The sequence below is a fragment of the Xiphias gladius genome, chromosome 7, assembly GCF_016859285.1.
Source record: "Xiphias gladius isolate SHS-SW01 ecotype Sanya breed wild chromosome 7, ASM1685928v1, whole genome shotgun sequence".
NCBI classification, from domain to species: domain Eukaryota; kingdom Metazoa; phylum Chordata; class Actinopteri; order Istiophoriformes; family Xiphiidae; genus Xiphias; species Xiphias gladius.
Window position 1 is genome coordinate 5,136,699 of NC_053406.1, and position 142,659 is coordinate 5,279,357.

Here is a 142,659-nt window from a genome sequence, read left to right on the forward strand (position 1 = left end):
CTGGTGAGCATCAATGGTTTAGTTGGATGAAGTTCCAATCAGTCATACACACCATCAGTCATATGATCAGTGAAGCCTGGTTTTACTCTTTGGCTGATGATCTGCCATAACTAAATGTTTTCATCAGTCTGCCTTTTGGTCACATCAATTTCACATCCCCTGAGGCTGATATGCTGAATACAAGGAATTAATGTGGTCAAAACTTTCAGTTTAGTTAATCTGACTTGGTCATTGTGGCAGAAACATATAAAAAATAAAATATGCATGCATGTAGACCAAACACAATCTTTATTTTCTTCATTTGAGAATTTTCCAAAGGCAAATTACAAATAAATAGCTGGATGCACTTATGTGACAAGGCAGGCTCATAATACAGAGAGGCAGTGGAGCTCCAAAACTGGTCTACGATAGTAAAGTTTAAGTTAAAATAGAGATTAGACATGTGCTTCCTCTGCTGATCACAGCTCCACATACATAAAATACACTTGTACACTTAAGGAGAAACATCAACTTCAAAATCAGTCAGGAATTAGAAAGGCGTGACTCAGAATCACAAGAAAGGGCACCAGGTGCCACACTGCGAGGGAGGCTAGGGCCATGTTTGTGGTATGTATGCACATACTCTGTCACATGCTCAGTCGTACTTGTGCAAATGACAAAAAAATATGTGACAAGGCTTTACACTGGTAATGACAGTGTTGCAAAATAAATGTTAGCTATACACAGAATTTATACTTGTAATAGTGTTAGTTTTTCAGCTAGTGCACCGACGCACATTGTGAACGTTTATTTAAATCCTGTCTGTAATTATCTGCCTTACTTGGACAGAAGTGATACATTTTCATATTGCACTATGATTTACCAAACATGACAATTATCACACAGTAATTTCATCCATAGAACAAGCAAGTAAATGTGCATTTTTGTGCACACTGTGGTCTGTACAGCACATAGAAAATTATATTCTATCGTTGTAGGAAAATTCAATACACTAAACAACAGTGTATCTTTGTTTCTTTTCTTTTTAAGTAAGCCTATTAGGTGCAATTTTTGCCATTTTCCTAAAAAAAGAGCAACAGCTTCATTGTTAATAATGTAAAAATAAAAATCATTAGACCAGACATGGTCTTAGCATTTTTACCAAACTGCTCTCATTTGCCCTCAAATGATGATGTGCTTTTGGTATCAAGATGTGCTTATGGGAGAGACGTCCCACGAGCGTGGGAGTCAAAGTCTGACTGTGTGTGGCAGATAAAATAAACCGTTGACAGAACTAAAAAACATGTATTAAAAAAAAAAAGAGAAAAGAAAAGAAACAAAAGAGTTAACCGTCTCCTGACCTGCAGGAAAGGCTACTGACTAAAAAAAGGAGTGTTGGGACTGGGAGAAGGAATTTGAAACCTTTGAATAAAAAAAAAAAGTTAAAAAATGGAGAAGAATGGAAATAAACTACAGGAAAGATTTTGAGACCTACATAATCAATCTAGTGTCTCATTGGTGAGCAAAAAACAACAGGGCAAGAAACCTGCCCAAACCGACCTGAGCTTCTGCTGTGGCGAGAGTTCAACAGACAACATTAGTTAGCACACGACCTGTTTCATACCTCACATCTGGATCAGTAAGATCTCCACAAAGATGTCACACACATGAACGAAAAAAAAGGGAAAAGGCAGCAGGGGACAGGGATATTTTTTCTTTTAAGCACTTTTTTCAGCCTGTGTTTAGTTACAAGTTCCAGTAAAAGCCTGTTCCACGGTGGAGTAGGTTCAAAGGGGGAAAATTCAGCATCCTACCCTTATCCTTCTTTCTTTGAGATCTTAGGAACATTAAGATTTATCACAGATTTAGGTCACCATGGCTCTTGTATTGATGGAGTCGAAAATAGAGGGGCAGGGTGAGGGGGCGCTGGGACTGTTTCCGAGTCAAGTGTTGGTCTGTGCTTTGAGAAAGAACAAAGAAGTACTAGTCCTTGCCCTTATTTCCCACCGTACATTCTCTCAATGTCGTCCTGGTAATGTGTTTTTAGCTCCTTGCGTTTGAGCTTGAATGCGTCGGTCACTAATCCCGTCTCAGGAGTCCAAGGGTCTGGGCTAAGACAGATCTTGCGAGGAATCTCAAAGCGCTCTAGTTGGGCTGGAACAGAAGAAAATGTAACATTAATTCAAATAGGAATGGATAGGAAACGCTGCCGGGTTTCTTTCCAACTTGTAACTCAACAGATGACCAATTCTTTGAGCCCCTCTTACCTGCTAGTGCAGCCTCAGTGATGACCTTGAGGACCAGCTCCTCAATGGCCTTGCTGTTGCACAGCTCCTCCCATGAGCCTCGGATACCGTACTGGTCAGCCAGAGCCACCACCTGCTTCTGATTTGGCACCACAAAGCCAATCACATATGTCTCATCACTGCAGAGCAGGAAGGGGAGAGGAGACAGGATGTCAAAGTGAAAGAAAAACAGAGAGTAGTTATAAAGGTACACTTGTCTCTACGGAGTGAAAGTTCAACCGAATAAGGTGATGGAGCACAAAAATGTGGAAGCATGTGCAATAGAGAGAAGGAACCAGTAGTTTGTCATCCAGCGAGATATTTACCCTTTTAAGGAAATGAAAAGAATACATGCCTGAACAGAGTGAACAGATTGCAACTGCCAAATCTCTTTAAAACAGTATCTGTTGGCGTGACACAGAACCAAATAAACATTTCAGGGCCGAAGAAATATGTTCAGATTCTGAGTCAGAACGGTCAAAAATGCTTCCTTTCTAGTGTGACAGGCCTTCTGTGTTATCAAATGGAGCAGGAGGCACCACCACGTTTAAAACCAGTTGTAATGTAAGCATAAATGTGCAATAGATGCCATAATGTCCTCAGAAGTCCCATAGTGTGCTGTCTGCCGTGGGCGTTAAGGGTAAAATCTGTAAGCTTTGTCCCATTATGGTACAATTTAGATTTAATGTTTGAAAATATCCATAATGGTTTTTTGGTCATTAGGGGGCTGAAGAACACCACACCAAGCTGAACATACACACAGCCATGATATATTAACACCAAGTTGAAATGGCTAACATGTAACATGCAAAAAGCTGTTTATACATATAGCATGCAGGAAGTAACTTCAGCATTCAGTTGGATTTGAGTTTCTGGCCACCTGACAAGGCTTAAGCTCTGTTTGTGTCTCAACCAGCTCCTTAATAACATATCTGACTCTTAAGCTGATAGCTGTTCAACTTAATTCACTATCTAGATACTGACATTGTCTGCCTGCCATTTGGCACTGGGCAGGTAGTGTACAGGGCCTCGTACAAGCTTTTTTTTTTTTTTTTTTTTTTTTTACTGGAAACATCTGTCTGTTGCAGCTGAAAACAACACTGATGAGAGCAGGGAGACAGAACCGAAACAAAAAAAAGTTGTGGGCGATAAAAGAAAAACAATGAGCTGAAAGGAGCTACAACGCTTCGTAGAGCTGAGGGGAACTGCATTGTTGGTAAAATTTCTCTGTCAGTTCGTCACTACGAGTGACTCCTTTCACATTAAATTTAGAGATTTGATCCATTGTTGATATAAACATATTGATAAGAGCGGCTTTAAAGAACAGGATGTAAAAATGACAAACAGGTAGTAATCTGTCAGGATGAGGTGACCAACGATGTAGCCAGAAAAGTTTACATACCAACAGTAACTACTTTGCAAAAAAAATTCAAAAAACATTATAATTACAAACTGCTCTAGAATATTCTTTGGTTGATCATATACCAGTCTAAAAGTATAAAATTTGTAAGTTAAAGATACCCTGTGGAATTTTCTTGTAAGCAAAGTTTCTGTTTACATTGATTGTTGAGCTTTATCGAACATACTGAATGCAATTGCAAAGCTGATTTTACTTTTTTTTTTTTTTTTTTTAATCTTGAAACCTGAAATATTAAATCCATATTTACTAACTAATTGCTAGCAAATTGCTGAATTTCTTCGGCACATTACTGCCGTCTGTACATCAGTGAAATACTGTAGTGTGAAACCTACAATTGAAACTGTAATATGTTAAGTTGCCACAAAAATAGTTTCAGTTTTTTTTTTAAAATTGTGTCCAGGAAATCTTAGTTATTTTGTGTACATGGAGCCTCCGTATTTCATAAGATGTCTGTCAAATGTAATCAGACCACAGAAGGCTGCTTTATTGCTTCTACAGTATGTCCTATTACACTGACACCTAACAAGAAGAACTGCAGTTATGTAGTAGTTATTGTCAAGCAGTAGCCTTGACACTAAGGTTTTTCCTGAAAATCTCACTGAGGATAGAAAAAGACCATGCCGTGAAAGGTCGGTTTTATAGTTTTTGCTGTCAATGGCCACAGGCTGTTGATAGACTGGATGGTAATTCTGTGTGAGTTTGTCGCCAGTAGAGACTCTTTTCAAATTACTCATAGTCATTTTTATTTTAACTATGAAAAATACAATTGAGAGCAGTTATAACATTTCGTACATAACTGAGAAGAAACTAAACTATGGGCTTTGTTCTTACATTCAAGTGAACACATAAACAAGCTTGAGCAACATAGCAATTAAAATCTCCAATAGTTTATTCAAGCTGGATTTCATGATTTGGATAATGATATATGCATTGGATCACTAAAATACCATTGTAGTTTTTTTTTTTTTTTTTTGAACAATCCATGCACAAACACTCACACACCTGTTGGCATAGGCACAGATGTTGTCGACCAGAGGGCAGTTCTTCAACATGGCCTCCACCTTTCCCAGGGAGACGTACTCTCCTGCCTGCAGCTTCACCAAGTCTTTTTTACGATCTGGAAACACAACAGGGACAGCTGCTTTTAACAACATGAGTATGTCCATGTACCCATGTGCACATCTATAAGTGTGGATATGTGTGTATATATCTGAAAAAAAGTAAAGAAAAGACCCATTTTCCACTGAACACATTATATCTGACAAGCATCATCTAAATAGAAGAGAAAACCTGGGAGTTCTGGCTAACTGAAATACACAGGACTGTGGAGTACTTTTTGGAAGTGAGGTCAAATTTGATTTGTTAAAAGGTTTTCTGCCAGACTGATGGATGGAAGCGGAGCAGAGAGGTCGTCTGGATAAAATCCAGGAATGTGGGGCACAATGTCAGTAATTTAAACCTTTGATGTGGCAACATCTGAAGCAGGATAGATTCTGACAAATGATTATCTTCATCCACCAAACCACGTTTTTAAAGTTTAACCTACACACCCACTTATTTAACCATTTATCCATCCAACTTTCCTCACCAATTATCTTGAGGCACCCGTCTTCATGAAACTCTCCAATGTCTCCTGTGCAGAACCACCGCTGGCCGTTCTCATCTACAAAGAAGTCTTCCTGGTTTTTAGAATCGCTCTTGTAGTATCCCATGGTTACATTTGGTCCACCAATCAGAATCTCTCCTCTAGGATGTGGCTTGTCTTTGCTACGGTAACCACCTGAAAGCAGGGTCTGACATCAGCGCAATGGATGCAATACAAATGAAAACTGCAATAAAACAAACATTCAATTCTCCTTATTCTTCTGCACAATGGTTTTTTCTTTGTAGATAAAAACCTGACAGCATGTTTACTATAAATTCTATTTCTGCTCAGTGAACCAAGCAATCACTACACTCAAATTGATGAGTATCAAGATTTAACAGAGTGTAATAAAAATTATTTATGACCCCTCACGTAAAAAAATGGAAGTTGTACAGGAGAGGAGGGAAAAGTGGTATGCTTTCCTTACAAGGTTATGAACCAGCTATAGTGATCTCTCCTGAAATGCGGACATTCTGTTTGGCATGGGAAATGTGGAAATAAAAAGCGTTGATGGGCTAGTAAACTCAAGAAAGTGTTTATGTGTATGCGTGCATGACACACAAGAAAGAAAAACAACAAGGACTGAAGTATGTCCCTATGAATAAATTTGACACAGAGTGCGTTTACATGCGCATTGGTTTCCCGGATATGAGTCTTATCCTGGTTTTGATCTTATTCAGGATATGACGTTTACATGGAACATCAGAAATCTGGTTATTCACAGTATCCAGGTTTCTGATCATCTGTGTGGAGGTGTGTCTTGATTTCTCTCCATCTCAGCCACTATGAGATGGTTCACAAACGTGGTTAAGGTGTTTACATGCCACAGTATCCTGGTTGCTATCAGAGTGCTCCAGGTAGTATATGAAGGTTTCTGAAACCATGATAAGCTGTTATCCTGGTTTGTCATAACTAGGATACTCGTGTGCATGTAAATGCACAATTCATCTCTTTGTGTGTGTGTGTGTGTGTGTGTGTGTGTGTGTGTGTGTGTGTGTGTGTGTGTAGCTCCCCACCCAGTCTCACTCACCCTCCACCCAGTCTTTAAGCTTTATCTCACAGCAAACCAGCGGCCCTCCCACTCTCCCAGTGCTGTAATCCCACACTGGAACAGACAACACACACATGATCAGGAAGCACACTAGCATCAAGCTGTAACATTTATCACCATAGCAACATGACCTCACTTGTTCCCTTGCCATGGAAACCCCATCCCAAAGGAATATCCATAACAGTATTTTCCTGGCTCAAATGACTGCAGTGAAGAGCCGGGCAGCGGGCCACTTTGTTGGTTTAGTCTGCCTGGGAAAGGCTGGGACGATTTCTTCTTTCTTATTTGACAAATGTGTTGGCAATGAAAGCCGGTGGATCAGCTGCATAGATCAGACAGGCAGATAACTGGGCCAGCCATCAGTGCCAGAGATATGAGCGGCATTCTTTTATGCATATTCTTAAGAGACACTAAAACCATTTCCCTGTTTATGAGAAGCTGTAAGGAATGTCAGCATTTTTTGGATGACATTCATTTGTATTTGTTTTACATAACATGAGCTAAAAATTTTCACATCCCTTTATTCGGGAGTTTCGCAAGAGGCTGTAAAAATCATGCTAACTGGGTTCTCAGTGTACACTGACTTGTTGCCAGTGTTGATTTTTCCGCACCACTGTATCCTCTTTTTCAATACAGATAACCTACTGCCTTCTCTGTTTATTACAACCCACGCACAATCTATCTACTTATTATTTCCCTCCAATCCATTTTCCCATCCCTGCTGTAAAATATCCCCTGCCTATTCATGTCGTCCCACTGTTTCTATCCATGCTTACAGGTTGACAAAATTCCATTGTTTACTTAGTAACTTCTCACAATTTCTCAATATTATCCATCCATTATCCATCATCTTTAGAGAAATTTACCATTTTAATTTCACTGTAGTTTAAAAGCAGTTGTTACTGTTAATATATTGCTGTCCTCTCACATCGAGTTATTGCAAATAAACATGATTAAGAGTCTCCAGTCATGCTAGCAGCTATGTGACATTTTAACAGCAGTGCTTACGCTAAAGGCTAACATAAGCATTCTAACATGCTCACAATGACAATGCTAACATGCTGATGTTTAGCAGATATAATGTTTGTTATGGTAACATCATCTTAGGTAAGCATGTTAGCATGCTAACACTTTCTAATTTGCAGGTATTTGGTTTAAGCCCAAAGCTGTTACAATTTATCCTGAGGGGGACATGAATGCTTGAAACAACTTTCTTTCTTCAAAAAGACACAAATGCGAAAATCCATCCAATAGTTTATGAGATATTTCAATCTGGAACAAAGTGGTGGACCGACCTACTACCATTACCATCCCTAGGGCCACGTCACCAGCTTGTCTAGTCTCAAGTCTTTAATTCTAACACTCTGATTTTATAAACAAAAGGATGACATGAACATTTAACATCAACACTATTGGGTTTCTTTTATGGTTGAGTTGACTCAGACTTTCAAAGAGTAATTTCACATTTTCCAATTTTGTGAAATACAAAGCTACAGTATACAGTATGTACACGCACTTTCTGGTCCCAGTCTATAGGGACTTTTTTGCCTTTTTCCAAAAAAATCAAATAATTCTGTTCTATAAAAAAATATTTTTAAAAAATCAGCGACATTGTTTTGTAGTCTAGTGAGCTTCAATGTCCTGCTCACTCTGCTATCACGACATATAAAAACAAAAATCATTCTATTCTTAATGACTGTCAGAGATGGTGGAAATACAGGTATTTGATATTGTTTCTAGCATAAAGTTGTACTGATTTAATATACTGATAATATTTTCTTAATTTGTGTTTTGTTGTATGTTTCTACATACATTATACTTTTTGCGTACTAAGTGCGTACTAGTGTCATTTCTGCTTACGCTCGCTGATGGTTCCAGCTCCGCATGTCTCTGTCAGGCCATATCCCTGACCCACTGGGCAGCAGAAACACACATTCATGAAGCGCTGTGTGGCTGCAGAGAGTGGTGCCCCTCCCGATAACAAGACTCGCGTTTGACCTCCCAGCAGAGAGCGAACTTTCCCGAACACCAGCCTGGATGGATTGATGGATGGAGGAGGGAGGATATTGGAGAATGGGCAGGTATGTGCATTTTAAAATACATGCTCTTCTACTGGTTTAGTAAATTCTATAACTTTGAAAAACTCTTGCAGACTCTATAAAATGCACCTGTATCAACTCTCTACATACTTGTCACACAGTGGTGTGCTGTATCCTTTGGTGAGCTGCTCCAACTTGTAGTTGTATGCCAGAATGAAGAGTGTTCGCTGGACACAGTTCATCTCCTCGACCTTGGTCATCACGTTCTTATAGATTCGATCCATGATCTCCTGGGGTTAGGAAGGGGGACAGGGATGGAGGTGAGATAAAGAGAAAGAGAGACAGGTGATGAGATATGTACTGACACTAAATGAATAAATAAGAGAAAACTGTAAAAACAGCTGAGGCAAAAGGTAAGACTAATGCAAAGGAAGCCAAACAGGAGGAGATATGATCAAGAAGAAAGAGAAAGAAGGATGTATCAGAGATACACCGGAAATGCAGAGAAAGTGATAGCCACACTGTGGCAAGATACAACAATGAATATGGTCTGGAAGTGTTGTTTTGTATCTGCCTAGTGAAAAGATCCAAGTTTGAGAGATATGAAGTGCTGCACAGTGGCACTGCATCACAGCTCCAAATATGAGGACCAGCCAAAGCTCTGACACCTTTAAAGTCAGTCTGATCCAAAGATATTTGGGATATCCTCTACATTTAGATCTTTTTTGTTGTTAGCATATTTTTTTATTGATAGTAAAAATTTGAAAGGGAAAATGCAGGAAACTGTTATTAGGTCTCAGATTTGGAGATATTTACTACGATCCCATCTCCCAGCTTTAATTGAACATCATATATGCCTGTTATAAAAATTACAAAATGTCAAATTTAACAGCTCATAAAAAACTGAACATTTAAAGAAGAAAGCAATTGTCTCTTAGTACAACAAGTCCAACAACTCCATAAAACAAGTCCAGAGGAACAACTTCGTACAATCTGGAACACGTGAGTGTTCTTAAGTTTGATTACATAACAGCAAGGCTCCCCAATGGATTATTCATAACAAGTGACATGCAAAACCAGAAGAAAGCCAAAGGAATCCACAAGAGTGAATCTCGGGTTAGGTTAAATAAAAAAACTGAAAAACAGAAGAGAACTGCAGTCAACTTATTCAACCTATAGTAGTGAGTACAATAGTATGGGGAAAAGTACAATAAATGGCAAAAATTGCAAACATTGCGAGTGGCAAATTTCAGTGGAATTGGAGAAAGACTTAGAGAAACTCCTTTTAGTACTAGAGAAAAATGACTGGTTCCTTAAAGTTAAAGACGTTAATCAATCATTAAACAGCAAAAAGCCGAAACACACACAGCCACCATATATCACTAGTTTATGTCTAAAATATTCGCAAACATTTTCTTACTACTTAAACATCAATCTGGCGCTTTTATAGCTGGATGCTTGAAATTTTTCACAAGCCACTCAGTAACTTTGGTTGGGTCTGGTTAATGCTGGGCATGCAATACAGTGGGTTTATCTGAGCTTTTTTGCTTGAAATTGCCGGTGATTGTGACAGTGACCTCAAAGAGGCTAAAAAGTTGTGTAAAGTTGCAGAGTTGGCCAGCAATTCTCTATGAGTTGAGCACAACAAGGGAACCATACCACATTAAACACATTTATACATGTTTGATTCATTTGTTTATTTGGCTCAGTTTACTTATTCAGGGATAAACTGGATGAAATGGGGTGAATTGGTGATAGGAAAAGGATGGTCAATTGGAGCAATTGGTTTTATTTTGTACCCTGGCTGTGTCCCAGTTGATGACTTCACTTGGTCTCTCGAGTTTCATGCTGTCAGAGGGACAGCATTGAAGACAACTGAAACCCGCATATCAAGAACACTTGATCATCCAGATCAGCAGAGTGTCATCTAAAGTTGGACTCTTAGTTAAATGAGGGAAAAGGGTACAAAGAACCAAAAACAATAAAAACCAGCTGGTCCCCGTGGGTGTTGTATGTATGTATGTGTGTGAAGCTAAAGCAGTGAGAGAGGAAGTCGACAGGATTCACGCAGCAGCCAGTTGTCATATCACAGCAAACATTTTGTATGTGTGTTAATGTGCATGCGTGTGTGAGTGTGTGTCATGGGGATAACCACATGGGGCTTTCTCACGTTCTGTTTACAGCTGTGAATGGTTCCAGACACTGGGGCCCTCTGACCTTTACACTACGACCACTGGGAGATGGGGGGTGGAGGGTGGGAGATGGGGGGTGGAGGGTGGGAGTGGGGGTGGGGCTCTGCTCATGGTGTGAGAGAAGGAGAAAATACAGCAGCATGGGTGTATTGTCTCGAAATAGTTGGTGTAGAGTCTAACTAACGTGAAAAGGAATTATAATGTCCTGTTGTCAAGGGTTCGGTCATTTCAAATTTCTTACAAATATAAGGTAGAAGCAGCATTATCACAGCAGACAGGATTTCACAGTTTGTATGAGCCTTGAGTTTGAATTAATAAAGCTTGAAAATATTGGCAAAGTGGAAAAGATTGGATCTTTGTAAACTTTGTTCAGAAAGCCCATTTGATGGACCGTAATGCTTCCCATGCGTAGTTCCATCAACCAGTTGGAAAAAAGCCACACACAAAAAGTGGACCACTTTTCTTGAGAGGCTGTTGATATGACACGCTCTACACCATTTCTACAAATGACTACTGAAAAAAAGTACAATAAATGATGAGTGGGGAACATTTTTATTGTATTGTGGGGCATGGTACCTGATGTGACATAAAGTGTAGAAAAATTGATAATGATTGTAGCCAGCTAGATAAATCATGCTAGCTGACTAGCTACAGTGAATCACAATAAAAGTATAACCACAACCTTAAACTTTGAATGGAAACAAGTAATAAACACAATACTAACACATGATCCCCTTATAAAGCTGATACGGTGAACTTTTTAGCAAACACTTACACATACTGAATATACGAACCAACATTTGTAGTCAAGTTCCTGGCCACCTGGTGAACTAATGTCCAATATTGACATTCCTTTTAAGTCCGTTTTGGTCTCCACAAACTACTGAGGGAAATATCTGTTTTTTTAGCTGCAAAATGCTCCACTATTTCTACCAGCTAGTTGCTAACATTGTCTGGTGTTTGGTGCTGGGCAGGTAGTGTACAGTGGGTTTTTAGAGCCCTTTTTTCACTGAAAGTAGTTGCCTGCTTCTGGAAATAAGAATGATCAAGGCATTAAGACTAGACCAAACGTTGTGGGGCATAAAACGAAAACAATGAGCTGAAAGAAATTATGCAATTAAAATGCACTTTAGAGCTCAAGGAAACTATAGTCGGGTGGAAAATCTCTGTGGGTTTGTCACTACAAGCAAGGCTTTTCACATACACATAGTCATTTGATGGATTATTCACATAACGTATTAATTACAGCAGCTTTAATCCTTATATTTTTGAGTGAAATGATCCATCAACCATATTGCTAGCTGTGTGGATACCCTAATAGATGAAATTCTTGGTAACTCCGACTGCAAACTTTTACTTTTCAGTTGACACTGCATGCCCTACTTTTTGTTTCCCTAAACTGTAAACCCCCTCTAAAACTAATAAAGCATTTAAGCAGGGTGGAACACTCGCTCGGCTCTTTAATTGACATAATAAATATTGCCATGCTAGGTTCTGAGTAAAGCCCATTCTGTGTCATCACTGCTGAAATGGAAAAATCTCTGTACCTCTTAGACAAGTAGGACTAGCCAACCTCAAATATGCTTTTTAGTCACTGGGTGTCCACCATTGTTTCTTGATAAAGAGAACCATTGGCCAGTGGCAGGACGTAGAGAGTATTTACGTCACTATCTGTCCAGAGATCTGGCAGATCCAGGCCTGCTGGACTCTGTCAATGCTACACCACAGCTGGACAATAGCAAAGACAAATTGAAATCTGTCCTGCTCCGAAACAAGGCTAAATTCAAGCCAACAGCATAGTATGAAACAAAGACTTAAGAAAGAGCGACTCACTGAGAGATACTGTAAATGTTATGGCTTCTCAGAGATTATACTGTAGTGTAGTGCTCAGTGGTGTGCTGAGTGTACTGTCTTGACTTACTGGAACAGCTGCCATCAGAGTGGGCTGCAGGACTGTAGTGTCTCCCTTGCTTCCTTTCTTGATCTTGGTTGACTTTAGGTGGGAAAAGAAAGCAATATCACAGTAATGATTGCACATCTCAGATTTGTAGCTTCTCATTTAAAATTGAAATTTACTTTCCGCTGGTTCTTGCTCAACATTGCATTATGTGCAATAAAAGGAATTCATTGATTTATCATTTGATACAATAATTTAATTTGCTGGTGTTCACCACGAAGACAGAGAGCAGTTTCATAGTGTGTTGCATTTGGAATGGTACAGTGCAACAGTGCATGGTATAGTGCCAAATACTTTGAAATGATACTAAGATTAGAGTGTACAAAACATTAATGTATGCCACATATTAAATGCTCTCTCGGTATGATATTTTATCCAAAGTATTTTACAATGGAATCAGTGGTCACATTTTGATAATAAATGACCTCAGTGAGAATCACTGCTGATGCTGGCTGTATGGTCTTGTTCATTTTGAGCTACAGTATACATACAGAGGTGTGTGTCATTTAAAAGTTTTTGATACTGGTGCCATTGCAATACCTGAATTTCAGTACCAATACCAAACACATCAGCATTTAATACTGACTTAAAGGCATAGTTTGACATTTTGGTAAATACGCTTATTCTCTTTCTTGCAGACAGTTAGATAAGAAGATTGATACCAACTTATATCTCTACAATAAATATGTAGCTAGAGCCACCAACCGATTACGTTAGCTTAGCATAGGCACAGGGAACAGGGGTAGGAGCTAGCCTGACTCTAGCCTGACCTCTAAAGCTAATAAACATGTTTTTTAATGGGGATTTATGTGATGTATAGCAACCAGATGCTAACCGGTTGCTGGCTTCAGCTACATAGTTAGTCAACAGACATGGGATTGGTATCAATCTCCTCGTCTACAAACACATCGTAGGTGGTTCTCCAAAAATATTGACCTTTGATACCAAGCCCTTGCTACAGTATACAACATATGATAAGCACAATGTGATTTGCCCAATGAGAAAGAAGAAAAGAAGAAGAAAGAAGAAGAACAGGAGAAGAAAAAAGTCTTTGAATGCATAGTTTGCTTTAAGTTTGACATGACACAAACAGTGCTGTTTTAGTGTTACTTTACCTGGTCAGAAAGAGTCTGAGGTGAGGAATAGCCGATCCTACAGCCATGAGAAATACATACAAGCTCTGCACTGAGTTCCAGTACATGGGCGAGAGGGAGGTAGCCAATGTAGGTGTCCTCCTCGCTGTAAACAAAGACATTCTTAAAAACAATTGTGAAAGGAATTGGTGCCATCTAACTCAAGCATTAGCTTCAGTTAAGTTGATCAAGCTGAATAAATGTAATTCATACATGTACAATCTACTTTGTAATCAGTTTTAATACAAACTATCACGATCTCTGGAATCATAAATCATATGATAGCAATCTTTAGAAGATAAATGCTGTGCATCAGAAAGATTATCTTTACAAAATCTGAGTTATCTTTTCCTTTGCTTGGACTTAACTATGATGTACTGGCCACATATTTATGTGAACACAAGTACATTTTGATCTTCCAAATTCTAGAAACATTTCATTGAACTTTTTTTGAAATTCAAGGCATACATGATGAGGCGGTTTACACATTTTTATTACTTACTTACAGGAAAGCCATCTTTTTAATAATGAGAGTGATTGTAACGGTAACTTCCATAACCCCTCTGACCTCCAGTTTTTTCCTCCGCTCTTACTCAACTCCCCCTCTTCTGCATTTCCTCTCACCCCTGTCTCAATCCCCAGAGAGAACAGTCAGCTTTTGTTTTAAAGTAAATGGCACTAGCTGATTAATACATTTGCACATGCTCAGTTGACATGGAAGCCCCGACCAAGAGGTTAACGCAAAAGAACATTTGGCATTTTTCCAACACAGTCCTGTCACACAATCTTAAAGCAAACAGCATATAACCAGTCACTGGAGATCATTGGAGATTAGTCAAAGGGGAGAATCGGAAACAACATGTAAGAGGAAGTTAATGTCCTCACTGTGCTGATATAATGTAATTTAAACAGCTTGTCTCTTCTTGAAAACATTGAGGAGATTCTTGCAGGCATAAATGGCAGTGGTGTATAGTTCTCCTCACAGCACTAGAAATAAGAGTCCCAGAAAAATCACTACCTCCCAACCAGCTTATCTCCCATGACAGGCTTCACCAGTCAAATGGCTTGGTTTAGGTTAGTAGTTTAACATTTTGGGACACACTACTAAATATGCTAAATATGAAACTACAGCCAGCAGCTGTTTAGTTTAGCTTAGCATAAAGTATCGGGGGAACAGTTAGTCTGTTCTGTCCAGAGGTAACAAAATCTATGAAGCTCACTAATTAACACATAATAGTTTAATTGCTAAAAAACCAAAGAGTAAACTGACAACTTATGATTTAAAGTTAAAAAAAAAAAGATATAAATCAGGAACCACTAGATCAGAGTAAAAGTTAACTAGATTATAAACATAAGACATTGTTGGAAAAGTGCTGCATGCATATGATACAAGTAGGAAAGAGTACTCAAATGTTCATAATACACATAACACATTTCCAAATGTGTAACATACAGTATGGTTTAGGTGTTTACACGAGTTTTTGGTGCCTACCACAGATTAGGTATCCGCTCAGCCATTCCTGTGATGCCAGCGATGATGTTGCCATGGGAGATCATGACGCCCTTTGGTATGCCCGTGGATCCGCTGGTATACATGATGACTGCAATGTCTGAAGGCAGCGGCTGCTTACGCTCACGTGCGGCTGATATGTGAATAGAGAAAACACACATACATACAAACGAACAATTAAGATGAATATGAGAGGAAACTGCGTCACAGTAATGGCTTTTAACATGACTTTGATTTATGTATATTGTATTTATATATTAACTGACCACACACACACACACACACACACACACACACACACACACACACACACACACACACACACACACACACACACACACACACACACACACAAAAGGACACAGACTAAATTGTAACAGCCAGGCACAAAAATGCATCCATGCTTATACACTTTCCACACAGACATATTCATTTGTTGCATGTGTGCAGGATAAACATTTTTTATAAAAGAAAAATACTTCAGGTGTCAGAGGCCAAGGAAATATTTAAAGTGTCTGTAATTCAATAGAAGCTTTGTAAAAGTTCAAACACAGGGATGGAAAATAGTCAGCTGTGGTATTAAACAATCAGGCCCCTTTTGGCAAAATGAAGAGTTTGTGTCTAACTGTGCTATCCAAAAACACCAACTCCTTCCCTTTCACTCTCGCTTTTTTTTTCTTTCGTTTTCTTTATCTCTTGCTCCTCTCAGTCTTTCCTCTTATCCTCTAACCATGTTCTTTATAATCTGTTATCTGGACTTCAACTATATTTGGTGGAAATATTATTTCTGTATTCTGTTAATCCAGCACTGGCTGTCATCTGCGTGTCATCTTCTTTTGTGTGTGTGTGTGTGTGTGTGTGTGTGTTTTCTGTGGACTTCCCAGTCGTGTCGTAGGCCTAAATCTTCTTTTGTATTGTATCCATGCTTGTTTCTAAGTACCCTAATGCAATTCGAAGAAGCGTTAAGGTCATGTTCAGATCGATTTTAGAACTGTGTGAAAAAATGCAGCCCTCAAATTCATTTGAACTGAGCCAATCTGAGGGTGCAGCACATGGTTCCCAGTGCAGGGGACTCCAGAAAAAAGTTGAACCTTGCTCAATTTGTAGCTATTAGCAACTTTTAGCATCATGCAAGGAACTGCACTGGCCAATCACATAGATGCAAGTGCACATTCCTGGTAGATTACTTTGTAGTGTGAACGCTGTACTTCTACTATTTACCTCATGATCATTGTGACAAGGTAAAGTAATGTGTGACTTCCTGGATTGTATTTTATTACTTACTGATACATGCCCACCAAGTGCAGCCACCTGCACTGTTTTAACACAGGGCTGTTTTTCATCTGAATCCATGCTTATTCTAAAACCAGGATTATGCTTGAAATGTAGTAGTGTCATGAGGTTCAGACCCTGCCTACTTTTCAATGGAGCCCACTGTGCCACTGGACTGGCTCCATTCAAATGAATGAGAGGGCTGTGTTTTTTAACGCAGAGCTAAAGGTGGGTCTCAACATGGACTAAGGGAGAGCACTAAGATGACTTCCCCTTTTCCCATTATTCCTGTAGCTGTTGTTGCATGAAGTAGTTTATGAGGGTTACTATCACGACGTATAATCAAGACCAAGACAGGTTGTGGCACATGTTTCTTGAAATCAAAGAATACATAACTAGGAGGCAGTTGAAAAGATGTAAGTAACACATCACAGAATGATGAGTCCCCTGCCCTCTGATCTATGACTTCTACTGTCTGAATAAATTAGTACATTCCTTATCAGTTTAAAGGAGGAAACAAAACCAGTTATTGGTTTGCTAGTCTAGCAGCAGTGTAGTCTTCATATGGGAAATGAGAGACTGATCTTGTTTTTCCACTCTGTTTAGAATTGTGTGGAATACAAGCAAAAGCAGACATCTGAGCACAGCGGGCCTCAAAAAACCAGAGGATAAAAGGAGCCATGAAGAAGAGGAAGGGAGACTGAAGTACATTAGAGTCATAAGGGAGGGCCTCTCTTCTTTATCTTTCCTCTTACTCGGATACAAGGCATGTAGGAGTGTGTTCTCTGAGAGTTGATGTCATGTGAAGTTAACAGTATTATGTGTAAACATGACCCTCCCCTACATCCCAGTGCTCCATCCTCCCCTCCTAAACCTACATCCTTCCCTCTTTATCTGCACATGACACTGCCAACTTCTCTTGTTTTGGTTCAGTCAGTTCAAGGGGCCATAATAAAAGGCAAGAGGGGGTTGAGTGGATCCATCCAATGCACTAACTGAATAAGCATCGTATCAACCTTAATCTAACACAGATGTAAGCACTTCCTCATTCACATGACCTAATGGCACTGATACCAATCTGCCCCCACCCTACCCCTGACCCCAAGAAAAACCCCATCGTGACCATACCATTTAGAGTAGGACTATCTGTTACTAAGTTTTATACTATGCCACTAAAACAAGGGAGAGACACTATGAAACACATGGTTGAAGCATTAGGTTTAGTCAGTAGAGGTTTGGCCGAAACTGATATTTTTTTTCAGTGAGCGCTTCTCTCAGGTTTCTGTGTGGTGATCTTTTGCTGGTTTGGTGTGGTACCTTTAAATGAAAATGGTCTTCTACAGCACTTATCAATAAAAAATTAATTAAGGTCACAATTAACTTGAGATCATTCTTTAACTGCCTTACAGGCATTCATTATGAAACTTGGTTTGCTACAGTACTCCCTGGTGGAGTTCACAGTACAATATCAGATGGAGCTAGTTTGGTGGAGGTTAGTCTGTTAATAAACCTTAATGTTTTTCCTTTTGTCCTCAATGTTTGGACTGAACATATACATTGCTAAAATTCTGTGAGATGTGAGAAATATCCATTCAATAGTTTTTCCTATAAATAAATACCTTTTGCTACTCTATATTGTTTTTGAATAAAAACACAATAAGGATCCTATGCAAAAAGAAGTTTTTAGTTTTCATCTGTCATGAACAGCACAGACTTCACAGAACAAAAATGATCAGAACATGAACAGAAAAACTCAATACACTTATGTAGCATAATCCTCTTTTTTTTAGTATGGTGATAGTTCAACACAGACACCTTTAGTGACACCTTGAGAGAGCAAATCCTCGGCCCGTGTGAGTCACTGGTAACACATCCAGAAATGGAGACCCAATTCAACATCTCTGAGCCCACCCTGAAGGAGATCAAAGAAGCAGTGAAAGCTGTAAGGGCAGGTTCCGTCCCTGGAATACCTTACAAGGTTTACAAGCAGTGCCCAAGGCGCCAAGCACAACTCTGGAAGATCTTGAAGGTGATCTAGAGGAGAGGAAAGGTCGCTGTTCAGTGGAGGCATGTGGAGTGTGTCTGGATACCAAAAGAAGATGATTCAAGCAACATTGAGCAGTTTTGTATCACCTCACTGCTCAGCATTGAAGGGAAGATGTTCTTCAAGATTGTGGCCCAATGTCTAATTGAGTTCCTCTTGAAGAATGCATACATAGCAACCTCAGTACAGAAAGGGGAGTCCCATAAATACCTGGATGCCTACAGCACACAGGAGTGGTAACCCAGTTGATACAGGAGGCAAGGGAAAGCAGAGGAGACCTTGCAGCATTCTGGCTAGAACTAAAAACGCCTGTGGATCCATCCCATACAAGCTCGTTGAAACAGCACTGACAAGTCATCATGTTACTGAGATTATCTGAAACCTCATTCTGGACTATTACAGCAACTTCAGGTGGAGAGTCTCTTCAGGGTCACTAACATGCACCTGGCATCGGCTGGAGAAGGGCATAATCACTGGCCGCACATTCTCAGTGTCACTCTTCTCACTGGCTATGAACATGATGTCAAGTTGGCAGAGGCTGAATGTAGAGGCCCAGTGCCTAGATGTGGCAATCGGTAGGCCCCCATAAAAGCATTCATGGACAAACTAATCCTGATGGCAAAATCTGTTCCTGGGTGCAGATGGCTCTTTCAAGGGCTTGAACGGCTCATCTCATGGTAAAGGATGAGTTTTAGACTAGCCAAGTCCAGAAGAAGGGTGGCTGACTAGTTCCGCTTTACCTTGGGAGGGACACAGTTTCCAACAGTAACAAAAAAATCAGTAAAGAGCCTGGGCAAGATCTTCCACAGTTCCCTGGAGGAAACAGCCGCACTTCAACAAATCAGGGGCGACTTGACAACCTGGCTCACTGCGATTGACAAATTGGGGCCTCCAGGAAAATCCAACAAATCGGGGCCTCCAGGAAAGTTCAAAGCCTGGGTATACCAACATCGAGTGCTGTCAAGGCTACTATGGCCCCTTCTTTTATAAGAGGTAACAACGACAGTTGAGGCACTATAGAAGATCATCGGTCAGTATCTCCGAAGGGGGTTGGGGCTCACTCAGACATTTAGCAGAATTTCTCTGTATGGGCATTCCACCAAGCTATAGCTCCCCATCAGTGGCTTATCAGAAGAATTCAATGTTACTTGAGCCAGCAAAGTTATGATGTACCGAGACTTCTCTGAATTTAAAGTTGCTTTGGCAGGAATACCTTTAAAGGGGGAAGTAGCAGGAACAGTAAGCCGTCGACAAAGCAGAGGCACGGCTGCAGCAAAACATCTTGATGGTTACTGTGGCGCTGGTGGGCAGGATTGGGCAGTTTTCCCAAAGCATGCCAGCCAGCCCCAGTCCATCACCTTCATCAGAGCTTGAGGAGAAGACACAAGATCAGCCTAGCTCCTCAGGTGGGCTTATTGGCACTGCATGGGACTGGTAGCTCCAAGTCAACCTAGGAGGGCAGCTCAAGTTCCGAGAAAACATTGCAACCACTCCACTCTGCCCAGACATAATGTTAAGCTTTACCTATTATGCTCATTTTGAGCCCTATATTTTTATTCTGGTACTCCACTAGAGTACTTTCGCATGATTCAGTGTTTAAAAAAAATCCATGTTTGTCTCATACTGCCTGTTCTGCAACCCCTCCCTAGAAGCCCACTTTCTTCTGATTAGACAACTTCTTGAAGCCTGCCAAGGGGCAGCACCCAGTGCTTGTAAACCCTCATCCTCTTACCGGTGTGGAGGTTCTGAAAGCAAACCTTAAAACTACTAAGTGACATAACACGATTGGAAATAACTTCTTCTTCTCAAATCCATCGATCAAGGATTACAGCAGAATGTCTCTGTTTTGTAAACATTACGCCCATTACCTGATTATTGTGTGATATAGGGGTGGATTTAGTTTTCCAATGACAATCCGTATATAAACATTTTTTCTATTTATACCCCTGTTAATAGGGGTACATGTGGGAAATGCATTAAAATGTCGACTAAAGTGGAAAACGTCTGTTGTCAGGAAATACCAAAGGTTACATTGCTAGTAATATGTTATTCTGCTGTTGCCAAACAACTCTATAGTAAACCTGTACCATCCGTATGCTGGAGAACATTAAAAGCCTATAATACTACTCAAGTTGGATGTTTTGCTGTGCCTAGAGCGGATGACTGTATAAAGAGATCCATGATGAGGTGATGTCAGCTCTTTGCGATAGTAAAAAAAAAACCTTGGGAACCTAGTTTTCAGAGCAGTATAAGCCCCTGAGCTTTTGTCTCACAGAGCCTACTTTTCGAAACATTTACGTCATTATTTAAAACTTTTTCAATGTTTAATATGAACATCCAACATTGTAACATTGTATATGACAGAAAATAAGGAAAAGCATGATTGAATTTAACTCTGAAGTCTAAAAAGCAAGTGGTACTGCTGGAACTTACTGTCCAGTGGGAAGACCGGATTGGAAAAGTCAACGAGCGAAAAGGGCTAAATATGCAGATCTTGTTACAGAGTTCTGGAGCAGTGGCTGGAGAGCCCAATGTGAGCCAGTTGAAGTTGGGTGCTGGAGCTCTGCTGGCCATTCCTTACAGCAAACTCTCAAACTCCTTGGAGTAAAAGGACTGCAGGGAAGAAGAGCCACCAAGAACATTCTAGAGGCTGCTGAAAAGGCCTAGCGGTGGCTGTCGATCCGGAGTGCCACTTGGACACAAGTTGGGGGCTGATCACCCCTGGCTGGGATGCCCAGTTGAGGATGTTTGAAGATTAAGGACCCGAAACACCCTATGACCCTGGGTTCATCACTGAGGATGGGTCCCACTATCACCAGAAGGAGTATTCTAGAACTTCGAAAATCACTTGTTCAACCCATCTCTTCTTCAGGGACAGGCTATGTTCATATTTAGGTGTTCTGAAAGGTGTTCTCCATTAATCTAGTATTGCAGTTATGTGGAGTTGGGGGATTTGCGAGGGGGGGGTATAAAAAGAATGGTTAAAACCAGAACCAGCAGAGAGATATCCTGACTTTTAGTCCCTAATATGGATATCTGAATTCTGCACAACACAGCACAGAAATGGCCCTCCTCAAAGTAACAAACGACCTGCACCTCAGACTCTGGTCATCTCAATATTCTCAACCTTGTCGGCCTCACTGTTGCTTTTGAAACCATCGAGCACACCTTTTTTCTCTTCCACCTTAAATCCTACCTCCCAGTTATGCAATCTCTTGGCTAAAGTTATATCCCTGAGACAGGCAACAGTTCATGAATTTCAATAACTACACCTCTTCCACCACTCCTCTGTCCCAAGGCGTTGCCCAGGGTTCAGTGCTTGGGTCTCTCCTGTTCATTCTCTTCATGCACCCCTTTGGTATCTTCCCTCATCATGGTCTCCATTTCCATTGCTATACCAATGATGTCCAGCTCTACATATCCACCAAATCCACTATAATTGGAATTTACTCCACTGCCTAACTGAAATATCATGGAGGGAAGACAGTAACCCTGATGATATTATCAGGGTTATTTTCTCAGACTTTACAAAAGACATCATACATCTATTTAGCATTCATTACTCAGGACGAGTAAACTGAACTTGATATATGGAAGAGTGAAGTGTCCCCCCATGTTACATATACATTTTAAACGCTAAAAGTAACTTCAATATCTCTTTACTTTAAGTTGGGTGCCTTAGTTTTACCTTCTGGAAATTGTGATGGACACGCAATATCATTTAGGACTGTATGAGACACTAAATGCTCTGTAAGTAAATTTTTTTAGGCCAGTTAAAAGCGACATGTTAGCAAATTTTCAAAACAATACCATAATATAGTAATAATTCCACAAGTCTTTTGAACTGCACAACCCAAAATAAAGAAATAAAATTAGGCTAAGTTCGGTGATCAAATTATACAAAAATCTATAAAACACATACACAAACTTACCATTCTCAGGCCTGGCCCCCAGTTTCTGAACAGCAGCCATGTTGTGGACACTGATACCACGTGGATAGCCGGGCCATGAGGTTGGTGTGTTTTCCACTACAATGATCTGGTGCAGCCTTGGAACTTCAATAAGGATAGCCTGACACACACGCCGGACACACACAAATGCAAGCATGAGCACAAACATGACAACAGGCACACAAGTGTTGTGTATACATTAATGCAAGACTAAAACCAGGTTTCTTCTTTCACAAGTAACCTTGAAATCCCATGCACATCAATTTCATCAGTATTTGGTCTAAGAGGGGATGTGTGCGAGTGAGCAGAGGAGCTGAGTTTATCCCACCTTGATCAAAGGGGAGATGAAATGCCAGAGCACAATTTGTCTTCAGGGGTTAATCCTGTCCAAAACAGCCCTTAACACACAGCACACAGACTTCTCTTTATTTTTATATCTCTATGGTGACACACTACTCCTCTCCTCCTCCTAAATCAGAACCGTTAAAATGTTTCGGATTGTCTCTGATGGATAACAGTGGTTTAAAAGCTGCCTTAATATTATTGTACTAGACGAGAGATATTTCAGAGTCTGGAACCACTGACAGACATTGAACCAGTGATGTAGTTGAGGGTAAACCCTCCTTAACTTAGATTTTTATTTGCAGGGTAGAGTGTATCATCCTTTATAAACTGAGGTGAAGGGAAATATCTCTCAAAATGCGCACTGATAAATGGGATATTGGGCTACACAAATATGGTAAATACCATTCACTGCTTGATACTGGTTATCTCAGTTGCCTGTAACCACAGAACACTTGAACTATCCATGCACAGTTGCACATGATAAATCAGAGGGAGGATTGGGAAATGCCAAAAGTTTAACCAGATTACCCAGTGTACCTGCTCTCTCTATGGAGGCCCAAGACAAAAGTGGAGTGTTTCTCTACACGATATTTAGTATTGATACCAAATTTATCCTCATTTACCTATTCACGTACCACACATACACATATACCTGTACACCTACCTGTCCCTCTTTTGCTCAGTCATGAGGTTTTATGGCTATTAAGGCAGCATGCTATAGATGCCTTCATACTGTTGCTTGCTTATAGCTTTGTAACAAATTCCATATTTCCTATTATTGAGAGATTTGTGGAGAATATTATTAAATTTAAGTATACGTTTGTGTGTCTTCTAACCTTGAGTCTGGTCTCCAGGAGCTCTCTGCTGGTGATGATGTGGGTGACCTGAGTCTCATTCAGTGCATGAGCGATGGCTGGACCTCCCAGTGTGGAGTAAAGTGTGGCCACTGCAACAAACACACATAAAGAAACACAAAGCTTATAAATTCTAGACAAAAAGTCTGGTGATTGTACCAGACGTCATCATCAGTCAAAACTTTTTTAATCAAATTAGGCTGCTAAAAATTTGAATATTTTTGATATTATCATTCTATACTGCAACTAAATATATAGCTATATAACTATATCTATATACATATATATGTATACATATATATATATATATATATATATATATATATATATATATATATATACTATATATATATATATATCTATATATATATATATATATCTATATATATATATATATATATATATATATATATATATATATATATATATATATATATATATATATACACACAGTATTTGTATATAAATTTGTATATAAATGGGTAAACAGAAAGAAAAATGCAAAACTGTGCAGTAGCCCTACAGTAAATAATACCTGACTAAAAATGTTCAGTTTTGTTGAGACAACTGCAGGAGCTGTTTGTGTGTTGACTCTTTTTATTTTACATTTTAAAACTGTTCTTTGTGGTGGTGTTGTGTTGAAAACCTATAGTACTGGACTGCACTACGATGCACAGGGGTTGCTATTGATTATTGACAGGCCAGAAAATGCTATATTGGAAAATACATAAACAAAAATAGAGTACCAAATATATACATTAGTGCATAAATAGTAATCTAATTGTTTATGCTACAGGAATAATTGATAAATTATGGTTCTTGAGACAAGCTTAAGACAGCCCGTGTTTGTTTGTATTTAGCCATCATAAAGACAGTGAGGCATATGTGAGGATGGACAATGTACGTGCACTGTATACATCGCTCAGCATTTTTGATTCGGCCCCGCCCATAACAATGACATCATCAGGCATCTCCAGAGACCTCAATTCAGACTCCGAGCCGATGGGACACAAGCTCTTGATGCATAATAAGCACTCTTTTGGGGATATAAACAGTACTGTTATGTGAGGGGGTGTGTGTGTTGTGACCAAGTGCATATGTCTGATGGAGCGCTGCACCCACTTACAAGTGTCAGTAGTATGAGCTGTAATTCTTTTTTTTTTAAATGAGATATTTATGCAGTGGATATGATGCAGTTGGATTACACTGCGCTTCTGTGACAAGATCCTTATTCATTTAATTCTAATAATATTTTAATCACATTTTAAAAAAGAGATAGACTGCACACCTGAACATTACACTCATATGTGATTGTTGTGACTTTTTTAAAACCATCGCCATAAATCAACAGACTCCACTCTTCTGGTTTGAGGCTTTCCACCTGATTTTGGGGTAAGTTTGCCTCTCATATCCCCACTTGACTATGACTAACTGAGCTGTGACTTTCGTCACTTGTGAAAATTCAACATTTACATTTTTCCCTGACATTGGTGTTCTGATTACGTAAGTCCTGCAAAGCGAATGTACAAATGAGATCAATCACTGTCCTCTGTTGAGATGAATCAGGCAGAGATGAATCACATATCATGATAGCCTGAACAGTTAGCTCATTCCTTAAAGACCCCCTCCAGACATGACTAAAAGTTTAAAAACTCTTTAAAAATTCTTAAAATGACAACTCCTTCTTGTTCCTCATTAAAAAAAAAAAAAAATCCACATCAATGAATCAATGAATATTGCTCATTTCAAAAGTTCAAATACTGGATGCAAGATGTCCCCTACTTCACTGAAAAGTCTATTCTCAGTGTATGTGAGCTGAAGGCTTCAGCATTCCACAGCACACTCTTACAAGTTTTATACTGACACATGAAAGGCGCCAAACCAGTTGGGATGCCACAAATCCTGCTCATTTGTACATTTCTTAAACTCAGATTCAAGGTCAGAACAGAGTAACCTTACCTGATTAGCAGGTGAATGTGTAAACAGACTTCTAATGCACATACTGTACATCATTCTCCCTTAAGGAACAATATGCACAACACATTTTTCAGTGGAGAGGGACTTCAAATACACGACTTTTGCCGTGTGAATCAGTGCCTCTGCTTGTTTTCCGCTTGTGTGCAATAGTCTGTATGTGTGTGTGTGTTTGTTAAAAGATCAGAGCACAAGAAGCAGCCTGGCTGCAGGTCAACCCCTCATCTGAGAAAAAAAAAAACGAGAGGGAAAGAGAAAAGGGGGGAGGTGACACAGAGGAAACAGCAATAGAGACACAGAGAGAAAGAAAGAGAGAGGTAGAGTAACACAGTAGCACAGTCTCTAACCCTGCATCAATACACTTAAGCACACACAGGAGTTTATGGGACAGGGCTTAGTGACATCTCCTCCTTGCGTCATGGAGTTCCAATACTTCCTGCTCTGCCACCGTGTGAGTGTGTGTGAATGAGAACCATGACACCTCAAGCCACGAGATCTAAACACAGATTAGGCTCCAGATTTACACACATAACACACGCACACACACACACACACACACACACACACACACACACACACACACACACACACACACACACACACACACACATACCCACATACCCACATACACACATACACACACATGCACATACACGCACACAAACACACAATCAAACACTACTAGCTACAAGTCATTTTAATACCACTTCCACTCAGTAGCAAAAGAATTTGTGAGATATTCAGCTTTGTGTCCCCCTGCATTTTTCAGTTAAACAAATGGGAACTTGAAAAATTCCCAAGAGTCGAACTTCCTCGACTACACAGGGGAACATGTTATCCTTCAGCAGCCAAAACTGGACTTAAGAGGTTTTTAAATGACAATGTATGCTGTGTAATTGCTGCAGTTTATTTAACTCACATGTAGTGACAAGTGCAGACAATGCAGGATACCAACAAAAGATGAGCGCATTTGACTTCCGACAGTGAGCCGATATGCAGTGAATATACAATGTCCACACACAAACACAGAAACACACATGCACACACGCACACTCACAACCACCAAGTGTTCGAGTTCACTGGGGGCCTTTGGCTGACTCCTTGATGCCTCTGTCAACATCAGATGCTCACGTAGACTCTCTCACCCCTCTTCTGACGCCATCACCCCTCACTTCTCTCCCTCTCTTTCCTCTCCTCTGTCTCTTCCGCCATCATTCTCTCCAACCTTTAACTCCTCTCTGCCCCCCTCCCAGCACTATGTGTTATCCACTGCCCTGGGCTTTCCACTGTCCCACTGTTTGTGTCTGCAAGAGGGAGAGATGCTTTATAAAGATGCTTTATTGGCCTGTGCTTGCACCGTATTTTCAGAGCATGACAGTTTAATGGAGCATAAACTAAAGCACACAGCGTCAATGAAGGGTCCTTCAAGGACGATCAAAAAGATTTAATGAACTTAAAGTACTGCTGTTGATGCTCACAGTAGAGAAAGTACTCTTTGGTACAGAACATATTAAAAAGTAAATCAGCACGGAGTCCCTCAGGGCAGAAAGCTGCTGCTGACTTATCCTTCAACATTAACATCACAAACATGAAAAAAAGTCTCTTTTTCAAAGGAACATTTTGCTGATTTTCTTTGATTTTTATTCAATACTAAATCTGCAGATTTTTTAATGTCACACTTCTAATAAAGGTCCCACTGACACTGTAACTAGCTACACTACATATCAGCCTTGTGCTTATGTTAAATGATTCCCCAGATTTTAACTGAAGAAACCAAAAACTATTTGGGGCTGACAGCTTCAGCATTTTACACTTGTGATTAGTTTATTTCATCAGAAAAGCGAAGGCTACTGTGACACAAGCTGAAAGAGTCCATTTCTGGCAAAAAAGAAGCCCTTTTGTTAAGAGTACAACCAATGTATAGGTAGCGATGCTGTACATGTATCAAATAAAAATGGACTGTGTATGTGAGTGTGCATCCATCACAAGAAAATGAAATGGATGGAAAAAAGGAGTGAATGAAGAGAAATGGGACAGTTATGTAACAGCGAGGCAGAGGGGACAAATTGACCTTTTTCTGTATCAGCTGGGCCCTGCATTTTACAATTTGTCCACCGCAACCACTAACATGTGCACGCACACACATACTTGTACTTCTGTCTTTGTGAGGATTCCCTAGCCCCTTACCCATCACAACTAAAAGCCTTACCCCAGCCCTAACCTAAACCTGAGTCTAACCTGAACTCTAAAACCAAGGCTTAACCTTCAAACAGCCCTTTGAAGGTATGAGGACTGGCCAAGATGTCCTTACTCCGTAAGGTCTGCAACTACACCCCATTACTCTGGTCCTTACAAAGATATAAGTGCAAACGCACACACACACACACACACACACACACACACACACACACACACACACACACACACACACACACACACACACACACACACACACACACACACACAAACAGAAATGGCTATAAATCAGCCTAATTCAGACACATTTGGACAATGCTCAGTGGGAAAGACTTAATGGAAGAAAACAAAAAAATGGGAGTTGCCTTTAAAGTCGCAGTGCAGTATAAACTAAACTAAAAGTACAGGTAAAGATTTAAGTGCAGATTCACTTCATTGCTGTTGCCAGTGATGCCCATGAACAGTAAAATGTTCTGGATGAATTTGCCATTGTCTCATCTACTGCAGGGCTGTCTGCACAGGCTCCCACTATTTTCAAAATTTTCATGCATTAAATCCAATGAGAAAAAAGCAAAAATAGAATGGTATTATCCTTTAGATATCGCAAATCAAATCAACAGATTAAAAAGTAATGAAAATAATTGCTAGTTGCAATCTTACTTTAATTACAATCAGTTCAAGTAAAAGTCCTCAATCAATCATATCAGAGAAACCTGAAGCAAACATTAGCAAACCTGTTGTATCTAAAGTGCACAATACGGTGGGTCACCAAAATAGTTTAACAACCTCATTTACAAGACACTAACCTGTGAAGTAGTTTATCATTATTACAATCACTGCTGCAAAGGAAGGGGTGCATATTAGACTTAAAGCCAATTACCAGCATTTGTCAGTTATAAAAGAGCAAATCATCAGGGATTTAACAGACATACCTGGTATGTAAGGGGCTGTAGAAATATTTCTATCATGTAACTTAGCTTGACCTCTCTTTCCCATAGAGTTCCCCAGATTTCCACTCCTATATGTATTTCTGTGTCCATGCTCATATTGGACTTACATGGGAAGTTGTACATGAAGCAGGCCTGGGCAGCTATGATCCACTCGGCTCGTGTCTCACAGAAGATGGCGATGTTGTTTTTCGGCCGTTGACCCAGTGATGCCAAACCACTGCCCAGCTGGGACGCTGCTGTGAGGGCCTCCTCATAGGAGCGCCAGCAGTACTCACCCAGTACTACCTGCAGGGGGAGCGTGGGAAGTGGGAGGGTGTGACAGAGAAGTACAGTGGAATTTTGTTAGTGATGGAGCAAAGGGGGAATAAAATGGAACAGTAGAGGAAAGCAAGAAGGGAGGACACATGCTCCAAGTATCAATACCATTAAAAGCCCAATAACCAGTAGTCAGTAAATGCTACACTGGGTCCTATTTAGAGGATGTCTACTTACATCAATATAACTAAAGAACATTTGAGGATTTCTCATTTTTTGTGTGTTGGTGGGTACGTTTTACCACAGGAGTACAGTACAGTGTATTACAGTATATCCCATGGTCACGTTAGGCCTGTTTCATATTAAAAATTCCCAGGGAAGGGAACAGAGCAGTTCACTGTTGCCAACCAGAAGTACTTCCTCTTCTGTTGTCATTCTCGTGCTTCCGCATTTCATGATCATCAGCATGCAGCATGTGGAGAAGATAAACACTTGCTTCTGGATATGCTCTTCAACACTCATGCACTGATGACATGAAAAGCCACAGACACACGTAGCAGCTTGCTGCGCATGTATTAGTGAGGTTATACTGGCTCCTGGTGGTTAATACATGATAGTGCACACACAAATACAGAAAGGCACACAGTAATGATGACTGTACGGTGCTGTTTTCCACTTGCTGGAAACAATAGATAGGAACTAAACAGCTAAGACTGTTCTCTTGCAGCAATCAGTGTTTCAACAGTGGGGTTTAAATGGATTATAAGGAGCAGGCTGTTGGGATTAGTGGGGTGATTCAGGGGTCACGTCGGGGGTAACTCCTGACTGCGCTGGCAACATGGGTACTACCAAACATACAGTATCACTCACTCAAAGTGTTGAACTTTGAATGATAAAGTATGCTAGTAGCCTACATGGTTACATCAACTGTCTGCTCTTAGCCAGAATTGTACTCTTTTTTTTTAATATCCCCATTCCTATGTGAACAATTTCTGGTTACACTTTTGAACAAATACCAATTTCTCCTTCCTGTTTCCCTTTTCCACTCCACATTAACACCTCACTCACTTGTCCTTCCTCTCCTACCATTTGTAAGGTCAATGGAATTCAGGGCGTCTAGAAGAATAACAAGCTGTCAGCTGAAAGATCAAGAACGACAAATTGTAGGACAAATATTGTCACATTTCTTTTTTCTCTTTGCATATTTCATACTGGACATAATTTCAGTTTGTGTTAATCATTGCTTTTATTTTGCAAGCATTTATTTATTTTCTATGCCTCAAAGGTTTCAGATTTCTTTCATTCATAAAGGAATAGTTAGAAACTCATAGCTCATTCGATTTCTTGCACTCTTCAATCTAACTTTCAACGTGAAAACAACAGTGTATTTCCCAAAATGTTGAACTATACCTTTAAAATACCTCTAATGTTGGGTTTAATGCCATTTTTTTTCTTTATGTTTGATTTATTTCCTTGCTATTTGCTATTACTATGGTGCTACCTCTGTAAACATTGCTTTTTACCTTCTTAAACACCTTCCCATTGCTCTGTTGCTCGTCCTCCTCGCTGATCACCTCCCTGGTCCCGAGACAGTCTCTGTGGGGGAACCTCATGGCTGCGTATTCAAACATCTTATCCAGGGTGTCCACTCCTGGATGAAGTGACGTCACCAGCCTCTTGGTGGCACTCACAGCTCTGTAGGGTCCCTCGGGACATCCCAGCACAGAGCGGGCCTTCGCTCTCTTGGCTCGCTCCTCCTCTGAACCGCAGAAGCCCCCAACAGGTACCGAGACCCAGCTGAGGAGGTAGTAGGGCAGGAAGGTGACGAAGGTGTAGATCCACACCATGAAGTGGAAGAGGAGCAGCAGCACGGGGTTCAGGTCCTCCTTCAGCTTCATCGTGGTGAGGCTGTGGCAACGTTGGCCAGCGGTGAGAGGAGAGTGGGGAGGAAGATGAGTTGATAGAGAAAGTTCCTGCTGTTCCAGATTGTCCCTCTCTTCTTCTGGTCCCTTCTCTTTCTTCTGTCTTGCTTTCAGAGAGGTTGGTTCATACTCTGTGGTAATAAAATGCTCACAGGTCACCGCTACCCCTGGAAAATAAATGACATTAACGTGGCAGTAGAGCAACAACTGACATGCAATTCCATTTTTCTTTTTCTTTTAAACTACCTTCAAAATGCGATCATGCCCAGACTTATGATCATCCTGAGCTTTTACAGTAAGAATCTCTCATTCAGAAACCGAAACAAATTAGTGAGTCACATGAGCTCTCATAAAAAGCAGAAGAGACGTTTCGTTATTGGCAAACTGTAGTGTGGCAAATACACTGGCTCTGTGTTTCAAATGTTCTTTCCCCTCCCTGCAATTCCTGTATCCAGTGCATGAACACAGCACAACCAACTGTCAGTGTAACTTATTCTTAGTGTCAAAGAAACATACAAAAGAAGAGGAAAGAAAGCAGAGTAAAAAAATAGAGATGAAAACAAAAAAAAAGGAGAAGAAAACATGAGAAATTGAAAATATGAAATGTAAAGACAGTCTCTAACAGACGTAGACGACAAGCATGAGAGGGTGTATAAGAGGTTTCTGAATGAGCATATGTGAGTGTGTGTGACAGGGTAAAAGCCACTAGACAGAATTAAATGGCCAAGAGAGGAACAGATAAGTACAGAGAAGGAACAAGCTGTAGCTCAAGTGTTTCTACTGCCAAGCCACACAGTGTCCGTTAAACTCCATGAGACAAGTTTTAGAGAGAGAGTAATTGCGTTTGCTCAGATGGACTGTCACACATTCAGTCAACTGAAAGGTGCGTGCAACTGTGTGTATTTTTTTCACTTTCACTTCCTAGTTTTGATTGAATAAAAATATGCATCTTTGGACGCACATGGATACACATTCACTAGGAACTATTAAGTTGGTGATGGAGGCTGTAACATACAGTAGGTGCTGGCAGAGTTTGGGAGCTGTCCAGAGTTCTGAACTGAGATCAGTTCTAAGGTCATCTCATCGCCATGGCTGACAGACATTGAATTTATTGCAAGTTATGATGTAAAGTAAAAATCGAATCTGTAAGTGTTTCACAAATTTGCTTTATTTCCAGCCGTAGGAGAGTGCGCCATCCCATTAGAGATACCAAAAATTAATTCGGATTATTACTGATTACTATGACATCATTACTTGGCTATCGAGTATGACTGCTGAGCACAACTGCAAAAGAGCTTCTCTTACAATTGAGAAAACTTGACTCACCCCCGGAAGTCTTTATCACGATGACCCGCATTAGATATCTTACATGATTTCTTAAATTGCCGTTCGAGGCCACCAGTGTCAGAAATAAGCCTAATACATAGTGATGTTTCTGTTCAGTCCATAAACTCTTTGCAATTTTGCAGCTAAAAAAAAAAAAAAACATCTCTCCTGTCAAAATGGTGTGAGCATACACACACATACACACTCGGAAGGCCCGAAACAATCTATTTTAGAAGCAGTAATTCATTATTCACATGAGGGAGAGGCTCATCTTGCTCCCCTGAAGCACCACATTCTTCCCCTCCCAAAACTTCCCACTGACACACACTGTAGCCACCTCCCTGCAAAATAAGCTCATCCTGAAACTGTCCTTCATAAATAAATCAAAGACTTTACCAGTAGTGCCCTCCCAGACAACCATCTGTTCCCTGTGGGACGTGGACTCCTTTCTCTACAGCGCTGTTGTTCTGCCTCGTGTCTTGTTACACCACATCTTACCAAAACTGCACCCTGGTGGAACATATACTTTACCCCATTGCATGCTATCATCAGTGTTTGCTTGTTGGTTTCACTGTCTCTTGTAATTCTTTTTTTTTTTTTTTTTTGCAGAAAGTCAAGGTCGATGAAATAGAGGCCGCAGAGGAGAAGTGGGTTCAACTAGGGTAAACAAACTATCAGGCTGAAGGAAAAGAATCCAAAGGGCAGGGTGCTGGACTATAGTTTCTTCCACTGCTGTTTTGTGACAGTGAACAGAAGACTAATCAGGCTGGAAGGAAAGCTGGAACAGCTTTAAATACGCCCACCATTTTATTTTCTGCCATCTTTTGGAAACCATAAAAAACCTACCTGACCTACTTAAAGTAATAAAATGAATGAATAACAGCTCAATGGCAGGGATTCTCATTTGTGTGACTCTCCCTTACTGGTAAACACCCACGTCTTTAAACTCCACACTCCCAGTTTGTGACATTTGTATCTTGGAATGACAAGGCTATATGTTTGGTTGCATGTAAGTATAATGACAGTAAGTTCAATTGAATTGAACCGTCTGATTATTTTCATTATCATTGTTTTTTTTGGTCTATAAAATGACAGAAAATAGCAAACTATGTTTGTCCCACTATGCCATGGCACAAGTTGGCATCTTCAGATTGTTTGCTCTGGCTGACCAACAGTCACAAAACAAAGGAGATTAAATTCACAATGATTCAAAAGTGAGGAAAGCAAGAAATTCTCACATTTGAGAAGGTGGAACCAGAGAGGGTTTGGAATAGTTGCTTCTTAAACAATTAATTGATTATAAAAATCGTTGTCGATTCATTTGCTGTTAAATATTGAACTAATCGTTTCAGCACTACGCCTTGATAATATGACGTAACAGTGGGGAGTGCTATGGTGTGCAGTGCCAGGTACCACTAGTCAGATTACACACAGGCACAGGGATAAGGAGATGCAATCACAGAAGGGTGGCGCCTTTAACTTGTAACTGTGAGGCAATGTCTTCTGAACTTTGCATAAAAAGGCAGACACAGATCCACCTGTAATCAAACTGCTTTGCCATAAACATGCATCTGTGTGCGTAGAATATCAATCTTAATTCACATGCAGCACTTGCTGCCCTGATTAGCCATTTACCGACCAGAAGAAACAAGTCCAACCAAGACAAGCAGGCTGGGGATTTCTGAAAGATCAAACCACACAAAACCTGAATCGGAATCGGAAAAACTTTATTGATCCCCACTGGGAATTGCTTTGTTACAATAGTTCAATTAGGAAAGAGGAAGTAAATAAGTATAAAAGTAAAAACAAGTATAAAATAGTAGTAGTGGAATAAGTGAATACAAAAATGTACCGATAAACAAGAGGAATTTCCCCCCTGTTTCAGCAAATGGTCAAGATCCTAATTTGCAACACAGCGTTACACAAACAAGCTTGACTCTAATCTCTTACCTTAAAGAACAAGAAACAGTTAGCCACAATGTGCAGAGTAGTAGCTGCTTAATGGCTGGCTTTATGCAACAAGCAGGCGCTTTGCAGGCAGCCTCCACTCACTGGATTAATTGAGTAATATTGTGGCATGGTCTACGTAGCAGTGGGGTGAGCAGGCATGTGTGTGTGTCTATGTGTGTATGAGGGAATCATTGCTTCCTCAAGAGATTGTGTGAATGGGGCCTTTTGTGTGCCGACGTCATCGTGCTTTCACCCACTCGGCTAAGCAGGCAGGCTGAAGTCGTGCAGAAACTTCAACATGGCCATTGTGGCAAAACGACACACCACCACACGCTTTCGGTCCCAAAGGTCAGACTGTGCGTGTGTGTGTGTTTGCGTGGGAAGAGAAAAAAGGAGGTGCGTACGGTGTGTTTGTACGTGTGGGTAGGGTGTGTGGTTGCAGAAAAATTTGACTCACAGCTATGGAAGTGTATTCGCCCATTTCAAATAATGACACAATCAAACGCTTGCAAAACAACTGAAGAGTTTTAGGTGTGATTTCACTGAGCGTGAAGGCACAAAACACAATCGGTTGGATTATGCGGATAAGACTGCAGCTTTTCTCTGCTTTTGTCTGTACATGTTGACATAAACTACTGTCAGACATGCCAGTCACCAACCTATTCCTCTGTCTACTGTAAGCCTTCTTAAAGCCTCGGACTTGGATCTGGATCATTGCTATGGCAACTACAAATCTTTCCACTGCATCTGATTTAGAAGACATCTTTGTTACAGGTGGTCTGAGAAAAGCAAGTAAGGGAAAAGGTTAACAAATTTTCCTCCTTACTCGACAGGCTGAGATATTGAGAAATATTTACTTCAGATATGCTTTTATAACACCGTAATAATGAGACTTGTGTGCCTCACTCGTGCTTCCGAGAGTTGCAGCTTCCAGGGAGGAGGAGTGTGTGTTTTGTGTGTTTTCTAAGCACATCATCCCTGATGGACCTGCATCATTTGATATCCATTGCCAAAGGCCAGGTCACTTCAGCTTTGTAAATAGTGGTCACCAGCTTGAGGTTGTAAAAAAGTTAGGGAGGACTGTTGTGTGGCGACAACAATTTTAATTTCTGGCCTTTGACTAAAATGCATGCTGTTATAAAATGAGTCCCATCTGTCCTCATTTTCATAATCGTATAAATGTGACTACCACGAGAAATGTACAAAAGTGAGCTGACGTTTATAAAAGTTCACTTGCATGTAAAAATATGCTCACTTCATCGAGTGAATGGTGAGTGCAGAAACACCGAAACACTTAGGAATCTGAAAAAAAGACACATAACACATTGTGGAGTTTATATTATATCATTATAGGTACTGCGGTCTCAGCAGTGAGCCACAGATGTTCACACCGCAACATCCCAGTGCGCTACCTGATGTCAAACAACCCGCAATGGCAAGATAACTTCCGGGTTGGGCTTTCAAAATAAAACAATTTAAAATGCGACTTGATTACTGCAAACATAATTTCATCAGTACTGACAACAAACCACTGCTGACGGCGCTGGCCATGGGATGTAATGATCAAATCTCGGCCAAAAGCATTTCGAATAAGGGCATATCTACAGATAGCAGCCCAGTAAGTAACAGTAGACTAAAACTGTCACCTTAAACATAATTTCAGTTACACAGTGCATAAATTCATACCCAGCGTTTTCAGCTGAGAGTCAAAATAATGTGAATTCCATTAGTTACTCTTTCAAATTTTTACGCACATTTTGGCAGGCTAGTCTTTTCTACACTTTGGTTGAGTTCATACCAAGTTTGCTAGCAGGTAACTGTACCGTGCTACATTCGTAACAACATGAAACGAGCTCCCCAACATGGGAGCCAAAAAAGCCTCGCCTTTTCATTCTTATTTGAATTAATTCTAGAATAGTCTCGGTCTGTCTTGGGCAGCTTGACGCGACTACAGCATCCCGCACATCTGGGTATAAACGAGCATCACAACACGGCACCTGACCGACGCGAAAACTTACCGGCGGCCGTTGGCGCTCCCGGCTGTCAGGCTATCCAGGCAACAGCAGCGGAGAGCCGACTCGCAGCTTCGCTCTGCTCGGGCTCTGTGCGAAGCAGCCTTCTACACGAGCTCATCCGACAGCTCTTAATTTGCCCGTCGAGATATCGCGCTCTCCCATCTAAGCCCGGAAGTGAGTCGAGGCTGGGTGGAGGTGTGTGTGTCTGCCTGTGTCCGCGTGTGTGTGTGTGTGTGTGTGTGTTGGGGTCTTTCCTTGCGTTATGATTGGACTCGTGGAGGTGGCGCGTGCTAGGGGCCGGGCCAGACGGAAGGAGGGCTCGAGGTGACTGCGCGGGTTACTGACGGTCAGCGGGAGCTAGAGGCCACGCACACAAGCACGCGCTCACATCGTCAGTTGTATCAGGGTAATAAGGAGGATATATTCATAGGAAATACTGACCTTTAAACTCTCTAATGTGATGCTCCTGGTCCACAGGTCACTGCTCTTGTAAAAGTTCAAACAAATTCTAAATTATTACTTCAATTACGAGTTTATTTTCAGGGGGCTGGCTGGTGATGTAACATTTCTGTCATCTCTGGAAGGTCTATATTATATCTTTATATCTGTCATGCTTTATGAAAATTAGGTGAATAAATGTTTCTCTTTTTTTAACTTTGGCTGTTGTATTTTGATAGACCCAAGAAAATATGGAGCTATGAAAGTGTGTACCACACACACACACGCATACCAGTGTGTGGCAGTGTGATGACTCACTCTTCAGTGTCATTGCTGCCCAGTGTCTCTCTCATAAAAGTCAGAATAATACTGTGATCCCTTCCACCGGCCCATCCTTTGACTACTAGTAGGAGAATATGTTTGATTTATCATTTCTTGATTGTAATGCACTATATCTGTGATCAGGTTTAACCACTAAGCAGTCCAATGATTCTAGCACATTCTTTCAAATTTAGAATTTGAACGCCATCTGTTTTTTAGCAGAAATCCTACAGAAATGATAGGACAGCGTTTCTCATTATGCTATTTTACCTAAGCATGACTGAAAATATTTAGCATATTGTTGACAACACAAACATTAGATGTCAGATTGTTCTATTAATGGAAAAAATCTTGATTGTTCTGTTATCTTTACTGCAATTTCTTGTACAATATTCAGAAGTCATCTATTACAAACTCTGCTAAAATCTGTTCTCATAGAGATCTTTGGTGCCATTCGTAAAGGCTTGTTAACATGAATAACTCCCTGGATCCTGTCTGCATTATTATTTGTAGCACATTCAGTCTTTCTTACCCTCTTCTTTACTCTCATAGAATTTTTTGTCCACGTTTGCATGTCCATGTGCCATGTGTCCATGTCCATTTTCCTTATCTAAAGTCCTTGAAAATGTGGTTATTATGCTATAATAATAGGATAATAGCAATATATTTGATGTTTTCCAATCTGGCCTTCACCATTTGAATGCATGTTGATGCTGATGAGAGCACTATAGTCCACTGTTATGTAGCATTAGTCCTGTATATGATATCACTGATGTTTTTTTCTGATGTTCTTCTAGACACCTATTTCTCAAACAAAAAAATGTAATGTTTAAAACTAATATGTTTTATCAAAGGCTGTAAAGTGAAGGGTCCCCTGATCAATGGTGTTTTCCTTACAGTATACTTAACTGTATTTCATGTCAATCATGACAACTGAATTGAACTGAACAGTTTAAGTGATATGATGTCCTATAAATACTAATTATAGTTATGACACATTTTAAGACATTGTGCAGTATATTATTTGTATCTCTTTCTTCTATTTTTTCTTAAAAATCCAGATTTTCAAGATTTGTTGCATTACAGGAGCGCATGTTGTACTTTATTGTTTTTAAATGTATTGTTCTAATTAATTACAGTATTTGGTAGCTTACTGAAAAAATCAGTAGTAATTATTTAAAAAATCAATGGTAATTATTTAAATTATTTAAAAATGTATAATAATGTATTCAGACCTTATTTGGGATGGAATTAGTTACATTAGTTACAAATGGATGATATTGTATTCACAAATGATTTATGGATACAATGTTTATAACATAACTGCTTGAGAGAAAAAAGAATTGTGGGTAAAAAGGAAAACCATGCCCGTGTGTTAGCTGCAGAGCTAATTCTGAATCTGAATGTTTCTTTTCTTCTTTTCTTTATTTGTTGTTTCTGTTCTTTGGGTCTGAAAGCCTATCGGGCCATGGGAGGGTAAATCAGGGCTGGGAAAGGATGGAGGACCGATCTAAGTTGATGGGAAAGCAAGATTGAGCTGATACTTCCTTAGAAAAGGAGGGAAACAGGATCTTGAAAGTTGCCAAGTCTGTGGAGGAATATCATGCATTTTCAAACTGAAAGACAAGGTTGCAGGAGGGTTTAAAACTGTGAACCCGTCGAAAGTGGGTTCTTTGAAGTGTGTTGGTGAGGCGGTAGATGCACGGATACACCCTAACGTTGTGCTTCTAGTGATTTGTCAAAGTGTGGACCAACTAAGAAAAGCAAGGAAAATAAGGAAAATATGAGGGGAAAAAAAGAGGAGGCAGTAATAGCAGAAAGGAAAAATGTGGTAAAAGGTGTAATCTGGTTTTTGTTCTGACATAACAGAGAGAGAAATTAAGGAAAACATTAAGGGAGGGGAGGTAAATGAAGTGAAGCAGTATAAAGCCTGGGAAGGTGGAAACCCTAACTCCCCAGTTTTGCTAATTTGTGATATAAATGTACTCCCAGCAAGGGTGTTCTTTGGATGTCTGTCAAGTTTCCAAGACCAAGTCTAAGTCCCAGAGGGGTGTGCAAAGTGCAAGGAAGACCATGACATCCTGAACGGTGAAGTGTCAACTCCAAAATGTTGTAATTGTGGGGGAGGTCATATGGCTTTGTTCAGAGAGTGTTGTCACTTTATCAAAGTAAAACAAGTTCAGGGGTTCATGGATCAGCATAAAATATAATTTGCTGAAGCCCTAAAAAGTTTCTAGTGAGTCTAGTGAGTTTTGGAAGAATGTCTATGAGTGGGTCCTTGGTGTCTCAACTGCCTCCATCTGTCATAGCTAATCAGTTGAGCTCATAGGACTTTTTGGAACTATTCCTTACAACAACCAGCACTCCCTTAATTTCCCGATTTTCAAGTGGGCACCCTCCTTCACTGGTGTTTCATTGATGAGCACACAACACTCCTGCTGACCCAAACCTTACCTCGGGCAGTTAACCAATTACCTTTGCACCATTTAACGACACCTCCAGAGGATTCAATGGTGACATCTGTCATCCCATGTGTGCTCCCCTCCGCTTTTACCCCTTCCTATAGGTTGATGGTCACCTAACAGCCCAGATCCTTTCACTTCAGCCAAAGCCAGTTGCTACTACACTCAGCAGCCTCAAGCAATGACTTGGTTGCTTGCCATAGAGCCCACCCTCAATCTCCCATCTCTTTCAGGAGCCCAGTGGTTGAACTGGCCACCAAACCTCTGCAACCCACCTCCACTGGTAGCCCTTGTGCTTTCCAGCCCCACTGCCCTGCTTTAGCTGCTACATGTGAATATTTCAACCTTTTCCGTTCATATGCTTCACCCACTGCAACCTCCCCCCCAAGGCACAGTTAGCTCCGCATTGCATGGGGACCTTTTTAAGGTAGACTACAAGAACAGGACTGGTCTGAAATTTGTTGTCATAATCTCTGACAGAAAGATGAGCTTCTGGTCTAGATCCACCTGCATCTTCTAGTCACAGGCTGTGTCCAGCAGGCTTGATTCCCCACCTTGTAGTTGGAAGCTTTGGGAGTTTTCCTTTTGATACAAAGGCGTTAGAGAAGCCAGTTGTTTGGGGAGACAGATCATAGGCAACAGTTCCCCTTTGCTCCAAGATACTTGCCAGTTGCCAGTTGTGTCTCCAAGTATAGTGGCCTTGGGAAAGACTGGTTTTGGAGCCACTAAGGAATTGCCTTAGAGTTGCTGGTTCTATGCAGAACAGACATGATGGATCTTCTCCAAACCAGTGGTTCAGCTTTTTGAGTGTGGGAAGCACATTGTAGGTGGCTCTGATGTTGAAGCTAATTGTGCCTCCTTTCATCTCCCATAGACCCTTACAGGTGAGTTTTTGGTGCTCCAGGTTTTCCCATATTGTCCATTGGGCCTGTTTGGCCTGTGAGACTGCCCTTACACTTTGCATTGCCTCTTCTTGCTGGCAGACCTCACTAACTGACAGCTTTTTTTACTGGACTTATAGTGCTTTGTGCCAAGTGGGACGATATGTCACAAGACCAAAACCAAGTGGTTGTAATCAACAAAGAATCCCCTCTTCCATTTATAGTTGATGTGATGTGGGTGTGTTACATTAATGAAATCATGGACTCAGCATAAAATTTGTTAGTGTGAGCTATCTTTTGAATGCTTAATAGATGAAGTGTGGAGTTCCCAGGGCAAAATAAATTTAGTCAACTTCTTTAATCCATGTAAGCCTCAAATTCTGTCTAAGCTTGAGGATGTAGTAGGTGAGGTTAGCTTCCCTGTTACCTGGGTAGATGGTTTTAATGCTCCTAACCCAGGAAGGAAAGAGATGTAAATGCTGCTGGGATTGAGGAACTCTTAGTCAGTTGCACTCTAGTAATTATGAATGACACAGACCAGTTCAATTTGAAGTTAATTCATTTAAAATGTCTTTTTTGACGTGCTTTTCTCCAGCTTTGGCATGACTCGGGAGTTGGGAAATGGATTGTCCTGGGAAAATCCTTAATGGGTAGTGATCACTTTCCTGTTCTGAGCCAGTTTGAAAGGTCCCTAATTATGGACTCTGAGGACAGGGTAAAAAGATTTGATTTTGCCCTGAGCTGAATGGGAAACATTTGAGGAAGGTACAGTAGTAGGTTTAGGGTAAGTCTCTAGCAATGCATCAGTTGATGAGTACAGTGATTCTTTAACTTCAATGATTTTCAGGGTAGCCTCAGAGACATCCCCTGCAGAAAGGCCTCCAAGGATTGTGTTATTGGTCCATGGAGGAATAAGGACCTCTGATAAGGCAGTGAGGAAGAGAAAGCAAGCATTTAGAAATTAATGTAATAACCCTACTCAGGCAAATGCCATTGGTTACAAATCGACTGGTACATTTCCTTTAAACTAATTCATTTTTTGTGAATTATCAAAATATTTTCAGAATTGGACAAGACCAGGATATTAGGAGTGCTATTGACAATAAGGAGGCTGTAATTGAAGTATGACTCTGTGGAAGGAGGGTGTGATTATTGAACTTCATGATTAATGGCAGAATTTTTTATTGGATGAAGGATTTCCTCATTGTAGGCCTATTGAGGTGGGATTTGGGGTTTTGGAGTTTTTTCTGAAACTGTTGACAGTAAAAATGGTACGCTCCGAGACTCAAGTCCTCAAGTCCAGTCCTCTTTAATGTAATGATAAATGACATCTTGCAAAAAGTTTACCAAGGTTTTGGAAAGTATCTATTTGTGGATGATGGCACCATCTGGAGGAGAGGGAAACATATTGGCCATTTGCTCTGTCAAACTCAAAAGGCCTTGGACCAGGTTGTTCAGTAGGCTGGTAAGTGTGGATTTAGGATTTTCCACATCTAAATGTAAACTCACGATCTTTGTCTTCAAGAGGAAAATTCCTGTTTTAAATCTTTCTATGTTTGAATGTCCTTTGAAAGAGTCAAGGTCTTCAAATTTCTGGGTGTGTGGATGGATGAAAAGCTAACACAGAAGACTCATATAGATAAATAATTTGTAAGTGTGAGAAAGTAAGTAACATTCTCCGTAGTTTAGCTTGAAGTGAAATGGGGACAGATAGAGACACCTTGCTGATGATTCATTAAGCCATAGTAAGATCTACTTTAGACTATGGATGTGTTGTGTTTGGGTCAGCTGCTAAGTCTGTTCTTAGCAAACTGGATCGGCTCCAAGAAAAGGGCCCTAAGAATTTACGGTGGAGATTTTCGAATGATTCTGGCCTTACTTCTTGAAATGGGAGAACCACCTATAAAAAGAATCAAGAGAAACAAACGGGGGGCCCACCACTGGTTTAAATTAAGTGGTCTTAAATACAGCTCTGAAGCAAGATGTCTTTTGGAGAATTACTTGGAATATATAGGTAAAGAGAAGAAGTCAAATTTCCTTCACCTCATAAAATGTGATTGGATCTGTATGGTCTCCTGTTCATGTTTGGTTTCTCCCTGAACCTGAGGTATAATTATCTCTGCTTGCTCAGATGCGTAATAGAAATCTTCCATGTCATGTTTACAAATATGTAAATAAATTTCAATGTATATGCAGATTTTTACTGATGGATCTAAGAACCCAGCTTCTGGGAAAATTGGGTTGGGATGTGTATTGGTAATCCTTAGATCCAGCAGAGCATCCGCATTTTCCTGATCATTTGTTTTTTCAGCTAAGCTACCAGCAATTTTATGGGCCATGCGGTGGATAGAGCTGGTCAAACCCCCTAAATGTGTCATCTTTTCAGATTCTGCGGCTGACTTGTTGGCTTTGAGACAAGGGACATTAACAGCCTGCCCTGACCTGCTCCATGAGATTTTGTTCTGATTGTTTACGATCGAGAATATGGGCTGCCATGTAGGCTTTTTTTAAAAGAAATGTTTTTAATTAAATTTTTGACAGACTGTCAAAGGAATCTCTGTTAAGGGAAAATTTTGATGTGAATGTTCTGTTGAGAAAACGTGAATGATTTGGTATTTGCAAGGAAAAATGTGGGTTCAGTGGCAAAAAGAGTGGAAAGAAGAGCGAAGGGATGGGCATTATTTTTCTCTGGGGTCATAAAAAGAAAGAGGCTGATGATAAACTTTGGGAGAAGGGATGGTTTTGTTCTACTTAGGCTGAGACTGGGGCATTGTGGTCTAGCCAGCTATTTGAAAATCATAGGCAAACATCCAGACGGTCTATGTCAGTGTGGAAATTTGGAAACAGCCCAACATGTTGTATTCTCATGTAACCAACACAGCCGTTATGCAGGGAGTTGTTATTTCTAGCTCTTTCGTCTTTTTCATTCAAGTCTATTTTTTCATCTGAAAAGAATTTCCAAATTATAAGTAGAGCAGTCTTAACAATTTTTCATTTAACTGACCTGTATTTAAAAATATCGGAGAAAGAGCAAATCCTTGTCTGTGTAGGGCAGCACCGTGTATAGCCTGCCGTAAATTCATTAGAAGAAGAAGAAGAAGGATGACATTGTATCCTGATGTATGGATGTTTCTAACTCAACTGCTTTTCAATCAGGCACCGCTAAGACAGCTTCAACCGGCTAGTGGGGTCCTTTTGCGCTGGACTGAGGAGGAATAGCTGCCAACATGCCGACTGTCGGAGTAAAAAGGGATCTACTCTTCAAAGCTTTGGGCAGAACGTACAGTAAGTCATATTTATTACGTTTTCAAGGAACGGACAAACTGTCTGTCTGTTTATCAAATGCCCCTTTGGCTCTTAAAGACAGAGAGAGTCAGAGGACTGTCTGAACTCATCGCCTGATAGTTAGCACCGCAGCAGCTGCTCACGAACGGCTAATTTTAACAAATGATCTGGCTTTACTGTGTCTATAATCAATGTGGGGGGGGGTCGTCCCAAACGAACACTAATTATAGTAGTAACTTATTTCTGCTGGGTCCTGTGCTGAGAAGAAAGTAGTGACATATCTGAATTGGATGTCAACGTGATTGCATCATTTCCCCCTGCTCTCGTCATTTAAATCGGAACCGAGCGCTGATCCGGGAGCAGCAGCGGGGAGAAAGTAACCCGTGTGTACTTGACGGTATTTACAGCTGTTTTTTTTCAAAAATGGCTCTTTGCTTTTTTTTTTCTTTTTAGCTGATGAAGAGTTTGACGAGCTGTGCTTTGAGTTCGGGCTGGAGCTGGATGAAATTGTGAGTAAATTACTTCAAATGAGATCCCCTCACAGTGTTTCCTAGTTAGTAATAAGTGATTTACAGTAGACCCTTTTCACTGTGTAGATTTCAATCTGTCATAGCATGAGAAGTATGCAGTTACACCTGCTACGACCTGTGTTTGTTTGTGAGAAAGGTCTTCTACCCTGTTCTGCAATATTGGTGTCTCAACTATGACATGTAGAAATCACTCTGCTCTGCCTCCATTACAGACCTCAGAGAAGGAGATAATCAGCCGAGAGCAGGGTGACTGCAAGGCATCAGGCGCATCCGACATCATCCTGTACAAGATCGATGTACCGGCTAACCGCTATGACCTGCTCTGTCTGGAGGGGCTGGTTCGTGGACTGCAGGTCTTCAAGAATAAGTGAGTAGTGTTCTGCTTGATGGAATGGGGTCATACTACCTACAAAACTCCTGCTGTGTTTGCCAACATTCAAGAGTGTCAGGGTGATTGTGAAGTGCATGCCAAGGCTAGTTGGTAACGTTAAGTACTAACACAATTCAGGAGCATAACAACATAAATCAATGCCCTTTATCCAAATGAAGGAAGATGGGCATGTTTAGGAAAACATTCTTGTGGATGACAGCGTGTTTTGGCTGTGTCAGACTTCCTTGAATAGGATGCGCTTTTCCATTGTGGGTGTAGTGCCTGCAGACTTGCTTCACTGTTGCTACAGATATCGTATTTGTATTACAGGCTGGAGGCACCTCGCTACAGACGTGTCAAACCAGTTGGCGGGGAGCCTCAGAGGCTGATCATCACTAAGGAGGTGGGTGGAACCATTCAGAATTTTTAATGGCAAAAAAATAGTTTGTGGCCTGAAGTTAACATTAGTTTGGTTTACAAATCAAACAAATATGTGTTTTACTGTGGTATTCAATTTAATTATTTTTTTTTCTGTTGCAGACGGCAGCAGTGCGACCCCATGCTGTGGCAGCAGTGTTGAGGAACATCACTTTCACACAGGAGCGCTATGATAGCTTCATCGAGCTGCAGGAGAAACTCCACCAAAACATCTGCAGGTCAGACCAGATGAAACACTAAGTAGAGCAGCATACCTGTAATACCTTCTGTCACTCTCTGCTAAGCGATGTCATCTAAAAGTAACCACAGGAAATGTGGTTACTATCACTTATGCAATGTGTTCGTTTAAAGGGACAATGTGTAAGAATTGGCCAACTGTCAAACTTCATACTCCAAACAAATAGGGGGCAGCATATTACCAGAAAATTGGAGTGTCCGCTCCTACCGTAAGAAACAAGGAAACCCACTCTTTGCACTCTGATCATGTAACTGGTAGGTGGTTTTCTTCAGTTATTGTTAGACTCACGACAACAATGTCTAACCCAGTCTGCCCAGTCAGAGAGACAGGGAAGATATAGGTGACAGGAGTAGAGGATGAGCCACGAGAGGTGGAGGAACATGAGGGAGAGGGAGAGCAGCTGGAGCAGCAGCATCAATAGCTGAGCTTGAGGAAAGAGTTGAGGAATGTCGGCAAGAGAGGACGACATAGGTTTATTACCTACTCACAGTTACTGCTTCTTCATCCTCATGTTGGACTGAGGCAGACTGGAAGCTACAGTGACTCACTATCGCCTCTTGAGATACAATGTGGTATCAGGAGACAGGACAGCCCGAGGCTAGCTGGTTAGCATGCTAAATCTTTGAGTGCCTTGTACAACCTGAACTGGTTTTCATGGCTTCGTTGAAAACATTCACAGAACTATTTTTTGGAAGCACCATGTAGATGCTACCATATGCTCTATATTTTCTCAGACACACGCATAAATATTTTGACAACCCCTCATCTCAGAGGGGTTTAACTGGCACTTTACTGACAAGGTATTTCCGCAGAGGTGACACTAACGACATGTCCTATAAAGTCCAGACTCCATATTGCATGGAAATCTCAGCAAGCTGGCTTTTTCTGTGATGTTGCAGCCACTATGTCAAGCACTTGTGTTACCGAGTAGGTGCAGCTAGTCAAGTGGGTATCGAGATTTTTTTTTTTCCATCATCAATTGATCTGTAGACTGTTTTGCTCAATCAGTCAATCAATCAATCAAGATAAAATGTCAAAAAAAAAAAAAGAGAAAAATGACAGTCACATTTTCCCAGAGTCCTTGTTTGCATCGTCAGATGTCCTGTTTTGTATAAGCAACTGTCGAAAACCCATGAATCTTCAGTTTTCAATGATGTAAGCCAGAAAAAAAACAGCAAATCTTCACACTGGAATAGCTGCAACACCAGAATTTTGGACATTTTTGCTGGAAAAAATGGCTCAAAAGATTTATTGATTATAAAATAGTTGCCATGGATGGTTGTAGTGTAAAATTTGAACTAATTATGTGAGTAATTAACAGTTCTTAGAACCCAACTGTGATCTGTGTGAGAACAGGTAATGCTTTTCCCTGAATCATGTAGTGTAATATGTTGATATTTTAAGGGAAAACACGTGTGTGTGTGTGTGTGTGTGTGTGTGTGTGTGTGTGTGTGTGTGTGTGTGTGTGTGTATATATATATAAATATAAATATAAATATACTTTTTGAAGTATTTGTTGTTGTGAAATGTCACTGTGTTCAACCAATAACTGTGTTTTGTGAAGGAAGAGGAGCCTGGTGGCGATCGGGACTCATGACCTGGACACCATTTCTGGTCCTTTCACATACACAGCTAAACCCCCTGGAGACATCTGCTTCAAACCTCTCAACCAGACCAAAGAGTACACTGCCACCCAGCTCATGAGCCTCTACAAGGTACACAGCTAATAACACAGCTGGACGTTGATCAGATGGTGATCTATGCTTTCTGTGTGGTGCTAACCCAGTGTTGTTCTCTGGGTGCGTACAGACAGACAGCCACTTGAGGCATTACCTTCACATTATTGAAAACGAGCCTGTGTACCCCATCATCTACGACAGCAATGGCATTGTCCTGTCCATGCCTCCCATCATCAATGGTGAGTACTGTCTCTGTCCTCATTACTGGGTTTATTTTCTGCTCCCGTTACACACTGTATTATGCACTCAACATTTGATCAACTGTGCACTTGGCATTACAACATTTTATGTCTGGGTAAAGTGTTGTTTTCTATGATCCTGAGCAACAAATATCTGACATACCGGCTGAAAAAAAAATAGGTAATTTCTGTTTTTTTTTTTTTTACCCAAAAGGTTAAAACAAAAAAATGCCACCAGCAGAGTAACCATGAATATATAGAGAGCTAAAGCTTGAGAAAATAAAATGGAAGAAAAATAAACTTTTAGGATAATTTCAAGATAATGAAATACTTTCTGTCTTGTAAGTGGTGAACATTCTTTTCTATTTTCCAGGGGACCATTCAAAAATCACCCTAAATACAAAGAACATCTTCATTGAGTGCACGGCCACAGATGTGACCAAGGTACAATTGAGGGGAGTACAGGTAGATCTGTTTTATCACTGTTGTCAAGAGCAGCTGACTTTAACTTGACATTATTCTCTCCAGGCAAAAATCGTCTTGGACATGATGGTGACCATGTTCAGCGAGTATTGTTCACAGCCTTTCACGTAAGTGAGATATCTGTCTCAAATACTTGCTTCTCTGTCCGGAGACTGACAATCACTGGGACTCCATGCTAGCATTTTAAGGTGGAATATGATCAGATTCTGTGATTATTGTAAAAAACTTTCAACCTTGCTCAGGGCAGAAAAGGATTAGGTCTGCGTGGTTTGAAAATTTGAACCTTTTACACTTCAGGCCACACTTTACACAGTAATGTAAATAAATATAATAAATAACAATAATTAATTGTAAAAGTAATAATTACTTGTCACATACTAATCTAAAACTTACCGTTTCTCTCATGGAGGATTTGTGTCATATGTCCTGTATTCAAGATACTGATTCATTCTTTTACTCTTCAAATGAAGGGATGGAAATATACCCAATTCAATCATAAAAGTTCAATAAATGATTGAGGGGGTTAGAGTATTACATTGAGGGTTATATTTTCATGTCTCCTGCTATTTCAGGGTAGAAGAGGCTGAGGTGGTGTACCCAGATGGCAAGACCTGCATATACCCAGTACTGTCTTCACTTCAATCATATTGAACTCCTTTTTTTTTTAAATTTGACATGAAATTCTTCTACTGTCTCATAATGCTCCGCCGTTGTTTTCTGGTCATCACTTTAGGAGCTGGCTTACAGGAAGGAGAAGCTGACCAGCGAGTTCATCAACCGCAAAGTTGGCATCAAGTAAGTAATTTTGTTGTACTCAGGAAAATACTCAAGCACCATATAAAAATAAAACGATTTTGGAAAGTGCCTGCTGGTGAATGTTTGTCATGTTTGTGTTTTGCTTTTGTGACAATTTTTCATCACATCATCACAGCTAAGCAAAATCACTGACTGACTTACTGGTGTTATTATGTACTCCTGCACAATCTAACACGATCTAGCACAATGGCCCTGCAAAAAAAATCCTGTCTTTGTAAAGCTTATGATGCTCACTTTTTATCCGAGGATGACAGAGCATTATAAACACCTCTCAATACATTGCAGTCTAATACAGTACCACTACAAAGCCTCAAAAATGACCACAGTGTAGAATCAACACCTCTCTCAAAGATTACAGTATTTGTTGTTCGACTGTAGCATTGGATTGCATTTTGCACTGGCCCTCATGTAGGAACATTTTTAGGAACATTTAAGAACAAATCTGTTCACATGAGTGTTTCTTTTTATGAGGCCCACTATTCAGATGTACGTAATTAACTTAACGATTAATTGTTTTTTCTGTGTTTGTCCGCTTGTTACACACTTTTCAACTTGACTTTATTGTCTGTGTTGTAGTTAAGTTTACCCTTTTGCATTTTGTTTTTGGGTTTATTTAGTATGACAATTTCCGAGTGCATCTGGGCTGATACACAGAAGTTACACAGAACTTCTTTGTGACTTTGAGTTTACGTTTTGACCTGTTCTCTGACCAGTCTGTAGCTTTGGGGTAGCAAGCTGGCGTTGTCTGTGCTCTTTTCTGTAATTTAATTCTTTTGGTATTCATACCATTAGAGAGATCCAAAAAAAACAGAAAACTGTCGGCCCTTGCTACAGTTTTGAAGTTATTCCCTGTAATTAGATAGCATTCTCACTTATCATACACTAAATCAAATTCTACATGGAAAAACACTGCTGCTCATTAGCTGCTTAGTATCAATGTGTCCTCAGAAATGTGATGAAACGTACTTTTTAAAGAACAGTGTTTGTTTCCTGTTCTCCTGACAGTGAGTCCACTGAGAAAATTGCCCAGCTGCTGACCAGGATGTGCCTGCGCTCCCAGGCCACAGGTGTTGGTGGTGAGATCGAGGTTGAGATCCCGCCCACACGCTCGGACGTCATCCATGCCTGTGATATCATGGAGGACGCCGCCATCGCCTACGGTTTCAACAACATCACCCGCACCACGCCACGCACCTACACTATAGCCAACCAGGTACCAGGGTTTCCTTCTGCATGATTGTTGTGTGTGTCTGTAACCAAATGCCATTGTATTTCATCAAATATGTTATGTGCATTTGCTTTATATGGTCACAGTTCCCAATTAATAAACTGACAGAGCTGTTGAGACAAGACCTGGCAGGTGCTGGATTCACAGAGGCCCTCAACTTTGCCCTGGTAAGAAAGAGACACAAAGACTCAGAAATACAAACACTGTGTTTGTTCCTTTAAAAATGCCCCAGTGAATGTGTCTCTGCTCTCTTCCTGTAGTGTTCTCAAGAAGATATCGCAAACAAGCTTAGGAAGAACATCTCAGAAACCGAGGCTGTCCACATCTCCAACCCCAAGACAGTTGAGTTCCAGGTACAGAAGAACAGACAATCCTTAAAAAGTTAGAGGAAGTAAAGCACTGCTTATCCCCGGAGAATTGTTTGAAACAAGAAAATAGCTAATTTATTTATTTATTTTTAAGAGTCATCTTCTAGCTTTAAAAGAAAGTTTAACTGAAAATGAAAATGTTATTTTCTACCCATCCGCATGTTGATTTAAAAACAGAAAGATTTCTGTAAGTCCGTCAGTCTCATTTCAACCTAAGGGGAGTTCCTGTTGACATTAGCCTCAGCTAATCCGTCATTTTCTTTTGGGGAGAACAATAAGTGTCACAAAGGCTCATGCTGATCGAAAAGGTTTTTATTTAGTTTTTTCTTCAGACAAGATAAAAGGTCAAAATCTAAAGGCCTGTGCTGTCCCTTTGGCTCTAAAATGTATTCGCAGTTGTGCAGGAGCGTTTTACTTTTGCGTATTTAATGCTCATGTTGCACATACTTGGGTAGTGGTGTATTCAATTTTGCATGCTTAGTGGACACCATAAGGTAGTTCTGTGACATCTGAAAAATGATCATGCTAAAGATAATATCCAAACAAATATGAAAATGTTGACACTGAATCAAGAAAATTAAAACTTCTAATACTTAGGTTAGTTTTTCTCCGTAATAATTACACACATTAAAACTTGGAATGATGTTTAAAAATAACGAAAGTGAGATATGAAAGTTAAACATTCATGTGGGAACGTTTTGAAAAGTCAAAAACCAGCCAGAGACCAAATCATCAATGTTACTTTTCCAGAAGAGGGAGCTCTCCTCCTCTCTAACAGACTTTATTCACTTTTCCAACTTAACTACTGTATTTCTCCACCAGGTGGTGCGCACCACCTTGCTGCCAGGTCTTCTAAAAACCATAGCTGCCAACAGGAAGATGCCCCTTCCCCTCAAACTGTTTGAGATATCTGATGTGGTGCTGAAGGATGAGAAAAAAGGTGGGCATGTGCATTTGTCAAGTGATGGAGGGAATCACGTTGTTTTGCTTAACACATACACACTGTGCCTAACACATCCGCAAAACTGTGTTTGGCGCTTTTTGAAACCTGAAGCTGGTCGGTATGCAGTAACAGTTGCAATGCAAAATAATTAAGTATCCATTTTTCTAATTGTCATTTTGAAATAATTCTCTGAGATGTCTTTTAGATACTGGGATGCTAAAACTCTCTGTTGGAATTATTGCTTACAGTAATTAAATTTATACACGTAAGGATTATGAACAAGTGTCTTACTGTAATACATTTATGCACATTTTCTTATAGAAAGCCAATGTAGTCGTCATTAATTTTTCCATAAATATAAGACAAACAAACAAATTACATCAGAAGTAGAGTGATATTTACTGGCAGATGTATTTTTAATAAAAACCCAATATCGACTTGACATAAAAGTAAGTCATTGGTAAAACCCTGTTCTCAATGTCCCTCACACTCCCTCCCCCAGATGTCGGGGCGAGGAACAGCCGCCGTTTCTGTGCTGTTTACTACAACAAGAGCCCGGGCTTCGAGGTGATCCACGGCCTGCTAGACCGAACCATGCAACTGCTGGAGGTGAAGTCTGCCCGTGGTGAGGGCTACCATATCCAGGCTGCAGAGGGTAAGAATCCTGGGCAGGGAGGGGGATGGGAAGCAACAAATCAGGACTATAGAAATGTATTTAAGAGCTAGCTTTGGTGGTAAATATCTTAAAACTGAATTTAATCTCAGTGACAGATTTTAACCCTTGTGATCTAGAACATGTTTTATGACAAGCTGGTCAACAAATAAATCTGGGTCACGTGAGGTTAAAAGGCAGGTTTTGCTGAGATTATGTAAATCCAGTCTATGACGAGCAGCAACTGCATTGTTGAGTTTTTATTCGGGACGTCATGTACCCTGTTTTATTGAAGCGGCACGGTTTCCATGGCAGTGATGTGCAAAATTTCGATTTCACCTAAAATTAACTTGCAACAGGGGTGGGTAGTTTAGATTGGATCTACAGAGGGGACGGACAAAGAATTTGATGTACAAGAGAAAAATTCTTAATATTGATGTGGGTGGTCAAGAGAAATGGGTTCCATGTCTGTGTTTTTATAACTAGACTACATAACTAAAACTATTGGCCTTTGATATAATAGTTCTAATGATGCTACCACCATCTACACCATCGTTTTGTAACAGCTTAAATTAATGGATGGATTGATCTCATTACAGACTCAGTACAGTTGCTAATAAGTATAATGCGTCAAGTCTGCTCAACATCCATAATGCGTTCAAACAGAGCATCCGTCTGCTCCGTTTGAACTAAAACATGTCTAGATATTCCATTCATAAATGCATGTTGTCATTGGTTATCTTGTCAACGAATCGCAGGTATTCCGAAACGTTTGCACACTATAAACAACCTGAATTTGCACAGGTATAACTCCCAGTACATCTTTAAACAAAATAAATAAAACTAAAGTTACCGTCACACAGTTGTTTACCTCTGCCAACCAGTCAAGTTGCAGTTTACATCCATGTTTGTACAGACTCATATAATATATGTAGTGAAGACTTTGAAGGAATAATATAAGGTATTAAGTGTATTTTATCGTAATTAACGTATGAATTCTTGAGTTATTTCCAAAAATGTGTTTTGTGAGGTCACAGTAACCTCAACTTTTGACCTTTGACAAATAAATGTAATCAGTTCATCTTTGAGTCCAAGTGGACGTTTGTGCCCAATTTGGAGAAATTCCCTCAAGGTGTTCCTGAGATATTGCGTTCAGGAGAATTACGTACGTACGGATGGACGGACGGACAGACAGCCCGAAAACATAATACCCCAGGCCAAATCTGGTGAGAGGCATAATAAGAAGTGTAGTGTGTGCACTCAACCGTCCCCTCCATCTATTCTCATCTGTTGCATCTGAGCCCATCTCTTTCTCTCTGCTTCAAAATCCAGACAAGTAAGGGAAACTGATTGGCAGCTTCTATCTAGTAAAGTCATAGTGTTTTTATGGTCTGATTTGAGAATGTTGCTTCATAAGAATTATGAGGCACAATGCCACCGCTTATTACTGATAGAAAAGCTTAGGAAACCACTGATTCTGTAAGAGGTTATACTAGAAATGAAGTGGGAATGAGTGTCGGCTTGTCGGTTTAGGAAAGTATACAGAAATGGTCAGACACAGCCCCCCCAACTCCAACGTCAGTAAGGTGTGGGGAGAGGTTTGTGAAACTATTCGACCATCTGATGAGCAGTCCTGATATAGTATACTGCACTTTAATGCAGTCAGTGTGGCTTTCTATGGTTTCAACTGGCCTTAACAGTTGTGAAACATCACTGAATGTTAGTAGGTTTTTCGTCCAGACAGTAGACGACAGAGAAATAGATGATTTCTAAGGAGATATCGAGGAAGTAACCAAAGGGGCAACTTTACTGGGTTATAGCAGAACAAATTAACAGAATTGATCGATCAACTTGATAGTTTTCTACCCAATTAAATTCGGAAGCACTCTAGAATACTGACATCAACAAACTGAGGAATATTATTTTACTTTGCAAACTCTCTAAAAGGAATTTAACATGTGGGAAACTTACTATTTACTCCCACTGAACATCAATTCACACTGTTTCGTTTAATTTGTCTTGTTCTACCACCAGACTCAGCAACTGAATCGCCTTCCCCTAATAAATCTGGCTAACTCTGTTCTCTCTCCTGCACACGATGAGGGGAAACCAAATAGCTCTGACCTAAAATGTTTTGCCCAATAAAAATCAAAGGTGTCATACCAGCGCCCGTGGTTCATAGATTGTGGGCCAAGAACACAACTTCACTGTACCTCAAATGCTGGAATTCATCTGCACAAGAGTGCAAATTTCCAAATTTTCAAAGGTTTTCTCTCCTGCGTCATCATGAATGAGATGATTAGGTCAGTCATGTTGCATCAGCACACCCAGTCTGTTAAGACGTTTCATGAACTTATCTCTGAAAGACTGTTTTGCTCACTAATGGAGAGGATTACGAAGTTATTGGTGACATGTGACTGGGACAGTAATTCTTGCGTGAAGTTGTGTTCAAATGGCAGTTAGGTCTGATCTCCCTGATGATCTGCTCCTGTGAGATTAGTAATCAGGAGGGTTTGATTTTAGGGTCTGAAATGCTGCATATCTGTATGCATTTTTTTTAGCTCCCATTTTCCCAAAGAGACTCTCATGTATCATCTGAGTTTTGGATTCCTCGCTCACTCCTTCCTCTTTCCATACTTTCTCTTTCAACTCCATCCTATCTACCTCTCCACCCACATCTTTTTCCCTTCTCCCCGCTGACCTGCATACTCCAAGGTCACACTGCAGGATGTCTACTCTGGCTCTGCTGGCCCATTCAGATGCGAAATCAATGGGCTCAAGTATCAGTGAATGAGAGTTGAGAGTGGAGAGAGGAGAGGGTGACGGCAGACAGAGAAGCGGAAGAAGGGATGAGATGTGACTAGAGAGTGTAGAAAAATAGAGGGGGGGGGTTGACAGGAGAGCGACAGAGCGACGGCTTGAGGCGTTAGCCAGAAAGGGCCTGAGAGCATGTAAAGTCTGCAGTGTGGGAGAGTGCATGGGAGTCACGTCACCCACTGCAGTGCTGAGCAGCTAGATGGATTGGCACATGCTACACCCACCCATGGGTGCTTAGACTGTCCATCTGACAGGGACACACGCTTACAAGGGAGGCGAAATGGACATGCTCTCAGAGTGCGCTCTAATGCACATCACACTGGACTCACACACTCCCATTCAGACTATTTTCTCTCCTGTTTTTTTCCACTCTCTATGGACCATTAGCCTAATCTCCCCCACATATGTCAGCGTATCCTTAACCCCATTACAAGGTCATGACCCACTCTAAGAGCTCACCTGACACAGACACACACCCTCGGGATGTGTCCATCACCAAGGCGAAACAGCACCACTACTAACTCACCACCACTCCCAGCACAGAGAGGGTGAGTGGCTGAGGGAATACATGTCAGCTGAGTTTCCTCCACTCAGTGGGAGGAAAAGATGAAATAACGAGTTGGTGGATCAGAAGTGGAGGAAAAACCCACCTAAGAGGCAGATGCCTGTGTTTCACTTAACAGCTGTGTCCAATGCGAGGTCTTGGCCCAGATAGCCTTGTCAGGAGAAAGAGACCATGTTCGTGTGACTTTTTTTTTTTTTTTGTGTCCTGTAACTGACCTACAGTGTTTGGGCTCTATGTATAATTGAAGATTAGTACCAGTGTTTATGGGCTGAAGCTTCGAATTGCTGATATACTTTCGTTTATTTTAACCTGACCTGATTTTGCCACTTGGATGCAATTGAAACAACTTGTGAACGAATGTTGACATATCACGTTTTAAGTTGATATAGCGATATGCTTATTTAACATTTAGCAGTTACAGAGAAACATTATTATTCATTTGGAGCCATGTTTCTGGCCACCTGTCCTGCCCTGTTCACCAGCTAGTCGCTGTGTCGGTCTGCAGTTTGGTGCTGAGTGGACGGTGGGTAGTTTTGTTTTGTTTTTTTTGTTTTTTTTGCTACAAACAGCTGCTCGCTGTGTCTGAAAATGATGCTATGAGAGCAGTGAGATTGAACCAGAACACTAATGTTTGCAGGCTGGACGGATAAACAAAGAGCTGAAACGGGCTATAAAGCTCTGTAAAGCCGATGGGAGCTGCAGATTTAGGGGATAATTCTCAGTAGCTTCATCACTACGAGCAACCCCTTTCACATTGCCACAGTATTTTCAATTCTTAATTTGATACATTGCTGTTAAAAAAATTTTGATTAAAGCCACTTTAAAAGATAATAATGCCATAATAATGACTGGGTCAGGGAACAAGGTGATGTTACTAAAAAAGTCAGACAGGTTTTAAATGAACTCCCAGATTATTCAAATTTAATTTGAAGCAAAAATGGAGAACAGTAATATTATTATCAAAACTATCCATTGTAAACATACATCATCGTGTATAGACTGACTTCCTTGTTCAACCGTTGCCTACTGAACTTGGCATAGTTATGTGGACACAGTTTTCCTGTGCAATGGGCCAACATTTTGGGAGTGCTTTGTTTCAGTTTACCTTCAAATAAATTGGTTTTGATAGGCTGGCTACTCTGTGTTGTTGTTGTTCAAGGATAAATCAGGTGATATTATACTTACTGCTTATTGTCAAGAAAACCCATGAAATGAGGCCAAAACCAACAATGTAAAGATCCTACTAAGAAGTATTTTCTGTATAATCAAAGCTTGATATAGCTTATTCTTCTGTGCCACAGAAGTCCATTCTTGTTCAGAAACTCTTAATAACACATCAGTGAGCCTTACTGTTGCACTACTGACATGGTCCTTCATTAAGATGAACGTGGGCACTGTAGTTTTTGAGTCAGAGGCACATAACACCATTCTGCTGCCGTAAATACTTTTATTCCGCAACTGAAAATAGTCCTAGTGAGAGCAGTATTCACTCCAGTTTGAGTAATATTTGCAAAATACTAGAGTCACCTGGTCTTGAAATGGAACTATATATTCCTGACGTGTTGTTTTTATTAAAAAAAAAAAAAAAGAGATAAAAAAAAGTGTGTTGTCGGTAGATGTGAATGGGCTTGAGGTGAGAGACTACCTAGTACATTAATTGTTTTAAAAAATATTGAAATTTAGTTTTATTGCCTTTATTCATACAGAAACAAAATAAAAAGCGCTTAGAGAATAAATCATATTCTCCATCACAAATATGTCCTGCACTATATCTAACCACTAACCATGTCTGGGTGAGTCTCTATCAGCCGGTTTCTTGTAATGGCCTTCATACCAGCTGTGAGTAGAATTTTAACCAGGTAATTATCCCCCTCCAGCACCTCTGTAGTTATTTTTCCCAGGTATAAAATGGAACACTTCTTAGAAATTTTATAACATGACACCTCATTCAACACTGAGTTCACTCTAATCCAAAATGGCTATATCTTTGGGAAACTTCAGAAGATATGTGTGTGATTTGCGTCTGAAATTGCCACGATGCCTCCAGCAGGTTTGTTGCCTTAGCACTTGTTTGCTTTTTATATTAGATGTAATAAAGAAACAAATGAGGTTATTCTAATTAAATTCTCTCCATTTATTTGAATTTTTGGATGTCTGTAGTGTTGCACACATGCCAGTCTTCTTCTGAAATCGCGATATTCAATTCTTTTTCCCACGTAAGTTTCACATAAATTGTAGTTTTAGCCTGACATTCCATTAAATTATGATAAAGTTTAAAAATAATCCTCAATGTTTTTTGATGATATGCATAGACCATAAATCCTACCACTAGATTCTTTTCTTCTGGCACCTCCCTTCTCACTTTTTTGTTGCAATATTCTCTCAGTTCAAGATATCTAAATAAGTCTTGATTCCTAAGAGCAAATCTGTCCTTCAAATCGGGGAAACTTCTTAGGTCTCCTTTTTCAGAACCAGTACAATATGCAGTCATTGCTTTTTTTCATCCACTCCTTAAATATTGATCAAACATCTCTGGTTTGTATTCACTATCCAAAGCTATCCATTAACACTTTTTGTCCTTTTTATAGTTCAAGTTGTCTGGTAGGAGTGAACCAGGTTTTTAATGAAAATATTATTATCAGCTCTATCATACTCATGATGTGTTCAGGGACGCTTTTTCTCCCAAGATTGTTTGGATGTGGTAGTCAGCTTGTCTCAAGCTCTTTTCATCTAGCTGTACGGCCATCATCACACCAATTAATTATTGGTCAGAGTTGGGCCACATAACAATAGTTTTTCAAATTTGGAAGTGCCATTCCACCGTTATCCTTTGTCAACTGGAGTGTAGTGTATCAGTTTGGCTTTCTTCCCTCCCTAAATAAATCTAGATACTAATATATCCCATTCTGTAAATTATTTTGGTGGTACCTCTACTGGCATGGCTTGAAATACGCAAGACTTCGTTTTTATGATAAGAAGTAGAATCCACACACTGTTCTTTGCTTCCACATAGGGTGTGGATTCTACTATTGCAATGATGTCTCCTGGTTGGTCCAGCACCCGTTGAAGAGATTTTTTTGTTTTTGTTTTTTTGGATATGCATACTTCTGTCTCCGACTTAGTCTTTATCAGTGTTTGTCTGAAGTCTGTGCCAATGTCATCTCGTGTCACTGCTTGGGCTGTTAAATCATTTTTCAAGCAAAAATGCCAAACATTCTCTAGAATCAGCTTCTCAAATGTGATGATTTGCTGCTTTTCTTTGTCTTGTGTGATAGAAAATACAATATCTTTGGGTTTTGGAGTGTTGGTTGGACAGAACAAGAAATTTTTATGACATCACCTTGGGCTTTAGGAAGTTTTGATGGTCAGTCTTAGTTATTTTCTGACAAATCTATAGGCCAAACAGTTAATCAAGAAAATAATTGGCACATTAATCAACATTTAAAAACCATTGAGACCATCTCAAGGATCTAAAACTCCGCATTGAAACCCATACTAATCATCCGTTAAAGCAGCTTCGTGTTTGTCAGTGGTCCTTTTACACATGGTGAGGCATTAGTTTAACTTTGTGTTCTGGATCCAGTAAGAACCTGTGTGCATTCCCTGTCCAGTTGTCTGAAATGACAACAAAACCTATCGCACAATAATGTCAATATTAGCCCGTAATTTTGGTTATCTGATGCAACCCTCTAACTCATTTTTCAGCTGAAAGCTCTGCTGAAAGTTGAAAGGAAGTGGGCGTAAAGTGGCCTGGCTCAAGTGTAGGATTTTCATTGACTGACTGGTTATTTAAGATGTACCAGAGCTATTTATATAGTTGCCATGGCATCCCGCTCATGGTACAAGCAGATGACGTGTGAACCGACGCAAGCACATTCCACCGATGTAATACACCTAACAGACACAGAAAAGGCAACTGAAATAAATGGTAGAATTTCCCTGCTGCTTTACTTGCCTCTCCTCTCACACACATCTTTGAAAATACAGTCCATGTATTTTGTAAGCCTTCATCCATAGTGATGAGTGAACATCTAAGCAGTAGAGACTGGAACCCATTAGCAATGCAGCGTGGGAAGAAGCAGTGCACTATGGGAGAAAGCCATGCCTCTGCGTGTGGGGCTGTTGTCATAGCAACCCCTGTATCTTGTTAAATCTCTAACAAGTCCGTCTTTCTGTCTGTTTGCATGTCAGTGTGGTTGAACAAAGTGAGCAAACGCCTCTCACGCCGACAAGAATGTTTTCATCTCACTATTGATGGAGGAAGGAGATACTGGTCAGAGAGAGAGAGCGAGAGAGAGAGATAGAGAGTCCAATTATGGTCAAATGGCCTTCGGAGGTGGTTGCCTTAGAGTAATGACCTGTGACATTTTCACATAAACAGTGTACTGTACATTTTAGTGTTCTGTCAATGATTGATATTAAACAATAGTTATCATTATTATTTCCACTTATGGAGGAGCTTACTGCGGGAAAAAAAATGATCTGGTTCACAGGAAGCAATGCCTTTTAGGTTTTGGGTTTGTTTGGAATAATTGATGTAGAGCAAATCACTTACAACCAATGTGAGTGAACAAACCATTATCAAGAGAAAAGCTAGTGAAACACAGAAGGAAGCACAATAGCACCCACACTGTGTGACTGACTCATGATCTGTGATGGCATGTGCAAGAAACTCTTAAACTGGGTGCTTGACACCAAGGATGTCATCGATACGTGAAAGAAAATTGAATGCTTCAGCAGTAAAGAGTATAATATATTGCAAAGAGTATGGTATAGACCTGCTCTATACGGAAAGTGCCCTGAGATAACTTCTGTTCTGATTTGGCACTATATAAATAAAATTGACTGGACTCAAAGTGTAAATATATCTCAGGTGTACATGTACCATCTAGTATGTGAAGTGGAAGAAACATGATTCAAGAAATTCCGAGATCAAACGGATGGCATGTTAGATAGTAACACAATGGTCAAAAATAGTTTGCCAGGATACAACAGATTACAAACAAGCTAGTAGAGGTGAAAATTGTTGTATTGAAAGGACACTAATATTAAACAAGGATGTGGAAGTGCCATGGGTTCTACCAAGAGAAATGAATGCCAGGTGTAGGTGCAACCCACTGAAAAATTTGGACTTAAGTCTAATATTAGAAGGTGGAAGTGAGGCCAAAATCCATTTGGAGCTTTCTTCCTTCTTAAATTAATGATTTTTTTTTTTTTTTCTTTTAACTGTTTTCTTGTAGATTCCACCTTTTTCCCCGGTCGCTGTGCAGAAATCTTTGTCCATGGAAAGAGGGTAGGGTGTCTCGGAGTCCTCCACCCAGACGTTATCAACCGCTTCGAGCTGACCATGCCCTGCTCTGCCCTGGAGATGGACATCGAGCCATTCCTGTGATTTCACCTTCCTAAAGCTAAACCCCTACTCAGAAAATACATGCCAGTTTACATTCTCAGATCAAGACAGAAAGCAATGAGATTTATGGGGACAATATCAGGCTTGAAATTTGGTAACGGATAACGGGTGTTTGGTTTGTGTGCTTGTAGTGTGATGCAGATTTGTTTAGCTGATGCATGGGAACACTAAAGGACCAGTGTGTGCAGCATCGTAATGTAGAGCTGTTGTTTTTGTTTTTTTTATACAGTATATCAGTAACTAGGCTGTTTCTAACAAAGTCGGAAGAATTAAAAATTAACAAGACTCCTTTGTGTTTGTGACGTGAATTGTGTGCATCTGTGTGTGGGCTTGTACATGCTTGCCTGGTCTTAATTTAGGTTACTTGTGCCTTGGGGTTAGTACATGGTAATTAAACTCAGTGACTCATTACCTGTTGCTTTGTTGCCTTGGTTCTTCCAGTGGCCACACTGCTGAAACCCTCCTCACACACGACGTCCCCATGCAGGAAGTCATCAGGCACAAGTTCCCCATGCAAAACGAATCCTGGCAGGCCCCGGCCTCCTGCCCAAAGTCTACAAAAACTGTGTTTGGTGACATGAGCACACCAGCCGGTCTTAAAGCTCTCAATGATTTCCTGGCAGACAAAAGCTACATGGAGGGCTTTGCAGCATCTCAAGCTGACATGGCAGTGTTTGATGCCATCCCTTCTGCTCCCTCACTGACCTTCTGCCACCTGCTGCGCTGGTACAAGCACATGAAGTCCTTCCAGAGGGAAAGAGCTAACCTCCCATCGACCAAGAGTCAGTTTGTCCTCCCAGCTGTTCCCCCTGCCTCAATGCACAACAGCAGCGACGACGACATCGACCTATTTGGCTCAGATGACGAAGCAGAGAGCGCAGAGGCAGCTAGAATCAAGGAGCAGCGCCTCAGCGAATACGCCGCCAAGAAGTCTAAAAAGCCAGCTCTCATCGCCAAGTCCTCCATCCTGCTTGACGTCAAGCCCTGGGACGACGAGACGGACATGGCCAAGCTGGAGGAGTGTGTCCGCAGTGTCAGCATGGACGGGCTGCTCTGGGGGCAGTCTAAACTGGTCCCAGTGGGCTACGGCATCAAGAAGCTCCAGATAGGATGCGTAGTGGAGGATGAAAAAGTGGGCACGGATCTGCTGGAGGAAGCCATCACCGCCTTTGAGGAATATGTTCAGTCTGTGGATGTGGCTGCTTTCAACAAGATCTGAATCATACAGACAGAATAAATTCACTGAGTGGTACCATTTGATGTTTTCTGGTCTTAGCTTGAGTTAAACGTGATGTAGTATGAAACACAATTCAATAGCTATTCCAGTGTCCATGTAAGAATACAATAACCAAACCTCAGGTCCTTCATTTAAAGACTATTGATCCTTTGATACAAGTACAAATGATTCTTGCCTTCAAACATCAAATAAAGCCATTCCAACTTGATTTTTGCTTTGAATCTTTCATATTCATATATATATATATATATTTTTTTTTTTTTAAATCAGATAACATGTTCAGATTTCCTGATATCCACTTTATCTGTTGATGCTTTACTATCAATTCAGAGGGAGATTGTTGCAGCCAGTAGACTCCCATATGAAATTGAGCTCTGCAGATAACAAACTGTCTCGTAAATTAAGTCTGACGGGTGCTCCAGCATTCCTTCAAACTATGTATACTGTAGCAAAGGTGGGTTAACTCTTTCTTTCCTGCTCAGTCAGTCCTGAACATTAACCAGGCCATTATGGTGTAACAGATTGCCTGTTCTAACCTGCCAAGTCATATGCCTTAGAGAACAAAGATAGATGCCCTTGAAATGAAATGGCCAAGGTTTGATCTGACTTTGCTGACTGGTATGAGCTCGTCTGGCTTGTGAAAGATGTGACAATGGGCTTGGAAATGGAAATGCTTTGTCACATGTATCCCCTGAAATACACATCACTGCAGTGACAAAGTGCTACGAGCCTTGAGTACACAATTCAAATACTGGTCAAACTAAGAATTAATTCATAAAAACTTTATTGCTACGTGAGCAAAACATTTCATTTCCTTTCAACTCAGTTACAGGTCAGTCACAAGTACACTACTGTGAATCATTCCCATTGAGAACTCGTCGTACCTGAAAATGTTACCACAGAAAAAAGTTAATTTGATGCACATTGAAATAAATATGAGGTACATTTTTGTCATTGCAAGTTCAGATCATCGTATATCAGTCTTACATTAACAGATCATTGCAGTCCCAGTAGAATGAAGACTCTACTGACCAATATAGAATTAACAAGTCCAATAAGTGCATATGTGGCAAACTTATATGGCACTTCAATTTCTCTCCTCCTCCTGGCACTCTCATCACTTTTTGGCACTCTGTACCATGAATATAACACCTGCAGACTCACTGCTTTCACTATCTGTCGAGTTGCCACTAATGCTGCAAATCCTAACAGGAAGCGTGTGAAGCCTTGGGCCAGTATTTTAGCCGTCAGTGCTGGCAGAGGTACAGGTAGCACCCCTTGGGGTTCAAAAGTCTGCCCAAGCCGCTCATTTGCCCAGTATCCCACGGAGCATCCAGCCCCTACTCCTAGAATGGTGATCGTATCTCCCCGCGTGGTGCTGTAATGGTCCAGCTCTGGGTATGTGTAGCTGAGGAAGAGGGTCAGTACCAACGCCACAATGGGGGAGATCTGGCTGGTGAGCTGGAAGTGGTCAAAGGTTTCCCAATAAGGATAGGTGAGGAACATGAGGACGGCTGAGATTAAAGCGCCACAGATCACATCCTGAAAGCAGAATAATTACAGTATTTTACCAAGAACATTTAAAGCCATAGTTACAAATTTGCGCATTTGTTTTCTTGCCAAGAATTAGATGAGAAGATTGATACTACTCTCACATCTGTCCATTAAATACAAGGCCACCGACAGCAGCCAGTTTATTTTATTATTAGCAGCCGGTTTACTAATTTATCTTAGATAAACTGGAAACGGGGAAACAGCTAGCCTGGCTCTATCCAAAGAAAACTAAATCCACCTAGCAGCACCTCTAAAGCTCATTAAACAATATGTTATATCGTGTGTTTAATCTGTAAAAGAGAAAAAGAGGGTGTAAAACTGACAGATTGTTTTTTTTTTTGGGGGTGCAGTAACTTTCCAAAGTCTTTTTGTCATGGTGAGGAGAAAGTTACTGCTCCCAGCCAAGATATTCTCTGGTATGTAAAACCCTGTAAAACCACACCCTTTTGTTTTTACATTTTTTTTTTTCACTGGTAAGCAATTTTCATGGATTCAGTTAGTCAATTAGAGAGCGTTGGAGGTGCTAGTAGGTGGATTTTGTTACCTTTATGCTAAGCTAAGTTAAACAGCTGCCGGTTGTAGCGTTATATTTAACAGACTATGGCTACTATTGCTTTAAATACATTATTTTTTGTGTAGTTAGCAAAAACATTGCTCCTAGGCCACCATGACAAATGTTATAAATGTGAACTTAAACATAACTGACCAATAAGTTGTAACAGTCACTTAATATTATGGCGTCAAGATTTTCAAATTAAGGCAACATAAAGTGCCTGCTGAATTAAAAGCCTTGGATCAATGCGTCAGCCAGACAGTTTAACCAGACACTGATATGAATAATGAATCCTGCGATGAGCTTCAAGGTTTTATGCTGTAGAATGTGTTTGTGTTTGTTTGGGTGGGGGGACTAGCTCACCAAAACTGAGTGCATGCCAGTGTAGAGACGGCTCAGACACACCAAGGATGACAATGTCACTGCTATCAGCAGACCCACCTCGAACTGGAACTGAGTCACAAAAACACACTCTTACACCACTAACCATCACACTGACAGATATGTAGATACCTAACACACACAATGACAAGTACCACTCACTGATGATGGTGATAAAAGATGAAATCTGTGAAAGTACAATTTTGTGTGTCACACACGCCTGAAATTCCTCACATTTTTCAGTGCAGACACAAAAACAGTTGCCGTCCTCTTCTTCTTTAAAACCTTTTCCCTCTTAGTTTGTGATCAAGTCATCCATTTGTCAATCCTCTTAATGTTGACGTGTAACTCCTCATTCTGCCACTTGTCCATTCTGCCTGGTTGATGTACTGCCTGTCATCAAGTCACTTGCTCCTTTATTCCTCTACTGTCTCCATCCTCTCTCCCCTCCCTCCTTTACCTATGGCGGCAGGTTTTGTTCCCCCCTCTATTTCAATAACAGTGAGAAGACAGGCCTTGTGTATTCATTCACCTCCTCCATCCTCCCCTCCTGTGCTCCCCTCCTCTCCTCCTCTCTGCCTTTTTTCCTGTGTCTTTTCCTGTCTTTTGCAGCTGGAAGCCTATTCACTGGTAGTTCATGAAGAGAGGTTTTTTTATGAATGGCCACAAAGGATGCCAAGGACAGGAGGGGGTCAATCTGTGATTGACTGTCATGACCTCCGACCTGCTCTGGGAACAGGGCGAGTTGCCCTGAGGCCTTGTGGCTATTCAGGAGCCTCTGCAACAGCTTGCTACTCATTTATAGCTATGCATGCTCTTTTCTTTCAGGGGAATCCTTGAGGAATTTCAGGCCACAGTTAAGTGCTCTACTGTACATGGGTTTCTCAGTGTTATTGAGATGATTTCTCTGACCTTGACAACAGCAATGTAAAAAAAATATGACGGAGAGCAAGCTGACATGATCTGACCACAAATCAGTCTGACAGCTGTAGAGACCATAAAATACTAACTGATGGACTTAGCATTCGCTCAGTTCATTAAAACACAGTGCTTGATTAAGATGATTGAGCCAGAGTTCTTTTTATTGACTTGGCAGTAGAGTGGGAGAGATAAAGAGGGGAAGAGCCAGGGGGAGGAGGGAGGTAGAGAGGTGGACTGACAGTCATTGACTCAGTCGAGTCCATCAGGAGACCAAACAGCAGCTTGATGGGTGCGGCTGATGGTGGCTGATGGTGACTGATGGTGACTGCTGGCCCCGCCCCTCCCTGCCCATTGTCCAACAGCTCAGACAGGACTCACTGATGGACAGCGGGGCCACTCCCTTCATCCCACTCAGCTACCAGCAAGCTGCCATCCACAGGCTCCGAGTGCCTCAACTTTAACTTCATTCAACTGTTTGACTTGAGAGAAGCTGCTCATTTAGAGAGACTAATTTAACACTTACCGGTGCCTTGCTAAACTTAAAGGAATCCATAAAATTCAATGGCAAATTAATAGCACTGTTATTGAGATACCTAGTGTCAGAATTGCAGTTCAACACCCACTTAGCCTGTGCTTCCTAACTCTAATCAGGCAGAAGTAGATCATTTACAGTCAGTTATGGTAATATCATGTTTCATAGTAATGAGCAGTATAACTTTTAATCAGATTCATGCACTAAATGAAAATTCAAGGGATCACAAAAATGTGTAGAGTTCATCCTGAGGGGAACATGAACGTCATTTCTCGGCAATCTGTCCAGTAGTTCTTGGGACATTTCACTAAAAATCATAATGTCAAAGTCATGGTGAGACTAGAATAAAAGCCAGGGAATCACCAAGTCAGTAGGATTCACTCTGTGTGGACCATGAATGTCTGTACAAAATGTCGTGTCAATCCATCTAGTGGATGAGATTTTTTACCTCATAAGGGAAAACTTTGACTTGCTAGTGTCAATAAATGTACCAAATTTCATGGAATGCCATCAAATAGTTGCCAAAACATTTCACTTAAAACAAAAACCTAATTATTTCTTAAAATAAAATTGTGACCTCATGATGGAGCTTACGATGGAACCATGGTGCTGGTTCCTTAGGGAACTGTACCAAATTTCATGGAAATCTACCCAATAGTTATTGAGACATTTCACTCAAAACCACAAATGTCAGCCTCATGGTGGCTTTAGAGGTAAAGTGAGGGGGACCACCAAGTCAGAAGGCTTCATCCTCTGGGAACCATAACTGTACAAAGTTTCCCTTCAATTTATCCAGTAGTTGTTGACATATATCAGTCTGGGCCATAGCGGTGGACCAACCAACCGAGCAACGTTGTAACCACAGACCAACACTGCTAGTGTAGCTAAAATCTAACCTCAAAGTTGCACTTAGTAGCTTTTAAGCTTTTAATCATATCTCACTGTCTTCTTTAACATTGAGGTGGCTCCTGTGTCATCGCGAGGGGAGGGGAACCCCTGTGGAGGTTCAAGATTGGTCTTTGGAGTTGGATGTGGATGGTCTCCTTGATCTTCCTCCGCCATCCACTGACTTTTGGTTTGATGACTTCAACCCATTCCTGGCTTATGCTGTGACCTGCTTTGGACTTGAGCCAGCTCCATTTGCTGATGAAAACTGCTGGATGCAGTTGAAAGCTCAGAAAAGCTGGTTTGAGTTTAGATTATTTTGCTACACTTTTAACAATAACTATGTAATATGATGTTGTCATATGTAAGCAGGTACTGTAGCTCACAACAGCCAAGACTACTGTTGAGATGGTTTACTGTCTTTAATCACACCTATCAGCGTTGCTCACCTGTATCCTCAACGGGGCACTTAGTAAAAAGGTGAAGGAGATGGCGGTGGCAGCCATGGCGTGGGTCGAGGGCAGACCGTATTCTGCGTCGACGCGAGTCTCCAGCTTAACCACAGGGGGCGAGAGAGGGCGAGGCAGCTTCAGCACATCCTTCATCACCTGGCCTACATACATCACCAACTAAGAGAGAAGATAGCGTACATGTCTCTTAGAGGCAGGGTCCCACCAGATATCTGTTATATTCAGATGCCATTTTTATTCTATTATCATAGTTTTATCAATTGTATCTGTCGTTTTTAGCAAATTTCACATACATTTGCATAAAATCTGTGTAAAGAAAAAACAATTTGAAATAGTCTGTTTTTTTTGTAGTGCTTAAATAGAGCCATTATGAAAATTTTCTGGTGCAGGCAAACCGTATTTAACACTTTACTTATGCTTAAACATCTAAAAAGACTACAGAAAAGTACTGCAGTGTGCTGGCAACAAATGCAGAAATTGGAGATGGAGGAAGATGATAATAAAATAATGAGAAGATGAAGTAAAATCCTGATTAGACTATGCTCTTAAACTAACCACACTCTCTCATGAATAAGTAATCACCCTTGCATCTCAACAAAAAAAAAGAAAGGGAGGAAGACAAAACTGTACAAGGGATGGAGACTCACCCTGGAATAAAGTGCAAATGCTGCAATTGTAAAGTAACAAAACAACTATTATAAGAAACTGAGAATTGAAGAAGGCCGGGTTTGCTGACACAGCGTCTTCAGCTGGAGCGGAGTGAGAAAGAGGTCTCTTGACATGATGACACAGTCAATGCAAGGTGTGTGTGTGTGGTGGTGATGTATAGGTAGTGGTGTGTGTGTGTGTGTGTGTATATCCTGCCAAATGTGCTTCCTATTCTATTTCATGAGATCCCCAGTGGCCCTTGGAGGGGCAGCCTGCTCCAGCTCCAGGTTTATTTAAAGCTCTGCCTTGTATATTTAATGAATGGCTGTCTTAGCAAGGAGAAGGGAGGGAGCACACAGAGAGGGAGCAGGACACTAATGTGTGTGTTTAAGGGAGAGAATAGAGAGGTTGTTATTACCATCTCTACTAACATTGTAATCAGAAAATGTTTGTTACCATGGCAATTGAGATATAAAAGTATGTTTACTGACTCACTGTTATTGAAGCAACTTGTAGAGACACAGAGGAAAGCAGATAGAGAGGTAAAGAAAGTGAAAGAGGCAGATAAGAAAATTAAAATACACAAAATGGCCAAAAATATGTGGACACCAGAACAGTACACTCTCTCTTTCCAAACCAGGGGAATTAATAGGCTACTATAACTTTCTAAAAGATTTACCTGAAGGTTGGACAAGAATATTGAATGTGGCTGCATAGATTTGCTCCCATTCAGCCATAAGAGCATTAGTGGGGTCCGACACTGACACTGAGTGATAAGGCCTGACCCACAGCCAGCATTGTAGTTCACCCCAAAGGTGTTTGATGGAATTTAGGTCGGGGCTTTGCGCAGCTGAGTCAGGTTCTGAAGCGCCAAATTGAGAAAACCATTTCTTAATGGACATGGCTATGTGCACAGTGGTGTTGTCGTGTTGCAAAAGGAAAGGGCCTTCACCTAACTGTGGCCAAAATGTTGTCTAAAATATTGTATGTTGCATAGGATTTCCCTTAAAGAAATAGTGAGACATTTTGGTAAACAGTTCATTGCTTTCTTGTTAGGAGTTACATGAGAAAAATCAAAACCACTCTCATGTCTGTGCTGTGTGTGGAGCTGGAGTAAGGACATATTTAGCTTAGGTTAGCATAAAGAGTGGAGCAGGGGCAGTGGGAAAAAGCTTGCCTGGCTTCCTTTAAAGTTCATATATACGCCTAATAGCACCTCTACAGCTCATGAACGCATTGTATTTTGTTTGCCTAATCTGTACACAAACAAAAATGTAACAAGACCGGCGTCTACAGGCGTGTTAGCGACCCTTTGAGGCAGAGCAGTGCTACTTTGACAAAGCATTGCTTTGAGCTAAATGCTAATGTTAGCACGCGTCATGGTCACAATGACAATGCATTGATGCTGATCTTTAGAAGGAATAATGTCATATTTATCATCCTATTGTTACCATGCTAATTAGCAATAAAGTTTAGGCAGATGGGAATGTAAGCTGGTCATAAATCAATGTACTGGACAATTTCTAGTTTACCCTGATGACAGGCTGGTTAGAAATGTCCATTTATGGTTAACTGGAGAATTATTTGTTTTAAGTCATTCTTGAAGGACAGCAGGTTAGCTCCCCACCTATGTTTTTTTTAAACAGTGATAACCTGTAGATAACCTGTTTTCCTAAGACAAGTAGTTACGCCACTTAACTCCCCTAGTATTTGGTTTATGACCAAATGACATTCCTGTCAGCCTCAACTGTTCTTTAGTCCTTAGTGCTAATTGGCAAAAGTTATGATGCTAACATGCAAAACTAAGATAGGAAACATGAAATAAATCAGCACATTAACAGTACCATTGTGAGCATGTTAGCATGCTAATGTTAGCATTTAGCTCAATGACTGTCCACATACTTTTGGCCACCGTAGGTTGAGAGGTAGAAAGTAATCTAAATGAGCAGTAATAAGGGAGCGAACGACATGAAACCTTCCAACAATAATGTTTGATTCTTTCAAAACGCTAAATCTCCCTTTTCCATCTCTCTTTGTCCTCTTGTCATGTCTGAAAGTACATTTTATTTTTCCAATATTTGCATATACCTACTCTGTACACACACATGCCCAGATAGAAAAACTGGAGCCATGAAGGGGACAATAAACAGAGGACTGACAATGGCATACCCATTTAGCAGATCTGATCCCATTCATTCACCAAGACTGTGTATTCATACAAGCCATGTAGTGTACACATTATTCACTAGAGCCCCCCCCCACCCCCCCCCACCCCCACTTCACGTACAGACAATGAATCTGCCTATCAGCTTGAATAATATGACAACCCCCCTCCGCCCCCTGCCTGCAACTTCAACACAAACATCATATTTCAACGGCCTCCAGTAAAGCCATCACGCCAGTGTTCCATTGGTGTCTCTGTAAGAATCATCAAAGGACTGACCCAGGGACAGCCTGGTGACATAAAGGGAAGAGTTAAAGACAGGTCCACACACACAGATAGTAGCACTGGAGTGCGCCTGTTTTCTAATGAATGAGTGTATTGATCGAGGCCAGAGCAGCTTTGGACCTTGATCTGTCAACATGTGTATCAGAGTGAGTGAAGTGTGTGAGACTGTGTGTCTGTATGTGTAGGGAAGGCTATTGCACAGGTCACTGTTTGAATGGAGAAAGGACACAAGATGTCTGTTTTGTTCTACAGTGACATGATTAATTGCTGGCGTGGTTACTAGTTTATATTTTTGCGATGCCTCCCAACAGGCCAGTGGCCACCAATGTACTGCAAAATAAAGTTATATTTTGGGAGTCATGCTGCTACCCACTCTCATCTAAGGATAAGTATTTTCTGCACATAAGTAAGAGCTCCACCATAATATCACTGTAGAGCCCATACGCCAAATCCCCAGAGCATGGTTACTGTTTTTTACAGTGGTAACCTTAAAAAGGCAGCAGAATCTGTTGTTTATCTGGGGGCCAGTTTTAGAGTTGAGCTTACCGACTTACAATTCTCTGGTGTTCTTCTAAAAACTTGAATGTTGTTGATTTGCTGAGTATGCCTTCATTTTTACATGAATACAATAATTCACCCATTTTCATTTATAGCCCATGTTTTGTTAATAATTTTTGTTCTGGTTATTTTAAATCACTTTGAACTCATCGGATAACAAGACTAAAGCTGTGTCCCAATTCCATACCAAATACTAATTCTAAGCAGGTTTCGAGTATGGTTTTGAATACAGTTTGACTGATAGTTTAGTACTGTATGTTGGTTTCTTGTTTAGTTACTGCAAAAACAGTGTACTATAAAGCTTAGAATATAGCATATACTGTATACAATTAGTATGTAGTATGGAACTGGGACACAGCATAAGAGTCTCAAGAGCCAGTGGCTCTGTAAGGCTGTACTTTGGCACAGCAGTGCTTCGTGCTAGATGCTAACACATGGATATTTTCTGATGTCCAGCCTCCCTCACTGATGTCTGATCCAGAAATGACAGAGGCCATACAGCTGAAAAAGTTTTGTCCTCTGAGAATAAAGTGACTTTTTGTCATTGAATGTGACCCTCTTCTGTCATCATTACTGCATACAATTTAAGGTAACACAGCAATGTTCCCTAATGTGGTGGAAACTCTACATGCTTCTTTCTAAACATACTTTATGTCTTAGTGTATTCCCTTTGCGTCTTTATGTAAAAGAACAACTTGAGGTTTTTGATATTCCAAACAGCAAAGTAGGTGTATGATTTGCATAATACAACACTATAATTATACCATACAACACTGCTATGTAATTCATGACCATATGGTTAATGACAGTCATTGTCTTCTAAGTCAACCAAAGTCACCATGCAAGTAAAGACAACAGAGTAGTGAAGGACACAAAGGTACATGTGTGTATAATGTGTGTGTGTGTGTGTGTCATTCATGGGCCTGTAATGTGTTTGCTCACGCATGTCTTAATTTGCATGGATGCACTTCAATCGTTGGTTTGAGGGGCTGCCAGAGTGAGAGAGAGAGAGAGAGAGAGAGAGAGAGTAGAGAAGAGAGAGTGCACAGCCCTCCATGAACCTTAGATAACTCCAGCCGCACAATGGCAGGGTGCTGTTAGAAGTTCGAAGTGCGGGGTGATGCACCCCGAGGGCTGACAGACCAAATGGTCGGTCCAGAGAGGGGGAAAGCTCAGAACGATGATGAGGCCAATAAAACACTCTGCTGGTTAGACCTAGGGGGAGGAGAACACAGAGTAAAGCTGGTAATGTCTAACTAGAGGGAGGGCAATGAGTGTGTTTAGCAGGCGAGATGGGGAGTGTGAACATGTGTGTGTGTGTGTTGGCGTTTATATGTATTTGAAAGGAGTTCACACAGGGGCCTGGTGCAGCCAGGATGCCAGAAGAATGGGATCTCTTCCCCTGGGGGGCCAAACAAGGGGTTCAGACACAGGGCAGTCACCAAGCGCTCGGGGCAGGGACACAAAGGGCACAAAAACACATTGCCCATCACACACACTCTACAGGAGGGAGGGTGTATGGCTGTCTGTGTCTGTCTGTGTCTCTACAAGTGTCAAAAACACTCATTCTGGGATCACATTTGACATGTTTTTAGGGTCTCTTGTCGTAATGCGCTGGGTTCTTTCAGAATAAACATCTAAAGGGGAGATCTCTGCAACTTTTTTTCACTGGTGTATCCTCATGTGTGGCCTCAAAACCATGTCAGGGGCCCCCGTCAGGCTGGCCCCAGTGGCCCCCAAGCCTGGGGATATATAGGCATGGTGGTGTCAGAGACAGGCCACTGGAGGGGGAGAAGGATGAAAGGGAGGTTGAAAGGTGAAGAGAGGGAAACAGAACAGCAGAGAGAAGAGAGATGGCATTGTGTAGGAGACGGACATCAGAATGAAGACTTGCAGTTTTTGCACACTAAGTGGGTCTGACGGACATGTACACACACAGATTCTCTCTCTAGCTTACAGTCCACATGTTGACGAGGCGTCGGCACAGGAACGGGTCCAGGTTCCAGTGTATGCAGGGCAGACAGGTGATGTAGAAGATTTCATGACCCAGGCCTGACGAGAACAGGAAGAGAAAGTGCAGCAGCCAGTTCCTCACCTCATACTGAGGCCTGCTGCATCCCTGCAGAGAATAAACGCCTATCAATAAACAAAGTATGACGGAACCAGGTGTCTACAGATGGTTCCTGGAGCTAAATCAGATTTAGATGAGAGATTAGACCTCCCAGCTAACCTTGCACTCACACCCTTTGTTGGCATCACCTTTTTTTTTTTTGCAGCTTCTTTACATTACATTTAATCATTTTTACCAGCGAGCAAGTCAAAATCAATAGGATTTCTTCACTCAGCTGCTTAAGAGGGCATACACACTAATGCCAAACACAGGCTACGATGGTCATCATCTTGTGTAGCATAAAGATCCTGCTTTTCAGGGAGCCCGCCAGCAGTTTAATGCTGCACTTCAATAAAGGTAGCCGACTCACAAGAGGCAGAGACAGACAGATTTAATCTCAAATTTAATTTTGAGATTAAACCCTCTGCTGCTTTAATGTCAAAGTTAAAGCAGCAGAGGCGGAGATATCCTGACTTTTAGTCTTGAATATGGGTCAAGCCCCAAATAACAAACAAACAAAAAAAAAATCCCACCATATTTCTCATAATGCAACGGGTTAGCATCTTTCTCTAGACCTCAATGGCCTCCAAAACGCCCACTTCTTTCAAACCCCACACCTCAAAAATGTTGTCACTTTCTATTCAAACCTAGACCATTTAAAATTGCCATTTGCTCCTACCATATAGGAGAAATATATTACACTACTGGAGCTCCATGAGCATGTTCAAAAAAAAAAAAAAAAATCTAATCAAAAAATGGAAAACAATGTCCATGCTCCATGCCTTCCTATAGGTACCTCACTGACATGATCATGGAACCCTTAATTCTTAAACCAGAATCTCACTTGACTGCATTTTTACTTTAACGGCCTTAATTAATTGTTTGCCTGTGAAAAGGGAGACCGAAGAATGTAAACATCCCACACAGCTCGTCTCTGTGCAGATGAGAATCCAGCGGCTGACAGGGACACCCAGACAAACGAGAAAAGCCAGTCACACTTTGTTCTGCATAATCTCTAAATAAAACTTTTGGTGTTTGTTTTGTTCGTAAACGATTTCATCTAGTAACCCTGTTGTGTGTGTGTGCTTCAACTTTCACTGCCTATTTTTCAAGAGTTCCACGGCAGTGTCCTAAAATAAGGGTCAGCTAGAGCTCCAGTACCAATACACTGTTCATTTATTTCTTCTAAATGGGAGTCAAAAGATAAAAAGGGTCCATCAGTCTTAAAAGTAGGTTTTAAGGTTCAATGCACTTACATACACTACTGAGAGAGGCAACTTTTGAAGTAAACGACTTACACCAACGGCACATGCATTCTCTTTGTATTTATAGTTTGAGTTGTTGTTTTGGTGGTCCCATCTTCCCCTCCGCTGTCCACGTGGTTCGTCGGCGCGGAGCGGGGTTCCCATAGGGGCGCGCCTCCTCCCCGGGCTGTGATGCGCGGCTTCCACGAGGAAGAGTCCGCATCGTCTCTGGAACCGGGCCACAAGCCCTGGGTCGTGGAGGTAAGCCAAGAGCTCCAGCGTGTCAGGTGAAGCAGGCAGGAGCGCAGGAGCGAGCTGCTGGGGATTTTTTCTCTGGGCAGGAGAGGTAATGGAGGCAGATATCTGCCCGGGCAGGGCGCATCCCAAGGGGCAGGGCACAGAGCCGTGTACAGGTGCGCGCAGGGGGCGGGGCTGGAAGGGGGGCGGACCTGTGGGCCTGCGTGGTGGAGCCTAGTCCGGCCTTTACTCTGGGGTGGGTCGGCTGCTACCACGAGCTGTGTGCAGGATGCGGAAGGGGGAGGTTTATTGCAACTAGCAGATCACGCGGGGAGCTTATGTCGTTACATTGTTGACGACAGTCGGCGATGTAGAAGGTAGGCTTAGAAAGAAAGTAGGCAGTCCAGTGGTCCGAAACCCGGCCGATATGGGAGTCACTTCCGTCGTTCGACATGAGAAATAATGATAATTGACAGCATGGAAGCAAATTAGAGAGCTAAGAGTGTAACTTTAATCTGCACAGGTCAATCCGCATTTAAACATTTTGGGCACAAAGCACAAATCTCGCTTTTTTCCTGAATCACTGTCATCTCTGTCTCATGGCCCTCTGATCCTGGGTTCACGCCGGCCAAGACCCAGCTGATGCGCTACAATACATGGGTGCACTGACTCTGTGTCCGTGTTTGAAAGATGAACAACATCAAATACCTTGCCACTTTGGCTGCAGGTAAAAAGGAAGGGTCAACTGTACAATGAAACTGTGGCTATCCACCATGAATCAGCATCGTGGTGAGGAAGCTTTAGATTGGGATGAACGGGCTTGAAGCTCTAAGAGGTGTGTTCTGGAGTCGAACAGCTGTTGCCGCTCACCTCCCAGCAACATTCAGTAGGCCAAGCGTTTACCACAGTTAGAACAAAGTCTTACAGCAGCAGCATCTTCCTTTATAGCTGCACAGGAAGGCCAACTTGAAGTTCTCCCTGCCCATCATTCAGACTAGTAGCTCTTACGGTGCATCAGTGGTGATCCAGACGAAGAGCGAAGGACAGTTCTCCTCTCACCATTATGATGCCCACCATGTATGAAAGAATGCAATGTGATGTAGACAGTTATCACAGTAATTCGTGCATGCACAAATCTGATCTGTGGGCTGCTATGTTGGTCTGAGGGGATTCCGACATGATAATGTTTAGTAAAGCGTGGTAGCCAGTATCAACTTATAACTTCGGACCGCTCGTTTGATATGGTAGGTGCACCTGTGGCACCCACCTCGGCCAGACACCAGCCTTGATAATCCTAATGCTGCTCTTGAGAGCACAGACCCAAGCACAAATTACCGACAATTACCTGGGGCCCATTATAAAGAAATTAAATAAGCACTGTGTGGATTCTTGACAGTTTGCTTACCATTGCAAAGGCCCATAAAGTGATTAAAGTGAAACCGACTTTAACTGTTAACTTTTACGCAAACAGACAGTCACTGTCCACTAAACTCGGTAGCGACCGGCTTCAGAACAAAATCCTGACTTCAAATCTTATGACCTTAAATTGAGTTAGAGGAATATGCTATACTTTACCAACAGATCAAATTAAGTTTAACCCTTATGACTGAGATCATTTGACCCAATGTGTGCTTTTAAAAAACTCATCCCGTGACAGCAGTTAAGATTGTACATGATAGGTTATGCGCACACTTTGGAGTGATGGTTTGGGGTCAGCTTAACCCCAACCGTACAGTGCTCTGAGCTATCAATGTTTTATGTGTATTTCTGCCTTCATTGTCAAAGGCACAGTGCGGACTCAGTGTTATTCATTTACGTTGATTGAATTAGTTCTAACCTCCTGAAAGCATCTTCATTATAGCAAGAATGTCCCTCCACACATGAGCTCCTGCTGCACCTCTCAGTGTGGTGTTTGCCTACTGAACGGACTGTGTCATTCAATGAGTTTTACAAAATGAGAACAAGGTCTGAGACAAACCTAAAGGCAGCAGTGAAACGAGTAGCCTATTTTTAAGGTGGAGTACCCCAGGGCTCTTTGCTGTGTACTGATAAAAAAAAAAAAAAAAAAGCGTCCTTCGTTATTCTTCTTTAGTATATACAGTAGGTTTTTTTTTTTTTTTTGAGCACGATGCCGCCGAACTGGTTCCTCCATCCCCCCCCCCCCCCCCCTTTGGCAATGGCCTGTGGTAAAATGCAGAGCCTGGCGTCTTTCTTTAACACGAGTGCACTTCTTCTCTTTTTTTATTGATTAAATGGTACGAGAGTCAAGTGTCACTGCTCCCCGGTCTGGACCGTTGAGGTTTTGTTTTTTTGCCGGGAGGGCCACACCGTGTGGGACTAGAGGCTCTTTGCTCGCCCACAGGAAACCGTGACCAAATTAGCGCATCCCATTGTCTGGCGCGGTCTACGCAGTCGCGAGCGCGCGTGGCTGTCATAGCTGCTTCCTGCGCAGCCAGAGCCCCGAAAACGACGACAACAACAACAACAACAACAACTGTCTCTCTCTCTTTAACGGGACTTGAAGGCGACACATCGCCGCCTCTCTCTCTCTCTCTCTCTCTCTCTCTCTCCCTGTCTTGTGGGATGCTCTGGACGGATGAGCCCTCGCATCGGAGTCACCCACCATTACATCATCTGTTCCCACACAGCCTAACGCGGAATGAGAGCCCCCCCCCCCCCCCTCCCTCCCTTTTTTTTCTCCCCCTTTTAATATTTAAACGGAATCCCGATGCTTTAGACTGAGCGGGACTGACGGGACCGCTCTCCATAAAGGAAGCCGTTGGGGCTTGTGAAAAACACATCGACGGCGTCCGCGGGAGTGATGGCGTTTCAATGAGCGGGGAGGAGAGGAGGGGGAGAGGAGGAGAGACGTGCACCGTCATCAGCATCTGTCCGCCAGCTCCCTTTGTGTTCACCGGAGAATGTGAATGGCGAAAGATGACATGGCAGAGGTAGATCTGGCATCAAACGGAGCGGAACCCCCCGGCGAGGCCTCCGCGGCGTTTCCCTACGAGGAGTACGAGTGCAAAATCTGCTACAATTATTTCGACCTTGACCGGCGGGCTCCTAAGATCCTAGAGTGCCTGCACACGTTTTGCGAGGAGTGCCTGAACACGCTTCACCTCCGGGAGGAGCGGCCATGGCGCATCAGCTGCCCCGTCTGTCGCCACCGGACCCCGGTGCCGGATTATCGGATACAAAACCTGCCCAACAACACCAAGGTGACGGAGGATTTTCCGCTCTACATCGACTCGGACCCCCTGCCTCAGGACGCTCTGCCGCCGTACCCTCCACCGCTGCACCCAGCCCTCGTCGCCCTCCGCCGGGAGGAGGCGTCGGGGACGTCCAGCACCAGCCAGGCGACCCCGTCCACCACCGTGTCCACGGCCACGACCCTCTCCCAAGACTCGGTGCGCTACGACAGCTGTCAGAGCTGCAAGAGAGTAGCTCTGACCACCGGCTGCGTCTGCGTGATCTTCTCCTTTCTCTCCATGCTGGTGTTGCTGTTCATGGGCCTGATCTTTGTGCACAGTCACAGCATTCCTCCCTCGCCGGCGGGACCCATTTGCCTGTCGGTGGCCAGCATCCTGGCCATGTTCTCGGTGGTCGTCACATGGCTCATCTGCTGGCTCAAATACAGACCGGACCATGAGACAGGCCGCTCGTCCGCCACCAGTAACTCCCGGAGAAACGCCTGACAGGCTGCGGGCTCCGGCTATTGATGGAGATGTTGTGCTGTGGCTGTGTGATTATGTACATAACACTGACAACTGATAGTCCTGCTCCCTTTACTTTTTCTAGGAATTAATCTCGTCCAAAATGGCCTTTTATCAGTATAGCAAACACCCAAAGGCCTTCATGCTGTTTGGAGCAATAGGCCGACATGATCCTCGATAATCTTTTCCTTAAATGATGCACTTGAATTTGCAGTAAGCCCAGTTGGCTGGACATCTTGATGAGTGGACTGAAGACTTAGACTCCTGGGGTGTTGGTCTAAGATGTGGCTGGTTTGATGACTGAATGTGAAGTGCTCGGCTCCAGGGTTTGACACCCTCCCCACCCTATCCTGCTAAATGATATGCATATCCCACTATGCCACTCACTGTATGATAACTGTCCTCGATGATTCACTCTTATATCTCAACAAAGCACTGTTGTATTGTACAGATATTTGGCGGTTTTCACTTCTGAGTTTTCAGGTGATGGATTTTGTTTTTTAATGGCGGCTTGTATGTTCATGTTCATGAAAAGCCTCTGAAATGTCATTCTGTTACCAAGAATCCGTAATCCAAACTGTAAATAGCCCACAGAGAAGTGGTGAGTGGCACTGGATAGGTGTGATCCGCCTTTCTTGAAGACCTTGCTAATCCTTGTGCTTTAACTTATTTTACAGGTTGGCACTGTTTCCATTGTGACAATGAGAACTGCACCTCTTCCACGCAAAGGGATACTAAAGGATAGCTTGTGATTTTGAACTTGGCTACTTTTGTGCATGTAAGGCTACTGAACGGTCAAGGCTTTTTGTTTTCACTTTTTATTTTTTTTTAATGGAAGGGACAATGTGTCTCCTGACTCCTGTGCCTCACCTTGTTGCTGAATGAAGCAAAACCACACTGTAATCATGATCAAAATCATGCACGGGCCTCCCACCACTGACAGCACCCATCGGGGGTGTCGGCAGGGATTTTCTCCTCCTGTCACACTATTTACACATCGGTAGTGGAAAACAGGGTTTCCGACGTGAAGCACCTTTTTATACTTATAAAAAAAAAATGTGGGGTTTTTGCACCTGCTTTCGAAGAAAGGTCCAAGAGATGCATGTCTGTAAGTGTTTAAACAGGTATAATCGAGGCTTAAGTCCACTTTCCACTGCTTCCAAGTTCAAACTCACTCCTCTGCTTCCTTCAGAGCCACATTTGAGAATTTAATGGTAAATCTCCACGTCAGACATGGTGAACAACTTGATTCCGGCTCCTCAGAGATTATCAGGAGTCACAGTTACCTCTGGAAACTTAAAGAGCCCTATGAGCTGTGGCAGAGACTAGAAAGCACTGCCTTATACAGTCAATTCCTTCATTAACACAAAGCAAATATTGAACTTTACTACACTAAAACTTTATCTAATTTTCTTTATGTGGGTTTTTTTTTCTCAGAAAGGTGGGTCAAAAGGAACTCACTGAATTAATATTTCAGTGGAATTAGCTTTAGACGAAGCAATGCAATCACAAAAGCTAAAACTCAAGGGCCTATAGTGGGTAGACTTCTTATTATGAATATTACTGTGAACCGTTGGTAAATTTTGTGTATGTAATTCTTGCTACAATCTATACAATTATTTATTTATATTTCTTGAATATGGCAAAAAGCGATACCTTATTTGTGATGCAGTGTAAGACCCTCATATTGACAAATGTGTTGTGGTCCATGGAGCATGGGAATTGCTCACCTGTGTTATGTCCCGGCTCCCAGACCCTCCTGACAGCATTTAGACTAGAATTTGGAGATGATTCGGACACCAAAGTGGTTTGAGACGAGCACTTGCCCTGGCACACTCATGGTATCCCTACCTCACTGCACGGGGAAAAAGCAAAAAAAAAACGATTGAACGTGATGCTTAACCTGCCACCCCCACCCAATTCTGATTCCCTCGCTTGCTTCAATCATCCTGCTCAACCTTTTCCCGACTTCTAGATGATGCACTTTCCCCCCCTTATTTGACACAAGTAATGGGGTACACCTTTGACAAATGTAAGCATATTGTATTTATTTGAGAGGACCTAGATAATGTTGGTTTTTATGAGAATCCGTGGTTGTTGTTAAAGTACCAAATGTATTTGCACAGAGAGCTGTTCTTTACGTGCTGTTTTACATACATAAACACATTTCAATAATAAAGAAAACATTAATACCCATTGCTTTCATTGTTTCTCTCGGTACAGTGAAGCTCTAGCATTGCAGCTGGTAGAAAAGCCTGTTACCAAGGCTGTTTTTTTTTTTTTTATCATGCTTGGTCTTATATAATGACTGGTAATAAGTTGAATATGGTCCAACTTGACACACTTAGCATCCTGCTGTGCATCAAATACGCCCCCTACTGGAAGACCGGGGATGCTACACGCTACAAAGAAAACGGGAAATCCCACCCCTCAGTGTCAGCTCGGTTGCATTTCTCATGTGGGTCTAGTTATGTAAACTTCTGGTGGCTAAAGCTTGATTAAAAGCAAATACATTTTTCAATAGGGGCCGGGTGCTGATGTGCTGTTAATATTACAGACTGAGATTTTTCATACGTGTTTCTGTGGTCCCACAAAGCTCCCTTTTAGTTGACATAAATTAAGCCATTCAGCACCAAAGAGGTTTCCCTCATAAACAAACAGAATAGATAAAAACCAGTGTTGACCATTCACCGTCTAATCACCGGCCACTATTTAGGATTTACATACTTGACATCACGTATTGACCGAGAGCCCCATGCTCCATAAATGATACACCTCCCACCTCTCTTCCATATTCTCAGCACCGCGTAAATAAGTATCTGTTCACTCATTGGTCGGCCCAGCGTGGCAGCACCAACACTTAAGCCTATTGTGCCGAAGCCTGGCTATATTTTTCAATTAGCTACAGTTACACTGATTACTGGAAAACAGTTTGGGGCAAATGTGTGTTTACAAATTAGCCATGACAACAAACAGAAATCAGACGATATGTTTTTTTTTTTTTTTTTTTTTTTAAGGACGCTAAGCCAACGAATTGGAATGCCCCCTTCAACAGACACTGGGGTCCGTGTGTAATATAAGGTCTGCTATTTTGGACTTTTAAACTTGGAATTTCCACCCACTGTCGCCGCGCTGCGCATAACGTGACTTTGTCGGTCAGCAGCAGGGATCTTGGCACCACAGCACTCCACGGAGGAAAAAAAACGCAGAGCGCAGCATTTGCTCCGGCTTTTCTCCTCTTATACAGTGGGCTGCAGTCACTTGTGTCCCTTTCCCGTCTCTTGTAAAACATGGTCTACTCATACCCCCCCCCCCCGTGACATCGGAAAGCTGCTCTTTCTGTTTCGAGCAAACAGTTCAAATGATTACGATATGAAAGACTCGCTAGAGAGTAAATAGAAGGTCTAAGCATCCAAATAGTCAACATTTTAGCCATACAAGAATATAAATGACTCTATATTATCCTTGAGTGACGTTGGGTTTTTAGCATTAATAAAAATGTAAATAAATAAATAAATACATACATATATATATATATATATATATATATATATATATATATATATATATATATATATATATATATATATATATATATATTTGTGTGTGTGTGTGTATGTATGTATATTAAGCACGGCACTACATAATCACTGGTCCAATCAAATAATATTAAAGTGTTTCAGTGTGTCAGAAAAAATACAATAAAGTATGTAAGCTCTCTGTAACTCATAATATGAATTCTCTCTCTCTCTCTCTTTTTTATTTTTAAATGACCTTAGTCAAAAGTCCTATATCCAGTGTGTTTTACTTAAGTAAAAATAACAGCAACACGGGGGAAAAGCACTCCAATACAAGTGCATTAAAAATGTGTCTTAAGTTAATTTTTGAGATAAGTAAAAAGAAAAAAAAAAAGAAAAGTAACTAGTTACTACAGCCTGGCTGTCCAGTTCACAAGTACAGTAGAGTAAAAAATACAGTATTTCCCGTTGAAATGTAGCGGGGAAATTAACCACATCCACCCTTATTTGAACCCCTATTTTTGTATTAATCATTACGCTAATAGGACGCATTGGAAACTAATTGATTTGACAAATATGTGTTTGTGAGGGGGCCTCCACACAGAGCATGTGATGCAACTAATTTACTTCTCATCAAGCGAGATTTCTGACTTTGAATCTCATCCCCCCGGTAATGGATTGGACACGGAGATTCAGTGTCGCTCTTAGAGAAAGGGCCGCGGTATGCATCATGCCTCGCTCTGTTTTCCATTTGCCCTCTCTGTCGTTTGGCCCTAATATCCAGTTTCAGTAGGATCACTGACACTCCCAAATCGTCACGTTCGTCTGCGTGAAGACCCCCACCCACCTTTTAGGAAGAAGCCAGTACAAATGTGAGAAAGGCAAACAAGTAATAGCTATGACTCGCAGCTTTGATAGTCTAATTTAAGAATGCAACTCGTGGGTTACCCTCAAAAACACGACGTCCGTGTATGGACGGGGGTTCATTCTTTGATTTGCCCGTGAAGCCTCTAAGAGCCCATAGCCCGCCACTCATTCGGTGACACTTTTGTGTGATTTGGGACTGAAATAATTCTCTGCTCCCACAGCATCGCAGTTCTTCCTCGGAGCCTATCTGCTTTATTACAGATGTGAAACCAGTCCCAAACAAACTCACATTTCCCCTCTCTTTGAAGCCCGGTTATGACATCTGGCCGGATTCATTCGTCTCTGGGCATGAAGATCATCTTCTGCCAGAGGACAATGGCGTCCCCCTTAGCAGGTGAAAGACCCCCCGTGCGGCCTGCTTATTTTAAACCCAGCGTCCAGCCATTGTCCGTGCGCGTTTTTGACAGCGAGGACAACATTTGAAGTGCGCCCCCCCCCCCCCCAAAAAAAAGGCCACTAGAAGAGGCCAATGTTAATTGAAACCTACTTAGCCTGTGGGATATCTCTTCCCTGCGTAAATTAAGGTGAATGACAGTGACTCCGGTGACGACCCCCCCCCCCTTTCCCTCCCCCGTCGAGGCACCGTTATTGCTCCGTGGCCCAGAGGTGAGCGGGCCGGGACATGAAAGGGATGATCAGGTGCCGGGGGTGTTTTTCAGCTTTAGTTTTGCACTAAAGTCACGCGAAGGTTTCAGGGCTTTTCCCCGCAGGCGCTGAACAAAACTCGGAGGCAGAAAAACATATTTACAACACAATACTTCCATCCGCGGGATTTTTTTTCTGCCCGGGCCTAGGTCTCCTATGTGACGACAAGTCCACACACACCAGTTTGCTTTCGCTGTTGTCTGGCCACCGTGCCTGGGCTGCAGATAGTTAGGCCTACATGAGGCTGACATGAGGGGAGGGTTGGCCCAGCTGCCCCTACTGCCATGTGTCCAAAATCAAGAATGAAATCAAATTAATGAGAACAAAATTTGAATCAGGAGGTTTTGCAGCAAGGCGGCCGGCAAATTTAATTCAACAACCCTTTCGAAATGTTCTTCTGCAGCGGTCCAAGGATCGACTTTGATTCTCAAATGATGAGGACGGAATTGTCTTTCTCCGGGTGATGGACAGCTTTTGTCCGATTTCAAAGCCCAGGAGCGGAACCTTTGCTTCAGTGATTGATTAGGGACTAAGGGACGCTGTGACCCACGATACGCACGGCCTACAAAGACAGAAGGCTAGCTGAACTTTAAAAGAAACAACTCTTTAGGACCCCATTCTCTTTATTGGGTGCTGACCATACTGATTATTAGACATTTGGAGATGAAAATACACCCTCTTCTCTATAGTAGCGCAGAGCTAGACTGGCTTTACGGCCGCCCTGGCGTCGTATCCTGCTGTGGCGCACGTCCCCCTTCAGAGTGTTCTTCGGCTGGCTGGTGCGCAGGCTGAAAAACCACAATAAATTCCTTGAGGTGCACACACTTTAGCACCATTTGTGTCACATATGAGGCCACGGGGCGGAAACAAATTAGGGGTCGTGCGCTATCGCACGCATTTAACAGCCTGGTGATGATATTACGCAGAGACTGATGACAAAACTGTCAATAAGCGGGTCTCGGTGATTAATACATATTTTTGTTTTATCAGTTGGGGGTAAAGTCACCAGTTTGGTTTTTGCTTTATGAGAATACAGGCTGTAGGCTACTGTACCATGTAGCTGAATAAGGTCAAAGTCTAGACTTTTTTTTTTTTTTCCCCCCCAATCTTGGTTTAAATGATATGATGAGTACGAAAAGCGCAGGCAAGCAAAAACGAGTAAACACCGTATCCGAAAAGTAGTGTCGGGAAAACTGGGCTGTGTACATACGTATATAGTGCAGTGAACTCTGTGTGAAATAAACTGGCCGAATAGCAATAGCCTTTCAGTCATCGCTGAATTGTATCGAGAAAAAACGTGGCTTGAAGTTTTCGTGTCAAATCACAGGCCCATAGATGGAGTCCACTTGTCAGGGAAATAAAATCTAATGCAATGTAATACGACAGCCCAGTAATAACTACAGTTGACTGTAAATGGTCAGTTTATGTCGGGACATTGGAATGTACTACTTTGTTTTATATTTCAACACGGCTATGTTTCTAATATTTTGTCCACCTCCTCCACATATATAAAGACGCATATCTGCATTGCATTACACCGTTGGCTTTCCGTTTGTCCATCCATGCCAATAGTCTATGTAGTAAACTACTTGCCATAGTCTGTGTATTAATCCTATCCAGCATTCATTAAAAAAAAAATTAGAATAGAGCGGAAAGATGATTAATCGACGGTAATTTACGTGAAAACGCTCACAGCGGGACCACTGTGTGCTTCTGTGCAGAACCGTTGAGCGACCTAGTATTAATTTACTACATTAACCAAATAATTATACCTCCTCATTCATCAGATAGCCTATTGCTCCACTTCCCCCTCAATAGTTCATTCAACACATAAGCGGATTTTGAGACTTTTTGGTGGTTTAACAGTACGCGCAGTGACTCTGCCTCAGCGTTGGCTTTTGTGAATCGACGCCCCTGTGCCGTCCGACCAGCGCTGTGACGGCACCCCCGATTGGGCCAAAGTTTTCAGCCTCAGCCAATCCTCGCGCCCGGCTGCTTACCGGGGTACACCCGCTCGGCCAATCGCAGCCCCGAGCGCTGACTGGGAGAGAGAAGAGCTCCGCTACTTTTGACGGGCTCCCCTCACTTGGAACCGGTGTCAACAAACAACAACAACATTATTTTCGACCTGACTACACCGCCTTGGCAACCACACTTCCAAGAGCCCAAATTACGGCTTATAAAACCGAGGAGACTGAGAAACTCACTCTGCTGAATGTCCAAAAAAATCCAATTTTCTTCTTTTTCTCGTCAATTTTGACTCCTCAGAGGGTTGTGGCCGTCCCGGGACACTGGTGCTTGGCTGTAGCCCGGTTGCGGCTAACCTTAACCGAGGCTAGCCGAGGCTAACCCTCCAGGAAGCTTCTTCACAGGCGAAAAGGGCGATTTTTCTTCACGACGCCCCCCCCCCCCCTCCCACCCCCCCTCCCCGACTGCACACTCGCTATCGGAGCAGCAGCCTCCCCGTTAACAGGAGATATCAGCAGTCACTGGGGTGGTGGAGGTATGACTGCGTTAGCGGGGTCAATGCCCAGGATGATGCGACCCACGCTGGCTCAGAACTACCCCCGCAGTGGCTTCCCACTGGAAGGTAAAGCATCGCATCGCCAAAAGGAGCGTTTCCCACCCCGGATGCTGACAGAAGAGATAAGCGTTTCAGTGCTAGTTAGTAAAGAGTAACTGTTGCTTTTATGTAGCCGTAGACCTCTCATTCAGTCTTGTCCCAAACCTCGGCTAAAAAACGCAAACTTTTAGAGTTAGAGGACCCAGTCTTTGTAAACAATTACACCCTACTTGACTGGTAGTTGAACTGACATATCTCGTAATTTATCCATTATTTTTATCCATTCTTGCGTAGTTTATTTTACTGCTTTTTCGCTACAATTTTTTTTACAATTTAACTGACAAACAAACGTGTTCACAGGCTATATGTAATAATTAGGATATTCATTCATCATATTTGATTTTGTCATTAATAATTTAAAGGTTTCAGTGGGATAATTGTATAACTTTATTGCTATAAGGTAGATATTGCTTACAGGTTTAATAGGCAAAACATTAATTGTCAGCGATCTTTGCAGCAGTAAAATAAAACAGCTGCTTCTTTCTATAACATGTGTTTATTGGCGTATTCAGTTCCGTGTGCGGTCGGTTCAGGCTTTACTTGTGGTGTTGTGTAGCCTATAACAGCGTGCACTGGATCCCGCTGGTGACAAGACCCTCTCATATTTTGATTAAATGTAGTTTCTACCCCGCTGGGTCAAGGCCGAGTGAACCAGCTCGGAGGAGTTTTCATAAACGGCAGACCTTTGCCCAACCACATCCGTCATAAGATCGTGGAGATGGCCCACCATGGCATCAGGCCTTGTGTCATCTCCCGGCAGCTCCGGGTCTCCCACGGCTGCGTGTCCAAAATCTTGTGCCGGTACCAGGAGACGGGCTCCATCAGACCCGGGGCCATCGGAGGCAGCAAACCCAAGGTATGGACCAAAAGAGCAGAGCAGCAGAGGCTCTGGTAGACCGGGGATAGTGAAGGCTTAACGCTAAAACAATTACAGGCAATATTCTTACCTGCAGATTTTCGGACATAGTTGATCTTATTAGTCTTTTGATATAAATTCATATAGTGATACAAACATAATAGTAACTTGTTGATTCTTAAGTTATAATAGGCTCTGTATGCATTGTGCCCCAAGGGCCAGAACGAAGTGAATAACCACTGCAACTTTTCTGACCTTTGAAGCAGGGAACAACGCCGGACGTAGAGAAGAGAATTGAAGACTACAAGCGGGAAAACCCGGGTATGTTTAGCTGGGAGATTCGGGATAAATTACTGAAGGATGGGATATGTGACCGCAACAACGTGCCTTCAGGTAAAAAAGGGCAGAAATGATGAATTTTCACATTATTACTTTTTATTATTATTATTATTATTATTATTATTATTATTATTATTATTATTATTATTATTTTGCGTGTACGTCATCTTTTATTTAAAAAAAAAAACTTTGTCCACAACAAGTTATCACATGGTCATTGAAAAACAGTAAAGTAATAAAAACTTCCCCCCTTTAACAAATCCGACAAATCCACTATTTCTTTCTGTGATTTAATTTTTAGAGATTTTTAATGGCCTATATTTGGTCCGATTTTAATGTAGGGTCAACGAATGCTATCTGAATGTCATTGTTATATTTTGTATATGTATTACATTTTATTGTTAATGACTCATTTACACCTTTTGACTCAACTTTTGCAGTGAGCTCCATCAGTCGCATCATGCGGAGTAAGTTCGGGGGAAAAGGCGATGAGGAGGAGGACGAAGATGAACTCGAGAAGAAAGAGCTGGAGGACAACGACCGGAGAGCCAAACACAGCATTGAAGGAATCTTAGGAGACAGATGTGAGTAAACTCTTCAGGTTGTTGTTGCTGGCGTTGTCTTTTTCATATCTGTAACCCCATGTAGACACACGTTAGAGCCCGGTGGAATCCCGTTTTATCAGATATCGTTTCTGCGAGTCCATTAGAAGGATTTTTATTTAATGTTCCACTGCTAAACTGTCTATATAAGCTGCACTGTGGGAACTATTAGCGCGAGTGAAATCTCAACAGGCTGTATATCTATTTATAATATGAATGGTGTCATTCCCTTGCAGTGAATTAAATTATAGAGGGATACAATCCAATTTTGCAGAAAAGCGAGGGACCTGTGGAACACTAGTATTCTGTCCCCACACCTCCAACCTGTTGATCGCTTTTGGGCAGAGCTTAAAGGAGAACGGTTTTATTTAGTCGTATCTCCAGCCACTATGGGAAGTTTCAGCATGCTGTAAATTTGCTGCATGGGGTGGAGACTGTGCGTCGTCCTTTGTGCGGAATTCTTTATCGACCATATCTCTCCTGCTAATGCTTTCCCATGAGGCCATACCGTAAATCAAACAGCAGGTGATGGCTCTGTGCGGGAAAGGGATTGTGTGTGTGTGTGTGTGTGTGTGTGTGTGTGCGCCTTTGAGCGTGTGTACGTGTTTATTTTTTGCAGTGGTGTAAAAGCAGTTTGGGTGGATAGCCGTGTTACATTAAGTCTGCATATTGGGATGCACGAATTTTAAAATCAATTGTATTCCTGTGAATTAGCTAATTACAAAGAGAAGGCGGCGTCAGCATTACAAATCCATCCACCATATTTAAGTGTAATGCCTTAATAAGGTATGGCAACATCGTTCACATTACCCTTTGCCCCTTGGTTGTTTGTTTATAGTCTGAATGCTATTTTATGCAACGCGTCAGTTTTTATTAGTGTTTGAAACGGCTGTGTCCACTATAAAAAGTGACCATCTGTACAAGCAGGCTGTTGAGTGTCACATTTAGTCCCGACATCCTATTTTCACGAAACTAGTGAAAGCAACTAAACCTACTTAGATAAGTTGTTTTCAATGCAATTTGGGTTGTTTTTCTAGTGGATTTAAATGAGGTCGAATAGACTGTTTTCTGGAGAGGCATTGCCTTATTCAGTCAGAGAGTGTATTCATATTTAAACTGTTTTTAAAAAAATCCTTCTAGCTCACAAAGTCTTTTACAGTGCAGGCCCATGCCAAACTTTCTGGGGGAAACTGTATGAAGTGGCACAGGCCAGAGTATAAAACATAACATATTTTCTTCATTTCCCTCAATGAACAGCTTCCCCGACAGCAGCCTAATCGGAGATCTGTGAGCGGTTCTGGGCTCATCGCTCTACAGCTACATTAGAGGCCTAATCAGCCCATTCTGAATGTCATTTCTTTACTTTTACCCTTCGACATTAGGGTGGAAATCCGTCACGCGCAGCTACTCCTTTAATGTCCAGGTGAAATAAACGATGACCCGAAGCGCCCGAGTTTGACATGAGAAAAACCGAAGGGTGCTGATCTTGCGTATGTCATCCTTTTTACTCGATGAAATCAATTTCAGTGTTTTGCTTTTCACCCGAGAAATAGCCATTAGGCTGTACCTTTCGGTCCACAGCTCATAGGCGCAGCATGTGTGACAGCTACATTGAACTGGGGAACCGGAATTCCTGGAAAAAAAACACTGGAGGTGATGGCAGCTGAGACAATCCAGCCTCAGTCTGACCATCGAGCTGGCGATGTTCTAAGCAAAATTTGGAGAAGCCTACGAAATGTTTCATGTTTAAACACTTGGTCGACTAATATGCCAGCACATCTGTCCGCCTTTGGCACCAAAGCCTCAACAGACCCGAAAATGAGCTAGTCAAATCCACGTTCAACAGTTTCCCCTTCCCTTCTCTTTCCACTCTTTTAATCACTTTAAGCAGCGAAATGTCAACATTTGGCCCACCATTTCCCTGTAAGTTCTTTCTTCCTCTCCGCATCGGTAAAATAGGGGAGAAGAGATAAAGGACTAGTCTGAGGAGACAAAATGTCCCCCAGATGAGTTGATCAAACATTTGTTCAACGGTTTCCATCTCCTCACAAAGACACGCCTCGCGCACACAACGGGACGCTCAAGGATGAACTTGGGAGACAAAGGCGCGAGAGTCTATTTGGGGCTCACGCTTGGGCTGCGCGCGGACAAAAGGCCAGCTTGGAAAAAGCTTTGGCCGCCGCAAAAGAAGAAGGCAACCTGTTTATAATTCAGCCAGAGAAAAAGAAGGGGAGAGGAGAGCTTCTCCACAGAAAAGCCCGACAAAACACATTATGAGGCCGCAATGAAGGATGAATTATTCAGGGAGCGCTCCGGCACGGTTTAGAGGGCCCGTTCACCGAGAGAAAATGGCCGTTTTCACCTACAAAATGTTTCCTTTCGGGGTCGGCTAAAGAACGCCACTGCCATTCAGAATTACAATGGAGGCCTCTGAAATCCACTCACGTTTAGCTCGAGGGTGCGTGCTCGCCCCCAAAACCTGGGCACACGTACGCGCTTACGTGCGCGTACGCGCAAAAATGTGCATCAGGCGCTCACCCTCGGTTTAAGACGTGCCAGTTTCAAAAGGGACAAAATGTGGGATGCAATATACGTTAGCGAAGGCGCATGCTTAACAACAAAACTGACTGGCCAATAAGAGACATTTTGGGTCGCCAACATAAGCTATCATTTATATAATGATATGTAATAGTAATAATAATTATGATATGATTAATGTATAATGTCAAAAGTTATACATACATTTCGCGGCGTTTATTTGGTTTTGCCGACGAAAGGAAACTGTGGGTAATTTTCTTGCTGACCTGTTGAATTTTTAATTGCAGCGCTTTAAAACGGAAAAAAGCAACATTGTCCGATTCAGTAGCATTTGATGAAGTTTAATGGCTGTGTTTGTCATAACATTCAGGCTGAATATGGCCAACGAAACTAAATGGCCTTCTCCGCCTCGAAGGATGACGCTGATAACACTGTGCCGTCTGCAGCCTGTATATCATTGCTCCTCCTGATTCTTTGATGAGTCCCGGCCTTGCCCCCTCGAACATTAATAATGTCTCCTAAATGATGTCGATATTGTGCTATGTCACATTTAATGACGGAGGGAGTGTATTAAAGAGTGTTTTTGGTGAATAGGGACCAATGTTCTCCCCGGAGAGCCCCAGTCTGGCCCGGAGCGCAGCTTCACAATGGGGGCCCCGGCCACCCGTCCGGAGCTGCGCACAACTCCGAAAACTCACCCCCCCCCCCCCCCCCCCGCTCCTCCTCCGTCACTTGCTCCCCAAATCTCTTCAAGCAGATTAAATCGACTCTTTTATTTCATCTCACTTTCATCTGGAGGCAACACCGCCCCTCTCCCTCTGTTTCCTATTCTTCCTCTCTGTTTCTCTCAGCCTGCGGCGCACAGCTCGTTTAATATCTTGGCTGCATCCTCCGGAGCGCACAAAGGGAAGTCAGTCCAGTTCCATAAAGTTTCTAATTAAGTTCTTTATTAACCTTTTGTGGGTTGATTAGAAGTATATTTTGTTGCGATTCCAATACGTCATGCCTATAAAAAATGCAGCAACTAAGTCTGATCAGTAGGTAAAGCTAACTTGAATATTTTTCACCTTTATACTTGTGATGGTGTCTGCTTTGGAGTAAGGTATTCTTGTCACTTCTCCGTGCAAGATATCTTGAGTTGATATATTCTGTCAGCAAACGAATTAACACCGAACTATCAAAATAACATCGGTACATTTGAAAATTACAATATGCAAACCACATTTTTAGCCCCGTGTTTTTGTTACCTGTTGCATAATTTTCTGATTAGTAGCAGCTTTCTTGAATGGTGGCTTTAGAGAATTAATATTTGCAGTTATATGGTCGACAGAGAGAGTTGAATGGAATTTTAAAAACTTATGTGAACACAGCCTGTTCTTCAATTAATCAAGCATTGATTGACAAGTCTAATCTAAAGCCTTATTTATATTTAAGCAAATATAAGTTAAAACAGAAAGAAATCCACCCTTTCTCAATTTTCTATCAAATATATAATTATTTTTGGCAGTAAAGCTGGCCCTCCAGGCCTGTTGCTGGGCTGTACCAAACTGCCAGCGTCAAAGTAATTAACCCTGGAGACAAAGTTAATGATTAAAACAGCCACGGTGTCCCTGCCTCCTCCCTCCTCCTGCGTCACATTTTCACAGTGTATCTTTTAGAGCCCATACTCCGTTAGGTGAAATTAACCAGATAATACAGAGGAGCCTTGTTGAGGGCTGATACATTTCCATTTAGGCCAGTGTGTGTGCACACATTCACACAACCACATGCACACACACGCACACACACACACACATACACATTCCACTCTGCAATGCAAACAGTCAAAGGGATAACTTTATTTGGTGAAAGGGGATCCTGGAAAGGGCTAATTGAATAAGCCCGGGATCTTTGAAAAACCCCTACCATGGTGAGCGCAGTCATCATGTCATAATTAGGTTTATTGAGGTGCATTCCTTCAATCTGCCTCCATTCTCCCGGGCTCATTGTATCCAGGGCCCAGGCCAATAGCCGGGGGACAAAAGGGAACCGTGAGCAGACAATACATGAAAGAGCCATAAAGATTTAGTTGGCTTTGTCACAGAAATGGAGCAGGATTTTGTTTGTGTAAATAATGTGAGTGAATGAAGAACTTGGGATTCTCTGCCATTTGGGGTGAAGGATGGCGTGCTGCAAATGTATGATGTGGGCACACACTGGATCAGTGCCAGAGCAGAGGAAAGGAGACGAGGAAGGAGAGCACTGAGGGAAGAGGAGTGATAGGAAGAAGTGAGGGAGCAGGGGTGGAGGCCGAGAATGGGTCGAGAGCACAGAGGGTGCAGTCTGTTTAGTGTGGGATGATGGTGTTTGGAGAGGCATTTGAGCTGAGACTGACTTTTCACACTAACTTTTGTACTTAAGCTGTTGGCAGTAGTTATCTGAAGATCAGTGACATTTCAAGTACTCTGACTGCAATGTTCACTGATAAAACCATTTTTCAAATAAAAATAAACTTTCAAATAATAATATTTGAAAGTGACATCTTACATATTGTCCAGTTGCCCATCATTATACGTTTTTGCATACGAAATGAACGACCAGTGAGCTCAATTGTTTTGCCGTACTTTCTCACTTATGGAGGCATTTAAAGCAGCGTTGTGTAGTCAACAAAGATGAAAATTCCAAAAGATGTTTTTCAACACACGGAATGAACTATTTAAAATTTCAAACGTGATATTTCATTTTAATGATTTCGGTAAGTTGTGAAGCTGAAATGATGAGTCAATTATTCTATTAGTTGATCAACAGAAAAATAATGGGCAATTATTTTAGTAATGGATTAACCATTTAGGTCATTTTCTCTGGGTTTAGCCTCTCCAGTTTAAGGATTTGGTGCTTTTATCTCTCAGCATCTTTGGGCTTAGGGTGTTGGCTAGACAAAACAAGACAGATGATGTCACCCTGGACTAGAAAATCTGAACTGCCATTTTTAAAAACTATTTTCTATCATCTTATAGACCAAACAATGAACTGAATAATTAAGAAAAAAAAACAGCAGATGGACTGATAATGAAAATAATTGTAAGTCGCAGCCCCAATAATCTACCCGTTGATGTTTCTGTCTCATCAAATCTGACAAAGACAGAACCAATATGCTCTCGATGGATCCTATAATAGCTATTGGCTATTACTGGACTAAGCCAAGTGTCTGGTGAAGAGGGCTCTGTCTGTCCGTTGAAAGAATGAATGTATCACTCAGTGAGTCCCTGGGCACAAGGGCAAAGGGGGGCATGAGGGCCAAGTGGTGAGCACCAAATCACTCTCCTCTACCCTGGGGCTCTCTCTGTCTCTCTGTCCTTCTCTCCTCATCCCACACTCCTCCCTCTCTTATGAGTTTTTTCTAATAAGCCCATGCATGATGACTATTCAAGCATGAAAACATAGTTATCTGCAAATGAATGGCTGCTCTATGCTTCATTAAAGCCTCTTTTTCCTTTCACACTCTTATTGTGACCCTCTGATATCAATTCAAAGGGCAATTAATGAATGCACACCAACTTTGAAGTCAGGGTGATTTTTGAGAGGGGGGGGGTGTGTGTGCCTGTGTGTGTGTATGTGCATGTGTGTATGGTGGAGGGGGCAGGGGGTATTTGGGGTATTCCCCCTTCAAGACCCGCAGGAGCGCCCCAGCCTTCACCCGTGATGGACTAGCCACATTGAGCTGAGAGTGAGTGAGCTCCAAAGACGGTTTGAAGGGAGTGAAAGAGTGAAAAGGCCCAGCGAAGGTCAAGTAGAATGGCTCGCCTTAGAATAAGGCCCCTCTTTATCTGCTGCAAGTATGCACTATAGGCACAACAGCTGGGGGGAAAGGGGGAGAGAGGTTGTTTTTTAATGTGCATGAGTGTGTTTGTGTGTGTATCTGAGAAAGTAAGAAAGAATGTGAGTGCGTGTGTTTTCCTCTCATATATTTGTCCGTGTGTTTGGGAGCATGATTGTTTTAAATGTCTGTGTATGTCATTGTGTGTGTATTGGGGTTAGGGTTGAGTGTCAAAGTTTGCAGAGGCCAGCCAGAGGCCAGTAAATGCAGCATCTATGCTGCTGATGGGGGACAGGCAGCTGTCAATCACCTGACTGATGAAGCCTGACTTTCTTTTAGAGCTTTGTTAACTAATTAGACCAGAAGCCTTTGTGTCGCCTTGGGTAAAGAGGCTTAAAATGTGTGTTTATGCTGTAGTCATGCCATGTGGGAATATCTTTTGTAATCACTAATGTGCACACTCTCAAACTTGAGGGTATCAAGCAGGAGCAGAATGGTTTCTACTACATTTATGTTTCACACTTAATTGTATTGGACTTTGAGCCTTACAACATAGGCTACACAATGCAGTGTGCGATGAAAATAATCAATTTTGTCCAAGTTTTTTGAATGAATGTACCATTCTGTAGAACTTGATTACAGGTATTTCCTTGTTCAAATATGGATTAGCTGCCAAACCAGGAGTTCCTTCTGCATATTAACCATCTGAAAGTTGAGGTAAAAAGTTGGAAACTCAGATCTACCCCCAACCATTTAACATGAATACAGCATTATACATTACATTACTGCAGTAAAGAAACATCGATTGTTCTGGATCAACTTCCTTACTTCTCAATTACCTACATGGATCACGACTGCAATAACAAGGGGAAAGTACTCCAGAGACAGCTACAGTAGTATGTGCTTATGGACTGCTTTTGTGTTGTTGATGATAGATTTACATTTTCTTAAAGAGTTCACATCGTTTCATGGGGAAGATTAATAGCCACCGCAGTCAGTAGGAACAGCCTGACAGTGGGATGAAGAAAATGAAGCTATCAAACTTCCTTCTTGTCAACAAAAAAACTAAGAATGACAGTTGACCTACTCACAGCTCACCGTGTTGGATCTCAACAAGTTCCCCACTGTCTGGAGTTGTGAGTTATTTTCAGAGTTAAAAGACAGAGAGGAACAGTAGGTTCACAGGGCTGCGGAAGGTCACTCTCCCCTGGCGCTACACAGGAAACAGGATTAGAAACACATTTAGCTACAAATGACAGGTAATCATTCCCCGACTCCCCCCCAGATGCCTTTATACTTTTTGTCATGTCATTTTTTTGCACCATAACAAGGCTGGGATTAACGATTGGTCGTTTTGACAACGCACATCATGTTCTGTATTTTCACACTCACATTCTAACCAACATCATTTTTGTTCATACCTGGCAGTAACATGCATCCTGGCTGATCCGATCACAAGTGGACAGCTCTAAGTACAGATTTGAACGCACCCAAGACATGTTGAGGACACATTGAGGTCCCATCACTCAGATCACATTCGGAGGTGGTCAGACTAGGCACGAGAAGTGCATTGCGGCCTCCTGCCAGTTAAAAACAACTCAGAATTTGGTCTTTCCAAACGGAAATGTTGTACAGGTCTTGGTTTGCATACAGAACGGGGAAGTGAGATCCGATCACAAGTGGTCACTCAAGACACATGGTACTCTAATGCCAGGTGTGAACTGACTCAGAGATGTCCACTTGTGATCTGATCACCCAAGACGCATGTTGATGTCAGGTATGAACAGGGCCAGACACACACATCTCTAGCACACTCTCATTTATGGGGCAGCTTTGGAGGTTGCAACTCCTTCTTAGCAAGTCAAGTGAGTTTTCCCTCCAACCCCTCCCTCCCACACACACACACACACACACACACACACACACACACACACACACACACACACACACACACACACACACACACACACGCACACACACACACCATCTTTTTCTTAACCTACCAGAAAGAGTCGCAGATGGGTCCATAAGCTGTCAGTAAAGCCATTATTTGGCCCAGCATCTGCCTGCCTTGACTTCTATATACTGTTTAATGCAGTCGGCCAGTCACTTAGTCCCCCAGCTCCTGAATAGGAGCAGCATGGTCGGCCCGCCCAAATAAATGCTGCGTTTGTCTCCTCTGCCTTTTGTTTTGTTTTTTTTGAGAGGGGTAGGTGGAGAGAAGGGGGGCAATGTGTCAGAGGCTCAATTTACCCTCACTATTAACCAATCCCTCAGAAGAGTTACTGGGATGTCCACAGAGGGGTGTAAATAGTCCACATATGGTCAGTCAATTCCCCCAGGTCCCAAACCCCAAGTTTTGTCACATCCCCTTTCTTTCCTGGCTCTCACGCACACATGCATGCATGCTCAATGCGTACTGTCTCATGTCTCAGTGGACATATTTAAGGCTTTGTGCCCCCCCCCCCCCACAAAAAAGAATTAAGCAATGCCAAAGTCTCTCCAACAGTCTGTCTCAGCCGAATCCTTCTCCCCGTTTTTCTCTTCCTTAGTATGATGTTGCACGGCGGGAGCCATTTTGGGCTTTCTTGGCTCTGGAGAGGTTGTTTTGGCTTGGAGTCCCATGCACTGTGTGTCTCTCAGGGCTTCAGTTTGGTTAAATTAAACAGTTTTCCTTTCTCCTCTAACCCCTTCCACCCACCCCCTCCAACTGCTCTTCTCTTATTTTGCAGCTTAATGCTCCTCGGCTCCCAGGCGATCTTGCAGAGGCTGCCTTTCCAGGCCTTCTCCTAGATAATTTTACCCTTTTAAGGATCATATTTTCTCATATTTTGATGAACTGACAAGAGTCAGGACCATGTCTGCAACCCCCTGCCCCTGTAGGCTGAGAAGGAGCAAAAGTATACAAAAAGAAGTCAAGTGTTTATGGGGGCTATAAATAAAACATTTTAAGATATAGAATATGTATACAGGCAGGGAGCAATATGAGGGTTAGAGTGGATAATTTGATTGGCCAGGGCTACTTGACGGTGCCAAATCGATGTGATCAGATCTTAGGGATAGTGAGGCGATGACGGCAAACAGGGCACTCTGAAACCGCAGGTTTACAAGACTGGAAAAGATCCAGGAAGGAAGGAAAGGTTTCACCCTCATCTCTCCATCTACTCTTCCCTCTCCTCCCCTTGTCTCAGGAAGAGAGGTAGTATACAAGATATCCGGATGCTGATTTGGCATTATATTTCATTGTTATAAAGATCATTTTGGAAATTACTGTGTATGTGTATGTTCTAGAGCAAATTTAGGGGCATGTGAGCAGGTTAATGGACACTAAAGTGGAGACGCCTCAGGCCTGACAAGCTTGATTAACGTGGCCTTAAAATGCATGTAGAATCTGGGGAAACCCAGCGCTGTATACATGTGTGTAGAAGGTCATGTACTTGGAGGACTGCAGGCTTTGGGTGTGTCTTTGTTTTTGTGTGTTTATGAGCTCCCAAGCCAAGCTGTGAGGAGTACTGAGCCTCAGGGGCGATTGGGTGGCTGCCCTCTCTCTTGGCACAACTTTGTCACCAGAAAACCCCAAACTCCCCATGTGACATCTCATGAATCTTCATCACCTGCCACTTTTATTTGCATGGCATTATATTTTAGAATCTTAGGCATGTGGTTGATGCTTAATCAGATGTTTGATGCATATGGAAGTAGAATAAACTTCATTGAATTTTTTTCTTTTCTAAAAGAGACGTGCTGAGAAAAGAGAAAAAAACTTTTTAAAAAAAGTTCCGGTTCTTACAGCATTGTGAGCAATCACAGCTCTGCAGTGTCCTTATCAAACACACACAAAAACAGCAGACTGCTGTGACTTTATATTGCCATTGCAAAAAATTCTTTAATTGGTGACTTCAAAATTTAGGGATGTCAGAAAAACTGTTATCCATCACCAAAAAGAGTTGCATTTACTACTTGAAAGTGACAGTGAAAGTTAATTTTAGTTGGGTCATTGATAACGTAACTGGTTTTAATATTTTGGCTGATCAATGCATATACTCATCATTTTCAGGTTTCTATGAATTTTGCCATAAACTAGCCATATATTTAGAAGCAGCAGATCATGTTTAATGGATTTTCAGCCAGATTTGATGTCTATTTATGGCAAAAAAGTTGATTTCAATTAGAACAGTACACCAATCATTACAGGCTACCATAAAATTGTCTTCTTGTCTTCTTAACAAGGACTGCTCAAAATTTTTTTTTTTTAGAAATTGAAATTTGGGACACTTTCTAGTAGAAAATGTCCACTGTCTTACTCCTCAAAAAAAATGAGAAAAGAACATAATAATACTAATAAAATAGTTATCTTTGCAATGCAAATGGTATTTTTATAATCCAATTTTTAAGGTTCATTTTTGTATTGTAACTATTCATAAAAAAATATGTTAACCTTTTAACAATTTACAATAAACTGATTTAACATTTACGCATTTTCCCAGGCAATGCACAAACTCACCTGATGGAGAGGCTCTATAATGATTTCAAGAATGATTGCTAGAGCATATTATGTGGTGCTGGAGAGTAATTTTAATCTTTTAGAGTAAGTAAGGAGAGAAGAGGGGGGAAATCATCGGGAAGCATGTACTTCCTTTCGCCATTAGTGTCCCTGCATAAAGGGTTCATAAACCGTGGATATACTACCCCTCTACCAACAACAACAACAACCACAATGAAAACCAACACAGATGCCCAGACAGACTATCCCCATGGGTACATTTACATCCACAGCAACAGTCCCTGTTGCCCCTCTGCACTGCCCTTCCCACCCCCTCAGGTGCTCTTACAGTTCCCTCTGGATGAAGGGGGTGGTTTTTTAGGGGAGGAAGGGGGTAGAATGCCCCCTGGCTGTGCCCCCATCTATCCCACCCCCCCAAACCCTCTGTGGAGCCTCTTTATGCCCCCCCCCCCCCCAGCTCCCCCATGGGGCAGGTGACAGCCCTCCACTGTGAAGGGCCGAGGGAGCCATGACGGATTCCACAGATGGAGCGTGGAAATCGCCGGCAAAGACCTCAGCTCTGTGGAGCAACAAAGAGCCGAGAGTCAGAGAGAGAAATATGGGTGGAAAAGAGTGAGATGGGGAGAAGGGAGACAAAGACAGGCTGCTAGAGTGGGTGAGGAGGGGGAGAATGAGAGAGAGAAGAGGGAGGAGAAGGTGGCGCTTGTTTAAGGAGGGTGGTGTGCCGAAGTGCAAAAAGTGTGTTTGTTGGGTGAAGTAGGAGTCTGCTGGTGTTTGAAGTGAAAAAGTCTGACGTTTTACTGTTTTATAAACGCTGGTAGCCATTTTTATCATATCATGCTTTACATGTCAGCTGTATGACGTTGAGAGCAATGCATTTGCTTTCTTGGAATCATTATATATCCCTGACTGAGCTTCCCCACAGACATCGTTATCATTTCATTCCATCGTCTTATCTTGTTGTATCTTAACATCCAGTGATGTCGCAATCCAACAAAGTGGAGTGAAACAAATGAGCCCACCTGAGTCCTCCATAAAGGATCTGATTCAGGATTTTATCATGACCAGACTCCTAAGACTTCAGAGGTGCCACTCTGTCGCTTCTTTTGAAAAGTTCTCAAAACCCCGGTAGCAGTCATAACCGATAGGTAATTCCAAAGTGATTAAGGATTTTCCCGGCTGCCTCAGCTTTCCCAGGGCCCAAATCCCTGTGAAATGCTGAGGAACGTGTATGCTGCTAAAGTCGCAGGGGGGAGCGAAAAAGCATTCCTAGCAGCCCTCCTCCATGCAGGAACTGGAGGGGGAGGCTACAAAAGGCCTCATCTCTTGTTTTTCAGCCATCCTGTCCAAAACTCCAAAGCCCCACACTCCACACCCCAAATTCCTTCCCCACTATCTAAAACACAGTCCCTGTAATCCCACTAGTCATATAAAATGTTGTGTGCTTAGTTTGGTAAAGAATGGTGTGGCCTACAAAACTGGAGAGGTTTTGTCGCCTGTGTAGGAAAAGTACTTTGTAGAAAGGTCCAAAAACAGCTCATGAAATTGAAATCTTAAAGCACGGTGGCCATTTTGAATTATCTCATCGTTTTTTCTGCACGTGGTTGTGTGTCCTTCATTCCTGTTAAAATTCTGAACTCAAACACAGGTTGATAAAGAACTAGCAATCTATGAGTGCAAAATTGCAAGATATTCAGCAGGGGCTTAAAGCAATGTCTCCATTTCTCTCACTCCCCCTTTGAAAATATTTTACTTATTGCCTCCCTCATGCTTGAATGTTTCTTTACCAATTTGCTTCTAATGCATGTTAAGTTGACTCCCACTGCTATTGGTGTTGTGAGGAGAAAATCGCCGAAGGGGGAGAGAGGATCAGTTTCACATGAGGGGCCCTGAGCTATTTGGATTCTCTTGTATTTTATTGTTGCTTCTGAGGGGGAACTAATACAGTGTTGCACACAAAACTTCCCCTATGCTGAGGGGGAATTAATTAAGTGTAACACAAAAAGTGGGTGCTTTGGCCTTGGTGAACTTAGAGGGCAGCCAATGGTGTGTTTGAAGAACTGAGTTAAAAAACGAGCTGCTGGTTTATAGAACGTAGAACACAATAGTATTAATACTGATCTGAGACAGAGATGAAAAGTAGAAACACAAAAGCTGTCAGGGCACACAACATATCACTGAGGCTCAGCCAGGCTGAAGATCACACTTGACGGCAAGTCAAAAATAGAAGTTACATATTTCTCAAATTCAGCGTATTTATTCAGTTAGTACTGAAAGAGTAGGTGCCAAATCAATTAGTCAGTCAACAACAATTTTGATAAAAGTTAATGTCATTTATAAGGAAAAAAATCCAAATATTCTGTTTTTCTGTTTAATATGATTGAAAATTGAATAACTTTGGGGTTTGGACTCTAATTCTGATGGGCATTTTCTATTATTTTCTGACATTTTAATGACAAAAACATTGGATGAAAATGAATCAGTAATGAAACCAGTTGTTAAGTAAAGCCCTAGATTCAATATCACTATTTACCCTGAAGGCTAATTTTGTGTGCGTCACACATAAGGTTATAGATGGATAAATTGCTCTCATGGACAGAAGCCCCATAATTGCTCAAAGGTGAGATTTCATCTACCAAGATTATTACTTGGGTCTTAGAATTTAAGACGGACATGGAAACTGGTGAAGATGATATGTGATTAGTTTGCATAGTCTGAAATGTACGGTCATACTTGTGAAGAGATAAAGAAAGGAAAAGAGAGAGAGAAGTATAAATATACAATAAAGCGGATTTATAGCCACTTACACATAGCTTGCTTTTAAAAAAGTAGACCAGCATTCACCTGACTGAACAGACAGTTTGTTCTTCATCCAGCCAACTGCTCCTGGCCATCTACCCTACTATCCATACAAAAACACACACACACACACACACACACACACACACACACACACACACACACACACACACACACACACACACACACACACACACACACACACACACACACACACACACACACAGAGACACACCACAAAAAAGTAGTCATACTTGCGTCTGTGCACACACACGCACTCAAAGAATGGCCCCTGGATCCAAATTAGCCTTTTGTGTGGCTTTTAGTCCACCAGTCCCCCTGTGGTGCCCTGGGAATCTTGTCCAGTGGGATTATTCCTTAGGCTCTGAATATTCCTTCTGAATGGAGGTCTGTTTGGCCACAAGACCATGAGGAAGACCGATGCCTGATGGTGCCTGTGTGTGTTTGGGAGTTTGTAAAGAAAAGAAAATACCTCCTTTCTATAAGATGGTTAAGTTAAAACAGAGTAAATCAGTTGACATTTCACAATTGTGCTGATTAGTCAATGTGCTGTCCGAGCCGCCTCCTTGTCAAAAAAATTACACTTAAAGCACCATCAGGTTTTGGTCTATAGCTTCGGCTTTTTTGCTCTTCAACTGGATTAGGCTGCTGAGTGGAAATGCATATATAATGTTAGGAAGCAACCTTCATGATTTGAGGGGTGGACAACATTTTGTAGACAACCTATGCTCAATTAAACATCTGATATCAGGAGAAAATCTCATCCAGACCCTATCCTACTTTTTCTACCTCCTGTGTCTGAATAGCGAGTCACTCAGACGAGGGTTCGGACGTAGAGTCGGAGCCTGATCTGCCACTGAAGAGGAAGCAGCGGCGCAGTCGGACCACCTTCACAGCAGAGCAGCTGGAGGAGCTGGAGAGGGCCTTTGAAAGAACACACTACCCCGACATCTACACCAGGGAGGAGCTTGCCCAGAGGGCCAAACTCACAGAGGCTAGGGTGCAGGTACGAGAGGACACATACATGCAGACTCTCAGTATCTGCAAAATGTCATTTTTTCAGGTACTCATGAGAAATTAAAACAGATTCAAGCTTGCGGAACACAGGAATTCATATGATCGATATTTTAAGGGGTTTTGTAAGATCAAGGATTATGAATATTACCTCAACCAGAAAGAGAACCATGAAAAATTAAATCATAAAAATGTGTACAACATCTCAGCTTCACTAATTTGCCTTTATCTGAAATAACACACTAACACACTCTTGCTGACCTGTCTTTTCCATAAACATCCCTGCCACACACACTTTTAAACATAAACCTTGTGGTTTTATACATTCTCTGACCGTTTAAAGGCAACTTGCTGATCTCTGTTTGCTCCATACAATAGGACAAACCCACGCACACACACACACACACACACACACACACACACACACACACACACACACACACACACACACACACACGCAACCGCACGTCTCATCCTCTGCTCCCAGGGGCCCAACTGGGACTTTCCTTTTTCTGATCTGGAGTCCAGTAAATTCTCCTCTACAGGCTCCATATGGGAAGTGAAAGCAAACCCAGCATGAACTCTGACCATATGGACATGGCATGTCATTCAGAAACTCAGTGCAACCAGCCATGACACACACATAATACACACACACTTGCACACACAATTTTTTCTCTAACCTTGATTTTCATTTTCACACACCGATAGAACTGTGAGAGAAGCTGTTGGTCAAGCTTTCCCTTTGTACATGTAAATATGTGTGTGTTTGTGTGTGTGTGTGTATTTACAGCTCAGGGTAAAGGGATGAAGAGCTGTAGTCCAATGAGAAGCACATGACACACACTGATCGAGCGTCATCATTGTCATCTTTTCTAGGTGTGGTTCAGCAACAGGCGGGCGAGATGGAGGAAGCAAGCAGGGGCCAATCAGCTGATGGCATTTAATCACCTGATCCCAGGGGGTTTCCCACCCTCAGCCATGTCTGGCATTCCTCCCTACCAGCTCTCTGACAGTACCTACCCCCCCTCATCTATAGCGCAAGGTAGGGCACGAAATCAAGTCATTAATAGAGTTGTTGACAGTTCACATGCAGAGAAGTTTATACTAATCATATTTCACTTCAGAGTATTCATGCTGTGGGCACAGGGTTTATTGTTGTTGAAAACAATAAATTGTAATTTTTTTTTGGGGGGGGGGGTGACTAAAGGTTTTGCGCAAGGTGACAATTTTTCCTGTTATCCTGTTGGTTTTCAAAAAGGTTCCAAAATGAATTTGTGGTGGAAACAATTCATCACAGACAGACATATGATCATTTATTTGAAGTTAAAGTTTGAGAGTTAGAAAAGTTTTATGTGACATCAAAAATCTAATCAGGGTTGTCAGGCTTTAGTTTAAGGCCTTTATCAGCTTCAGTTAGCTGTGTTAAGACTGTATATGTGCAGTTTATGGAGAGAAGCTCTGTGTTACTGTCCTTACTGTAAATAATAAGCATTTTGTGCATTTGCATTTTTTCAGTTTCTTTTTGGAATCAGTATTTTTAAATGAAACAAAGTATATTTTGACACAGGTATTTCTACCTGGTACATGACTTTTGTATTACAAAATAAAAACGTTGGAACATTTACTTCTTATACATTTTGAAAAAAGGCATGCTTTCAAATTTATATTTATATTGACTCCAGCAGTTCTTCTTCTGCTTAAGTGAGAATTCAACACAGTAACAACACCTGCCCCAGTGCGACCTTTAGTTTTAACTCTACTTTCAGTGTCCCAGTATAAACATCCTAGTAGTTATGTTTTGCAACTTTTAACTTAGTTAAAAGTGTTCTAACTTGATCCTTTATGCCTTTGGTAGTGTCAGAGCCACCCAGCACAGTGCATCGGCCCCAGCCCCTGCCTCCCTCCTCGGGCCACCAGGCCTCTGGCGCTGCAGGACAAGGTGAAGGAGGCTCTGCTTACTGCCTCGCCTCCGGACGCCACTCCTTTTCAGGCTACTCGGACAGCTTTGTGAGCCCCGGAGGACCGTCTAATCCCATGAACCCCACCATAGGAAACGGGCTCTCTCCACAGGTGAGACCATAGCCCTAAAATATGTGTATTCGAGCTCCTTAAAGTCACGTATCAGATGGGGATACTGCTCATACAATACAGCTCCAATGAAGCTGCAGACTGCACCACTTTATGTAATAATTAATTTAGTCTCTTTTTTAGTAAATTAAGATTAAGATTCTTTTCTTTAGCAAGCTGTTAGAGGAAATCTTGAGACTGTGTGATTTGATTCAATAAAAATACTAATATTCTTAAAATATTTAAACCCTAAACAAATTTATTTGGAGTGATATTGGAAAAACACAAGATAATTTGAGTCAAAAGCTTTAAGTTTTTACTTTTTTGCAGTGAACTAATTGAGCAGGCAAAAGGACTGTGTTTTCTGTACATGCGTATCGCTGGAGACTAGGATAGTTTTACTTGCCTCACCGTTGGCAGGCAGAATTAGATTTGGACATGATTTCAAAGACTGAAGCCGGCTGAGGTCCGCAAGATCCTGTCAGACACACAGCTTCATAATAAATCAAGAGCTTTAAAAATTCAAACATGCTCTGTATTTTTTAAACCTTTTCAAATAAGGTTTTAACCAGGTGTGGAATACATAAATACACACACTTGGTGCTCACTGATTCAACAACTCACCTGCTATACAACATGAAGTGTACACTCTGCAATTACACACTCCTCGGCGGAACTGGAGGATGGGTCACTCATTGTTGGAGGAGAAAAGTGAGATGACTCTAGAAGGACAGAGGACAATTGAGTGTGAGACTAATGAGAACTGAAAAGACAATTACAGCCAATTATCCAGGCATGAAGTCCCAAGGTCTCCGTACCTAGACAGAGGGTACCATAGAGGAGACAGAGGAGTTAGAGTCCTAACAGGCAGAAAATGAGATTTCAGCTTGGCGCAGTCTGACTCCTGAGAGAACAGGCCGCAGCAGTGCGAAGACAGAGACACACTTACACGGATACACACATGCTCACAGGTTCGCATAAATACAGACACACACACACACACACACACACACACACACACACACACACACACACACACACTCACACACACAGACACACACACACATAGTGTAGATAATTGATCAACTCCATGACTTTTTGAGGATCAGTTAAGGATTTTGCAACATCTTTTACACAAATATTACACGACATGGTTGAGCAGCATGCCTAAGTCAACTTTTCAACCCTCTGTTTAGATTGCATTTTTTAATTATTTTAAATACAGGAAAAAATACAAGGAACTAAAGCAATTTTTATTCATTCTACTTTTAACCTTTGTCTAGTTGTTGTGTGAGTTTGGGGATCTGAGTGTGTGTTGTGAGAGGATCTCTCCATGTAAAAAAACTGTTTGCCCAACCTCTCTTCATGCTTTTACTTTGATACACTGGATAGCATCACACTTGCTTTCAAAAACACAGAGATACACTGCATCAGGCATAAAATATATACCACTAAAGGTACTTTACAAACAATATTGTGCATATAACCCACAACCAGACACAGCATTGTCATGGTCATGAATATGTGCACAAACACTGGAACACACTCCACGCCATACTATAGCCCCAAGGGAAGCTTCTTGTAATTGCATTCTTAAAATGTTTGCCTCGGCATTCCTCCATGTGAAGCAGAGGTCCTAATTTATTTGTATATATTTCATACGGCAGGGAAGGAATGTCCTGTTTCAGATGTTTCCCCCCATCCCGACATTCCCTGCTAACTCTTGGACGCACTGATTTAGGCCGCTGGCAACGGCAGTGCTCCAGAATGAAACACCCTGAATGGGTCAGCCAGCAGCCATCTCATGAGGCAGGGAGACGGACAGGAGAGAAAGAGGGATGATGGGTAGAGACGGGTGAAAGACAGAAAGAGCAAGAACACAACAGTCACCAAACTACAATCCTTCAGCTAAGGAGCAAGTATCCTTGCTCCTTGTGGCACGTTTCGTATCCCCTCTCTCTCTCTGTTTAGACCAAACCTTTCAAATGCAGGTTAATTTTTTAGGCAAATGTTACTGGGCATGGGAGGAAACACAGCTCCCTCTCCAAATCAACATAGCCTCCTCCATTCACCTCCCCTACTTGGGAAATGATTTAAGCAGGACCATGTGTGTGTGTGGATGTAGAATAATATGTCACTTAGAGGGCCAAGAGGATCCAAAGAGCAGTGTACCTGCTTCTTATTAGGACAACTGGAGGAGCCTTGAGGCCTTTGCTCTGTTGAGTAGGAGGTGGGATATGATACATATAGAGGTAGCAGGTTCAGTTAGAGTTACTTTCATAAGTGATAAAGCCAGTCTGAGTTCCTTATTAACACTTTACTGAGCACTTTGATGACAGACAGGTAAATTCAGTGAACTTTGAAGGGGGGGGGGGTCGGTGGTATCCTGTCTGTTTTGAAACCAGTTGAAACAGTTTGCCCCACGGCTCTTTTCCGTTCTTTTCTGGCCAAGGAATATTCCCCCAAATTCGATTATCTGGTTGCTAATAAAGACCAGGTCAAGAGCTAACGGATTTCTCAAACTGCAAATCTATTCTGAGGCTAAACAGAGCAGAACTCGCAAAACCTTTTTTTTGTGTTATCTTTGTCAGCATATCTCATTTGGAGATAAGTTTTTATCTCGTGCCGTGGGTTTTTGGAGCAGTGTCAAAAAGGAATTTTAGAATAAGTAGAGCTGTGGATCTGAAACAAATTGCTTAATTCTTCCTTTCTGGTGCTATCTCTGTCTGGGACGGGCTTGCTGGGAGCCTTTTGATGTCCGCGACTGGGGGATTTCCTACGTGTGTCTGAGTGTGTGTTTGTCTTGCTGTCTGTGTTGATGCATATTACACACACTCCTGTGCTTGTATGCTAAAAATTGCAAATTTAATGTATGATAAATCCTTCTCAGAAACTAAAAACACAACAGAAAACATTTCTTCCACATATGATGCTCAATCTTATCTGTAACAAATATGACCCTTTTTCACAGCTCAAGTTGAGGGCTATGGCCAACCACTGTATTTGGAAAATTGTAAATTCATCCTGTTGACTGTATTAGCTCCCACAACAGTACTACAAATCCTGCCAACATTAGAGCTATTCTCAGTAATCTGACAGAACACCAAAAATTCAATTTCTATCTTCTTCTTTCCTTCCTTCGCATCAGGTGATGAGTCTGCTGAACCCGGGCGGTGTGCCACATCAGCCCCAAAGCGACTACGCCATCTCACCTCTGACGGGCGGCCTCGAGCCCCCTGCTGGCATGTCCGCCAGCTGCAGCCAGCGTATGGATCACATCAAGGGCCTGGAAGGTCTGACCAGTGTTCCCTCCATGTCGGCTCTGCCCTCCCTGCCCAGCTCTCAGTCCTACTGTCCCCCCTCCTACAGCTCACCAGGCTACACTGTTGACCATGTGGCATCCTACCAGTACGGCCAGTACGGACAAAGTAAGGTCAATAGATTTCACCTTTTTATTCTCACTTTTTGCATCTACACCCAGAGGCTTGCATGAACAAATTCAGCTGCAATATGCGATGTACTTTTGAGAACAGGGTTGTCTCAGGGCTTAGAGATCATGTGACCACAAAACAACAAAGCCACAAGATTGTTTTTTTTTTTTAAATCTATGACCTTAAGCAATTTAAAAACCTTTCCAATTTTCTAGCGCAAGCTGCTGACTGGTTTTAAAGTGACCATTCACTTATTTATAGTAAGAGAATTAAGAGCAAAGCATCTGATCCAAATCAGACACTACAGAGTATGGTTATCAGGCATTCTGGTAGTCCACTGGTCAACAACACAAATTCTGTAACCTAAAATTCCTTTCTTTAATTCCAGGGACTGGAAGAAAAAACAGTTGTACATGCAGCTGACAGCACATAAGTAGCTGCAGTACTGCTTTTTAAAGAGAGCTAACATTTACCCGGGTCCAATCATGCATTCTCAAGTGTTGGGGTTAATTGTGCGGATCTGATTCCATCTTTGAAGCGATGGGCCTGGCGCTGATACTCTACGGTCAGGTATACTGTAGAGCCAGCTCAAATCAGAGTGACGTGTAGCTGCAGTAGTGTCTGATAGCCCTCCTCAGACTGTTTGCCCTCAGAGAATACTTACCTGTCCGGCAGTGAGGGGGTCTTTTCACTTCACATTACTGTTACTTTGAGGGTTACAATCAACTTCAAACAAATCTCGGTCTAACTTTGGAGGCAACGTCATTCTGTGCCCCAGCGTGATTACAGCAGCCACCGTTTCCAATTTTGGTCCACAGGGGGTTGACCAATCAGGTTCATCCACTGACCTTGTGGCAACCGCAAGACAAACAGGCCCTTCAAAGAGCATGGCAACGGTCCAATGAGTCTGACTGCATGTAGCTCTGTGGGACGGCAGATATCAAATGAATATCTAACTTAATATCCGAGAACAGCAAATGTCTAATGAAATATCTCGGTCAAATATCTCAAAGTGGACAGAATAAAGAATTAGGGCGACACACATGAAAAACCACTAGCATGTGGCACTGTGCGTCTACCAGGACAGCACACACACTCACATACACCTCCACAGCGTTGCAAGCCTCAGCAGTCCATCTTGATGTGATTAATCAGTGCGACTGGATAGCTGGTGTGCGGTTGGGTTTGGAGCTGCAGAGGAAAGGTCCTTTCTGGGGGTGGACGGATCCTAATAGCCTCTGGCAGGGCAGCTATTAGAAACAGGTGCTTGGACTGAGGTCAGCTCGGGAAGCAGCATTGAACAGTGCTGCTCCAGGTTCCAGGGCAGTGCAAGAAACTGGTCCATGCTGCTGCACATTTTGATGACATGTAGGTCTCAGTGGACTGCCGCACAGAAATTACAGTGGTAATCTATGAAACACTTGTTTGTTTTGATTTAGGTAATGTCTCTGTTGCTATGCAGGGATTGTTGTGGTGGGGTTTTTTTCGATTTTTTTAAAAATTTTTTTTGCATTTGGTACTGTGAATTTTTACATGCATAGTACATACTTACTGGATACCTACTGGTTGGTACTAGGGAAAGAATAAAGGGGATGCTTAGCCAATTTGTCCTTAGCTACAGTATGTCACAAAAGAAGCGAATTACATGTGGCACTTCACGAAATAAAACGTTTATTATATAAACTATTATAACTTGTAATATAAAATATGATACATTGAATTTTAACTCCCCAGTTTTTTATAATTTTGTATATTGTCCAACAAACCACAATAAAACTTGTTTCTGAGTGACATACTCTCTATGCATTTTGCTCCTTAATTGTTTAAGATATGATGATGTAACAGGTCATAGTATAACATAACATATAAAGTGTGTCATATTTTTAAAATAAATGACACCACAACTAAATAAACTACAATATGAATTCTATATTACCCATTTTTGCTCTCTGGGAAGGTACTTAGTAATTTAAAATACTTAAATAAAGACAAAGTTGTTAACACGTAACCTTTTTTCTTCTTCCTCTGTATTTTGCATAGGTACCCACCAAGTATTTTATTGATAAGTACTAAACACTGTTAGTTGCGGACTGTTATTGGTTTTTACATTGTTTATTACTTGAATCAATTTGTTAAAATTCCAAAATATATTTCTTCCATTTTTTGTAAGGATCAGGGTTCTTAAGGACATTGAGGTTATGTCCTTTATTTTTTCATGAGGTTGGGGGTTGTAGCAACAATGGCTGAGTAAGTTCTACAAATTTAAGAAAATTTAAGTATTATTTAAGTATAGAATTAAGTATTTCATAATGCCTATTTTTTTTGCCAATTTTTAAATTTTAGCACTTTAAGGCAAAAAAATAAAGGATTCAGAATTTCTACTCCAGGATTTTATTGCTAGGAGTGTAGAGCACTTTGGCCATGTTGGGAAATAAAATTTACGGAGTCAACAGTTACCTGAGTACATACAATTGTAACATCTTTAGCATACACAGCATATATGCTACATCATTAATAAGGTATAAGATTCTTCCAGTTTGTTTTCCCTGTAATATTGGAGATTTTAACTTGTAGTTGCATTTATTCAAACTTCTGCTCTCACATCTCCTTCCATTGACCTTACACCCCAAACCCCTGTTAGCACATGCTATGCTAACAATAGCCATATGTTAGCGGAAAGGCATGCTAGAACATGTGCCCAAAATTTATTATAGCCATATATCTCTTTTATCATCCTTCGACCTTATTTTTTTGGAAAAAAAGCCCTTTTCACTTGTGATAATTTAACAACTGTCTCATCCTATTTTTTTTACAGGTGCCCTTCCTTATCTGAGGCCTGAAATCACCTGATCAGAAGGTTCAGACTTCTCAGAGGTACATTTGCGTGTACAGCGACAGAAATCTTTTAATATCCGGACCAAACCTTTGCTACCATTTACCAGGACATGTTCTCTACTGCAGGACTTTGCATTATTAATTCTTGGTGGAGAAATGGACAAAAAAAGAAGGGACCACAGGGAGGATTATCAGACCAAAAACTGTTGATTGACTCTGAACATTGCTGCATCAGTATAGTAGATGAACAGCAGAGGTGTCGCCACTTAATGTGGTTGGTTCAGTAGAGTTGTGACCAAACACCAAAAAAGTGACCAAACACCATCTGTGGACTGGGGGGGTCTTTGTACGGACAGCAAACCCAAATCTATTGTCACAGACTACCAGCCTTTGAGCCGATGTGTGAAGGAACATGTTTACATATCTGAGGGCCACATGAGTACATATGAAATTTCCATGTATCTCCAACCTTAATCCCCAAATTGTATCTGTTGAAGGGGGAATAGAAAAGGGCTTTGTTGATTTTATTGCATTTATTTGAGATCCTTGCATCCCACACATGGAGAGAAATTCCAGAGAGAAAGAAAACAAACGTGAGCAAACGAATCTGTGGGTTTTATGGTATCAGAAACTCTAATGTACACCACAGCTGTACTACAGAGAAGGTTCATTCAAACATTCCTGCTACCCTCTTCCCCCTCTGTCTCCCTCTCTCCCTCTCCCCTCGCCTTTCTGTCTCATTGATGTTTCGGACGGTGAGGCAAGGATCCCGGCCTTTTGTAGTTTAGAAAGGAACTCGGAGGAGGTCAGGGGGTGACTTTAGGGAAAGTGACAGATGAGAGAGCAGTAGAGGGCGGCGGAGAAGTGGCTTTAAAGGCGAGGGCGGGGGATAGGCAAGATCGATCACAGGGTTAAAAAAACCCTTTAAAGATCCTCTCCTGTAGAGAAAAAGCCACCAGGTCACAAGTCACGACCGAGAGACACTTGAGAGACGGAGAGAGTTTATACTAAAGAGAGCCACTCTCCTAACGGCCAAAAGTGCAATATCATGTATCTCAGAGTCACCCTCACCATTAAAACAGTCCAAAATCAGACATGCCTCTGAACGTCTTACGAAACTCTTTGGGTTCATATTCTGGATCTAGTTTGGAACTCTGGAACAACACATGTGCCTATGAAGGCTTTTGGGTCCAAAACAAATAGGAAACATTGTTAATATTGCTGTAATAGTATGCTGAGGGGACCACATTTGTAAGGACTTAAATCAGAGTAGTGTCATGAGGAAAAGAATGAATCAAGGGAATAACAATGTAAACAGAAAATTTCCAGGAATGACAAAGCCAAAATTGTATTTTTTATTATCTTGTGTTGCTTGGGAACTTTTTTGTTTCCGTTTTGAAAAGGCAGGAAAAATTGATTCGGTTTCTGATGCATTCTGGACATATTTATTGTCACAAATGTATTGTATGTCAACGGCGTCATCGTAAACATTTCCACATTGTACGAGTGAGTGACAAACAATACTTTATCTATCAAATTACGGAGTGCCTTCATAAGCACTCTCGTTTTGTCCATTTGTCTATGTTAGAATGAACCAGTCCTTTCATTCCATTGATATATTTTTTGTATTACTTGACAAAGCAATGTGACATAATGTCATGTGTACAAGCGCATTATAACTACTATTTATAATAAAATAAAAATTCTGAAAATAGCTGCTGTTTTATTCACTTTTTGTTCATCCAGTGGTAATTACTAAATGGAGTCTTTGTATTTATTTTTGCCACAGCTTGAGAAAAAGAAAGCAAGTGACTGTGATTCACTCTATAGACGAATACAAGTGCTCTCAGAGACAAATATGTACTTTTGAAGGCGCTCATGTGAACCCTCCAACCAAAATAGGCTCGGCCAAATGGGGATCACCAGACATTAGATTTGACACTGAACACAACAGGCTTTCTCACGGATGGCTGTAAATGCTCAGACATCTGCATTGGTGTGTATTAATACCCCCGCTGACCCCCGCTACTGTAACAAACTGACTTTTGTTTAACAACCTCTCAGATGAAGAGAACAGGCCTTAAAGCGTTTCGGACAAACAGTACACCCAGCCCCTACAAAAATCTCTGCAACCCATCCACCCTGCTTACATACACAGGGCCCCCTCTGTGTGTGTGTGTGTGTGTGTGTGTATGTGTGTGTGTGTGTGTGTTTGTGCACCACATGCATTCATACATTATGTTTACGTTCACATATAGTGTTGTTTCTGTGTGTGTGTGTGTTCATGATGCCTGAGGGTATTAAGCCTAATTATAACATTCTTCTGATTAATCGTGTCTGCTCACAGGGCTTGGAGGGGTGGCACTGTGTGCAGCTCATGCAGCTGGACCACACACTCTATAAATAAAGTCTAAGTCAATAACAACGTTAAGGATCACTCATAGTCTTGTCAGCTCTGTTTGCTAAGCCTGAATAATTCAGCCAATGAGAGAACACTGAGACGCACATGCCAACAAACATACACGCGCAGACACACACACACACACACACATACACACACTGGAAAAGTACAACCAATGGCGCTCTAATCACCTGCGGTGTGCACACACACTCCTGCGGATACACACTTTGGCATACACACACTGCATGTAAGTTCATTTGGGCACACACGCACACACACACTGTTTGCTTTCTTAATCAGTCCATACCATTAAAGATGAAGACAAATCACACCTGCAAAATTCCAAAGCGGAGACATTACTTTTATTAATGAACCCTCTCCAGCACTGAAAAGGCTATTATTTCTTTAATACACCCCAGAGTGTAGTTAAATGGAGCTATTTTGATGGCATTTCATACTGCCAGATAATGACAATTTTTTGGATTGTTTTACCTTTGGCTGGCAGTTGAGCTGCCAACAGGTCTTTTCACTCCACACATACAGCTATATTCAAATAAGTCCAAACTAAATAAGTAGATTTTTCTCACGATGGGAAAAATACCTCTGTGTTCCAGAAACACAAATATAAACTACGACAATGGTCAGCTGCGCTCGTTAGCCTTGCAAATGTATTAAATTAGCATTTTTCAATCTTTAAATTTAGCTTTATAGCAGTTTACAAAATAGTCAGAAAATTCCTCACTGCTCTTCTGGCTAAAAGTTCACACCTGTGTGAACTCCGTTGGAGTTGGGTTGATGGCTCTGGGTTACAGTGCAATTATTTAGGTGTTCATTATTTTTTATGTTCTGCATAGTGTGAGCTGATGTTTTTAGAGACTCTCCTGCTGAGACAAACGCAGTTTGCTCCCGCTGCGCTTGTTAGACTTCTGAGAGAAATACATGTAATAAAATGTAGGAAGTTAAACATTTTCTAATCTGAAACCTCATTAAACACACACACAGTAACTCCATCTCTCTTTTTGTTTTTTCTAACAAAAGACACACACATTGAAGGAACACTCATAGCCTTGTATAGCCATGTGATCGGGTAACTCAAATCTTAGACAACCCCCTGGGTTAAAGAATTTGTTTTTTTCCTCAGTGTTGTGATCCAACATGACCTCCAGATCACGCCAGCAGCTGCTTCTGTCATTCTCACTATGTTAAATGTGTGTGTGTGTGTGTGTGTGTGTGTGTGTGTGTGCATGTGGGTGTGTGTGAGAGAGAGTGTGTGAACCTTTTCTGATTGTCTATGTCTCTACCATGTGTGCTGTGGCTCTTTGTTTAAGTGCACAAAGTGAATAACAGAAAAATGATTATGAAGTCAGAGAGAAATCCGTTGGCACACTGGCTCTGTGGCCTGCACAGAGGTTTGGATCTGATGAGCAGCTGGCTGGTATGTGCATGTTCTCCCTGTCTCTGTGTGGGTTTACCCCTAATGTTCCGGTTTCCTTCTACAATCCAAAGACACAGAGTATAGTAGATCAAATCTAAACTGTAAATTCCATCTACATGTGACTGTGTTTGTCTGTCTATATGTGAGTCCTGAACAGCAGTTCAGAAAATGGATGAATGTATTAACATTTAAAAAGACCAGTTATCGTTCATGGCACACAAGTCATTGCCTACTTGTATCTAACCTTAACAGTAGTTGTGTCACACTCATCTATGCGCCAGTCTTTTGTGAGGCTGAGAAACAGTAATGTTGGTTTAGTAAATATAATAAGGTGACAGAAAGTAAAGCACAATGAAACCATTCCCAATTCAAACAATGTTAAACTGGATGGAAATGGGCATTAATTTGCCTTTTTTTTCTGCAGAATTTCTCGAAATTCAGTAAAATGTTTTGCCACTTTTGGATGGAAACCAGAACATTTTTTTTCAAGCATTAACTGATGTTTAGGCTCTTTAGTTTCAATGATTGAACTTCGCTTCAATTTTAATATATTGTTCATTTGCCACCACTGCTTAACAACATGTATGTCACTTCGCAAGACACTTTTTGCACAGGAGGTAACCGGTTGGAAGGAAGTGTTTCGGGGTGTCCTCTTTATACCCCAGCTTGCCATACAACCCCTGTACACACACTTAACCCCTGACACTCCCCAGCATTCACACACTCTGTCATCACAGGTCCTGGCTGCTGCTGACCTGAGGACTAACACATGCTGGGGGACAACTTAACCTCTGGACCTCCGGACAGAAAAACACATCGACAGAGGAGAGGGAGGGGATTGTTGGGGGGGGGGGTCAGTGTGTGCGTGAGAGGGAGCGAGAGGGAGAAAGCGATACTGGCAGTCACACCCAACAGATGATACACAACTGTAAATTGATACACTCCAACATTATCACTCCCATTTGTTAAATATTCTATCTCGTCTCAGTCTATTCAACATATCTTTTTTGACATGTTAAAACCTTTTACATACTTAATTTGGTGGGTACCACGTTTTCACTTCAGCTTACCTTGCTTCCTTTGAGTTAACTATATGACTCCAGGGCTTTGGAGAACTTTTCAAAATACATTAGCCGAAAAGAAAAAAGCATGTTGGTTATTTATTTTTTATTTTAAAAAACAATACAGTTTTACTTAAGTGAAACTGGAAGTTTGAAATTTAGGGGCTACAATGTTTCCTCCCAACAACAGCAATGTGTGTCATGTTTTGATCATTTTATTTCTCAGTATGAGCTGTAAATTTTGTAATTCTTTATTTACACTGCTTTTTGGTTCTTCTTTTCTTTCTTTTAAAGATGGCACCCTTGGTTGGTCAATTGGTTGGTTCACTGCATTGGACCAGACGGAACTATTTCAACAAGTATCAGTTGGATTGCCATGAAATTTTGCACAGACATTCTTGGTCCACAGAAGATGAAGCCTATCAACTTTGGCGATCTCCTGACTTTTCCTCTAGCACCCCCAACAGGTCAAAATTTGGAAAATCTCAGCTAGTGAAATACCTCAGTCTATCTATGAAATGGGTCTGCACAAAATTTTGTAAACTTCCAAGGTTCCAAGAGTCTGAATACTAATAACTTTGGTTATTCCTTTAGCGCCATCATGAGGCCATAATTTTCATTTGTCCAATACTTTGGTTTATGACCAAATATCTGTAAAACTAATGACATTCCCATTAGCCTTAGTTGTACTTTCTGTTTAGTGCTAATTAGCAAATGTTTGCATTCTAAACTAAGTGTGCGTGTGTGAACATGGCAAACATTATACCTGCTAAACATCAGCATGTTAGCATTGTCATTTTGAGCAGGATAGCATGCTAGTAGCATTTAGCTCCAAAGCGGTGCCGCCGGTAGGAGCAGTAATTCAGGAGGGTAGGGACACACGACTTGTATGACCATTGAGGTTGGAGGACTTGTTGATTTTTAGAGCTTTTTCACTGAAAACGGTGGCCTGCTGTGCATAAAAACAACACAGAGCACTGAGATCGAACCCAAACAGTACAGCTGAAGGTAGTTAAAACAAAACAACGAGCTGAAAGATGCTAAAGCAGAGCTGCTAACAGGAACTGCTGAGTTGGGAGATAATTCTCTGTGGGTTCCCCATTATTAAATAGCCATGTGATCCAGTGTTAAAGGAACAGTTAAATATTTTGGAAAATATACTTATCTTTTGGAGAGTTAGATGAGAAGACTGATAGTACTTATGTCTTCCCATTCAGTGTGAGGCTACAGCCAGCAAACAGTCAGTTTAGTTCAGCAGAAACATGGGAAAAAAGAAGAAACAGCTAGCCTGGCCAAGAAATAGTCCAGCATGAAACCCCATGGAGCTCATATGGACAGAGCCATAGCAAGTACGTGTATTTTCCAAAATCAAACTATTCCTTTAATATAAATATATTTATTATAGCTGCTTTAAATATTCTGCTTCCTTCTGGCACTGTTGCCCTCTTGGATCATCAAAGTTTTAATGTGGAAGCTGTAAAATTTGCCATATTTTGCCCAAACTAGGAGTGTTTGGAACATACTGAATATATGGGAGGATAGTTCAGAAGCAGTTCACAATGTAGGAATATACTGACAATTTTCTAAAGATATTTCAATACCTTTTTCCATCATGACACCTTGCCACTGTTGGACCTGATTGCCTGACCAGAGTCCAATTTGACCATAGCCGCTGTTTAGTGTGAAGGAGGCAACTACAAACCTTTGACAGCTACTTTTTAAGCCAACAGGGGGTGAGTGTTTGATACTCAAATGATAGATTTGGTGTGGAGTATCACTTTAAGGGAAAACCATGGCTGCCAAGAGACTGTTTTGACAGTGGTGGAGCCGAGCAAAAAAACCCAACAGAAAAGCAGGACTGACTTGACTCATATTTATGGAATCACATGATGAGATAGAAATGACGTGAGGGAAGGAGAGAGAGAGGATTGCAGACAACAATATGCACAGTGTTTTTTATGTGTGTCAGTGGAAGCTACATACAGTATGTGTCTTGCAGCTTGCATGTGTTTCTCTGTACATGCAAAGGAAAAGACAACTGGCAGACAGTGACGCAGTTCAGAGGTAAAGGGCTGGAGGGACTAATTTGATTTCATTAACTTCATCAAATAAGAATAAGAATAAAACCACAAATAAGACAGGAATTTCTAGGAAATGATGGCAAGCAAAACAAGAGCAAAGTTAATGCATCAATACGAATGCTGTGCTGGTCTTCAGATACTCACTGGCACTGCTCTTAGGGGCTTACTTTGCCCAGAGAAAATCACATGTTCTGTGTGTGTGTCAGTGTTGTGGAAGAAACTGTCGGAAGCTGGATGATGACTTCAGGGCCTCCTGTGTGCAGCACTACTCTTGACTTACAGGAAAAATGTTAATGTAATGATACAATAACATGCCACAAACAATTTTAATGCAACCAGGCAATTGTATTGAGCATTGAGCGAAAGTACAAACAGGAAAGCACTAAAAACATTGCAAATTAAAACAGACTTCTTGGCAGGGTTTATTTCTATCTAATCTCCCCTGACAGTCATCTGGACCAATATAGAGACATCTGTCGGCAAAACTTGCTCATGTGGATTTACTTCTGTCTAAGATGACTTTACTCATGGCTCAGAAGCAGCAACAATACATATCTGTTTTTCTACTTCATCTCCCACTGATGATAGACATTCAATAGCCGGTTTGTCTATCTGTCTTTTTTTCTTCGTTGGTCTTTCTTGCAAAAAAAAAAAAAACTACAACAGGAAGTGATGCATTTTATAGTTAGGATTTGTTGGGATTTACATGAACATGAGATCCTTGCTGCATCGAGTACATCAAAAAATCACACATTTAATTGTTGCTGGATGGAATGTTATTGCAAAGTAATAGTTTGACATTTTGGCAAATTCACTTTGCCGCTGAGGGTTACATGAGAAATTTGATACCACTCTTGTGTTTGTATGCTGAATATATAGCTGGAGTTATCTTAGGTTAGCATAAAGACTAGAAACGGGGGGAAACAGCTACCCTAGCTCTTTCCAAAGGTAACAAAATCTGTCTAACTGTGCCTAGCTATTTATCTGTTTCCTATTGTTTTCAATCATTTTGTTCATCTAAGCTAAATGGCTGCTGGCTTAAGCTTCACACTGAATTGACATGAGAGTGGTATCTATCTTAATGATTGATCAATCGAAAGATTGATTTATTGGTTGATTTTATGGATTATCAGGCAAAAACAAAAATCCAGCGGATAATATGTTGAAGTGAAAAACACTTATTTTCAACATGGTCCCAAGTTGAAGAAAAAGAAACATAAAGAAGCACAAGAAATTCAACATAAAAACTAAACAAAGCAATCCTAAAATCGGAGACACATCACCACAAATAAGAATAAATAATTATAAACTCCCAAATCAAAAAACAAGGGCATCTAAAATAACAATGTCACTGTAGATTTCATTATAAATCTGTTACCCTGCTCGATAAAAAAGTGCTTACCTGACTTCTATAAGTCCCTCTCATATTTAAAAGCTAGATGTGTAGTGGAAGGCTGTTCCACAACATGCTACCAGTATAAAAAAAGGGAACTTTTGGCTGCATTATTCATTTGAGGCATTTTGCATGAATGCACACTGTCCCTGGTATTATAGTTATGCTGAGTATGGACCATTGTTATCTGGGAACACAAGTAATGAGGAGCATATGCATTGATAATATTGTACCTATGATACAGCTTCTGCTGCTCTAATCTGAGCTGTACTTGTAGCAGTCCTATCCTTCTGAAGTCGTTACTACCAATGTGAGTTCGAGTGGATGCATTTACTAAATACCAAATAATATTATTTTGAATCACCTGCAGTTTGTTCCTAAATTTAGCTGTCACATCACTGTACCAAACAGAACATGCATAATCGAAATGACAATGTATCAATGATGACACAAGATGTTTCTTAACAGAAAAGTTGAAAAAAGTTGTTGTGAGTTTACTGCTACCCTTAGATAATATTTTGGGATCAATAGATTCACAGGAGAGTGACTAGTCCAGTATTATTCCTAAATATGAGACACTTTGCTTACATTTCAAAGCTGCTGGCATATCATTTATATACATGAGAAATAAAAGAGGCCCTCGAATAGAACCTTGTGGCATCCCCAAATCTAATATCCTGAGGTACTGATATAACCCCTTCAACATCAAAGACTTGAGTTCATTCTGTAAGGCACAAATGAACCATTTTAAAGTAGTATGTCTAAAACCCATGCACTGTAGCTATGACAACAGTGTAATATGATTCACTGTGTCAAAGGCTTTTTGCAAATCGACCAAGATCATGCCAACATGCTTTCCTTCATCAAAATTTTGTCTGACAAAGTCAAATGGATGACTAAGAAATTTCTGAATTAATATATTTATCATAATCAGTTGGCAATTTTGACTTCTTAAACTTTCTGAAATATAGATCACGTTGTCTAGTCATCCAATTTACAATTCTCCTTTTAATTCTAGTCTCCTTCATTGGAGCAACAGCATCAAGTGCAGTTATAAAATGCTCTTTAAAAAGAGTCCAAGCATCAACATCCGCCCAACCCAAAACATCAGTCCAAGCCCCTCTACTGAGTAATGTTTTATACACCTGAACCTAATAAAGCGGTAATCTCTAGTATTTCTCTGTGATTTAGATATCTCACGAGTGCAAAAAATTACTTTATGATCACTTAAGGCAATTTCAAGAAAGCCTGATTTGGATATCTTTTTACACTCTAAGGCCAATATCAAGTCCACTATAGACTGGCTATTTACAGACACTCTAGTAGGTTCAGTAATTAGTTGCTGCCAACCAAACACTTTACAGAAGTTTGAAAATGATTTAACTAGGCAACTCTGACTACGACACAATAACAAGTTCATATTAAAATCACACAATATAATACATTCCTTCTCAATACATAAATTATTCTAGATACAAGACGTCTCTAAAAGTTCATAAAAGTTTGTTTGCTTAGGAGGGTCTGTAACAGACGCTGATAATAATGGGCTTAGTCTTGAGAAGCGGCAGTTCAATCCATGACGTTTCAAGCCCTCCCTCTGGAGGTTGACTTGCGGATAGAATGTTAGATCACTCCTTATAAACAAGAATACCCCCTCTCAATTTCTGTTGCGATCATGCTGGTAAGCGGAGTAACCGATTAGCTCAATTTCTGTGTCTGAAAGGAGCTATCAAACCAAGTCTCTGACTCTGTGATCACAGCAGCTTTAGAAGTAGCTGCAGGGTGCTTGACCTCCTTGAACTTAGGCAAAAAGCTCCTTGCATTTATATAAATGAACTAATGTCCTCTCCGATTAAATAAAACATCAGTATCTTTCCATGTATCAGGCGAATTCTCACCTTATCTCCTGCAGGGTATACATTCAGAGGACACATATACTGAACCATGAAAAAATTTATCACAAAAAACAGAGGCAACTGCTTTAACATTCAACCTCACCACCTTTCCACAGTAGTGAAAAGTAATGCTGCATAACTCTCTGCAAAAAAGTGGATAAGAGTCTTCCCAAAATGTTGAACTATCTCTTTAAAAGACTATAGTTTATATGTAAATTGGCAGAGAGAATGGAATGATGTTGCCCTTGCTTTCTATAAATAAAACATCAATTATTGCATTATAAGTTAGGACTTATAACCTAACGTAGGTTAGGTACGTACATAATGTAGGGGAAAAAATGTCATCTACGAATTACGGAAAATACCTTGATGAAATGCTCAGGAGTTAACACCTGCTGGTTTTAAGTGGCTTCCATCCTCTACGATATATTGGGCGCCTTTATACAGTATGTACCTTTTATTCTACAATTTTGCCTCTAAATGACAGCAGAAAAAAAAATGGTTATGAGACTGTTACAACTGCTCCTGGGACAACGTCTGCCATGTCCTCAGGCTCCAATTCAGTAGCTGCGGCTGAAAGGTAAAAAAAAAAAATCCTTTCTTAACCACTTTTCCTTGACTTTGATGGAAAATGTCATGAGGTCAAGAAAAGATATGAAGTAGAATTCACAAGAATTTAGGAAAAGACAACCACACTGCACTTACACTAAACTATGTGTATGTGTGATGGTGGATCTTATTAACGTGGGTCTGCCATGGTTAAACTACAATGTACTGAAGATGGACTACAAAAAGCGCATCTTAGATAATTCATCCCGTGCGTTCTTACCTTGTTGTTTAATGCAGGTTATACGAATGTGGACAACCTGTTGAAAAATATTACTTCTTTACCAAGGTTGGAATTGAAATAAAAAAGGAATATATAGTTGTTGTCACATTGAGAATGTTTGAACACCCTCACACTCCTGTCCAGTCTTATTTATGGACATGAATCCCAATTAGTATGATTATATGAAAATAATTGTTAAATTTTTGCAAGATAGGCATAACACGTTAGGCCTACAAATCTACTACTGTACACATATCTTTCTTAAGTTTCACACATAAACATCAATTAAAAACTTCATCTGGCTAAAACCGTCTCATATCCCTTTTTCTTTAAAGACCACGCCTATCATTAAGCCATCATCAATTTCTTTGGCTAGTAGTCTGTCCACTGTGTCGGGCTTGGCAAGGGCAGACTGGAGGTTATGGCAAGTGAATGATGATTCAGGGATGACATCAATACCTGGGTGGATACCGAAAGTGAAACCATTAATGAGGAAGTGGACGAACTGGTTGTCATGATGGTCCTTGAGAGCGGACTTCAAGGCGTTGATGTTAATGGGCAATTTAAGATATCGGCGTTGTCAGAGGGCGTGCTTGGTGGGGTTATGGGGGCAACTGGACCTGGCATGGGCGTAGCCGCAGAAAGCAGCAACTTGCTGGCTATTCTGCTGCTTTGAGAAAGTACGGGCCTTCCGCTTCTGTCTATGCAGGGGAAGCAGACAGCACCATATTGACTGGTAGGGGGCTAAATGGTTTGGGAGCGATGAGAGGTGGAAGCGCGGCAGTACTAAGCCGAGAAAACATGGAAGGAGTATGTGCAGGTGGGGTGGAAGTAATGGGGTAGGTAATGGGGGCAGCAATAATGCATTCGGTGGCTGGATGTGAAGGAGCCCTGCACAAGTTGCAAGCCAGTAAAAATCTTGCCATGAACACGCAGCAGTATAGCTTTGAATCAAGGGCATCCCAGTAAGTGCCCTCGTTGAAGGGCTGGAGGGAGCCAGAGGCCTGAGAATCGAAAAGGACATGGTATTTATAGAAACCAATTGGGGAAGATGGAACAGATTGAACCTGGGTTTCAAGATGCTCCAGCCACACCATGACTGTTCGGTCCCTGCTCATCCCCATGCAGTCAACTCCCTTTCAACCCCTTTCCTCTACCCGCATCATCCCATCAAACATGACCCTCATCCAACCCTTCCAGAATTCCCAACCATTCCAAATAAAACTAATTTTATACTGTATAAATGGTGTGGTCTTGTTAGTTAATACATTTTAAAAATTTTAGTTGAGAAAAACTTCAAATTTTAAGGCAGCACACTTTAAAAAAAAGTTTAACATTTTAATTTCTTATAATTAGACTTTAAGTTTGTACAACTTAATGTTAAACCGCATCATATCATATCTTAAATCTTAAAATTTTAACCAATGGGAATTTTTAGTTTGATTTTTGATAGTTTGTTTTCCAGTTTCAGTTGGATTTGTATTTGATATGATTAAGGCAGTGTCAAGTCTGATCACCCATGAGCTAAAGTATTAAATTGTTACTGGTTTTGCTTTATTGCTGGCAGCCAAACGCAGACCAGTATCTGTCCATATAGACATGACAATCCAGCTTTTATGTCCAAAGATTGTGTGGAGTGGTTGACGTGGATACCAGTCTTCATCATGACTTGCACCGTTGTATTTTTATGAGAGAAGACCATGTGACTCATCTGAGACACATGTATAAAAAGGCACATAACAAACCTCCATTATGTAACTGTCTTCAAATTAGAAAAACGAAGGCTTTTCGGGGAATTTTGAGCCAAATACAATGGACTATGGGAAGATTGTAATAATATTCTTATTAATAAGGGAAGATCATTTGAACATTTTGTCAACTCATTACTTAAGTTTCAAGATTGGACTCATGATTTTAGGTTCTAACAATGTAGGTTGACATGTTATGAAACTGACTAACTGAAGTAATTACACTGAGTTAATAACTAAAGAACAGTTTATTTAATATAACTGATTATTGGGTGTAGAGGAATCTGTTACAAAGTTAACATGGAGTCAACTCTCAAAGTTGATTTTCTTACACTTCACAACTAAAGAAAACCAGCTGTAAGAACTTTTTGACTTGCAATTGATCACAGATGAAGGTAAGTAAACAGGAATCACTTGAGGAATAGTTTGTATTTTGTTAAAACTTCACTTTCTACTTTACATGCTGATAATTTAGATTCCTAAAATAACTTAATTGCCACAACGTAATCTCTATTTATGCCAAAGAATATAAATTGGCATTTTTACAGTGTGGTCACTAAATCAGTAGGAAATTAAAGGAAAAACACAAATTTCAGTGACAAAATTATCTTGCACTGTTTTTAGTTTAGAACAGTTAAATATTACAATGCACACAGACATAGAAACAGTGTACTTCTCTCTACATTGTGTCACAGGCCATAGTATGCCTCACTGTCACAATAGCAACAATTCATGCTATTTATCTTTTTTGTTTCATGTGCTCAGTGGTGGTGCTATATGATTGACAGGGAGGCTCTTATGAGTGCATATCTGAGACTTTATAAGTGTCCCATGGCTCTGGATTGCACATCAGAATCATAAGCAGTGAGGTTGGGCCGGGAGTCTGAGGACAGACTGGCAGCCCTGCATTTGTGGTAACGTCATGTTGGTGAGTGTAAAAGTAGAAAGGACAAGAGAAAGAAAGTGAGTGATTAAGATGCAGATTGAATTTAGAGGAAGAAAAGCAAAAACAACAAACACAGGGATAGTTGGTTATAATATGCACACACACCCTTCCATAAGGGCGTGGTACAGAGGGTTTTGTGGCATTTGAGGTAAAATTGGTAATCCCTGAGAGAAAGCAAAGGAAGAGGGAAAGACAAAGATGGCTTTGCAGAATAATTCCCAGATCAAGTACAAGCAGGGATTTCTTAAACAGATGGATGGAAGCAGATGTAAATGATGGCCAACATTTTTTGAAGTTTTCTACCTACTCAAAAAAGTATAGTGTCTCTGCAGAGTTTCTGTCAGTGGGAGAGTGGTTGGAGCTGGGAGGTATGCAGAGTGGTTTTTGGAGAGGTATGTGATGTAAAACGGTGGAAGTGGGATAGCAGCTGAGGCTGTCCAGCGCCCATGAATCAGGCTGAGGCACCGTGAAGCAGCGGCCCTCATAGGAGCCAGATGGGCCCTTGGCTCAACACTGGCAGGGATGAAGGAACACACACACATATACAGGCTGGATGGGAACAAACAGGCTCTTATGTGCACTGAAGATACTCGGAAATGCAGGCGAAAGCAAATATGTGCATGTACACAACATTTAATATAAAACCGTTTAGATTTATACGCATGCATGAAGTGGACATAAAACATTAAATGTGACAGAAACAAGTAACATTACAATCACACAGACTTTTGTATTTATTTTTTAAGAACACATATGGAGCCCCAAAACTGACAAAAACCAGTAAAGGTTATCAGACAAGTCAAAAATATATAACTGATTACATCAATAGATACTAGTCTTAGTTAAACTATTAAAATCAAGTGTAATAATACATAAATCTTTATGCTTTTCTTTTAACCTCCAATCAGTTGGTAAAAAGAAACACCCACACCGTTTACCACCAATCATAAATTAAAACTAAGTTTATTTTACTCTTTTATTTATTTTTCACTGTCTTAATTTTATTTTGCCTATTTTTCGTAGTCTTGGCAACTTTGAATAATTTCTTTCCTATTTTCCTCACACAAAATTCCAATTTGCACTGATTAGTCCAAGGTATAACATCAGTGTAACATCATTCGCCTATTTGGGTTTCCATCGACCTGGCTTTATGCTTATTTTCAGTTTGCGAATAGAAAAAAAAACCTGAGTGGAAATTACAGAAATTTAAAGAAAAAAAAAAAACAACTAAAAATATCACAAAAACGTTTTTACACTTGGCTGAGGTGCAAAATCTGGTGTACTGATAAAAGCAAAATGCATTAAAGTGCAATGACAACAGACTTAGCAAAGGACTCATGACGTACGTGAAGCGTCTGCATTAGCTCTGTGTGGAGTAATGAGGCGGCTGCAACTTTCCAATCAAAACATGAAACAAACAAAAATACCTTATAGCCATCATGTTTACTACATTGTTTTCCATCATTTGAGGTTTGACTGGCACTCTTTAATAACATCATCTCGTTGTGCCCTCTTCTTCTATAATGGTTTAATGGCAACCGACTAGGGATTTAGCTCTTTATCTCCATGAACCAACTCCTAATATTTGCATACCAGTAGTGGATGGAATATATGCATTCTTTCACATTTCATTTGCTGATCTTCTGGAAATTTGGTTAAAATTTACACTTTTCACATTTGGATGGACACCCGGCCTCTGGAACATTATGGTAGCTACACACTGAGCACCAGCTTTTTCAGCCAGCTACCTTGCTGCAGCTAATTTTTGTCTCAAAACCAGCCAGTGCATGTATTGCTATTGATCCATATACTGTACCATATACTGCTGCAGTATCACAGTTTAAACTTTGGAAATAGTATCTAAAGCATTTTAGCCAGCAAGCTAACACAAACAAAGTTAGGTAGCTAACTAACTTCTAACAGCTAACAACTAAGCTAGCTTAGAATTTTTGATCTTATGTTGATGGATATTATGAGAGAAGAGAAAATTAAAAAAACAAACAAACTCACATCTACAAAGTGTCAACGATGACACAGTAACTTTGATGACTGATTTCCACTGTTGACCTTACTAAAGACAAAAGACACAGACTTGAAAATGAAGTTAATGAAGAAAGAAGCATGATTTCTGTGAACTTTTAAGTCCCATCTAACTTCTAGATTTTCATTTTGTACTAAGTTCAAACTTCAACAGTAGTATAAACACTTTTAGTTTTTTTGAAAAAATGAAAATAATGAAAAAAAATCTCAATTTTTCAAACTGTAATAGCTCGATAAGTTGGTTCATATGAAGCAAAGACTTCAAAAAAAGAGGGGTAAAACAATAAAGACTAAACAAGGGAGAAGCGAGCTGTAAGTGAAACAGATACTCTGCCCTCAGATCACTTCGGCAGGTCAGTGTTTCAATGGTGCCTGAAAAGTGTATGTTTGCTGCAATGAATGGTTTCCTAAAACCCATCATCCCTGTCTGGTTGACTTAAGTTGGACAGACTGTGACTGATTTCAACCCATGGTGAACCCATATGATCCAAGTTTACGGGCCACAAAAGAGATGGGTCCAGGAAAAAGAGACACAATTTATGGACTCAAATAATTATCGAGCTTCGTGTGAAGGATTTGCTGACTCTTTCCTGAAAGGAGACTTGAGTTTACTGGTTGCTTATTTACAAGGTTTACAAATGTATTTTTAACCAATACAAAACCATTGCAAAACTTTAAAAAGTACAACATTTGCAAACACTCACAGCTTAAATATATATTTAAAAAAAAATCTCTGTGTGGCTATCATAATAAAATCGGCCCTTTTCCCAAGTCGGCTCAAACAAATAAGCAGTAATAGTAAGGTATACTGAATATATATTTGAAATGACTACATAGTTTTGTCATTATTTGGAAGGTGTAGGTAAAAGTCTTTTCCTGGGAGGTCTTTAAGATTCCACATATCTGCACACTTTTTCATTTTGCTGAAAATAAACACATAAACTGCACTGATGACAGTTTGTATGTAATAAAAATAATCTCTCCATAAACATCCGTGGCTTCTCAAGGTCATGTTCGTAAACATTTCCATTATTTTATCCACTGCCCATTGTATCCGCTCTTTGGGCATGTCCAGAGCAGTGTGCCGCAGTTTCATACACTGTGTCTGTCTGCTAATTACAGAGTCCCAGAGGATAAGATGCTTTAAAACATGGCTGTGTTGACATCTATCACATTGCTGTGACAGGATTTGGTTTTTGTGGTGTCATGTATCCAATAAATCCAATCCTTGTGAGGGCAGAACAAAGAGTGATAATTATGAACAGATAGAAAACCGAACCTTCCACATGGAAAAGGTTGAGTCACACTGAACAGATGCTGAGCCTCTAAAATATCCAGAATACATAAAAGTGTGCAAACAAATGTAAATTGCGCTGACTCATTAAACACCGTGAGAGGGGGATTTATTATCAGTAATAACATAAGACACACAAAATATAAAAGTTATTTCAAGTTCGGTTCAAGATGCATTACAAACTAATTGGTTGTGATTTTGCCTCAGCTGAATGGAAAAACTGATTTAATTCCAACTCAACCAGGATGAAAATTTTCTATGAAAAGAACTAGATATTCACCTCATCTCAGCAGAATCTTTATTCACTATGGAATGAAACACTTCAATATTTAGTTTGACATTATTTACAGCAGTTTGTGCATGTTTCCATTTTCCATCTTTCAGTCACTGTGAAATAAACTATACTGACAAAAAAATGACCTTGTTTTAAAGTTGTTTCTTTGGTTTCTTTTTGTACAAACATGTTATATATAAGGTTTCTAATTTTTGTTTTTCACTGTGTACTATATAATCATCACACAGTACACATCATATCAGGGATATCATGTGAGACATCTTTACTAAGGAGGAATAAACATTTCTCTTTGTTCATTCATTTGTTTTACTTTGGGCTGGTAAATAAATCCAATTTTGTTCATTCTAAATATTGTCATTCTGATGTTGCCTTGGTTGAAATAATTATTAATAATAAACTACACAACCGCCATCTGAAATAAGATAGCACCCTAAGTACCTTTATGACATTTTCATTTAAGGTATCTAAAACATATTTTGTTCCCTTTTTAAAACGTGTAGCAGGAAAATGTCAAGGACACCTTGAAGGCATCATTATCCACAGAGGCTTGTTTCCAGCTACAGAGGCTTTTCTGCTCTGCGGGACATACGCTGCTGAACACAGACCTCTGCTGGCTACATGTTGAAAACACTGCCCATACACTGACAGACACTTTCATGCCAGAGAGTCCCACCGCACAGAAAGTAGACCTTTAAGTCTGTAATCCAGTGTACAGCAACTCTGGTTGTCAGTGCAGAAATGTATGATTGTCTATGAGGTAATCGAAGTGAAATTGAAACCTTGAATTGAAATAAGTACTTTGAAGTTAAACTGCTCTCATGCACAAGTTATCTTTGGTGAGGCAGTGCTTGATGTGCCATCTGGCACTGGTGCTAGAGGGGGACTCCAGTGATCTAGTATTACACTTTCATAAAGTCACAAGAGATAGATTAAAAACTGGTCACAATCAAAGCCCCAAGAGCCAGGGCATTCTGACTTTAAGTCTCTCAGGCTGAGTCAAGCTTTAAAAGTACTGGGTACAACAGTTCCCGTAATGTAACTTGATTGTGCCTCTTTGTTAGACTGCCCCTGTCTGGTAAATGGCCTCATCTTTCAGATTCATGCCTGTGCTTTGTGTAAATCTGTAGTCTGCATGCCCCAAGTTGAGATAACCCTGACGACATCACCAGAGTTATTTGCCCCGACTTGACGAGGCTCCTGAAAAACCACAGAAAACATCCGACTGTTTTCACAGACTGAGCAGTCCTCCCCACGGAGAGTAAACTGATGTGTATGCGTAAAATCACCACACCAAATGCCATTTTTCAGTGTGCTGATCCTCACAACACACCGAGGATAACGCACGTTTCATGTTAAGATAAAGCTGAGACATTTTTATCCTCTGAGCCCACTTTGTTAAAAGCTTTGACCTGAAAGGACATTTGTTGTTATATAAAGGGAAATCGCAGTGAAATCTTTGACTAGAGGAGCTATTTCCACAGCTTCTCCAGTTGACAAAATCTGCACAGAATCAATCTTCTCAACCCAACTGCTATTTTGTTTTGTTGGCCAATGTAAAGTATATTTCTCCATTTCTCTTCTGGAAAGTTGTACCTTGTTTCAATCTCATTGTCATTCATTTTTGATGTTATGCTGGGGTAACTGATATTAAACTTTTATGGCTGTCTGACATTAGTATATTAGCTACTGCCAATGTGGCAAAAAAGTTGATTTGAATTGATCCTGATGTTGGACAAATTAAGCCTGTCCACCACCAGAAGAGCTTCGTGGATTCTCCATGTGTGTGGAACTCCACTGTAGGGGTACAACATCTCGCAGTCTCCGCCAGACAGCATGCATCTTCCCTTTACCTCTGTTTATACAGTACAGTGCATCCTCACTGTCTTTGATAGCAGGGAAATGTTTTACCCATAAAGCCCACTGGGTGGCAGTGGTAGCCTGCTGTTGACTGGAGCTGATGAACCCATTAACCCCCACTTTCCGCCCCAGAGTGAGAATCCTCAACCTCCCAGCAATGTAACAGAGATATGAGCCTGTCTTATGCTGTTTTAACTCTGACATGCTGTGCTGCCTGACAGGGCTGTGGGTTGATTATGTATTTATGTGTGTGTGTGTGTGTGTGTGAGTGTGTGTGTGTGTGTGTGGATATGAGAATATGTCTGTAGGATGAAGTAAGTTGTCAAGAGTTTATCTTGGTTTCCTTTTTTACCGTGCCCACTCCTTAAAGCATGCACGCGCACGCACACGCGCACGCGCACACACACACACACACACACACACACACACACACACACACACACACACACACACACACACACACACACACCTATCTGCATATTTCAGGTTGGAGCCACATGCATGTATGTCTTGCTGTGGTCTCCTGGGCGCTGAACCCCTGCCCAGACTACTAATGCCCTACCTGCTTCTCATTACAATGTCCCGTTTGAGTCCGGCCATCTGTACCAGCTGGTTGGCGAACCCTCTGCCAACCGTTTGATGTCGACGAGGAGCACACCCATGCGCTCACGACTGTGTCCCAGCGCCAAACTTAAAAAGAGTTTTTTTGCTTTGTAGTTTTTTAAAAAGCCTGAGAAAAGCCCTGATGTTTGCTTCTAGGCTGGCAGGCTTATAGGGGACCTAGGTGGGCTTGGATGGCATCAGGGAAAGGTACTTCACAAAGGTTTACACAGTTTTAGCAGCCTGAGATGTACTGGATTTGTCTTGGCAGATGCTTAAGCAGAAAGTGGAAGAGGTGCTGTAGTAGTAAACAGAGAGGAGGGGAAAGTAGACTCAATGTACAAATTGTCTTCTTGTTGCTGGGTTGCAGCCTATTTTGCAAAATCAACATCAAAATCTTTCCATAACCATATTGTCAACATCTCCCCGAGATTCAGTAGGGAATAATGGCTTTGCCCTGTTATCGTATTTACAGGATACACAAAAGGGGTATATCTGTATTGATAGTTGTCATGCCGATTGTACTAAAAAATATAAACACTACCTCTTGTTTGGGTTTTATGTGCCGAGGTTTTGCGATATCTATCCCTGAGCATGGCTGTACAGATACCAGTGAGAAGACTGAGGTCACGTTCTGATGATTTTTTTACGGGAATTTGAAGGTTTTATCAATCTGGTGAGAATTTGCACACAATTCAAAACATCTACATAGTGTGTTTTTTTTTGTTTTTTTTTTTACAGGCTAACTCCAATATGATTAAACTTGACATACTTACATTAGACTCCTTTTAGGTCAACGAAATATAAATGAACAGGGCTGGAATCAATAATGGTGCCTAATACTTAATTTCAGGAAATACAATGCATCAGTGTTTACAGTTATATTCCGTTGGATTTAATTCTATTTATTCTCGGCATTCTTTCTGTTACAGCCTTTCAATGTATTTACATTCTGTAATTACCTCCTTATGTAGTAGTTTCACTGTCCTTGATACTCTGGATAATCCACAGAACACACTAGAAAGTAGATCCAAGGAAAACTGCTCAAAATGAAGTGTGTGGATTATCCAAAACAAGCAGTTTTTTGGGGTGAATTGACCCTTTAAAACATACACACACATATATAAACCTTTTTCTCAGTCTTACTCTGATGGTAAGCACTACTCCCCTGATAAAGAAAAATAAATCCCTGCTTACGAGATAAAAAACGTGGTGGCATGGCTTGTTATCATCTGTATTTGTATCAGTGACACCTCTCATCAGAATAAGAAACAGTCGGTGACTATTTTTGGCCCACTCTAATGTTACACTGGCCCATGGGGCAGGCAGAAGAGGGAAATATGACGAGGTTGCTTTTGGATGTCTGGGAGGTGGGTAAACATGTGCTCAGAGATACTGGATATGGGTAAATACACCCACAGGCGCTGGCTGACACATGGCTGAGCTAGCTTTCAATCTCTTCATCTTCCTCATTCTCTCTCTCTCTCTCTCTCTCTCTCCCCTTGACTCTCCTTCCTCATTGCTTCATCCTCTCCCACACTTTAAAAACAAAAGTGCACCAACCCGAGGATCTAAATGACGATGGGTGGAGGATCAGTTGAGTGTTGGGAGGCAGCATTTTAAACATATGTGATGACTGACTCTCCATCCTGCGGAGCCTCTTAGTGCCTGCAGTCGCCAGACCTGAGCTGCGAATGGCCCTCTGAAACATTAAGATGAATTAATCATTGCTTTTTCTTCCATGTTCCTCTTCACTGTTTCTGGCTCCTCTTTTCTCCCTCTCTGCCCTTTCTCAAACGCTGCTCTCTTTGCAGCATCTCTTTCTTGTTGCACTCCCTCTTACCTCTTACCTCTCCCCATCATCGCCATCCATCTCTCTCTCGCGGCTCAAATCCTTCTCTTCTTCCCCTCCGGCGTGTTGTACTGATGTGTAATGCTGACCCACTTTATCTGACGGGAAGCAGGAAAAAAGTAAGCAATGACTGGGGGGAAAGGAAAGATGGAAGGAGGGAAGGACTTCACATCTCTCTTCCTCGTCTCCCTCTCCCCCTCCCTGCTGCTCATGTCCCACAGCGCTGTGTTTAAGGTAAATATTTTTACAGCACCACTCATCACAAGGACTTCTGGGACGGCCCTCCCCACCTTGCCAACCCCTTCTCACTGTGAGATCAAATATTCATATGCCCTCCCATCATCTCTCTCCCTCCTCATCTCTCCATTACCCAATGTGTTTAACCCCCACATCATGTCATTTCTAGTTTTGTCACTCTCACTCATGCTTTTTCACCCCCCCATTTTTCACATCTCCATACTTCAACTCCCATATCTCTCTGCCCATATGCTCATGGCATACCATACTCTCTATACCAGCGTTATGTATGTCTGTGTGGTGTGTGTGTCACGGACGGGTCACACTTTACATGCAGTTAACACATCAGACGGCAGTGACGTGCGCCGTCTATTCTCTCGTGTGTATTTCAGTAGGTCTCTGGCTAAGATGATGAAGGAGCTGTGCAGCACAACCTGATACGCATGTGATGACAAAGCAAAAACTGATACATCTTGACGGAAGCTGAGAGCAGAGAGGATGAAGGGTGAAGGGTGAATGGTGAGGGCGAGGCCTGCTGAGTGGATGCATAACTTCCACTCTCTTCCTTCATCACATTCTAACAGCATTCCCTCCATCTTACCAACCACACAGCTGTAGATGCTAGCAATGTTGTCCCAAAAGACCATAGAGGAATTGAAAAAGTATAGTGGTGATTTACTGTATGTTGTGGCCCTGTATCAAAATACAGTTTTAAGTCTTTTTATTATTTACATTCACATGGTGTGTGCTAGATGCATTTTTTTCCCCCCACAATCCCAAGGATGTACAGTCCACAAGGCTTACAAGTCACAACTTACAATCTATAATACAGAGATAAGAGACAAGTTATTAGTAACACCTGTGGTTTTCATATTATGACAAGTTAAAACAAAGCTAAAACAAAAACCTTGTACGTAAACATTTACCGTAATGTAAAGTCTGGTGCTGGGATGTATGGGTGTTATTTCCCCCCATTATATACTGGGTGTGGAACATCTGAATGTATTGAGTGGTTTGAGGATTTGGAGTTTTCCAGTACTGAGTGTTGTGCACCTTTCAGGCCACAAGAGTGCAGGGCACACTAACATGATATGCTGGTATCAAGTGGAATTAAAACAGTGTGCTTCATTATCTTATAATATATATACATAAAGCTTATGAATCAAGAAGTGTTTTTACTTAACTTACTGTGATAATTGTGTTGATGCTACATGTGTATTAAACCCTGCTAACTCATATATATGTTGTATCATTACCAAAGCAGAAATGAAAAATAACCTGGGGACGATAGAAGTGTTTGAATCAAAAGGCAAAACAATTATTATTTTTTTACATATTTTAAATTGTGTCAGTCAGTCGCTACCTATGCTGCTTAAGCTAAACATTGTCACACGGTAGTCTAATGAATTTGTAACGCTATTTAAAGTTGGAATGATTTCATTTACATGACTGAATGTTTGTTTGGTAACACATAAAAGCTGAGTAGACAGGAGAAGGTGAGAGATTTTGTCAGTGTCAGACTTTGAGTGCGGGCATATGGCCATGTCCTGGGGGCAGTATGCACCAGTGGAAACTCGATTCGTCTCGAACCTGCAAAAATACCAGTAGAAAAATATGTTCGTTTTTGGCCAGTACTACTACGTTCATCTGTCACGTAATGTCACGTCAAATAGAGTGTATTATGGAACACTTGCATGTATGAAAGAGGCCATTCTGTATAATTAGCATTTTTGAATTTGTTGCTTAAATATATTTTTCTTTTAAAGCTAATATAATTTTACTTATAGTTGTACCATACGTGTTGCAAAAATACCGTAACTATTGATGTCTCTTGGAATATTTTGGTGGTGTTTCTTACTTCTCTGTGTCTCTTTAGCTTTCTTTCTCTCCCTCCATTCCATCTCCTTTCCTATAGGAGCATCCTATTGATAGCTGAAATTCAGACCTGGCTGGGGATGACAAGGATGAGAGAGAGAGACTGAGAGTAAGGGAGATTTAAGGGGCATCTGAAGAGAGGGATGGAAGTTAGATGGGTAGAGGACAGAAGAGCACGTGGCGAACCTGCCTCTCCCGCCTCTCTCTCTATGAATATTTGATGCAAGGGGCTAAAACCAGCACCGTGAACTCTGAAAAAGTGTGACAGCTGAAAATTCTCGGAGGAGAGCAGCTTACAACAGCCATCCAGCAGCGAAACGCAGGGAGAGCTGCTACTCTGGGAGACGTCTGAGACAAGAAGGGAGGTTGCACGTGAGTGTGTAGAAGCATGGCAGGGTCGAGACTGTAGTGCATAGGCACACACACACATCTTTTTTATGACGGATTATGTAGAAGAGAATCAGGTGGATGAAAGAGGAATGAAATTGTAAGTCTACATGTATCATTTCATGAAAATACAATTACATTTTTTATGTTTATTGGTGGTAGTTTGGTCTGTAAAAGAACAAGTCAGGTTTACCCATTTCTTTCCAGTGTGAATTTCTACTCCCAGTCTCAAAAACTATGTTAAATCCAGCCAAACCTAGCCTCTTGAAGGAGTGAGAACTGTCACATTGTCCTTACTTTGGAGGATTTTTTGCCTATCCTTGCGAGGACATTTGGTCATTATAAAATGTACAGGAACACACACGGAGGCTTTCACACACTGACACACTGTGGGCAGGCAGGGCCATTGAAATATTGATGGAAGCTCTCTCCTTGCCTTAATGAAAAATCGCCCTGCGATAAATGTTTCATTCCTCCAGATGCATCACCTACCCATTTTTAACAGATGAGGCAATTCGCTATAGAAACACAAACGCTGGGGGGAAATAGGCCTCACCACAATTGGTTGCCATCAGCTTACAGGAGAGGGACAAGCTGGAGGAGATTTTAGAACACAAAGGGAGGAGGAAAAGGAGAAAGAACTAATGATTTACATCATATTCTCTCCCTAACTGATTTCTTTCACACTCTTTACATAAACAAGATGTGAGCTATTAAATGGGTAGATAATGGTATAAACGGCCAAACTGATGAGACAAGGTAATTGTAATAAACTACTGACTGTGGGAGATTTTCCTATCATTTACCCTTTTTAGATTCGGCTGCTCATGTCTCCGTGGTCCTGTAAGTTCTTATTTGTTTCAGCTATACCGTTACCCTTACAAAAAGTACTAAGACAAGTGCTAGTATCAATTGGATAAAAAATGCAGGAGTAAAGATGGAACAAAAACTACAAGATGTGCTTGATGATCATTTAAGAGTCTACAGCCGTGCAAGCAGCTCTGTGAGGCTGTACTCAGGCACAGCTATGCCCTGAACTAAATGTTACCGTCAGCATGCTAAGATGTTAGCAGGTATAATGTTTACCATGTTAAACATCTTAACGTGTTGGCATGCTAACATTTACTGGTAAGTGTTAAACACAGCTGAGGCAAGGGCTGTAAAATTATTTTCATTTCCGATTAGAAGCATTTTCTTCATTCATCGATCATAATGCAAAGAAATTCGGTTTACTATGTTATATGAATAAGAAAAGCTTAAAATCCCAACATTTGAGAAACTGGAAGAAGCATTTTTACCACATGGTGCCACAATATGGAACATTAGGGGATCAGGCTTTTACAGTTACTCTTGAGGGGAACATGAATGTCTGCACAAAGTTTTATGAAAATCCAACCAATTGATGTCAAGAAATTTCAGTTAGTATCACAAATTTGAGCTACATGGTAACACTAGGTGAAAAGTGAGATGATCACCAAGGTAATTTGGATGGATATCTGCACCAAGTTTCATGGCAATCCAACCAAAATTTGTTGAGATATTTACGTCTTGACCAAAGTGGTCGACCAACCATCTGTTAGGCATGTCACAAGTATGGTAAAAACTACACAACAAAACGATAATAACTGGTGCCAGTCACTCAGAATAAAAAGGAAAGGATGTTTTTTTCCTGAGCTCACCACTTTGAGTGGATACTTAGCAGTCACACAGAGTAAAAATCCATTGCAGTAGAATCAGAGATATCACTTTTTTCAACATCAAGGCCTCTATAAACCAGACTACGGTGCAGCCAAAGACGTGATGCCTTGAACGGGATGTGCGGCTGCATTCTCGGAACTGGGACTTCAGAAACTGAATTAAAGCTGGCAAAAACTGGCCCGACAGAAAAGATTAATTATATCACTCCATCATCGAATAACCCATAAAACTGCACTGAATTTTTCAAGCTGGTTCTCATTGAGTAAAAATATGTTGTTTAGCTGCAGAAATGTACATCTGACCTCAGTGGAAGGGAGCATGCAAACTCTCTTTGGGTTTTCACACTTTCACACTTCTCATCATTTCTAAGCATACATAGCAAACTCCATCTTACCATATGTCCTTGGTGACGAGGCTGCCATATAGAGTACTTGTCAGATGATGAACTCCTGTGAGTGAGCCAGCAAGAATTTCTCCCCTTAAAAACCACAGCAGTATAATGTTTTGTATATCAGGCGCCCCCGAACAGAAAAACACGAGTCATTTAGCAAGGGGCAACATGGGTGTGATAATTTATGCCTCTTTTCATTTGACTTTGCTATACTCTTTTTTTATATTGCCGAAATGAGAGCACAGAAACTCTCTCTTTAGAGTTTCAGTCCAGATTGAACGCTTGAATCCTCTCCCAGCATTATATGTGAATGTTTATTACGCCTTGGGTGTCATATGCTGACTCAACATCTAAGGGCTGAGGATAATAAATAAAATCTATACAGACAGCTAGTGTGTGTGAAAAGTATATGTTTCCTATCAGTGCAAGCGTCCGACCCACTAACCCACTTTCTGCCATACCGGCAGCCCATGGTTTTTGCCATGCATTGCAGCATTTGCTGTTTAGCTCACACAATCTGCTTGCCTATTTTTGTACACTCTTTGTATACTATATATATGTATCTTGCATTCCACATGTCATAACCGCTAAAGTGCCTGCTAAAGTTTGCTCACAGGCTGTTTCACCTGTCGAACCGTGGTGGCATCAATAATTGAGTGTGCGATAAAGGAATGCATGAATAGTTTCACTTGAGTCACAACAGCAATAGGCACCTTCCCCTCTGTAAACACTGAGTTACAGTACATTGATACATTGGAATGATTGATTGTCCAAGGCCTGATATGTCAACCAAAGCATGAAACATAACATGAACATTTTGATTGTTCATGCACGGTGTAGCTGGGTGTGACCGCTCTGGGTTTACAGCAGCTACTTGGGCCGTTTTTTTCCTCCTCTGCAACTGTAATGAGTAAAGCCTTCCTGCTCCCTCGCTCATACAGCAGATGCATACTGTAACTACAGCTCCTCAGGGCTATTTTCCCAAACTCTTGCCAGACCCTAAAGGGCTGCAACTTGTTTGATTCGCATTGCGTGAGAGCTCAACATGGAAAGCAAGTTTATGCACAGAACCAGTCGTATTAAAATGCATCTGTCCTTATTAAGATTCAGAAAGGATTGGCTGATTCTGTCATTATGGTACTCTGTCTCTTCATTGTTATTGAGCGAAAAACCCATTAAAGCTGGGCTAAGACTTGGCAAGCTTGCAGGATGCTGCCAATACAACTCCGCTGACATTGTCGGTACCCTTGATACCTCAGCCGTTTGCTGGCCTCATGCTGAATGATAGAAATATTGAAATTCAACTGATTTCTTCTGGCAAAGCCCAGGCACTTTCCCAGTTGCTGTTAAACACAATACGAGAGGTGAAACAGCTGAATTGAAAAGATAAAATAGTTTAAGCAGGCGTTTTTAGAGACAATGGTGCCAATCAGGAAGGGTCCTAAAGGCATGAATAAGGAAAGGCCAACGTCAATGAATTCTCCTACAATATCCCTCTTTGCTGGGAGGCTGGGAGGAACACAGCAGCAAATAAGCTGCGCAAAAACAGTGTTTGTTGGTGCTTTATTAACAACCATATTGCTATTCTTGTCCTTCTACTTCATTTTTAATGATTAATTCAGTCACCAGCTCTGGGGCTGATCTCTGCAGTGGCATTCCAAATCAAATGCACATGTTGTAGTTCCTTTAGGCCAGTGCTTGGCTGGCCACCAAGATAAATACACTACTCAATGGTGGCAATGGTCCACTATCGGCTAAATGGTCTGCTTATGGTATCCTGGTTGATTTTTGGCTTATTGACATAGGAGCCTGACTTTTAAAATACTAAGAGAGGTGTCTGTAAGACCTGATAATGTGGAAAGATACCACTCAATTTCTCCAAAAACATTTAAATATTATAATTTTTCAGATTATGTGGATACATTTACATCTGAATTGGTGATTAAGACACAACACTTTTTTTTATAGCCATGAGACATAGGCTCTGAGTTATTTTTAGTAAAAAATGTTGAACTAGTAATATTTGATAAAACAAATGACACACAATTAAACGCAATTTTTAAATAAATAATTAGAGAAACATCGCAAGTGCAGATGCCTCCACTGAATGATTTGAAAAGCAGTTGTTCTAGTCTTCTTTAAAATAAAACCTTTTCTAAATATTAGATATTTGAATTTGAAGAGAACAAGCAATTTGATGACATAGGCTTTAGGAAATTGTGATGGGTATATTTTCTTTCCTTTTATAGGCCAAACTGAGTAATCATGAAAATTAATTGATAATGACAATAATTGTTAGTTGCAGCCTTAGTGTGCATGCATATATGAATAAACAGGTATGTAGATGTAGATGTACTGTATGTATGTATGGGTGGGTACAGATTTGTTTTCATTTAATTGTTTGATTTGTTTTCTTATTCTATTAATCTATTTTGTTTTTTCTTTTTCTTGTAATTCCACCCTGTTTAAGCATTTTGGGCATTTTTTAGTGCCTTGTGAAACACTTTATAAAGTCAGTAAATTAAAACATAAAGGAAATAAAGTAATCTGTATAACAATGTTGAAGACACCATGCTGTGGCCTTAACAGTCACCTATTGAACACCTGTTGGAGAATTTTGGGGGTTTTCGGAGAAATGTGTTAGGCAGTGCTCAGTGTTATAATTACCCTCTTAAGTTCATGCGTTCCCTCTCTTGAAGGAGGTTTAACAATTGATCAGTTAGTGTGCCAGGTGACCCAAAGTGGCCTCCAGGGGGTGACAAGCTGAAGGTGATCACAGCAGAGGCCACAAAGAAGAATGGGACAGCTGCTGCCATGGCCAGGAGCACTGGACAAAGATGAACTGAAAAATATAAGTCAGACTTGACCCCATTTCCCACAGTCAGAGGCTGAAAAGAAAAGAAGAACAACACTGTAACAGGGAAAAAAGAAAAAGGCAGTAATAGTAATCGTGTTAATGGGTTTGTATATATTGATTGTATTGGTTAAAGCTTTTGAGGGAGTTTTTGTCAGTCTTCTTTGGCTTCCTCCATTGATCTTAAACTCCCAGATGCAATGTTGGACGGTTTTCTATTTGATTTAAATTGATGTCACGGACATACACCATTATTGTAGTAACCCAGGTAAAAGCCATTGAGGTGGTATATGCATAAGTGTACTCTACATTCTCTAATTTTCCATTTTCTATTTTAAACCGTGTCTGTCCAATTGACTGCAAGCATACTAAGGCAGTCTGTTCCTGTACACGTTGTTAATCCAAATGAATTGTTCACAGATCCAGTAGTTAAGTGATACAATTTCATGCCTCTGCAGATGAAATGGTGTTACTATATATTCAGTACAAGGTTCAGGTGTCAAGACGTTATTAAACCTACTGCATCTCTCAGTGAAATTTAGAAGGCAATGAAATGTTATTAAGTTTCCATATTTTTATGAACCATATACATCAGTGATAATGATTTTTTTTTAAAATACAAACTGTGCCAAAAAGTGACCGTTTCCTGGATTAAACCGTGAATCCTATACACATTATAGAGCCTTTCGCTGGTTCAACAGAGTGGATAAAATTGTCAATATTCTTACATTGATTTTCTGCTGATATAGGCTGTAGATGAGATATTTTCTGTTTACCTCTGATAACTATCGTTGCTAATGTTAACTATCTTGATCACGAATTCTGTTTATTTGATACAACTAAGTGTTTGCTAAGTCGCTCCTCTGAAAACTGATCAAAAGGGTAATCATAGTTTAGCAACCGTAACCGTTTCTGATGATACTTGGTATAAGAGTTTGGATGGTGTTGGTTTTTGGCCTTTCCAAAACCAAAAACACAAGCAAAAGTGTAATAAATGGATTAAACGGTATGTTTGTCTGCGCTAATATATCTCTGCTATAAATGCGACCATGCCCGACTAACGAGCTTATCACGGCACCGTGGTAACTGAGCATTACTTACAATGACAAGGCAACCCTAGCTAACATTACCCTCATCAGTCCTCATCCTCAAAGCTTTTTTCTTGTAACTATAAAAGGGAATCATACTGTTTGAAAATACAAATTTAGGGAGCAAATTGATACCATTAGAAGTGTAGCCCTGCAACACTTCCACATCTTCTTCGTGGACCTTGAAATGGTCAGGATGCTGACCTTTAGGCAGGGACCTGCAGCTTTAGCCTTGGTCTTTTACCATGATGTCAAGTATGTAGCCATCAAGTGCATATCGAGATACCTGTGCAGGATTTTTATTTTTAAACAAACCAACAGGGCTCAGTTTTCAACAAACTCTAGTTGTAGCTAGATAGCTTACTTAGTTGCCTACAGCTGATAAAATCTGCCAGTGACAGTGCAAAATTGACAGTTGTTCTTACAAAAAGAAGCCTGCTTTTTGCTATCTCTGTGTCAAATTAAGGACCAATTGTTTCAAAAACTACTAAGAATTTCATGTGTTAAATTTCCCACCAGTTTCACTGTAAACTGCATGCGTGCTGTGCTAGATTGATAAGACTGAAAAACGTGCCAACAGTAACTAAAGGGGGCAGGGTGTAATGAAGGGTCAGTTGGCAGAATTAAAATGCATCTTTTTCTATTTGTCTCAACAAATGGAAAATCTTTCATGAACCAGCTCTACCAATCAGTGATAGAGATTAGCATCCAATAGGAAGAGGAGTTAAAGGTCATCACTAGGCGGATTGTGCTTCTTTGAGACAGCTATGGGAGGTAAAGGTATATCCAAATGTTCTGTGATTTGGCCATTTGTCCTCTTCTTCTCACCTCCTCCCTGCCCACTCCTCTGTCCACCAGTGTCCTGTTTTTGAATACTGTTCTGGTCGTTACTACTGTAGATGAGAAGGAGGAGGTTAACTGGTGTGACAGCACTTTCTTGAAATTCTAAAAACAACTGCAGCCAATAGAAAAGAAACAGTAAAAGAAATTTCAGTGTTTTAAAGTTTGCTTGTGAAGCAAAATGCCCCTTTGAAAATCACTGCCTTTGAAAGTTTCCAGCTGAGACGGTAGTCTTTGCAGATGAACCCTGGTGTTGGAACCTGCTCTTACTTTTGAATTACAGAAACAAACCTGATGAATAAAAAATTCAATCATGCAAATCTGTCAATATCCCATAATTCCATTGTGCATTTCTCCATTCATGCAAGCAGCTTGCTGGCAGGCAAATGAGAATGAATAATCACAGGTGGTTGGAACAGACTTTGGCACTCCCAAAGGGCTCTTACAGCCTGAAAATACTGTTGTGTGCCACTGCCTTGCAGCATCAGACGCCAGCCATGCATCATAACAATACAGCATTGGCATGCTCAGGACATACTGACACAGCAGTATAGCTGGGCCGGCAAGGTGGCAATCATGCCCACACACTGGTAGGTCTGGCAGAAACATGATCTGGAGGTGCTGCCGACTGGAGCCTTGGGCATGGCTGCTGGCAAGTCTTGGCATTTATAGTGCTGGTGTAATGAGCGTGTGATTGATTGGAACCACAATGGGGGCTCATGTACTCAGAGTGGTCTACAGCACACACCAGTGCTGGCACTCCTGGATTAGAGCCCCCCTGGGTTCCCACCTAGATTAAAGGGTTACATTTAACAACATGAATAAAAGATTGAAATGATTCTCTTTGGAGTGTACCGGCAGTAGAAAAGATTGGAGTGTGTTTACATTTGTGCCTGCTGGATAGGATGCCTTGAATGAAGCTATTGCCATTTCTTGTTTCCCCTTGAAACACATACAGCAAATGTCTCTATCTGTTGCTTAATACATCCAAGGGCAAACAGAATTTAAATGTGTAATTACCAGCTACAAATTGTACAAATGGGACACCCGGAACATGATTATGCCAATGTTAAAGGTTACTTCAGTCATTTGGATAATTACATTTTACATGCTTGGGGCCAG

General features: G+C 41.2%; 5 protein-coding genes across 13 annotated transcripts; 3 read left to right on the top strand and 2 right to left on the bottom strand.

Moving 5' to 3' along the window:
* Positions 1 to 1,775: 1,775 nt before the first annotated feature.
* Positions 1,776 to 32,827, bottom strand: acsl3a (acyl-CoA synthetase long chain family member 3a). The gene is made up of 15 exons (XM_040130603.1): positions 32,696 to 32,827; positions 30,575 to 31,140; positions 28,904 to 29,081; positions 23,659 to 23,768; positions 22,460 to 22,598; positions 15,194 to 15,344; positions 13,684 to 13,807; positions 12,533 to 12,604; positions 8,570 to 8,709; positions 8,241 to 8,413; positions 6,360 to 6,434; positions 5,273 to 5,464; positions 4,687 to 4,801; positions 2,247 to 2,404; positions 1,776 to 2,133 (listed from the first exon to the last, which is right to left on the bottom strand). Exons 1-15 carry the CDS (start codon positions 32,718 to 32,720, stop codon positions 1,976 to 1,978), a joined length of 2,376 nt encoding a protein of 791 aa, XP_039986537.1. The 5' UTR covers positions 32,721 to 32,827; the 3' UTR covers positions 1,776 to 1,975.
* Positions 32,828 to 34,923: 2,096 nt separating this feature from the next.
* Positions 34,924 to 61,872, top strand: farsb (phenylalanyl-tRNA synthetase subunit beta). Of its 2 annotated transcripts, XM_040130601.1 has the most exons (19): positions 34,924 to 35,041; positions 43,523 to 43,651; positions 44,105 to 44,160; positions 44,394 to 44,548; positions 44,882 to 44,954; positions 45,092 to 45,207; positions 46,792 to 46,942; positions 47,037 to 47,145; positions 47,519 to 47,589; positions 47,674 to 47,735; positions 48,201 to 48,252; positions 48,362 to 48,423; positions 49,450 to 49,657; positions 49,759 to 49,839; positions 49,933 to 50,025; positions 50,863 to 50,980; positions 51,486 to 51,638; positions 60,258 to 60,405; positions 60,869 to 61,646. In XM_040130601.1, exons 2-19 carry the CDS (start codon positions 43,594 to 43,596, stop codon positions 61,644 to 61,646), a joined length of 2,544 nt encoding a protein of 847 aa, XP_039986535.1. In that variant the 5' UTR covers positions 34,924 to 35,041; positions 43,523 to 43,593. The 2 variants fall into 2 exon arrangements, with proteins under 2 accessions (XP_039986535.1, XP_039986536.1); XM_040130602.1 differs by lacking the exon at positions 34,924 to 35,041 and having other exon boundaries at positions 43,472 to 43,651; positions 60,869 to 61,872.
* Positions 61,873 to 62,453: 581 nt separating this feature from the next.
* sgpp2 (sphingosine-1-phosphate phosphatase 2) lies at positions 62,454 to 75,192 on the bottom strand. The gene is made up of 6 exons (XM_040131215.1): positions 75,132 to 75,192; positions 74,024 to 74,418; positions 72,573 to 72,734; positions 66,940 to 67,119; positions 64,135 to 64,224; positions 62,454 to 63,206 (listed from the first exon to the last, which is right to left on the bottom strand). Exons 1-6 carry the CDS (start codon positions 75,190 to 75,192, stop codon positions 62,661 to 62,663), a joined length of 1,434 nt encoding a protein of 477 aa, XP_039987149.1. The 3' UTR covers positions 62,454 to 62,660.
* A 1,941-nt stretch (positions 75,193 to 77,133) lies between these two features.
* On the top strand, positions 77,134 to 77,904 carry LOC120792495 (E3 ubiquitin-protein ligase rnf152-B). The gene has a single exon (XM_040131712.1). It carries the CDS (start codon positions 77,134 to 77,136, stop codon positions 77,902 to 77,904), a length of 771 nt encoding a protein of 256 aa, XP_039987646.1.
* A 7,613-nt stretch (positions 77,905 to 85,517) lies between these two features.
* Positions 85,518 to 110,507, top strand: pax3b (paired box 3b). 8 transcript variants are annotated; one of them, XM_040130717.1, is made up of 10 exons: positions 85,518 to 85,602; positions 86,256 to 86,491; positions 86,755 to 86,884; positions 87,271 to 87,418; positions 94,860 to 94,865; positions 101,901 to 102,096; positions 102,984 to 103,149; positions 103,963 to 104,177; positions 107,323 to 107,602; positions 110,421 to 110,507. In XM_040130717.1, exons 1-10 carry the CDS (start codon positions 85,518 to 85,520, stop codon positions 110,453 to 110,455), a joined length of 1,497 nt encoding a protein of 498 aa, XP_039986651.1. In that variant the 3' UTR covers positions 110,456 to 110,507. The 8 variants fall into 8 exon arrangements, with proteins under 8 accessions (XP_039986651.1, XP_039986652.1, XP_039986653.1 ...); XM_040130718.1 differs by lacking the exon at positions 94,860 to 94,865 and adding an exon at positions 93,155 to 93,160 and having other exon boundaries at positions 87,271 to 87,414; positions 101,897 to 102,096; XM_040130719.1 differs by having other exon boundaries at positions 86,758 to 86,884.
* The last annotated feature ends 32,152 nt before the right edge of the window (positions 110,508 to 142,659 follow it).

What these genes read in the sequence shown, in the direction of transcription:
- acsl3a (XM_040130603.1), bottom strand. Translation starts at nt 32,720, where the DNA reads ATGGTTGTCTGGGAGGGCACTACTG. An exon ending in GAGCGGATACCTAATCTGTG is followed by an intron (nt 13,808 to 15,193) that starts GTAGGCACCAAA and finishes CTTTGTTTACAG; the next exon opens with CGAGGAGGACACCTACATTG. An exon ending in CACTGAGGCTGCACTAGCAG is followed by an intron (nt 2,134 to 2,246) that starts GTAAGAGGGGCT and finishes CTTCTGTTCCAG; the next exon opens with CCCAACTAGAGCGCTTTGAG.
- farsb (XM_040130601.1), top strand. Translation starts at nt 43,594, where the DNA reads ATGCCGACTGTCGGAGTAAAAAGGGATCTACTCTTCAAAGCTTTGGGC. An exon ending in AGCTCATGAGCCTCTACAAG is followed by an intron (nt 46,943 to 47,036) that starts GTACACAGCTAA and finishes GGGTGCGTACAG; the next exon opens with ACAGACAGCCACTTGAGGCA. An exon ending in CATGCCTCCCATCATCAATG is followed by an intron (nt 47,146 to 47,518) that starts GTGAGTACTGTC and finishes TCTATTTTCCAG; the next exon opens with GGGACCATTCAAAAATCACC.
- sgpp2 (XM_040131215.1), bottom strand. Translation starts at nt 75,192, where the DNA reads ATGGGCAGGGAGAACTTCAAGTTGGCCTTCCTGTGCAGCTATAAAGGA. An exon ending in TAAAGGAAGATGCTGCTGCT is followed by an intron (nt 74,419 to 75,131) that starts GTAAGACTTTGT and finishes GCAGGCCCACAG; the next exon opens with GTCCGCCCCCCTTCCAGCCC. An exon ending in GTGCCCCGTTGAGGATACAG is followed by an intron (nt 64,225 to 66,939) that starts GTGAGCAACGCT and finishes TTTGTGACTCAG; the next exon opens with TTCCAGTTCGAGGTGGGTCT.
- LOC120792495 (XM_040131712.1), top strand. Translation starts at nt 77,134, where the DNA reads ATGGCGAAAGATGACATGGCAGAGGTAGATCTGGCATCAAACGGAGCG.
- pax3b (XM_040130714.1), top strand. Translation starts at nt 85,518, where the DNA reads ATGACTGCGTTAGCGGGGTCAATGCCCAGGATGATGCGACCCACGCTG. An exon ending in AGGAATCTTAGGAGACAGAT is followed by an intron (nt 87,415 to 101,896) that starts GTGAGTAAACTC and finishes GTGTCTGAATAG; the next exon opens with CGAGTCACTCAGACGAGGGT. An exon ending in CCCCTCATCTATAGCGCAAG is followed by an intron (nt 103,150 to 103,962) that starts GTAGGGCACGAA and finishes TGCCTTTGGTAG; the next exon opens with TGTCAGAGCCACCCAGCACA.